This window comes from Canis lupus, chromosome 31 (genome assembly GCF_003254725.2).
Source record: "Canis lupus dingo isolate Sandy chromosome 31, ASM325472v2, whole genome shotgun sequence".
Taxonomy (NCBI): Eukaryota; Metazoa; Chordata; class Mammalia; order Carnivora; family Canidae; genus Canis; species Canis lupus.
Window position 1 is genome coordinate 30,332,888 of NC_064273.1, and position 144,179 is coordinate 30,477,066.

Consider the following 144,179-nt stretch of genomic DNA (forward strand, 5'->3'; position numbering starts at 1 on the left):
TTCTAATATTGCTTCTCTAACTTTATTTAACAAACTCCTAAACATGTAAAATAAAGTATGCAGGACCATTTTGCTATGGAAAAGTATATAGAAAGATCAAAGAATTTCCAAATGTATTACAGAGAATTATTTACGTCTTCTAAAAGATTATATCCCTGTGCAGTTTCATATGATAAGGACCTGGATTAACTTTGTTCTACAAAGAAAGAACGCCTAATGTATTATATGCTTTTCTATTGCCTCCTTAAGTGGAGTCAAAAGAACAAAGCATTTTCCAGAAGGAATGAAGTATCTGTCCTCAGTGCTGCCTTGAGATCAAAAGAATGTTTTAGCAGTTTTATTGGCAATCTTCTGAGGCCTTCAACTAATATTTTGTTTCATAAATGATGAGTGCTAGAGGCTGGAAAATCCTACTGTAAACAAGCGAGTGGTTGTCACTCATGATTTCTGAAAAATATTACTTGACGCAAATAATAAGAATATCTCTGGTGTTTCTAGTTTGTACACTTGTTTTCAGTTTGTTTAGAAGTCATCTCTCAAACCATTGCTTGCCCTACTTTAGCTAAAGGTCAAAAAAAAAAACCCCAATAATAAACTGACATTCTATTTTTTTTTAGGTGAGAAAATGTGCAAACAAAACTTCATCAGTGTGTTAAGTTTCCTGGGGCCACTGTAATTTAGTATCTTGGAGTTCTGGAAGCTGGAAGATACAAGACCAATATTTCAGCAATGGGTGGATCCTGCAGAGGGCCTGGAGGTTGAATCTGCTCCAGACTTCTCTCCTAGCTTCTGGAGCTTTGGGCAATCCTTGGCGTTCCTTGGCTTATACACACATCAACTTCGTACTCTTCAATGTCACATGGTGGCCTCCCTGTTTGCAGGTCTGTGGCCATATTTCCCTCTTTTGCATCGGGACACCAGTCATATGACATTAAGGGTCCACCTTAAGGACCTCATTAAGTACACCTGCAAGGGCCCCAGATAAGGTCACGTTCTGAGGCACCGGGGGTTAGGATAGCAACATACGAATTTCAGCAAAACACAATTCAACCATAACAATCAGAGAACATGGTTAAGGGCACGCCTAATTTAATAAAAAATAGAGAATAACCTTTCAGTTGTTGGCTGTCTTGTAACCCTCACCCTCCCTCAGATCTTGGAAGCCCATTTAGCTCTGGGTCATCCATGAAATCTCAGCGCCAGGCAAGGAAGTATGCAGTGGCAGAAGGTTGAAGCTCTCGGAGCTACTTCATCCAGACGGTCCAGGAAGCAACGATCACTGTATTTTTTGGACCTGTCGCTTCCTGGGGCTCTGTTCTCGCATGTGAGGCTGCCATCATGTCCGAGCCAATCTTGCTCCATGCCAGTGTCTACCTCTTTATTTCCAGGTCTCTGTTAAAAATGGGAAAATGTCTCTGTCTTGAACCAGGTGAATGTAAACTCACATTAAATGGACAGGGGAGGGCGCCTGGGTGGCTCAGTGGTTAAGCGTCTGCCTTTGGGCTCAGGGTGTGATCTTGGGGGCCTGGGATCTAGTCTCACATCAGGCTCCCCACATCCGGCTCCCCACTGCTTCTCCCTCTGCCTATGTCTCTGCCTCTCTCTGTGTGTCTCTCATGAATAAATAAATAAAAATCTTTAAAAAAATGCACAGAGGAAAATACTTCTTCAGAGTTACTCTACAGACCATTGAAATCCCTCTAGTACGCACGTGTCCTTATTTCTCAACATGAACGTGAATCATCTGCACATCCCTTCCCCAGGTATCCCCTTAATGTGATAGGATAAACCCTACTATGTTTGCAGTTTTGAGGATGCCACTTTTCCAGTCTTCCCTGGAGAGACTTTTCTGGCCTTCTCCTGAACACAGCAGGACCTTGTAGCTCTCCAGAGTTTTCTCTTTCTAAACAATATCTTCTAGCTGCACTTCCTACTCCAACATGAGGCCACCTCAGTCTCTTTTGGTAACCATTTGATGATCCAGGAGTCACCATCTTGCTCTTTCTGTCTCTTCTCAGGCTATTTAGGGACCACCTATCTCAACCTGGCCTGCCCAGGACTCTCCTAGTTTCAGCCCTAAAAGTCTCATGTCCTGGCTACCCCTTGGTCTGGTGCAAACCTGGGAAGGTCAGTCTCCTACTACTGATTTACTCTTCATATAATATATTTTCATCCATAAATAGCTTATCTATTCTAGTCTTGAGGCTTAAAGCAGAATTTAAATGGATAATGTCCCTAAAACAAACCAACAAATGACCTCCACGGCAAATTAACTAGGTATTCCTTTCTTAAAATTTTTTCTGGAATAACAGAGAACAAAAATAACGTTGTGGTTTCATCCTACCTGGACCTCACCAGAACTTCAGTCCCGATTCTGCACTTTCCTCTGTCTTCATTTACGTCTGCCTCAAGCATGTTCGAGTCCAGACTGCTATACCTCCCCAGTTCCCCTAGATCCCCTTTCGGTGGGTGCTCACTGGCCCTCCTACTGCTCTTATGGGGGGAAAAGCCAAGAGCCATTTTCGACAGTTTCCTTTCTTCTCTCATCAGTTGCCAGCTCCCACTGATTCTTCCTTTCACACCAACAATAACGAACACTGTGTACCGCCACCTGGATTACAAAGTGCTCTTGTCCATGTTCACTGTTAGAGAGCTTCGTAGCTACCCAGGCCAGTGGGGTGGTGAAGGAGTACTGGCTTTATTTTACAGATGCAAAAGCCAACTCAGTGATGTCAAGAGACTCGTCCAGGTCACATTATTAATAAGTGGCAAATTCTGGCACTTGAACTTGGGTTGTCTTCCCCAAACCAAACCACTGCTTCCTCTGAAAAGACTCTGATATGCATTCTGAGTGTGTGTGTGTGTATGTGTGTTCCTTCACTGCTGCCTTCCTAGACTAGCCTGTCCCACTTGGCACCCGGAGTATTTGACTCCTAGCTGGTTTCCTTGCCTCTAGGCTATATCCATTCAAGGGATCCTATACACTTGAACCTCAGATTTCTCTGATCTCAGCATTCCCCTCTGTTATAGACCTCTAGGCACTCCTCCCATACATCGAAGAAGTCCAAAATCTCCTTCTGGTATCCAAACTTTTTCAAAATCTTCCCCCATCTTCTCTCTGGCCTCACCCATCTGACTCTCCAACATGAACTCTCAATCCATGCCTGCCTCAGTGGTCTTTAGAGTGCCTCCTACAGGAAGTGTTACATCCATCCCCAATGTCAAGTCTTTGCTTTCCTTTTGTCTACCCATGTCCCTCCTCCGAACGGCCCAATCCTAGTTCATTCAACAAAAGGCCCACTTCCTCACCCAACAACTAAGTTCCATTTATTTCCGCCTTCAACCAAGTCCTGTAACATTTCTTTTTTTAAAGATTTATTTATTTATTTGAGAGAGAAAGAGAGTATGCACTCACAAGTGGGGCTAGGGGCAGAGGGAGAGGGAAAGGGAAAATCTCAAGCAGACTCCCTGCTGAGCATGGAACCAGGCATGGGGTTCCATCCCAGGATCCTGAGAGCGCAACCAGAGCCGAAATTAAAAGTTGGCCACTCAACCGACTGAGCTACTCTGGCACCCTCTCCCAAGTCCTGCAGATACAAATAGGCTCACTCCATACCCATTCCTTTCAGAGTACTTTTATCTGCAGAGCTAACAACCACATTCCCAACTTGCAAGCAGCTTGGGTTCTTTCTCGCAGTGAGCTATGTCTTGCCAAGCAGATGTGCTTAGGGGTGACATGTACACAAGCACTCAGGAGCATCCAAGGTGGGGACAGGAATCTTGGTGGTCAACTGTGGCAGAAGTGGTGGCGCTAATGAGATTTCTGTTAGAACCATCCCTGAGGGTGGATGGGTTTCTCCTGGCATGTGTAGAGACAGGGTTCTCTGAACTTCTTAAAATTTCCACAAACTACCAACTACCTTGTAGCTTATATTAGTAAAATTAGATGGACTGAATTCTGGTGTCCCTGAGAAATTTGGGGCATACACTATGATGCTGCCCTCCTAGTGCTGCCCCATCATACGTTACCTTACATCATGACTCTCTCACATAAGTCTTTCTTTTGGCCAAATTCCCCTCCAGTCCCCAGGGGATGGTTGTAGCTCCTTCTGCCTTCACAGCCACAAGAAGAAATGCTAGAATCATCCCATGCCAAGTATGGTATTGGATCACAGTGGTTGGGCAGAGATTTTAGAGATGGAAAGAAAGCATAAAGACCAGGGTACGAGCTTGGAGTACTCTCTCAGAAGTCCCCTTTTTACTTCCTCCTTTGGATTCCTTTCTAAATTGTCTCTCTTGCTGATCCCAGCTGGGGGATGAGAAGGACTTGGAAATGACTTCCATTTGGTAGGGGTTTCCAGAATAAGAAAGAGCCACACAGAATATGGGGCAGGCCCCCAGTGAGAGGCTGCCTGAGGAGATCATCTGACCTGCCTCTTTCAAGACAAGAGAAGATCTCCTGGGTCATCTTTAGCCTGGTTTAATTCATCATGGATAGAACCTCCTGGGAGAGGGGCACCTGGGTGGCTCTCTGGTTGAGCATCTGCTTTTGGCTCAGGTCATGATCCCTGGGTCCTGGAATTGAGACCTACATCAGACTCCCCACAGGGAGCCTGCTTCTCCCTCTACCTGTGTCTGTGCCTCTCTTTCTGTGTCTCATGAATAAATAAATAAAATATTAAAAAAAAGAACCTCCTGGTAGAAATTTGCCCCCAAACTCTGGACATAATATATCCCCAGAGATTTCCCCTGCTTCTCTGCTTAGTGCATCTCTCTCTCTGGGGACCTACAGAGTTGTAAGAAGCAGAGAAAAGAGTCAAGCATTTGAATGTTCTACTCCTGGTCACCCACCACCATAAGTAACATAACTGGCCCTTGCCTCTCTAACTAGAGTACAAACCACCAAAGGGCAGGAAATATGTCCAGGCTTCACTTATATCACCTTGTACTATCCACTAATTGTCTAAATACTTGTGAATAAAAGTATGAAAGATTTTATGTTTTGACAAATTTTCCTGGAGTCAGTTTTTATTTATCATCTGCCGAGAAGACCCCTCCCAGAGTTACACACTTCAGAAATCTAAAAATTCAATGTATTCCATCTTTGCAATGTTCCATGACCTGTAAGAACTATGTCACATGATCTATTACACACAAGGTTTTGTATGTAGTGTGTGGATACACCAAGATTCCAACATAAAAAGAAAAGCTAAAACTGAGATTTTTTCTTAGTTATAAAAGCAGCAATAAGAAATCCAAACCATATATAAATAATTGATGAGGAGACAAAACTTCTTTTGAATGAGTTCTATCAGAGCCAAAAATAAAATACTTGCATAAATTCTGTTATCTTACAATTTCTACTTAATTAGGATCATTTAATTACTATACATTTTATGAGTTACTATTAATTTGATTACTATACATGAAAATACTACTGCAACAAAAGCCGGTTTATCCTATTAAGCCATTAACTAATAGCTTCTGTTGAATGTTTAGGAATATACAGAACATCTTAAAAGAAAATATTAAGAACAAAGACTCCACGTTTCTGAATGTTGGATTCACTTGTAGCTCCATGTGCTGTGGCAAATCTGCTCCATGTCATAGAAAAACTACTTCTCTAAGCACTTGTGCTGCGCTAATTGATCTTTTAATTGGTTCAGTCAACACTCTAGTCTCTGCACACAACACACTCTAATTGCTACAAGCAGCTGTAGCACCGCTCAGATCGGAGAGAAGAGAGGAGCATCCAATCAAGGCTCCTTCCAAGAGTTGCTGGCAAGAAGTGGATTGGTCCACACCAGCATGCTGAAAAGCATGCATAAATGAAAACAATAGCTATCTTTTCCCATCATAGTATTTAAATAGAAGTGCATTATAATAATCATTTACCATGTATATGTACATCAAATCTTACGTGCACACTATGCCATTTTTATAAATAAATAAATAAGTACCTCAAAATGGGGCGGGGGGGGGGAGGGTGCAGTACAGCTGAGTAGGGTATCCAGACATAGGAAGTGTTAGAAATACTTTCTGTGATACAAAAAGTCTCACCCCAGTCCTGTCTTTATCCATCCTCTTTTCCCAAGTACCTTTTAGCATTTTATTATTTTTATTTTATATTATTTTATTTTATTTTACTTTTTGTTCTGAAGATCCATTTCTAAATCTATATGGATAAGAAGAAGGAAATTACATTTATTTCACAGCAAACTTTTTGAGAGATACAAGAAATATAGACTTTTAAAAAATGCTCACATTCAGTAGATTAAGAAATTGGGATTTGAGGAATGTAAATTCCTAAATAGAGATCCCATAGTTCATCTGGGAAGGAACAGAGGTTAAAATACAAGTCTCATGCATTCCCACCAATTGCAAAGGAGCACAAATAGTCTGCTACCTATGGTGTAGGAAAAAGGGAAAATAGGAAAACATATGGATATCAGCTTATTTTTACAAAAAAAAAATACACAGGAAGGAGAAAACAAGAAACCATAAAACTGGTTCCTTACAAGGCAAGGAAGGTGGGAGCAAGGAGGCACAGATGAGGCAGTGATCTGTTAGGAGTACATCTCCTGGTATGTTTTACTTTTGAAGCCCTTTTAATGGTTTGCATACTCAAAAAATAAAAAAAATAATCCCAATATGGAAGGAAACAAAAACTAAAATTGAAAGCAAACTGAAAAAGAAATGAAGATAATTTTAAATGGATATCACACCATGATGAAGAGGGAAATAGAAGAAAGTGAGAAATTGATAAGAAAATAAAGGAAGAGGAAATGAAGGGAAGGAGAGAGGGAGGAAGTACAAGTAACATGGAAGCACGGAATCTGATTATGGAGCCTCAGTTCTGACTAAGGTGGATGGCAGCAGAATCGCAAACAAATCCTGACCACTTTTTAGGTTAGTTGCTTGTGGTGTGATCCTGCAATTCTATGAGTATTTCAGATGAATTAAAGGATTGAGCAGATGTGTCCATGTGCAGAAATCGCTATCGATGGGAGCCAGGGTTCTCATGGTGGAAAAAGGAACATACAAATATGTAATGGGAGGAGGCAAGACAACTCTATGATGATAGATTAGAATCAGAGGTATTGGTATGAACTGATTATTTCTGAAATCTGTGTGACTTGTAGGTATATTTGCTTGTCTGTTTGCTTGGACATGCACATACAATGCATGTATTTCCTGTCTCGGCCCACTGGAAAGTCCAGAAACAGAAATCTCGGTAGCAACGAGCACATCCAGTACTCAGATCTTGACATCTAATACCATTCTCTGGATTCACCCCCTAAAAAGAACCAAGCATTTTCAGAGAAATGGCTAAATCCAGAGCTGGGCAAAAAAAGAGGGAAGATGACCTAGAAAATAAAGTGTCAAAACATAATGGTGACATGTTGCCAGGACTCAGGTACCTGAAGGGGTTCCCGCTGGCCAACTCTGGGACAATTTGAACACCAGTATAATGAGGTAGAGTCATGACCTACTGGTAAGTAAGAATTCATGATACATGTTGATAATAAATGGGTGAATAAGTGGGGGAGAGGAGAATGACTAGTAGATGAAGAGAGGATATCAGAGAGAAAACATTTTCAATCGTCATAGCAAAGACTCAATCAAGCAAAAATCATTGATGGATGCTAAATCTAGGGAAAACTTTTGCTGAAGAAGGAGATATTTGTATGGTCTTAAAATGTCATCTCACTGACTGTTAGTTGTGAGGGAGAAAAAAAAGAGTAATTAAATCGCAGAAATATCAAATAGACCTTTAACCAGATGACCCATATTAACATCACCAATGTAGCTCCATGGCCACTGAGGGTCCCCAGATATGGTACCCTGAGGAGGACACAACATCTCCTATGCAAAATTTCAGCACGGAATGTATGATCTGAACCTAATCACAAGGAAACCTCAGAGAAGCCCCAAAAGAGAATGTTCCAAGAATGGAAGTTTGTGGTGACCATTTTCTTCAAAATGTTCGTGTTCTAAAACACACCAAAAAAAGCCTGCAGAAATATTTCAGATTAAATAGGGAGACTAAAGGGAGGGATCTAAAGGACATTATTGGGCCAACTGACAAAACTGGAACACAGATAGTAGATTAGACAAAACACTTTATCATTGTTCAAACTACTGAAGTTGATAACTGAATGATGATTATGTAAGAGAATATCCCTGTTCTTAGGAAATAGCACTGGTGAAAAATTAAGAGGAAAAGGCCACAATGTACCTAACATATCCTCATATAGTTCAGGGGGAAAAAAGCGCGTGTATATATGCATGCAAGTGCACACATGTATGTGCCTGTGTCTGTGTGTGTGTGTGTGTGTGTGTAGGAGGAGGAGAGAGCACAAGTAATAAACCAAATGGGATAAAATGGTGTGTAGGAAAGGGTGTGTATGTGCCCTTTGTATTATTTTTATTTTCCCAACTTGTCTTCTAGTCTGAAATTATTGTCGAGTAGCTTGGAAATGATTCTTGTGCGAATTGAGCGTATCTATAAATGGTCACAATAAAATAGCACAGGAAGCGTCTCTGAGCACCCTGATGGACACATCTATGTATACCCACACATCATTTCTGATGTTTTAGGACACATTTCAGTACTCCACCAGAGCTTTGATTTTCAACCTTGCCTTCTAATGGGCTGTATCAGAATCCCCGGGATGCTTGTAAATAATGCAACTTCCAGGGACCCAGTCCCCAAAATCTGATACAGAGGGTCTGAGATGGGCCCTGGAAAGAGAAATATCTCTGCCTGCCTGTACTGTTGGGCAATCTTTTCTTTAAATTGTAACCTCTTCTTTGTGTCTGTGAAGTCGCATCTCAGTGGAGTCAACCTCTCACACGCTCCACGCTTGCTCTTTACCGAGAAGGTGCCCTCACCTGCAGCCCCAACCGGGCGTCCAGCACATCTTCCCGCCAGCATCTCCACCAGTCCCCCGCCCCAACTCTGACTGTCCTACCGATTGCCACATGGATCACTTCCATTCCACCTTGGCTCCTAATTACACCGGGATCCAACCTTGAGCTGTGTAATCACAGCCTCCGAGCTCCACCGAGTAAATAAACTAGCCTCACCGGGAGCTCCTGTCATCCTTCCAGGCAGGCGTCTCTGTGATTCTGAGGGTGTCAGGTCACCTTTCCTGTTTGTCCTTTCTTTTTTATCAAACCATCTTTATGTGTTGAGGAGCGATGCTACCTCGGTTTCATCTTGCCAACTTCTTCACCTCATCACATCTATCTGAAATATCTGTCAAGTGTGAGGTAAAGACAGTTTCGCAAAGGGGAGTGAATGCCACCTAACCTTGCAATCCTCCCTCTAACTGCCTCCTGGGCTTGCTTGATAAACCATACTGTTCTACAATGCAAAATAACGTGGACGTGTTTTCCCTCCCCACCAAATAGCTCTTAGCCATTCTCAAAAAAAAAAAAAAAAAGTTATTTCCATTATTTGAAGTTTTCATTCATTGGTTAAATCCTAGGCTTGTAAAAAAAAAAAAAATCCTAGGCTTGTGTGATTTCAGTTTCAATATCTTTACATTTAATTCTGAAAGGAACAAAAGAGCATCCGAGGAAAGCAGCCACTCAAATGGCATCACTGAGTCATACTGATACCTGGGAGCCTGTTCCTCGCAGATGTGTCCTGCTGTTCCACCTCCTGGTGACCACATTTTTGGTCTTGATAGTGAGCAAGTTTTTAGCTAACAATAATCAGTGAAAAGTCAACAGGCAGGTCTAGAAGAGAAGCAAAATGAAATTTCCTGATTCGTGCATACACTTGTTATCTAAATACTTGTTTAAAAAAAAAAAAAAGACTTCACTTCTTATCTGAGATCTCAGAGTCCCTCAGAATTGGTAAAAATTCGACATGCCCGTGTTTTGGCATGAACACCCAACCACTCTTCACCCAGGCTGGAACAAAAATTTATCTGGAAAGGGCAGCTCTGCAAATAGCCATGGTTCTCCAAGGAAGGCCCCTGAGCCAACAGCACCCAACAGCATCTTCATCTCCTGGAGCATATGAGAAGTGCAAGACCTCAGGCCCCACCCCAGACCTACTGACTCAGGAATCCTGGGCTCAGGGTCCACCCATCTGGGCTTTGACAACCCTCTAGAGAATTCTGCTGCCCCTAAAGTGTGAGAACCATGGGGTACCACATTCCACTGTCCACCTGCTGGAAATTGAACCATTGGTTATTTGCTTCAGCCCTCCTTTGATCGATATGAAATCCAATAGGAAAAGAGAGTTTGTATTAATTTTCTAAAGCTTCCTAAGTCAAAAAAATGCAACTGAAGTTGAGAATTCCATCATTGTTCCCCCTTTCAAAATAGATGATTATGGACAATATTTGCTACATTTTTTATTGGCTGGAAGCAGTTATAGAATTAGTCACTTCTGGGATCTCTGGGTGGCTCAGTGGTTGAGTGCCTGCCTTTGGGCCAGGGTGTGATCCTGGCGTCCCGGGATCAAGTCCCACATTGGGCTTCCTGCATGGAGCCTGTTTTTCCTTCTGTCTATGTCTCTCTCTTCCTCTCTCTCTGTATCTCTCATGAATAAATAAAAAAAAGAATTAGTCATTTCTTGTTAGCTTCCAAACCAGGCATTGGTGACAGTGTCCAAAGTATTACAGGCATTAACCCATTTGCTCTTAGAATAACACCTTTTTAAAAAGATTCTGTTTATTTATTAGACATAGAGAAAGAACACAAGCAGGTGGAGCAGCAGGCAGAGGGAGAGGGAGAAGCAGACTCCCTTCTGAGCAGGGAGCCTAACACAGGGCTCAATCCCAGGACACCAGGATCATGACCTGAGCCAAAGGCAGATTCTTAAACCACTAAGCCACTCTGGTGTCTCAGAATAACACCTTTAGTTTAGTACAGTGTTTTCCCCATTTTGAAGATAAGGGAATTGAGGTACAGGTAAACTGACCTTGTTCAAACAGCTGATAAATGGAGAATCCAGAATTGACAACTAGATACTTTGTGCCAGGGCTCCTGTTGGGCTGTCCATGCACATCTGAAGGAAGGGTTCGGTGGCTAAAAATATGTGAAAACAACTATGCTAAAAGGGGCCAGAGACTAGAAGCGCACTGTAAGGCTAGGAATTTGAGGAAAATCCCCAAGGCAAGATGCTGTGCACATGCCACACACACAGGTGCACACACATGCATACACTTGCCTACGGACACACGCACGTGTACATGAGCACACACACTCTCCCCACTGGGACGGCCAGGGCATCAAGAGCCCTCCATTAGAGATTCACATCCAGTCCTCACTGCCTTTCCTTCATCTAAAGTGCAGATACCCACCCTGCCCCCCTTGTAGGATTACAGCACTCATCAGCAAATTTGGTTCCTATGAAGAAGATGATCAGATCAACGTAATTGTCCATTCTGTCAAGAAGGAGGAGGATGAAGCTACAGAAAACACAGAATTACTTTGACACCATAAGACCCGGTGCTGCTGTAGAGACACCAGCATGCCACATGGTCCTGGACTGAGGGTCCCACAGTACAAGTACTGAAGTCCTGGTGCCTAAAGGACTTAGCTGTGCCCAGGGAAAGTGGTAGGCATGTTGTTGATAGCAGAGGGCAAGCAGCATGTGATGGGTATATCTAAGACCAGAGCTCACCTGGAAATACCTGGGGGTAGGATATTAGCAGGGAACTAAGGTCCAGAGCATGAGGAAATCTCACCCGTGGTAGGAGGCAGGGTGATGGCAAGATACAGATTTTTATTATTATCATGGGTTGACTCATGTTCCCCCCAAATCCATACGTTGAAGTCCTAACCCCTCAGGACCTCAGAAGGTGACCTTATTTGGAAATAGGGTCATTGCAGATGTAGCTAAGATGGGGTCATACTAGAATAGGGTGGACTCTAATCTAATGGAGCTGATGTCCTCATGAAATGGGAAAATCTGGACACAAACACAGATAAAGGGAGAAGAGGAGACACTGAAAGGACATGTCTACAAACCAAAGGAATGCCAAAGATTGCCAGTAAATCACCAGAATCTAGGGGAGAGGCCTGCAACAGACTCAGAAGGAATCAACCCCACCAACATCCTGATCTTGGATTTCCCTCCCACCTAGAACTGTGGGACAATAAATTGCAGCTACTCGAGCTGCCCAGTTTGTGGGACTGTGTTAACAGCAGTGCTAGGAACCCAGTCCAAGCAGAGTACAGCCTCCTGTGTGTCCCCAGGTGGATGTGACCTGGGTCAACTGGCATCTGCCATAAAAAGTCCTCTTTGAAAATCAAAGGTCCCTAAACTCTTCACCTGATCATGATACAGTTGAGGAGTCAACCAAGTAATTCCTGCCAGGAACAGGACAGAGCTTTTGGTTTTCACCAAAGCAAGAGAGCTCTGCTCTTCCTTTAGGAGAGGTGCTATAATCCAGTTTTGAAGAGGTGGGTTTTGTTTATGTTTTTGTTTTTGTTTTTGTTTCTGTTGAGTTGGGTCTTCCCTCCGGAGACATACACTTTATTCTTCACTTACTTGGGAAATAATCAGAGCTTCTTTGCTTGTCCTCTTCCTACTTAGATCATAAACTTCTTGGTCACAGCTTTATCCCGATTTATACACTCATTATATGGTAGACACCCAAAAACTGTACTGTACTGATGATGTTGATGAGTTGCTGCAAGTAGCCTTGTCTTAAGGCATTGACACGTTCCCGTAGGAGCTGGAATGGGTACTGACATCTTCCTTTGGAGGGTGCTCCTGTCTCCCCACCCAACTACTAAACTCATCTCTAAAATATATACTCAGAGCTCAGTACGATATTTGTTAAAACAAGACACTTAAAATACCTGGTATCAACTAACATTAGTAAAACCTTTCATTTAGTCACCAGAAGACTTGCTGGTCTTAGAATATCAGTATGAGCTACTTTGGGATGTGTGAGAAAATTGTACGATCCCATCTCTTACAATGTAACTTCCACTAGCATATTAGGGAATGTTTTTCCAATTTCCAAAAATTATGTAACCAAGAATTTATTTGGTGTCTTTTGCATGCCAAGCCATGTGTAATGGAGAATAAAGAAACTCAATACACGGTTTCCGCTCTAAAGGACCTTTTTTGGTAAGCAGGGCGAGATCTCAGACAAGAAGCAATAATGGCTGAATACGGTGAGGTGTGGAATGTTGTAAGACTCAGAACTCAAAGGAAGCATGTGATCCTTGGAGACAGAGAACCCAAAGTGACCTCACAAAAACCAGTCTTGTTTTGGCTGGAGATTCAGTTTGGCTCAAACCAGTCCTTTCGCCTTTGGGTTTCTAGTTCAGTAAAGGGAAAATGTCATCGATACTCCAAAGTGCACTCATGAGAAATGTACAAATATATCTTTAAAACATGTGCATTTATTTGGTGGTCAGTAAATGTTAGGTAAATGGTGACAAAATTTTTCCTGAGCAAGTGGACCTCTGTTGGCTTTGGTCCTCACCACCTGACTCCGTTTGCTCAGGCTGCCTTACAAGCACCAGGCTGGCAGGCTTAGGCAACATTTCTTTCTCACAGCTCTGAAGCCTGCAAAGTCCATCAAGGTGCTAGCGGATTCAGTGTCTGGTGGGGGCTCTCTTCTTCCTTTGCAGATGGCCACCTTTTTTCTTTGTCCTTGCATGGTGGGGAGAGAGATTATCTCCCTTGTGTCTCTTCTTATAGGGTTACAAGCCCCATTTATGAGGGCTCCATTCTCATGACCTAACCACCTACCAAAGGCTCCCACCTCCTAATGCCATCACACTGGAGATTAGGGCCTCAACACACAAATTGTAGAGGGAGACAAAGTTTCAATCCATAGCAGCACTCATTAACCTGTTGCTGTTACAATGCACCTGGTTTCCTTTGGAAACCACCTTTTGCCCACTCTCAGACCAAGCAGGTTGGCTGAGATTAACTCCACTCACCCTGGTTCTCGTGTGGGCCTTGACAGCAGCCTCACAGAGTATTCCATGCCTTAGTGATACCCATGGGGTTTAAGAACTAGCAGAGCTCTGTCTACATGCAGCCAAGACTTTTATGGGGGGAGATGCAATGCTGTATAGCAGGTATTCACGTGTCCTTTTTGTCCACCTGTCAATTTATAATAAAGTATCAACCAATGAAGTATAATAATATTTTAATATTATTTTATTTAATATTTATTTATTTAATAAAATATGTTTTATTTAATATTATTTTATTTATTTAATATTTTAATAAGATTAAAAATGAAATTAATATGGTAATATTAAAAAATATTACATTGACGACTTGGAAGAGTTTAATAAAGCACTTCAGAAATACTTTAGGAAACAAAACAAAAAAGCAAAGGAAAAAGAGAGAGAGAGAGAAAGCCAAGAAACAGACTTTTAACTGTAGAGAACAAACTGATGGTCACCAGAGGGGAGGAGGATGGAGGGAGGGAAAACAAGGGATAAGGATTAAGGAGTGCACCTGCGTGATGAGCACCAGGTGCTGTATGGAAGTGTTGAATCACTGTATTGTACACCTGAAACGAACATAACACTGTGTGTTAACTATCCTGGAATTAAAATAAAACTCTAATTAAAAAAAAATTATAGGGAGATTTGTAAAGATTTTAGCTCTAGTACATTCTCTGAAGCACCTTGTAAATCACGAGGCTCTTTCAGCTCTTTCAGAAGATGGCTGAAAAGTTTGAATAAATATAATGGTCAATAGTTGTGTGCATCTCCTACCTATTGAATGCACGGAAGCTCTTTCATTACCAACTGCCAAATCATTGAAATATTTTGAAAAATGTTCCAAGCTTCATTTTGTTTCATAAAATGCTATCTTTAAACGTAATAAAAATAAAAGGGCAAAACTACAATAAAGGCTACAAGTGTCCGTATGTCAGCAAAAAATGTTTTTTCTCAAAACCCAGGAATCCATCCATCTCAATTTCTTTTCCTTGGGCTAGAAGATCTGCTTCCTATGTGTAAAGGAGTGCACGTAACATTAACAATATTTCCATGATTGCTCCATCACTATGCAACTACAAAGTACCAGCCATCTTTCTACCCTCCTAGCCTCATTAAGATGAAATTTTAGAAGTTAAAGAAATCAGATGGAGAAAAAGAAAACTGCTCTTTTTGGATTATGTATTTTTAAATCAGGACTCAAATATTGCCTTATAAATATGAATAATTCTGCTATATTGAAAGCATTGCTATTTGCTGACAATGAAAGGCAAAGCTACTGTTATGTCCGGTTTAGGAAAAAAGAAAAAAAAAAAAGAAAAGAAAAGGAAAGAAAAGATTCTGATTCTGATGGCTGCCAACTGAAAATAAATAATCCCAAGTAGGCACACAATTGAGGCGTGTGCACTGCCAGACTTCCCCTCTACGAAGCCCTCGGGACTGGGACCATTTTTAAAGGCTCTGGAGTGACCAGAACATTAGCTAATTTCAGAGAGCACGAAAGGAAACACTATGAATTCCAATAAGTATTGTCTCAGAAGATGACTTCTCAGAACTACCGAAGTCTATATAGAGATTTTAGCTGGGATGATGGTGCTTGTAAGTAATCTGCCCCAAAGCAGTTCATTTTCAAGAATACACTTACATCACTAATTGTTCTCACTTAGAGAGCTATTGAGTGCTCCCTGGTCCCCCGGCCCCCCTCCCCGGCCCTCCCTCCCTGTGTCCATCCAGTCTTCTAATAGGGAGGCTCCATTCAGACAGGGAGCCGTAAAAGGCAGCCCTGCCCTCCCATCTCCTGAATGGGGATAGGGAGCTGCAGATGGTGCTTTGGGCTCTTTCTTAGTGAAAAATGAGACCAACTAAGACTTTGTGGTAAATCTCCAGGAGTGGAGTCAGAGCATCTTCCAAAATAACTTTATACAGACATGAATGGCAGCAAGTTACCTGGCTCTAAAGCAGAATCACGAACCACTATCTTTAAAAAAAAAAAAAAAAAAAAAGTTGTAAAAGGAAAAAGTGAATTCTCTGAACAGATTTTCTAGCAAAAAAAAAAAAAAAAATTCAAGTTTAAACCAAATGAAATTTTTCCTCCCCAAAGAAAGGACAGCCATCTATATTAGAGTTTTCATATTCAGTGTAAGATCTTAGAGATCTTGGAGGTTAAAAATTCCCAAAGAGGATTGATTTGGACCACCTCGGTTTGGGCGAGAAAGGAAGAACCCTTTCTTTACTGCTTGGGGCATCCGAGTGAATGCATGTGTGGGAAGTATTCCCTGGCAACAAGATCTCTTGAAAGACTGTCTTAGGTAATTAACAGACTTTAAAAACTTTAAGCTCCTTCTTAGCCTTTGAAAAAAATAAAAAATAAATTGTGTGTAGACTGAAAGCAAGGATTTTGGAGAAGGTTTCTTCCATTGTGAGAGTTATGTGATTCAAGGTGTCATGCTTAGGCATCATGAAAAGGCATCCAACTGGCAAAAATTGAGAGCTCGCTCCCTTCCTGACCCTTTATGCTGCATATCAAGGAGTCAATCACCCTCTCTGTGGTGCAGAACTGGGCTTTGTGCAAATTATTTTGAAAACACTGTATTCTGGATGCAGGATTGTGTAGGTTGTAGCAGTGAGCCTCCTCCACAAGGAGCCATGTGAATTAATGGTGCTCTGAAATGGACGGTGCTGACCTGCAGAGCACACACACACACACACACACACACACACGTGAACTAAGATAATTCTGTTGGCCGTATGTTGCCCAAAGATTTTCCCTTTCCATAAGCAAATCGCAACCAAAAGAAAGATTGGTTGAACATCACCAAAAAAAAAAAAAAAAAAAAGGGATTGATTGCTTTCTTTGTGCTCAGTCCTGTGCTTCTCAGGATTAGCCCCTATCCTGTGAGTCTTACCAATCAAGAGAAGAACAGTGACACAAAGCCTTAGGGATGTCCTCACTGGACAGCCAGACTTAGTGTTAACTGCGAAGACGGGAAGCATGCATGCCCTTGCCCTGGGATTCAAGGGAGGAGACAGTACCAGGGACTGGCCTGGGGAGCATTCACCATTCTCACGAGATCATTAAAATTTTTCATTTTTGAAATATTTTGAAACTTACATAAAAAATTACAAAACTCCTTTGTACCTTCACCAGATTTCCCAACCATCTAACATTTTATCATTTTTGCTTTGTCATTTTCTATCTTATGAATCATTTGGACTACACTGCGGACAAGATGGCTCTTTACTAAATACTTCAGTGTGTCTTTTCTAAGGAGAAGGATATTCTCTTACACAAGTTCTGTACAATAGGCAAAACCAGGAAATGAGCACTGATGTAATACTATTATCTAACTCTGGAGATGATTTTTTTTAACTGCCTCTTCTGCATATCTCACTTTCTTGTGTCCCAAAAGAACATAAGAGAAGACCCCCCTTTCTTAGCCAGGCCCTTGGAAGATTCCAAAAGGAGACCATGCAACCATCAAAATCTCCAGTCTAAATAAAGGGTCTCTAATGAGATGGCATTCGCCTCACTCAAAAGAAACTCATTTTCAACTCATCCTTTAGCTGACTCCATCTCTTCAAATTCCCTCTGACAGCAAAAGCTTAAACTTAACTGCTTCACCCAAAAAAATTATCTAGCGGGTTTTTCCCCACCCCTCTACCCCTCCCAGCCAGTTCCCCCCCCCACCCCCAGTCTGCCCCGTGTCTGACACAGAAGCCACATTAGACACACAGCCTGTCAACACATCTTTTGCCGCCTGACTCTCTGCATACTGGTTGTGGGGTCAGGAGCAGACACGAAGCTTCCAGCATGGAGATGATTTAATCCACCTTGCTTGCATCTAGTGAAGGCACAGAGCACGCTGCGTGTCGGGCACGGGATGGGAATGAGGTGTGAGCACTGGTGAGCATCATAAGCGCTCTCCTGATTGACAAGCACCGCCTCTCTTTAATTTGGGTTTTTGCCATCCTAAGGCTCAAAATACCCGGCAACCAAACTCTTCAGCTGTTAATCTGGGATTTTCATTTTAAAAGGACTTTTGAGCCTGTATATGCAGATGTTGAAATCATTTCAACATGCTCTTCCCTGACAGAGCTCAGTGTTATAAAAAACATCACTTCAAGGGGTGGAGTTGGGGGGGGTGTTTCATCCTTAGTAACCGACACATTTGGGGACTTGGCTCCCAGGATGACCTGTGAACCAAATGCAATCATGTGATTTTTCTAATGACATTTCTGGTTCTTCCAGAAATATGAACGGATGGACAATCCAATGACGAATTGCTGGAACATGTGCTTTTCCAGAACTTTCTCACAACCTAATAAATTTTTCTTTCATTAACAAAATGCATAACATTACCCATTTTCTGACTTAAAAAAATACAATAAAGAATCCATACACACACACACACACACACAAAATGGAAGATGTAGGTGTTTAAAAAAAAAAAAACTCACCTTAATGATAGTTTTACTTTTGTTTTGTTGAAATTGAGAACTCGGGTTTAGACGCTTTCCTCAAAGTGAGTCCTAAGATCAGCAACATTGGTGTCCCCTGGGAGTTGTTAAAATGCACAGTCTCGGGCCCCACCCCATTCTTGCTGAATCAGAATTTGGATTTTAACAAGACACCTGTGTGATTTGCAGCTATACCTACCACCATTTGAGAAGCAGCGTCATACACAGGTGTGCTGCCCAGACAAGAATGGTTAGCAGGCTAAAAGATGTTACTGCAGAGTGATCAAATCACGAAACCAGGGTTAATGGAAGAGGAGGGAACACAATAAATTAAAAGAGGCAGAGAAGAGAGAGGGGGGACGGGCAAAATGGGTTGGGAGGAACAGGCTTTCAGATAGAGTGAATAAGTTGTGGAAATAAGAGGCACAACATAAGGAATGACAGCCAGTGACATAGTAAGTGCTGTATGGTGACAGGTGTTGGTACCTACACTTGCCGTGAGCATAGCATAATGTAGAGAGTTGTCGAATCACTGTTACATGCCTGAAATTAATATGAATTTGTGTGTCAGCTATACCCAAGTAAAAAAAAAAATTCTAAAAACTGAGCAAGTGCTCCCAGAGGACTAAATAATTAAAATCCCACTTCACTTTTCCAGAATAAAGTTGCCACATTTAGCAACAGGGCACTCAGTTAAATTTAAATGGTAACCCAACAATGGGTAATCTCTTAGTACACCCCGTGCGACATTTAGACATACTTACACTAAAAAATTACTTGTTGTTTATCAGAATTCCAAATTTAACTGGGCATCCCATATTTTATCTGGTAACATTTTTGCAGAACCTCTAGATTTAAAAAAAAAAAAAATTTGCATAATGCCTCCATCAGGCTTATTTGTAGACTGAGCCAAAGATTAAGATGCACAAGATGATACTGTCAGTGTCTGCTGGCAGTTTCCAAAATCCTCAAGAGGATGTTTAGTTATATAAACACACTCAAAAATTTTTAAGTGACAACAGCCTTTAATTCTAATCACCGATTCTAATAGTGTTAATTATGAATTAATCATTGTCATCAGACCCAAAGATGATAATCTAATTCAACCTTTTTTTTCCCAATGTCTGACACTGTCAATTTCTCATTTTAGTTTCGGTGAGGGCCACCAGGTCTGCCCCAAGACTACCATCTTTTCCTTACCCAACATAGTTTATAGTTTGCTTGCTGGTTAGAGAGTGCAGGGTCCTGTCTCTGGGAAATATTACAGTTTATGGTTCTGTGGCCTCAAAATTGTGCAAGAGGATAAACCATCCCTTACACCTGTCTCATCTACTTCTCAAGTTCTGCTTATCAGAAACAAGGTCTACACTGAATTGTCTCCAGTTTCTCCTTCTGCCTCCTTATCAGAGCCAACTCTTTTACTTCAACCGAAAATAAAAAGAAGAAATATCTCAACCCCAAAAGCCACTTGAAGTCAGTAGTTGCTTCCGTTGTATCTATTTCCTGGAAAATAATTTTTAAAGACAAAAATGGCCCTTCTGAATGGCACTTTTCCTAATAGGCTCTGACGAATCTCACTAGTGAAACAATAACCTTTTCTTCCCCTAGTGATTTGCATTTAGGAGGGTTTTTTTTTTTTTTCTCATTTTCTTTCTTTTTCGTGTTTCTTTCCTTTCTCTTTTCCTTCCTTTCTGTCCATCTTTCTCTTTTTCTTTATTGTCTTTCCTTCCATTTGTTTTATTGTGCCTGAAACTCATCTTACTCTTCAGAGTGCCTGAGACCAGAACTGATCTGTTTTATCTTCTAAGATCCGAGGCAGTTCAGTGCTAAATCAGAACACTTCTATTTCTCGAGACATGGAGGCTTCACACAACTATATGAAAGGATTGTGATGTACCGTGAGAGCGTACTGTCTGACAAATTTGTAGCTCCACCCATCCCCAGTGAGTTAACTATTACCTCTTCCCTCTGTTGAAGACAAGGGCAGTGAATCAGGGATCTCTCAGGGAGTGCTCCCCATCCTCACCTTTGTCCTTACTCCAGGTTGCTCATTGACGAAGCCAAATGGCTTATAAAATATATGCAACCGAGGTCACATGGATGGCTTCATCAGTTAAGTGCCTGACTCCTGGTTTCAGCTCAGATCATGATCTCAGGTCATGAGATCAAGCCCCACGTGGGGCTCTGCACTCAGCAAGGAATCTGCTTGAAGATTCGCTCCCTCTATCCCTGCTCCTACTTGCTCATTCTCTCTCTCTTTCTCTCTCTCTCTCTCAAAATAAATAAACAAATGCTTTTTAAAATAATAATATAATTCATTCAACCTGGCATTCTAATAACCTGGCAGCTTTGATTATAATTTTTCCCAAGAAAGAAGACAACTCTTCTGTTTGTTTGCTTTATGTCTTAAATACAGAGCAATTAAGGTCTATGAATGATGAGGCATTCCATTTCTGAAATATAATATTTAATTTCAATTTGTGCAGCAAACACTCAGATAACACTCATCATGTTCCAGGCACAGGCAGAGGCTCAATTGTTGACTCATTTAATATCAGAATGACCCAGTCAGGTGAGTGTTATTGTCCCATTTGACTGATGAGGAAGCAGATGCAGAGAGGTGAAGCAGCTTGTCTGGGGTCAGGCACCTAACAAGCTGCAGAAGTGACATAAGGAACCCTGGTTCCATGATGCTCTGCTCTTTCTACCCAGATCTCAGTAGACCAAACATTTCACCCAGCCACTCAAGTAATTCCAGGATTCTCTCATTCCTAATCATTTTGAATTCTCTGAAATAAATCTCCACCCTGTAGTGTATGGTTGCAGCCAATGATGAGACTTTTTCAAACATCTTTCCACAGCACATACCATTGTGTGAGCACATCCGTAATAAGATAGACTCTCCCCATTACCTATCACTGCACGATCTAAGATGACAATACCCAAGTAGCTATCTTCCAGTATTCTAAAGAACTCAATTATTAATAATATTTTCAAGTAAGAAAGAAAATTAAGTGTAGACAGCCCTATGCAGTTCAAAAATGAACTTTTACCTGCTAAGAACGAAATGAAAACCATCAAAAACTGCAACACCCAGTGATTTCACTGAAATGGGAAAGACAGATGATACAGCTAAGGCCAATGACTGTAGTGCAAGGCACAGAACATTCGTAGAAAAGGAAAGAATTCAAGCATGTGCTCAGAGGGCAATAAAATAAAATTGAGAAAAAAAATGTAAACGAATATGAAGTCACAAAAATGTCTTTCTTCTGATGTTTATTTTTGTATTAAGTAGCACAATGATAATGCCATCAATTGACCGTGATCTTCAAAACAGAAGGATATTCTACTGTAAAAAAATAAAAATCTTGAAAGACCTAACCTCTTCCATGCAGACGGTTCCCATGAAACATTCTGAAATCATTGAAACAAGTGGACGGCTAATTTTCTTCTCTGTTACAACAACAGAAACAAAGTCTGGCAGAGAACAAAATGGTTACCATACCCACAACCAACATCTACTCATCTTTTTTTCCCAGCTGTGATTCAGATCAAGTTTAAGAAACCACCTTTTAAGTCTCCTAGAAGTCTCTGAAAAATAAAAATAGGCAGAAAAAGGATGATTATTGAGGACTGTGGGTGGGAAAACCATGTACCAAATTTGTTCCCAAAGCTTTGAGAGAAAGCAAGATGATTATACTAGCAGATTTGCACTGATTCATCTGAAAGGAGCATGCCTGGCTCCAAGCTTAGAGTAGCTGAGCTGGTGGTGATAGCTGGAGGTGCATTCTTGCAGCCAGATGTTCTGGGGCCAGTGTCAGCTCCCATCTTCCTGTTGGGATGATGGCTTAGATTTTTTTTTGCAAAGTGGCAGAGAAAGGGGAAAGGTGCATGGAGCAGCACTGAAAACTCAATGTTATTTTATTCTTTTAAGATTTTTTAAAATTTATTTATTCATGAGAGACACACACAGAGAGAAGCAGAGACACAGGCAGAGGGAGAAGCAGGCTCCATGCAGGGAGCCCAACGTGGGACTCGATCCCGATCCCGGGACTCCAGGATCACGCCCTGGGCCGAAGGCAGGTGCCAAACCGCTGAGCCACCCAGGGATCCCTCAGTGCTGTCTTAGTTTGGTCAATAGTGCCATCAAAGGAATTGAGTATTTCGGAAAAAAAGACAGAGTTTGTTCACAATACTAAGAAGACCCTGTCTATTTCTTGACACCAAGTGAGCAACACGAGGTCATAAAATATGGTCAGGTTTAATTTATTTTAAGATTCAATAAGAGTGGTCTTATGTAAACCACAGTAAGCCCTGGAATGCTTCCTTCTCCGTGGCCTAGATGCAGCTCTGAACCACCTGCAAAAGTGTCGGGGAATTAGCAACGTAGCAGAGGAAGCAAAGTCAGACAACCTCTGTGATTGCTGCATTCCCAGAAACCAGAGGCGCGTCTTAGGACGTCCGCACCTCTGACTTGGCTGACTTGTCAGAGTTGCAGGAGTTGATGCAATGGGTGAGCATTCCAGCCCCAAACCTACCGCCTCCTCTTGCTCCCTGTAATTTCCATAATAGAAGACAACAACGGTTCATTTCACAATCAGTGATAGCAATCACAAAACTAATATCCGTGAGAAAGGTTACACTACCATTAACACAATCCCACACGCAGGTGCATAGATCCATTATTTCATAGAGGGCAGCAAAGTGGTGATAGGCTAACTCCTAATTCTTTATTTATGAACTGGAATTCTACTAAGAAAGAAGAAATTTACTTCCTCAACTATCTAGTTATCCCAAGGTACAACTCTATCCAGAAGGGGAAGTTAAATGCTTGATTATATTCCCTTACGTGCTCATTTCCAGAATAAGGGGTTGGGTCCCTAGCATCTTACAAAGGGAGCACATCAACTTTGTAAATATTATTATGAATGCATGGATTTTTAGCAGATCCTATGTGTTTCAATACATTGCAGACATTATTCTTTTTCTCTCCATCCTTGGATATGGCTTTTCCATCTTTGGCTGGCAGGAACCTTTGCATTTTGGCTGCTGTGTTTTGCCACAGCCCAACGGCCTTCGGTAACTTCCTTGCTTCTAGTGTGACAATACATTAGAAACTCTTCTCGAACATTTCCTGCCCCAATCTGAAATCAAGCAACTTTTCTGAGGCCCCCTGGTTTCAGTGAGAAATGTAGTTGGAGACTGGGGTATGGGTGCTAAGGAACTCTTTGCTTCTGTAAGGGTTATTGGTTCTAAGCCTTCCCAGTGTAAAGTCAGAAAATATTTGCAAGAAAAATACATCAGGAGTTTGTACTAATGTCTCCAATTCAAGCTTAGGGTTACAGGTTTTTATTTAATTTCTTTTTTTTTTTTTTTTCTGTTTGATTCTCTTTTTTTCTCTGGTCAACTAATTTGGTTCTTAACGACATTAATATAATATTATGTGCTTTATCTTAATTTACAATAAACAGTTTCAGAATAACCCTAGCAACATATTATGAACAATATGATTACTCAAAGCAACTTAAGATTCCTTCACGGTTCTATTTGTCCTTAGGATATATCCCACTGCAGTTATACAGCCAGATAAACGAAGCCAAGTAAAGATCATTTGAAACAATTTCTTCTTGTGGCATTAATACTCAGGTTGATTTATTTAATTTGATTCTGTTTTTGAATGAAGGAATTGCTGTCTTTACCTGCTGTTTTATGATTTGGTAAAGAATTTTTGCGTGTGCTTCTATATGCATAAAACAAGTTGCATCTTTAATAATCTAGCTTCCAAACCTATTGCTTCCACTCTGTTTCCTACTTATTTTATAATTAACCATTTTTAGTAACTTTCATTTTTGTCCTATTTTTAATGTATTAAATATCAAATAAATACTCCCATTTCTTAGATAAAGGCTGTCATTCACACATTCTGATCTTCACCTCGCATTTTGCACTTAACAATATATCCCAGAGATTTCCCCATAACAGTATAAAAGTCTTTTATCTCTTTTAGCAGCTACGTAATAAATACTCCATTATGTGGATGTAGCATAGTTTATTCAACCCCTCGTGATGAACATTTGGGTTTTTGCCAGTCTTTTTCTACTGTAATTAATGCCACATGAATAGGCTGTTGTGTTCATATTTTGCTGGCTTCCCCTTATCCTAGAAGTGGAATCATTCAGCTACAAGGTATGGATACATAATATTACTGAATTCTCTCCATAGAGGCTGTGCCTTTATGCACTTCCACCAACAATCAGTAAGAAGGCCTATTTCCCCACACCTCTATAATAGCACACTTTCAAGCTTCCAAACCGATTAGGGTACCTGCTAAGAAAGGTCTTTATTAAGGAGCCAAAATTAAAGCCAGCAGTATTCAAGCCTCAACCAATATTGTTAAAGTCTCGGATAGAAACTTCTCAGGCTTATAGATCTGAGAATTGACTTGGAAATCATAGAGAAGTAGAAGAGCTGAAAAGACAGAAGTAGAAGAAGAGAGAGTCTGCTTAGCTTATTGAACACCAGAACCCACAATTACAATAGCTATGCCTGTTACTCATTTTGCTCTAACCTCAACAGTCTGTGGACGAGTATTGTCTCCACTGGATGTTAGGCCACAAACACCAGGATAAACAGTGGCTTGCTCCAGGCAGGGCCATCTAGCTCCTTGCACTCAGTAGAACGTCCTTTCTTTATACTTCCAGATGGCCAAATGGAAGAGTAGAGATAGGTAGAGAGCCATTGGCTTGAAGAGTTGAATAAATGGTCCTTATCTCAGTCCCACAGCTGAGCAGGTATGGAATCCACAGCGTGTCACTCGCCTTTCTGGGTATCAGTTCCCTGTGCTGCAAAATCAGGGGATTGAGAAAGAGATTTATCAGTTGCCTTCCAGGGCTCTGATCTACATTCATGAGACTAAAGAATTCTGCACTGGAGCTATGGCGCTAGGATCAGAAAGGCTGAGGGAAGCCCTGCTTCCACATTAGGCCAAACTCAAATCAGAAAAACCCAAGACACTCCCATGGTGGATATTATTTCCAAAGGCATCAAAACTCGGGGGACCTGGTACCCAGGTTAGTTAGAAGGGAGGAGTAGGCAAAGGGAGTATGTATTTAGTATTCAATATATTTAAAAAAACAATTAGCCAAGGTCCTATGTATGCTGGGCATTTAGTAGGGGATTTCCATTTATCACGGTGCCTTATCATCACTGCAAACCTGGTTTTCAAAGGAAGAAAAAGGGTCTCAGAGAGGTTAAGTGACTTGTCCCAGATCACACAGCCAGAGCAGGGCTGGGCTTATAGTCTAACTATTTATTCTGTGTGTCTATGGGTTCTATATAGCTGGAGAAAATAACGTGTCGTAGAAGACAGAGAACCTCTATGACATGGGTCAAACACTATTGAGCTAAATCTTGCACAAAGCAAGAATTATGCGCTTGCTAGAGAATTTCCAGTTTTCTTTGAATTATCTCCTAGGAAAGCTGTATCTGACAAGGAATTCAAAAGCCATAACAACAATCTCATCAATCTATTCCCTAAAGCTAGAAGACGTTCATTTATCAAGCTCCTGGTCAAGCAAAAGAGGTCCCGAAAAGAGAAATTGACACTGAACTGGCCAAGAATAGTGCTGTGAGCATGACACTAGGGGATTTACAGATACTACTTAATCTTCATAACAACCCTGTAAGATAAGATTAGTCTTCCCATTCTACAGGGAAAGCCCCTGAGACTCAGAGATACAGATCAATTTCCCAAGTTCCCACATTTAGTAGTGGTAGGACCACAATTTTACCAAGGTTCTCTTATTGCAATGCCCACTCTCAATTCCCGAAGTTGTAGTAAGCCAGGGCTCCAGGACCAAAGGAACCCTGAGTAGGCACAGATGTTCCATCTTAAAGAAAAGATGACACCATCAACCCTGCAACTAGCACAGAGCGGCCAATTTCCTGCCCCTGACTTCCAGTCTTCCTCTACGTTCAAGTTGGGAGTGACTGCCAAGATCTCAACACCAGGATAAAGAAGAGAAACACACCCAGCACGATAATAAAGCGAAAGCTCAAAGCAAATGGGGACATGGATATATGGCAGTGATGCTCACACTTGAGCTGCATCAGAATCCCCTAGAGGGCTTGTGATACCCCAGGTTGTTAGCCCACCCCCAGAACCTCTGATTTCGAGCAAGTTCTCTGGCTACGCTGATGCTGCAGGTGCAGGGACCACACTTGAGGACCAGTGGCCCGTGCCATCTGGCCCGAATGTTTCCAACCCCTGCCTGTGGTACATGGGACACATCTACACTCATCTGCACCTGGCACATATGTACCATACCTGCACACCATATACCTGCATCACGCACATGAACTTCACACAGGCACCACGTGTGCACGCACACTCACACACACCCCAGGAACATATGAAACACCTGCACTATTCATAAGTAATACACACTGGCATCAGGTATGCAAACATCACATGTCCACACCACACGCTCAGCACGCACACATCCTCATGCAAACACAAGCCGCACCACAACGTGCACCACACAGCCGCACCATGAATCTCTAACCCATGAAACCCTTATAACTAACCATATGCAGAAAGCCACTCACCTACACACCATGCACCTGCACTGTCCATCCGCAACACACACACTTTGCACCTCTGCTACACATACATCACAGCTGCACCGCACACATTCATGCATGCACACACACATCCCACGTGCATGAATGCACTGTCCATTTGTACCACACCCACCGTTTTGCAGATTCCAAACTGCCTGCAGCTACCACCTTGCTCTTGAGACACCTCTCCTACCTCCTCCTCTTTTCCCATGCCTTGTGTCCTCATCCCACTTTCCTTCACGGCTCATTCAAATCCCAATCCCAAAGCGTCCATCCAAAAGGTCCCCAATGTCATAGATATCTCTCGATTTTCTTCCCCATCTCCCATCTGACTTACCTACCCTTCATGAAACAAGTTTTTATGAATCCTACTTTGAATTCGGGTGCAAATATTTTCCACTCAACCTAAATAAATGAAGCAAGCAGTTCCAGATCACTTCCTATGCAAAGCATTGGGATGAGCATGTTGGGAGGAAAAGTGATGCTGAAGAGAACCTTGGCCTTCATTCATTCATTCATTTATTCAGTACATAATGCTGTGTGTTCGGCGGGAAACATGTGCAAGACAGACATGCCCCTGGAGTCTCACACTTTATAATCCAGTGATGTTGACCCTTCCTCAGGCCCCTGACAGGGAGTAAAGCAGGGCATCCTGTGCTAACCTAAAGGATGATGGAAAGGATTCTAGTGCCAGAAGCCAGTCTGGGCAGGACGTATTTAGAACTTCCTAACACGGGATCCCTGGGTGGTGCAGTGGTTTGGCGCCTGCCTTTGGCTCAGGGCGCGATCCTAGAGACCCGGGATCGAATCCCACGTCGGGCTCCCGGTGCATGGAGCCTGCTTCTCCCTCTGCCTGTGTCTCTGCCTCTCTCTCTCTCTCTCTCTCTCTCTCTGTGTGTGTGACTATCATAAATAAATAAAAAAGAAAAAAGAACTTCCTAACACTCTCCAAATGCCCCAAAGTGGGCAGCAGACTCCTCCTGCCTCCTCTAAGGTGAATTCTGGACCCCACTAAATCCAGATTGTTGTCCACAGATAGGGGAACCATCTAGACTAGCAGGTGAAAATTTAAATTATTGTGGTATTAGCAATAATAATAACAGAAAAAGTAAAAAAATAGTCCTCTTTTCATGAGGACCTATTAAATACTATACTTTTTTAATTTTTAAAATTTTTTTTAAATTTTTTTATTGGTGGCGGCGGTGGGGGGGCGGGGAGGTGACCGAGGCAGAAAGAGAGAGAGAATCCCAAGCAGGCTCCATGCCCAGGTGGCACAGTCTCGGGACCCTGATATCATGACCGGAGCTGAAACCAAGGGTCAGATGCTTAACCAACTGAGTCACCCAGGTGCCCCTCTATACAATACATCCTAACTGCTAATTCTTACCCCAGGCTTTATCACCCCAAAACATTAGCCTTGGGGTCTTGGAAATAAGAAGCAGAGTTTGCATCCTGGTGGCTGACTATAGCAGCTGCTTCTTTTGCACTCGCCCTGACGGTGGGATCTTTGGACAGCATTGATGCCAGTCTCGGAGATGGCAACCGTCGCTGTCCCCTCCCTGCTCTGGGTCCACCATCCGCACACCGCGAGCAGAATCATCCGGACAAAGGCCTTCAGGCAGACACATCTGAGAGGAGCAGATGAAATGACTGTTATTTTCTTTTTTTAATTTGAAACGAAACCATAACTTCGAGAAAACAAGTGTTGAAAAAGATGGACCTGATAAACCATGAATCACATGGTGATTTGTTTTGAACTTCCTGTTTTCACTGAGCCACACACATTGGTGAGGCTGGTTCTTCGGTGGGTAGCAAGGCTGTCAGGCCCGATTTAATGTCTCGGTGATGCACACTTGCCCGGACATGTGTCCTCGAGCTGAATTTGAGGGCAGGGAGGGCAAGTAGTCCCTGGGCCAGAAGCTGCTCCCAGGTCACCCCCCACTTGCCCCGTCTGCTGACCTCCGAGGAAATTCAGCCCCGCAGCCAGCATCTGCGGTCTCATCAGCCAGGCTGCAGTAAGAGGTACTTAACGCGCACAGCTCGGTTTGCAAGGTTAGAAGGAATCAATAGGAGATGTGTTTAATGCGGTATCACTATCAGTCTCATCGTACTTTTAAAACTGGCATATCCACAGTGGTATAGAATCGTCATCTGGGTGCAGAGAATGGGCTTGGCGTGGCCTCAGATAGATATCACGGCCCCCGACAGACACACAAAACCTGCCGAGTGGCCTCTGGAGGTCCGCTCCTGCTATCAGCGTGTTTTTCTCTTTCTCCTTTTCTCCCTTTCACTCTCTTCTATTCTTTCTCTTCCTCGCTCCCCCCTTCCTTCCCTCACTTCCCCTCCCCTTGTTCCTTCTTGCATCCTCAACTTTTAGTTTCGGGTGTTTGATTGGCAGGACTTCAGCAAACTACCAAAGAAAGCCCGGGAGATGTCCCCTGTGGTCCCCCAGCACATATATCGACTGTGAAATCCAGGCCTGGAAAATCTTTTGTGGGGGGGGCATTGCTGGTTGGAATCCACCCACTCACCACAAAGCAGGCTTTTCCATAAGATTCAGGGAAATTATTTTGAAAGAGAAACCTGTCTGGACAGAGCATAATTAAACACAGCACATTGTTCTTTTGTCAAGAAGACCACAAAGTAAAATTTTTGTCATACGTAATATATCATACTGTGGAAAAATTAGAGGTAGTAAAGTCAAAATGTGTGTCATGTGTTTATGGGGCCCTCGGGGCCCTGCTGGTTTCCATAATGAGGCATGTAGGGGGAAGTATAGTCTGTAAAGAACAAAGTGTCAGGAGAGAAGAAAGAAATCAGAACTCAGTTAACCGCGCTCTACGGTTGCCCGTAGCAGTTGCCCAAGCAACCTGAGGGAGAGTCACCTCTACAAGAACTTCCCAATAAAATTCTTCTTATTTTGGTTCACGAGTAACTCAGCTGTGCGATGTGGCCCTATCCCCCTGGTGCAGCCGGTGAGACAAGAGATCAGTGACTCCATTGGTTGGGGTGAAACTGGACTGAGAATTAACCATAGTTACAGTGTTCAAACCAAATGGATGAACTGGACAAGAAATGGCTGTATTAGTGCCTTGGAGATGCTGTAACAAGTACCCAAAACTAGAGAGCTTAACGGGCCGAAATGTACTGTCTCACAGCATTGGAGGCTGGAGGTCTAAGACCAGAGCGTCAACAGGGTTGGGTCCTTCTGAGCAATGCAGGGAAGAACCTGTTTCAGGCCCCTCTCCCAGCTTCCGGTAGTCTCCAATGTTTCTTGACTCATAGATGGTGTTCTCCCTGTGTTTTTACATCATCTTCCCTTCATGTTTTCTGTCTCTGTGTCCAAATATCCTCCTTTTTTTATTTTTCTTTATAAGGATAGTAATCACAGTGGATTAGACCCACCCTAATGACCTAACTGGATCATCTGCAAGGACTCCACTGCCAAGTAAGGCCACAGTCACAGACACTGAGGACTAGGGCTTCAACGTTGTGAGGACACAATTCAATCCAGGACAAGAGCCATTTGTCTTCATACCCACATGCTCACCACCTGTTAGCCCACACTGAGATGGAAACGCATACTATGTGTCCATTTAGACATTCAAACCAAATTCACACCATAATTCATTCAATTCTTTTTTTAAATAAAGATTTTATTTATTTATTAATTTGAAAGAGAGAGAGAGCACAAAGGCAGAAGCAGAGTGAGAAGCAGACTCCCTGCTGAGCAGGGAGCCTGATGTGGGGTTGGATCCCACGACCTTGAGATCATGACCTGAGCTGAAGACTGAGCCACCCACGCACTCCCATTCAATTCTCTTTAGTAGTGCCCTAATTACCTCTGAATTGAGAGACTTATGGGCCGAAATGGAAAACAAAATTTCCCATATTTGACCACCTCGAGAGTGAGCTTTTCCAAGGACACAGGACAAAAATGCGACCCAGGTCATTTGGAAAAGACTGAGGTCCTGACATGTTCAAAACAGCAGCATCATTTAACATTTTCTGGAGTCAACTGCTTTTCCAATGGTCATTATAAATCTGTAAAAAACATAAAACAGCATGATCTTTGTGTCTGGTGGAGCAGATGCTCTCACTATAATCGTGCACAGAATGAAAGAGTCCCGACTTCCTCTCCAGAAGCTCAATATACAGATATTGTTATGTCTGCTAGTTCTAAGTCACCAGGTGTTTCATATACAATGTTGAGGTCCTTTTGGAGAAAGCTCACATCCATGACCTGATGTCTCCAGGAATGAGTGCTCTCGTGTTCTTCAGGAAAGGTTTACTGTTTGCTCACCATGTTGGTGCCTCTCCTGGGAACTCAGTATTCCTCTTTCTCTCAGACCCAGTGGGCCCCCAGCCTTCTCAATCCCGGGAGCCAACAGTCCCATTGGTTCTGCCAAAGTGACTCCAAGTCTGAGGAGCAAAGGAGGACTGTGGGTGCCAGAACCAACATCAAGCACCTCCACACACAATGTCTAAACTGAAAACCAACCTCCTAAGTGGGGTGCTATCCCCATTCTCAAACAGGGTTGGTGAAGCTGAGCAACAGTGAGCAGCCACTGAGTCATCTGGCCTAGTGGATGCTCCGTGAATTCTGAAACCAACTTGCTCCATGTTGTAAGATTCCTCACTGTGCTTCTCTTTGATGTGGCTTGCACGAATGAAAGGGCCTCAGTGTTATCTCATTCTTGAGTACAATATTAGAGATAATCTTACCAATGTCATCTGACTTTCATGACAAAGTTCTAGGGCACTCTTCCTTTGATACACACACAAAATAATTGTTGCTGGGAATTGATGCATGATGGCAAAATGACATTAAACTTAATCAGAAATTGAGATACCAAGCATTTGACTTTATTTAAATAGGATTTGAAAGACCCTTCGAGTGAATGTCCCACTCATTAAGTGGGTCTTTAAAAAAAAATTATATATTCAATTCTTTTAGAGAGAAAGAAAACACGCAAGTAGCGGGAAGCACAGAGGGAGAAAACCTCCAGCAGACTCTGCCCTGAGCATGGAGCTCAACACAGGGCTCAATCCCATGCCCTATGAGATCATGACCTGAGCCAAAACCAAGAATTAGATGCTCAAATGACTCAGCCACCCAGGTGCCCCTCATTAAATGGATCTTTTACTGAGCAACTATTGCATGCCAAGAAAGATACTGAACTCCAGGAACCCACCAGCAACCTGAAAGACCTTCTAACCTAATGGAGGATGGAAAGAGGAAAATGAGATTCTTTATGCTGGGCAAGAAGGGCTATATTTGGAAGGCATGAGTGACACCAGGCAAGGAGAGTGCATGAGTGAGGAAGCAAGTTAAAGCGTGGATGGGGAACTAATTAGATCTGTATTCCTGAGAGATCACTCTGGCTGCCATGTCAAAGACCCATGTCAGAGGCCAGTAGGCAGTGGTCAAAGTTACTCTGGCCTGAGATGAGGGTGTCCTGAGCCTGAGAAGCAGAAGAGAGTGAAGACATCCCCAACTTAACTATTCCCTTCCAGTATCTGACACCAATGAATGGTCCTTATGTGAATGGCTAATAATGATGAGCTAATCTCATGCCTAAGGACCACCAGGGCATACACTCTGGATTAAGTATGCTGGAAAATAGAACTTTACAAGGAATCTATGAGGGCATGTTCTTACTAAATCCTTACCCCCAAAGAATTTCCTAGAAAATAATGTAGAAACACTGCAGTGGATTTTAAATTGGTTAATTCTGTGGTTAAATCCTGAGTAAATCCTGCTTTATTGGGAAATCTTTCAAAACTTTCCGATCCACCACTTTTACATCTGTAAAATGAGGCAACACCATCTACAGCAAAGGGTTGTGAGGATCACAGAAGTAATGCATGCATATTTGTTTCTGATGGCTGCTTACAAAATTTCCGTGCATTTAGTGGCTTAAAACAATGTAAATTTATTCTCTTATAATTCTGAAGGGTAGAAGTCTGTGGTGTCTTTAGGCCAAACCAGGGTTTGGCAGGGTGGTGTTCCTTTCTAAGAAGAGAATGTGTCCCCATGATTTTTCATCTTTCAGAAGCTTCCTTGGCTCATGGCCCCTTCCGCTGTCTTTAAAGCCAGTAATGGTAGGTCTAGTGCTTCTCCAGTGCATCGCTCTGGCCTCCTCTTCTGTCTCTTTCTCTCACTTTTAAGGAAACTTTTGATCACATTTTGACCCACAAGGGATAATCCAGAATAACCTCCCTGTCAAAGTCAGCTGATTAATTCCAACAGCAACCTTTATTCACCTTTGTCATGTAAGGTGATATATGCAACAGGTTCTGGTGATTAGGATGTGGGACATTTTGGGGAAGCCATAATTCCACCCACTACAATATATAAACACCTTCTTAGTTCTATCTAGTATTTTCCCACCATAAAGCTTTTTTTTTTTTCCCTTGGCTGAAAACATAAACAGGTTCATTTTTTAAAAAGTGATTCTAATGCTAATACAGCAAATGAATTTACCTCTTTATGTTGAATGTCTTCACTAATTCTGAGGATTGGAAGAGAAACTTCTCAAAAAAAAAAAAAAAAAAAAAGAAACTTCTCTGATACCCGTGTCACAGATGAGCACCTGGGACCTCACATGGCATTTACTGACAAACCCAAAATTGGAATGTGATATCTCACTCTCAGTGAAGTGGTCTCTCCATCACATTCTAGCTTCATGAAGGACCTTGTAATTATTGCTGCAAAAAGTGTTGACTCTCCCTCAGTTCTATGGATTAGACTGACCTGCTACATAACACAAGCTGGCTGAAAAAAAAAAAAAAATGTGGGTTCCAGGCAAAGTCCGTGGAAGAGAGAGACACTTTGCTGTTGTTGTTAATTTCAAAGATAGAAAAAAGAATTTGATCAGCATTCAGAATATTAAAAAAAATTCTGATGGGCGCTTGGGTAGCTCAGTGGGTTAAGTATCCAACTCTTGATTTTGTCTCAGAACATGATCTCAGGGTCATGAGATCCAGCCCCGAGAGTTAGGCTCTGGACTCTCTGTGGATTCTGCTTAAGGTTTCTCCCTCCTTCTCTGCCCTCCCCCCTGCTGTCTCTCTCAAATAAATAAATCTTTCTAAAAAATTCTGAAGCATATACAATAGTACTTCAAATTGTATCATCAAAGTTTTAAAACAATATCCATCAAGTTTTGAAGGGAAGAGATGTTAACCAAGAATCCAATGGCCCCAAAAGTTGTCATTGATTTATTTATTTATTAAATATTTTATATATTCATTCATGAGAAACAGAGAAAGAGAGGTAGAGACACAGGCAGAGGAAGAAGCAGGCTCCCTGCAGGGAGCCCGATGTAGGACTCCATCCCAGGACCCCGGGATCACAACCTGAGCCAAAGGCAGACGCTCAACCACTGAGCTACTCAGGTGCCCCAAAAGTTGTCATTTATATATGAGATAACTTAAATATGTTTCCAAAAAGCACACAACCATCTCTGAATATATTTGTTAAAGATGTACTTCAACTTACTGAGAGAGAAACACTGTAACACATTAATAAAATTCTTTAAAAATAACACCACTCTAAAGTTATAAATGAAACCAAGAGAAATTGGGAAGTGGCAATGAATATAACATGCAACAAAAGACTATTTATGTTCTCATTTTACATAGAAGCTCATAATAAACAGTACTTGATTTTTTATGTTGACAGTTTTCATAAATATTGATATGAGCATTTTAACAACTTAAGCATTTTAACAACTTAAATATTGATATGAGCATTTTAACAGCCTAAGGTAAATTATGAGTAGAATTTAAAACAAAATCACTAGAGACAAAAAGCAAAGAAAACATAATCTATTAAAAAAAAAAAAAAACTTGCTAGGGGAAAGAAAAGATTCTTTACATAAGAATGAAACAAGGCAAGGGAATAAGCACAATTACATCAGGAATAATATATCCTTCTCACCAAAACTACCACAGTGAGAGATACCTTCCCTTAGATAGTGAAATAATCAAATTATACCAAATATCATTGAAAATTGGGAATAGAAAAGAAACATGCACAGAGTCAGGCAATTAACAGACTGAGTCACCCAGGAGCCCCTAAATTTTCTGATTCTTAAAGAAAATATGAGATGTAGAAAAGTTGAATGAAGACACAAGTAGAAGAGAATTTTTTTAGCTTCTTTTTTCTTTTTTAATTTAAATTCAATTAGCTGAGGTGCCTGGGTGGCCCAATAGGTTAAGCATCTGACTTCAGCTCAGGTCATGATCTCAGGGTCTTGGGATCAAGTCCTGCATCAAGCTTCTTGTTCAGTGAGGAGTCTGCTTCTCCCTCTCCCTCTGCTGCTCCCCCTGCTCTCTCTCTCTCTCACTCTTTCTCTCTGAAATAAAAAAAATCTTTTAAAAAATAAACTCAATTAGCCAACATATAGTACATCATTCATCTCAGATTTAGTGTTCAACCATTTATCAGTTGCATATAGCACCCAGTGTTCATTACATCAGATGCCTTCCCTAATGCCCATCACCCAGTGACCCCATCCTCCACCTCTCACCCCTCCAGCAACCCTCAGTGTTTCCTAGAGCTGAGAGTCTCTCATGGCTTCTCTCCCTCTCTGATGACTTTCCATTCAGTTTTCCTTCCCTTCCCCTATGATCCTCTGCACTTTTATATTTCACATATGAGTGAAACCATGTGATAATTGTCTTTCTCTGATGGGCTTATTTCAGCATAATACCCTCCAGTTCCATCAACTTCAATGCAAATATAAGTATTCATCCTCTCTGATGGCTAAGTAGCATTCCATAGTATATATATACCACACCTTCTTTATCCATTTATCTGTCGATGGACATTTTGGTTCTTTCCAAGTTCTTTTTTAATTGAGGTATAATTAACATATAACACTATATTTGTTTCAGATGTACAACATAACGATTTAATATTTGTGTAGAAGATTTTGTAATTGTCTAACATTTCTTGCCAAGAAAGATGGAAGCCTTTTCATCTGTTTATGCCAGCCCTCACATAAAAATAAAAATACAGACCCATCTGCCTTATGATTCTAGACAAAAAGTTCTCAGTAAAATATTGGCAATGTCACTTGGAAATGTATTCCACAAACATTGCCCTGTAACCAGGAAGAATTTGTTGTAAGAATGGAATGATACGGTGCTACAGAATCCCAAACCACTTCACTGCATTGTTCAGAAGAAAAGGGTCACAGGGCTATGAGCACATTAGAGGACAAGATGTATTTGACAATTGTCAATATCTAATATTGACTTTTTCAGGGTCTTCCAATCAACTAGGAGTAGACATCAATATTCCTTAAGATGATGAAGACCATGATCACCCACTTTCAGCTGCCCAGCTTCAATGCTGAGACACTCGTGATATTCATATTGATGTCAAAAAAGACATGAGACCTCCTGTAGCCACTGTTTTCAAACACAGTTCTGAAAGTCCCAGCAATGCAAACATTTTTTACAAAGACAAATGACAATGTGTACGTATTGCAAAGAAAGAAACAAGTGATTGGAAATAGCAGAGATAAGAACAAAATTTAACCTGAGGATGGATAAGAAGACCTGAATCAAGTAAGAAAAAAATCATATTCTGGGATGAAAGTATAAAAAGGAAAATTCTCCCCCCAAATAATTAATAGGCATAATTAATATTTTTAATTCTAGTGAGATCTTTGAAAACATGGCAGTGAAAAGCCCAAGGACATATCAAAAAATTAAATACTAATTGACCATCTGTTTTAAAAACTAAGAGACATACATGTTGTTTTTAAAAAGTATATCTATTTCAGGGGCATCTGGATGGCTCTTGGTTTCAGATTAGGTCATGGTCTCAGCGTCCTGGGATGAGCCCCATGGCAGGCTCCACGCTCAGTGGGGAGTCTGAGGATTCTCTCGTTCTCCCTCTGCCCCTCCCTCGGCTTGCTCTGTCTCTCTAAATAAATAAATAAATCTTTAAATACAATTTCATGAATATATGCTATCTATAGTTATATGTAAAAGCATGTATATTATAATATGATAAAAGTGACAGAAATGCAAACCATCTGAAAGTACAAGAATATTAAGTACAGAAATTATGGGAAAGCACATAGAGATTTCAAGGCAGGCATCAAACATCATGTAGAAAAATATTATACCACTAGGTCGTGTTCAAATAGTTAGAATGATCCCAAACTTCAAATGTATATGCATATTTTATATATAAATATTTGTGCTGCCACAAAAACTTTTTTTTTTACTTTTCAATTTATTGGGAAAAAAAAAACCTGAAAGGTAATATCAGACAAAATTTTATTATGAATATAGATTTTTTTCTAAATAGTATGTTTTCAGATGACTATTACTTTCTATATTTCCCACATTTTTAAAAAGAATACACTATCAAAATAGATGTGTTTTCATAACAGTATTTTGCATGATGTTTTGTGGCAGTAATTCTCATTCTTTTTTAATCACAGAAATCTCTGAAAATCTTTTAAAACTTCAGAATTTTCCCTGAGAAAAGTGCATTATATGCAAAGAAGGACTGAATTTTGCATAAAGTTGAAGGTTTTGTAGACCCGTAGAGGTCCATTCAAGGACTCTAGGCAAAGAGCGAACTCTTCAAATCTCAAAGCGATTCCTCATGCATTATCTCAATAGATCCTTACCAGAGTTTTATAATAGAAGAGCTATTACTTTTGTCACTTTAAAGGTGACTACATTAAGTGTCTGGAGTTTAAGAACACATAACTAGCAGGGACAGAAGTGACCAGGCGAGTAGCCATGTCTTCTTGCCTTAGCACTGAGCATTTTGTTACAGCAAGCTTCACTTATTAAAATCTGCAGCAGGATGTCAAGTAAACAAACCAGAGCTTGAGTCTTAATTCACCCCTGAAAGTTTGGAAAACATCCTGACTTCACCATGTTCTGGTTTCTTCATCACTAAAGCAGAGATAACAATACTTCCTCAGCATATCCCCCAGAGTTGTTGGGGAGAAGAAATGTAGAGGAAAGCACTTGCAAACATAATTTATCTTTATTATTATTAATACATAAATGTTTCTATTACGAATCTATTAAAACTCACACCAGCACTGGGGTAAGTGCTGATGGGATCTAGGTGGGAGAGATAAAAAAGGCAAAGCATCTCACTAAAAGGCAATTAAAATGTGCCGTTCTTGTTCAAAAAGTATGTCTCCACGAGTAATTAGCAATCTATTGTGCATTGAGCAATGGTTTGCTGGCCAAGTTCTATTACGTCAGTTGTGTGCGGCTATCCTGTGGAGTGAAGCAACATAATCCAGAGCTCCTTGCTTTCAAAAAAGATGTTTGCTTCCCCAGGTATCTGTCAAAGCTATTGCAGTGACTTAATTTTAATAGTGAAAATTTCATATTAATTTCAAAGTCTTTCCAGTGCACCCATCCCAGACTTGCTGAAGACCAAAGAGCAATTGAGACACAGAAAGGGGTCGCGAAGCTGCCACGCGCCAGTTGACTGTTAAATGTCATTTGCTTGTCTTGACACCCTTGATACTGCACTTGCCATGGGGACAGTCCTCCATAAATGCGACTAGGTTGAAGTGTTGAATGAGAAGCTGTCTGAGAGGCTCTGATGGTAAACATCTGGGCATCCTTTCACCTCAACAAGACTCAGTTTCCTAATCTGGATGTCAGGAAGCGTGTTTTAACGTGGAAAATCCCTGAACACTACTAGGCTGGATGAACCAGGAAAACTCACAGAAACATTCTTTATTGAGTTTGAAACTTTCCTGAGCCTGTTCCTCGTGATATCTTTATCATGGATATTCTGTGACATCACCTAATGTACTAACAGTCTGTCCCTAAAACTGAACTCACACCCATTATCGACGCTCCTATTTGATTTTCACTGCTGATTCTTACCTATTTAGTTACCCCTTGTTCACTATTCACCAGGGGATGGGCCATATGGATTGATTATCTATTTTATTTCTTATGTACTCAACAGAAGTGTCATTAAAGCTCACAACTTTATGGGATGATTCTTCCATCCTTAGTCATAACCCTGCTACGACGGCTCCGGAGTGATGGTTATAGAGCCCCTAAGTGTGAGATCACTCCAAGCTGCTCTTCTAACCTCTAAGTGGAGTCAGTCCTCAGGGATGGATAGAATTTCACTGCATTTTCCCATTTCATTTGTATAATGAAATCATTGTTTGGCTTTCATTCTGTACTTTTGCCCTTTTTGGTGTTAAGGTAGACTGTTCAGTAGCCCCCTCCAATTTCTCTAGGAAAACTAAGAACTGTAAATGAACTCTCACCAAATCTCAAGAAATTGGTTTTTTTCCTAAAAAACAATATATCAAATAAATCCCCCCCACAGCATTATGCATGGTATTTGCCTGCATGTATTTATATACATAAAGCAGCAAACTGATGTACAAATCCATAATATGTGATCTTGACTAAATTTAAACAATCACCTGGAAAGGAATCAATTGTCATTATTATTTGGGCCATATTATCCTATTATAGGGTTGTGATCAGATTCAGTCCCAAAGAGTGGTGTGCAACAGAATATCAGTCTTCAAGGCAATCATCTTGGGTACTTGATAAAATAGAGATTACCAAAATGCGCCCTCACACTACCTACTCAGACCCTGAAGGTGAGGCTCAGAATTAAGCATTCTTAGAAAACTTTGAGAAAGCATTGCCATGGAGAATTAGTTTGGCCTCGCTTCTGAATTTCACCTGTATTTTCAACCTTTTAGGGAGAAGTTTATGTTGATTTCAGAGAGTACCTAAAGAGGATGCACTCTCACCTAGACCTCCCCAAGCTAGTTCTAGATGGCAGCTCTGGACCCAGCCTCAGAAATGGAATCTTAAAGGACCAGACCAATGGGAGTCTTCTCTGTGATGGGTCAAAATGGGGATTTTAAGGCAGCTCTATTTAAGATCTACTTTGTGTCCTCCTTTCCACCACCACCCCCAACCCCCCCACCCCCCACAACACACACAAAGGAATGTTTCCCTTATTCAAGCACTACTGTATTTTATTTCACTGGAAGGAGTTTGGCCAACATCATCTCCCATAAAATTTAAGGAGATTCTCCACTTTGAGTTATCGTTGACTATCATAGAAATTACGGTCTGGTATTATAAAAGTATTGGCTGTGGAGACCAGGAAGTTCCCACATAGAGTCTATGAGTATCTTCTGGATCCCCACATTCCATTGCTCCCCATCTAGCAACTCATTGGAAAGAGAATATAGCATACAAGGAAGGGGATGACTTTTTTTCTGAGTTTAGCAAGAATGTTGATGCTCACCTAAGGCAGAAACAAAGGGGGAGACCAGTCATTTTTTCAATCTATAACCAGTCACCTGACCAGTCATTCTTTATTCTTTATTCTTCTCTTTTTTTAAATTCTGTAACAAGAAATAATTTAAACAGCCATATGTGGTGGTGTTTGCTGGAGTCTACTGAGTCTATGCTGATTCATAATGATTATCTCATGCGCATAAGACTTGTTATTAGGATGGTGACATTTATCTTACCCATCTCTTCTTTTTTCACCAGTGACTTGTCATATGACCTTGGGTGAGTAATTTTGACTATCTGTGGTCAATAGCTCCAATTCATTCAGTATAAGAAGAATAATGAGTTATAGCCAGTGGAGACTTTGGCATCATAAGAGGAATTCTCTTTTTGTTTAAGTAACAGCCCCCTATAAAAGTGTTAACCAGTGTGTTTTAAAATAAATTTGAAAAACTACTTAATACCTAGAGAGGAATAGGCAGATGTGTCCATTCCTAAGCAGTGAAATAAACTGATGTCCAGAAAAAAGGAATTTGTTTCTGCTTTGGAACTTATTTCAGTGTCCATGGAAAGGAATAACTAGTAACACTCTTCTCTTTTTCAATATAAATCAATAGAATCTCTTGTATGACAAATAAAAGTTAGAACAGACCTAGGGAAGCATATAGATGTTAGTGTTTTTCTCTAGGGAATGTATACACACAAATTCTCTCTCTCTCTCTCTCTCTCCTACACACACCTACACATACTTAGAAGTTTGGCACTGTGATGGCTCAGGTTTTCTGACTCATTCACAAAAAAATATAACTGATTTTAGTGCAAGCACGTTCTTAAGAAAATGAAGTCATGTAGCCAGCTATTTTCAAGCAGCAATTGGAACTGAGTATAGTATTTCTCTTTAAGTTTTAGATGTCCTAGTTCAATGGTAAAATGTAAAGACTCAGCAGATTTTTCTTTCACATTTCATGACAGATACCTGGTCGTTGATGAATTTTGGTCAGCCTTTCCTTACCAGCTCACTCAAAGATCTAAATGTTGTTTGGGAACATGTTCATGGGAACAGGTTCTCTTGTGATGTAAAAGGTAGAATGCTGGGTGCTTGAAACATCCATTAGCAGATATAAAATGGTGACTGGGTAAGGGCAGGCTGAAAGAAGAGCGCTCACAAATGGTTGTTTATGGAATAAACAGATGTGAAGATTTGGTGATCAATCTGTTGATTTGTAACCGAAGTTCCTACAATGTTAAATGGAGGGCAATAAGAAGGAAGGTCATTGAGTAATTACAGAATGTTCATTTAATATAAATACTACCATGATAAGCAAGAAGTTGAATTAACAAACAGAAAAATGCAGAAATATCATATTAAGTAGAAACGTCAATATATAAATCAATGGATCAAAGGACAAAAGTCAGACATAAATCAACATATTTATGAAAACTTAGTTTTGGGCAAAGATGGTCATTCAAATTAATGGGGAAATACATATTATCCAATAAATAGTGTTAGGGCAGCTAAGTAGCTCCCTAAAAAAGTATATTCCTCTCCCATACTTACAACCAATATAAAGTCCAGAAGGATGAATGAAAATTAAATCATAAAAGCATTAGGAGAAAGCATAGAAAAATATTATAGTCTCAAAATGGAAAGTCTTTCTAACTAGGATATAAAACCTAAAAGACAATAAAATATTGGTCAATCCAGTGATGGAAAAGCATCTTTTTATATAGCATGTTTTTATATACCCTTCTCCCCCATTTGAACATCACAAACAAAATCAAAATACAAGGAACACACAGGGAAAATATTTACAAATCTTAATGTAAAGAACTAATTAATATGTGAAGAGTTTTTAAAATCAGTATTAAGAACTTCATTGAGAATTTGTAGATGCTGGTAGAAATTTATAGAAAATAAAACAGAATAACTTTTAATCATGTACAAAGTTTCTCTACTTCCCTCATACTAAGAGGCAAGTCAAGACTTCAAGAAAATATTGTATTTCACCCATCAGGTTAGCAAAGATCAAACCTTGATGACACACTGTGTTGTGGGAAAATGAACACTGCCACTCATTGCTGATTGGAGTGTAAATTGGTAAACCTCCATGAAAGTCAGCCAAAATGTAGGATGCACAGACTGTTTGACCCAGCAATTCCATTCCATGCATTTCTCACACACAGAGAATTTAAAGCTCCTGTACTCCAAAGTCAAGAAAGAAAAACAATGACTGTTCAGTGACCATAGCCCCAAGGCACAAACAAGTCGCCACTCCAACCTTTTTCAAAGCCATCGCAAGGGATCAGTGAAAATCAGATTTCATAACCCCACTTCTTAGAGCCATAGCAACAGGCTTACCCAACCTGCCAGCCTTCCACAGCTAGGGGTCATCTAATCCCTCAGCACTTCCACCTCAGCATCCACCAGTCCCTGGATTCGGTGCTTCCGCACTCTATATCAAATCAGCTGTGCTTTTTGTTTTGATAGAAGGTGCCCTCCATTTACTCTTCCCCCCTGTGTAATACGTGATCGAGTCAGGTTGTTTTACTTTAGATATTCAATAGTAGCCTTTTACTATCAATCCAAATACTCACCCAAATGAGAAACAACACATGCATAAGGAGACTCAACAAATCACTGCTTAATATAGAAACAGATCATAAACAATGCAAATAATTTAAAGGGTCTGGTAAATTAGAAAACCAGAAACACCAGATGTCTCCTTGGAAGGGAAATAGTTGTCATGGGCCAATGGACAGAGGAAGAGATACATACATTTCATTTAATCGCTTTGAGTGCTTTTTCAAGTTTGCATGTCTTACACTGTTACAGGATAAGTTATTTAAAGTCAGAATTTTAGATTGGATGTGTAATATGAAAAGAAAGTATATTAAATTGATAGCAAACCAATAACAACTGTTATTTGGAAATAATTGGAGGAAAGTTTTTTAAATGCCCTATTCTCTAAATATTCCATGATTTTGTGATATAATTTATAATTTTCAATCAAAACTATTTGTAAATGGTATGCTAGGGATCACACAAAAATACAACAAACACAATCATTGCATTGTCACTTGGCACAGAACAGAAAAAAATGGGGGTGACATAAATAGAACCACACTAATTAGGAGAAAACAGGAATTAGAGAAGTCTAAGTACACCACAGGAGCAAAACTGACAGAACAAAATCTTCCTGTGAGAGCAAGTCTTCAAGGAAAAGCCCAAAGACTTAGCACAGACTCCCAGCTCCAGATCCAATACTCCTTGATACATTATAGCTGAGAAGCACAACCCAAAACTTAAAGTTTTCAACCTACATGCATTAGTTGTCTATTTTTTTAAGTAAACTTAACAAAGAGAAGAGACGCATTTTGATTAATGTTAAAGGGTACTAGTCTCCCTTCTGCATACACTACAAATAATGAGAAGGATCCAGCAGCGTCCACCTAGGGAAGACGGTATCCACCTGCAGAACCACTACCCATCAGAAAGAACATCCTCCGACATCAGACTCAATGAGACCATCAAGTATTTTAAAAGAAACATCTGAATTTCCTTACCACTAGACAATGAGATCTCAGAATTCAGAAGCCACCTTTAGCTTTTTTTTCTTTCACCAGATAAGTCTGTAAAGGGGAGAAAAGTGAGACAAATGAAAAACCATGTTGCTTAAAGCCTTTCCTGACCTGTGGACTAGGGAATAAAGGAGCATATGAAAACATCCAAACTATCAGAGAACTATTTTCATCAATAATTGAATATTGATTAAATATTACATATTACTCAGACAGGGATGATTGATTAGTGAGGCTACTTGAGGAGTTTCAGGTAACCGTTAATGCTAAGGAAACTCATAGGTATGTTTTATTATTCTATTTCTTAAGACAATTTTTCCTAGTCTCCCTCTGCCGTTTTCATTTCTGGCCTTGAAATATTTAACTTGGGTTACATTGGTTGCAGAAAAAGTAACACTCCAGACCTATAAGCTTTCTTTCACGGTTATTTTAATTCATGTCTTCACTCAAAAATCTTGACAAGCAGGACATTTGAATGATCCAATAATTGAAGTGAAAAAAGAATTAAACTTCCTCCTGAAAAAAAATAGTTGTAACTTTTAACACAAGGAAGAGGTAGATTTTTCTAATTTGCTCATATTTCTTTTCATGCTATGAAAAAATCTCTTAAATAATTACTTTTATCTGGACTTGTTCATCGAGTTTTAGAATAATATCAGTCTCTTACCATTTATCGTTCTTAAAGTTTTCTTCAAGTGCCATCATCAGGCAATCTGGCAATATCTATTACAATTAAAAATGCATGTGCCACAATTCCATTTCTGGGAATTTGTAAAAGTGCAAAGGTGCTCATTGCGGTGCTGCTTTTAGGAACCAAGAACTGGGAAACACGTTCATATCCATGGATAAAAGAGTGGTGGAGTAGGGTTATGGGACAGTCTACCCCACAGAATGTTAAGCACTCCTTAGAAGTAATCCAAGAGCATTATACCAGATGATTTGAAAGAAATGTCTCAGTGACTTCTGATTAGGAACAGCAAGATGAAGAAAAGTGTGCAAAATGATTCCTTGTGTGGAAAAAAAAAAAGTTGGAAAACTAAGCCTTTGTATCAGTGGTTTCCAATCAGGACTGATTTCTGCAATGGGACATACGACAACGTCTGGAGAAACTTTTTGGTTGTCAACACTGAGGAAAGGATGCTGCTGGCATCTAGTGGGTGTAGGCCAGGGAGCTGCTCAATACCCTTCAGCGTATCAGACAGCTACACCGCAAAGGTGCACCCTCCTGTGTGTGCAGATTCTACCATTTCATATTTGCATTATTTAAGTATAGAAAACATAGGCAAACATACATACTACGTGGTCAGGGTAGCTCATTTCAGGAGAGCTGGGACCAGGGACCAGGGTGAGGTGCCAATGAGGGTGCAGGGGAACCACAAGTGTCCTTGATAAGACCTGGATCACAAGAGTGTCTCTTTTCTTATGCTTCTACCAAAAGAAGAGAAGGTGCCACCTCCAAGTCATCTCTGCCATGTTGATTACTGTTCCTTGATGCGACTGAATAAAGGTATCACTTCAAAACATCACTGAAACTACACTCTTCACAGATGAAAGAAAAATAAACCCAGCTGATTAGAAAATCCCAACTTAAAGGTCATTGAGACTGGGCAAATGATAAATTTGTCAGCAGGGCCTCTGACAAATCACTGTGCCATATCACTTGGATTTCCATGAATAATCTCGTCAGTCCCGATTAATTTGAATTAACCACATCCTCTTCATATCAATAGTTTGGTTTTTTTTTAATTACACTATGGGGAATTCATTTAAAATAGAGCAGGAACACCAAAGACAAGTGACAAGTGACTCATTCCCTTTGTATCGATGTGAGTTTGGTGGCGTTGGCTGTTCTTTCCCTGTGGTTAACATCTTAACTTCTATCCTGTTAGCAAATACACAGCAAACAAGGTATGCTGTACAATGCCACAGGTGAATCACACTGTGTCAATGCCTCTCTGAATTAAGAAGCAGTACTTCTTGTCATTTCTCCTAAACTCTTCAAGTATTTCAAAATTTGCAGATTTTTGCAAGTGCATAAAGCCGTGGTGCACTTTGGGTAAGCCTTTGTCTGATGAAAGCCCTTCTGCCGTCCATGTGGGGGCCGCTGTGTCACTATGTGTCATGAAAGGGCCCAGAGCACACCATGACGTCAAGGCTGCTGCAGCAGATAACAGCAAAGACCCGAGAAAAATACCCATTTCTGCCACATGTCACGTGCCAGGTCCCTGCACACGCAGAAAGCACCAGGGAGGTGAGTGGGCCATGTGAGGGGAGGCAAACTGGCCCTTGCTGCAAGAGTTCCCCTGATCTTCCAGGCATTTTTTAAAAGCATTTATGTATTTATTCATGAGAGAGAGAGAGGGAGAGAGAGAGAGAAAGGCAGAGACACAGGCAGAAGGAGAAGCCCGATGTGGGGCTCGATCTCAGAACCCTGGGATCATGACCAGAGCCAAAGGCAGATGCTCAACCCCTGAGGCACCCAGGCATCCCATCCTCCAGGCATTTCTTCCAAGACCCCCAGTGGGTGCCTGAAACTTCAGATAGTACCAAACCATAAGCATGTTATGATTTTTTTCCTATAGGTACCTGTGATAAAGTTTAATTTACAAATTAGGCACAGAAAAGATGAGCAACAATCAGTAATAATAAAATAGGACAATTACGACAATATCCTATGATAAAAGTTACGTGGGTATGGTCACTCTCCCAATATCTCACTGCACTGTCCTCACCCTGCCTGTGCTGATGATAAAGGACCTACGTGATGAGATGAAGGAGGTGGCTGAGGTAGGCTCTGTGACCCAGCTTAGGCTACCACTGACTTTCCAAGACATGTCCGAAGGAGGGTCATCTGCTTCCAGATGGGTTGACCTTGAGTAACCGAAACCAGGGAAAGCCAAGCCAGGAGAAGAGAGGGACTATTGTATTCATCTGAAAAAAAAAAAACATCTTTTTGCATTCCTGTTTCTAATTCTTCCCAGACTCTTGAGCCTTGATTCCATTTCATACTGCTCCTCCCTTGGCGTCTGTGCAGCCAGACCCCATCCCTCCTGCTCCTTCCTTGGTTGCGCGGTGCTGCTCCTTCTACCTTCTGCACCTGTCCTGCCTTCTCTCTCATATCCAGGCCCATTTCTGTGCACTATTTGTTCTCTAATGTCCCCTGAAAATGATCACTCCTCTGACTAGATTATTCAACTGTTGTCCCTGCCCTGCCTTACATCTACCCCACATGGCGTCTACCTTACATGGCCCTGCATGGTGTGCAGAGTGTCTGCCCTACATGGCCCTGCATGGCATGCAGAGTGCCTCCTGTCCCAAAGATCTGTGAATAGAACAAGCTGAGCCTCTTCTATAGATTTTTTGTTCCTGAGTTGTATTTTCCTGGGCCTCTCCTCTGTCTCCTCATGAGGCCACACCTCATCCAACATCCCATTAGAAAGTACCACACACACACACACACACACACACACACACTGCATCTCTGATACACATAAAATGTGGAGAAGTCCAAAGGTATTTGTGAGCTGAAGATAAGGACCTAATAGAGGCATCTTCTTGTGGCTTTCACATTTCCTAAGGAAATTCAAATTCCTCCCTGCCTCTACTTCCTTCCGTAGCATTCTGTTCAGATAACTCTCTAAGGGGTCACCTGTGACATGATTCTTGCTCACTCTTCTGAATGGTTCCTTCACTTTATGCAAATTGCCCCCTAAATGTCACCACCTCTGAGAAGCCTCCCATGATATGCCTGGCCCTGTTTCCTGGCTGTCCAGCTCCCATCATACTTTCTTCTAGTACACGACATTGTTTTCTTCATAGTACGTGGACCATCTGATAAACACTATTAATGTGTACTGGGTTATGTGATCCCTGTCTCCCTCCCCATCCTCCCATGGACAGGCGTGGGGCACAGGACAAGGCATAGGGAAATGCCAAGTATAGTTTATGGAATTCTTGAGTTAGTCCATTTTCTGTAAAGATGGGAAAGAAAGGCCCAGAGCGATGGGCATGGTCCACCCAAAGCTACTCAGAGAATTGTAATCATAGAACATTTTGTATGAGTCCAGAAATCCCTGCCTTTAAGTATGACTTCAGATTGTTTTGTTTTGTTTTTCAGAAAAAAAAAAATTAAAGTAAATGATGGAGACTGTCTTTCCCCAAGGGACGCCCAGAAAAGCAACTGTATATCCTACAAAGAACATAAATATTGCTTAGTTATGAACCAGAGTTTCAAGTAATTCTCAGGATTACTGAGCCTTGACCTTCGTCTTCCCATGGTGAATGAAGAGCCACAGGGGCTGTTGCCTACACCACTTCCACAAGGGCCCTGCGTGTTCCCCCTGAAAGCCACCAGTGCTTCTCCTGCTCTGCTTCATTGCCTGGGCTTCCGACAGAACTCATACATAAAAATTAGGCTCAGGTTTACCACCTCACCCCAGCTCCCTGGGACAATTAACCTCCACACCTTCTTCTATGTTTTTTTTTTTTCTTTTTCTATTCTTTCTTTGGTTCTTTCTTCCTCACCTCATCCCAACAAACTTAGGCAGTCAATGTTGGTTTCCCAATTTTAACGATTAGGAAAACTGAGTCTCAGGGAGATTTAGTAACTTGCCCACTGACAATACAGCTCACTGAGACAGCACAACCCCAAAGTCCAGTGCATCTCTTCATCTCATAGCAAATCCTTACGATCCTTTTTTGATTGACATGAGATACACAATGGGGAGGGGATGTAGGGAGAATAGAAGAGGGTAGGACAGCAGGGAAGAGGTAAGAGCATGGGCTTAGTAGGTGTTCTATGTGAATCAGTACAAACTTTGGGCATATTACTCATCCATACTAAGCTTTAATTTCTCATTCAAAAAATTGAGAGAAAATGATATTGTCCTCATAAGACTGATGTAGGATTAAATGAGACAATGTAGGAAAAGTGTATTAGCCATGCGTCTAATCAATAACGTGGTAAGTAAATACATTATCCAAGAAACTGCACAGAGAGATGTGAGTGTGTACACCTGCTGGTGTGTGTAAGGAAGGATACACAGGCCTGGGGCCCACCATGAGCCTCTGTGGGCAAAAGCTTTTATGGCGTAGAGAGGCAGGAACCCTGAGTTGACTTGACCCTAGAGAAACAGACTCACTAACCAGTGCTGTAATCCTGGGTTTTTTCCAAAGGGCCAATCCCCAACCACTGACAAGCTGGAAAACCTGAAAAAGCCATGCTCCCAAGAACAGCTGGGAAGGGGGATGGGCAGCAGCCTGTGATAGCAGGGGCTGGCAACCCAGAGCCCTTCTGTAAGCAGGAAGGTGATGTGGGTAATCACAGTGAGACATGAGCATCTTCTACTGCTTTTCTTAAAATGTTATTTCCTTTTTCCAGTGAGTAGAGTTGACCCATTTAGCAAATAAAAAAAAAAAGAATATGAAGTATGGCCAGTTAAAATTTAACTTTAGGTCAACAATGGGTATATTTGTACCGTAAGTACATCATATGACGCATTTGGTGATTCTTGCTTTGAGCAACGGTGGTTTCTACATACCCTTTCTCTAGTGTAACCATCACAGATGTGACTATGTTTGACACTCTTGGTGCCTATGTCAGGAGAATGACTGATCAGAGATTGCCCTTAAAACACTGAATCAGGGGCACCTGAGTGGCTCAGTCCCTTAAGCATCCGACTCTTGATTTTGGCTCAGGTCACGATCTCAGGGTCATGAGATTGAGTCTCTGCAGTGGGTGTGGAGCTTGTTTAAGATTCTCCCCTTCTCCCTCTGCTCTTCTCCCAGATTCTCTAAAAAAATTTAAAAAACAAAATAAAACAAAACAAAAAACATCAAATCAAAGAAAGGAAAAAAAAAAAAAGAAAAAAAGAAAGAAAGGTTCAGGATCCCTACTGGGAAACCAAAACTTTGCTACTACCATTCTCCAATTACCCTTCAGTGTCAATGAAAATCTCTCATTTTGTGACTATCTCCAAAAAAACATATTTTAAAATTTGTTTTGGGGTACCTGGGTGGCTCAGTGGTTGAGTGTCTGCCTTCCACTCAGGTCGTGATCTTGGGGTCCTGGGATTGAGTCCCATATCAGGCTCCCTTCTCCCTCTGCCTATATCTCTGCCTCTCTCTGTGTCTCTCATGAGTAAATAAATAAAATCTTTTAAAAATAAATAAATAAATAAATAAAATTTGTTTTAATTCTCAAAATACCTATTCCTTTCATTAAAATACCAGCCATTAGGAAGGCTATGTTTCTTTCTTCCAAATAAATAAAATAAACAACACTTCAATTTATGTTTTTAATCACTCCATCCCCAAATGAGATAACTACTATCAACCCTGGTGGAAATTTTCCACAAAGTCAGTGCTGCTTTAGTTCAAGCTATCAAAAGTTGCCATATTGTCTACAAGGAATTACAAATATTTAAGCTTTTATAAACACAACGATTTCTTTAAAAGTTTGGAAACCTCAGATTTTCATTAAAGACTATTTCAAAAGGTTTCACATAAGTGTTTATGAATCAGATTCTCTGTAAAAGAGCAAAAGGACAACTTAAACTTATCTGATGAGGGAAAAACTATTTCAAGACTCCAAGAATCTTGAGGTACAACAGGAGGACAATGAGAGACTCTGTCCTATTTTTGAGTCATGTCCATCTCTTTATTTTACACATGTATGAATTTCATATGATCGGCTTGCGCTCTACTCAGGGCAGGAGCAGATGGTTATCAATGCATATGACCCCGGTACTGACCCTGCCACAGACCTTTCCTTGAACAGAAACACATTTAATAATTGTTACTCAAGAAGTCTGTGCTTATGATCCAGCAAACTTGTAAAAAGATGGCTTACAAGGTGACTTGTGTAAAGAATCCTTTGAGGTGTTTTAGAATCAATGCTCCAAGAGCCTCTTCTGCTGTGCTGATTCCATGGGCAAGGAAAGGCCTGGGAGCCTGCATTGCAACTGTCTGACCCCATCTGACTTGAGTGCCTGGTGTTTCTCTGAACACACTTCACACATCCTGAAAACTGCATTGTAAGCTCTATAAAGCCCCAGATCTATAAAGATGCAAGCAAGGCTATAGGGATAGCATCAGGGATGGCCTACAGATTTCTGATGTCAACAGGACTCCCCTTCAGGGCACAGAGAAGAGGTAAAAAACAAAACAAAACAAAACAAAACAAAAAAAAAAACAAAAAACAAAAACAAAACAAAACAAAAAAAAACAAGCAAACAGACTTCAAGATGCCCAGGGTACACTGAGCTGCCAAGTTCTTTCTCATCCTTCCCTATTTCCTAGGTGTGGTAGTAAATTCAGAAAAACCAAGCTTGAGGGGTGTCTGCCTAGCACCTGTTGGTTAAGAGTCTAACTCTTGATTTCAGCTCAGGTCATGATCTCAGGGTCATTAGACTGATCTCCACATCAGGTTCGGTGCTGAGTGCGCAGAGTCTGCCTGAGATTCTCTCTCCCTCTCCCTCTGCTCCTCCCCTACTCACAGGGACACTCTCTAAATAAATAAATAAATAATCTTAAAAAACAAAGACAAAACAAAGCCAAGCCTGAGAAGCCAAGCTTCAAAAATACTGCCTCTGCCACAGGGCCCAGAGGAATGTGCACGGGAGAAAGACCTGCATGTGGCCTGGCCAGCTTCTGACCTGGCCCTTTGGCAGCCAGTGCTGGCACTACCCTTGGGGAGGAGAGACAGCGTTAATGTCGCAAAACCCCCCTTTGCTTTTGAACACCGTCTTTTTATCTCAAACACCTCCCACAATAGCAGTTTTTGTGCCACTCCTCTCTTGTAGCTTAGAGAAGTGACCTAAAATAGGAAATAAAATTTTCCATTCGTTACTTACTAAAGATGTGAGCTGCCTCTGTCTTTAAATGGCCACAACATCTTGACAGGGTTACCTGGAGTCCCCTCAGTACAACTTCCTCTAGGACACAAACCATGTTACAATGCAAATCATAAACGGTCACCAAGGACAATAAAAGTCCCCTCTTCCTACAATTAGCAAAATTGAGATAAGACATCAGAGCTCAGGACAGCATAGCTTTGTGACAGGAACTCAGCCTGGGAGGCTGAGGGCTTGAGTTTGAATCCTGGTTCAGCCCCTCCCACCCTGCCCCAAACTTGCCCCTCCACTCCCAGCTGACTATTGTCAGGCTTCTGTTTCTTTATCATTAAATCAAAGAAAATTCCACTACAGGAACTGGGGAGGGAGGACAGGGAAAGTGCTAGGGATGCTATGAGGTTTAAATGACTCAACTGATATCAAGTGCTTAGTAGTATCAGGTATGTAACAAATGCTCAACAAATATTAATCACCATCACCAGAAAAAGAGAATGTTCATAAAGTATCAATTCCACGGGCAATCATAATAGTCTTTTTGCACATCATTAAGTAAGAAACAGCTCTTGCCAACTATTACGGTCTTGTCCAATCACCAGAGTGCCGTCCATCTCCTGTCTTCCCTAGAGCGTGAGCACATATGCAGTGTCTGAACTGAGACTCTGTTCTCCCTGCACTTTTTATTTTTTTATTTTTTTTAAAGATTTTATTTATTTATGAGAGACATAGAGAGGCAGAGACACAGGCAGAGGGAGAAGCAGGCTCCATGCAGGGAGCCCGACGTGGGACTCGATCCTGGGTCTCCAGGATCACACCCTGGCCCGAAGGCAGGCTCTAAACCTCTGAGCCACCCAGGGATCCCCTCCCTACACTTTTTAAACTTGAGTCCATTGGGCCACCTGGGTGGCTCAGTCTGTGAAGTGCCTGCCTTCAGCTCAGGTTGTCATCCCAGGGTCCTGGGATCGAGTCCTGCATCAGGCTCCCTGCTCAGTGAGGAGTCTGTTTCTCCCTCTCCCTCTGCACCTCCCCCTGCTCTTGCACACGCTCTCTCTCTCTCTCTCTCTCCCTCTCAAATAAACAAAATAAAATCTTTAAAAAAATCACCTGAATCTGTTAATTAACCAGTCTTTGCTACAAATTTAAGAGCAATTTCTTCCCCTGCAATGAAACAAGGATTCATTCGTTTGTCCCTTTGCCTGTCTGTCTTCTTCTCTGCATCTCCTACCCTCTCTCCTCCATTCTTTGGCTCTCTCCATCTCTGTGTGTGTGTGTGTATGTGTGTGTGTGTGTGTGTGTGTTTGTGCATCTCTCTCACACACCCATATGCAGACACACATACACGCTCACACACCATCTTAAGACAGAAGTACAACATCATGGAAAAAAATACCCAACTGGCCAATTTTCTCATATAAACATTCTTGCCTTATTTCCTATGTGTCCTCCCCCCACCATGTGAACAGAATTGAGAAACTATACAACCCCTATCAAGTAAATGACTCAAAACATGCTAACCTCAGCCCATCCCTAAAATTCTCTCATTCCTTCCTTCTCCCATCTCCCCACTCAGCTATGTAGCAGACACACATAAGGCTGAATGTTCCAGAAAATAAACGAGCAAATAGATTTACCTAGAGAGGCAATGTTTTCCGAGCATCCCAACTGTTATTAAGTACTTCGGGGTCAACATTCAGTAAGACAATAATCACCACTTACATGGCTCTTTCAGTTCATTGCCCTCACGGACAAAGAAGGAAAGTCGGAAAGCCCCAAATCCTTTCAGTGGGGCCGTACTTGGAAGCTTTAAACCTCCAGATGGAACCTCAAAGGCCCATGTGATGGAATAAAGAGAAATACTGCAAGAGAAATCTTTTATATTTTTCCCACCTTTAGTGCAATGTTATTGGCATAGAGCACATGTGACAATGTGATGCATGTATATAACGTGAAACCAAAATAAGGCTGGTTAACACCTCCATCCCCTCACACGATTATCGGTTTTGCTGTGTGATGGCAACACATGAGCTCCACTCTCTGAACAGCTTTCAAGTATGTAAATCAGAGTCATTTAAAGATCCTAAGAGCAGAGAGGTTTAGCTTAGGCCCCGTGTGGAATTTTTTAGGGGGAGAAGGCAGCTGGGAAAGAGAAAGTAGAAGAGAGACTGAGATCATGCAGTCTTCTTCTGATGAGTCAAAAACATTTCCTAGAAACCAGGATGGGAAGTCAGTGTTCACAGGCTCTTGCATTTCACAACTTTTGAAGCTGTGCAGGTGGTTAAAACGGACTTTTTACTTCTTTTTTTTTTTTAAGATTTATTTACATATTTTAGAGAGAAAGAGTATGTGAGTAGGGGGAGGGGCAAAGAGAGAAGGGGAGAGAGAGAGGGAGAGAAAGAGAGAGATAGAATCTCAAGCAGACTCCCCGCTGAGGGTAGAGCCAGACTCAGGGCTCTATCTTATGACCCTGAGATCCTGATGTCAGTCGAAATCAAGAGCCAGATGCTTAGCTGACTGAGCCAACTGGTGCCCCCGGACTTTTTACTTTTTTTTTTTTTTAAGAGTTTATTTATTTATTCATGAGAGACACACAGGAGAGAGACAGAGAGAGAGGCAGAGACACAGGCAGAGGGAGAAGCAGGCTCCATGCAGGGAGCCCCATGCGGGACTCGATCCCTAGTCTCCAGGATCAGGCCCTGGTCTGAAGGTGGCGCTAAACCACTGAGCCACCCATTTTGCCCTAGACTTTTTACTTCTTAAACAAATCTAGCTGGCCTCTAGATTTGCAAGAGGACAGAGGCCTCTTCTCTGGGTCAGGGTAGCTGTCTCCCCAAAAGTTCATGGCTTTGTCTCCTATAAGAGCTGCAAGATGACCAGGCTCCTTGGGAATGTAAAGGATCTCAGAATGCAGGATAATCTCTGTTTAATCAAATTCTCCTTAAGCACTGCTGTTTTAGCATGGTAATTCCTAAAATTTCAGAGGAGGAAAAAAAAAACTGAAATTTTTAATTTCATGCAGAAGAAATTAACCACAGAAGTTTCTACTTTCCAATATTCTATTTCACTACTCTGATGCAAGAATTCCAGCGGACATCATTTTTTTTTTTTTTACTTTTCTACTTCGAAGCTTTCAAAAAGAAACAACCCGAATAAAACGGTTTGCCTAGTAAATCAGAGCCATATTCATATCTATAAATTCAAGCCTGCAATCCAGTGCAAATTAAGACTGTCCTGAAGTGTTTATTAAAAAGAATGGTGTGTGATGGAAGCTTCACACAATGTATTTATTCTAGCAAGAATCTGAATTAAAAATGAAGAACATGACTGAAAGGAATAAAATGCAACATAAGGAGAGATTTATTTCTACACTGCGTCCCGAAAGTGATTTCCTTTTGGAAACTTCCAGAAATGTAATAGCTTTATTAATGAATGGATTAACCTAATAGTTTATTAATCTCTATTGCAGGATTCACTGCACAGAAAATACTAAAGTGGAACCAGATCTCTGCTTCACTTAGTTGCCCTAACTGAATAGCTGGTGATCAAAAGCCTTCTTGTGTGTTCACAGCTCAGAAACCTTCCCTGCTTACTGCAAAGCCCTAAAACCAGCTACAGGTGCCAGTGGGTCAATAGGAATGCCAAGGATTAGCTTTTCCTATCCAGGCAGGGCTTGTCTTCAGTTGTTTTTATTTCTGAAATGAAGAGCATTTCCCAAGCTCTTTGAGGAAGCTGGGCCGCTCAGTGATTTAAGTGACATGTGACGAGTAGCTGTGTTCTCGATCTTAGTCACCATATTAGCATCGGGGATGTGACAATAGCTGTACTGTCCTAAATGCATACTTCCCAAAGCACTGGTCTTGTCTGCTGCTTTCTGAAGGGGAAGTGCCCCATGCAGATCTTTCTTGGTTAGGACGTGGGCAGGGGCGCCCCTCTTGTCCTGCTGTGTGTCATTACAGTAAACATCCCCCTTTGGCCTGATTTCTCCCTCTCCTTGTACGATTCCTCATGCTTTTCAGGCTCTTAAAAATAAAATCTCAATTCATTACTTTCTTGTTTTCTTCTATTTACTACTTTAAACAGGAAATCAATGTTACTTGAATAAGCAGAACTTTCGTATAAACAAAACTGGTAACCGTACCCCCCTCCAAAACAAAATTACAAAATTACCCAACCTAATTAGTCAAGAATGAAAGCCAAGATTGCCTTGTGATGTGTGGACGGTTTATCACCCCATAAAAACCAACAGGAATTGGTGCTCTGAAAAGAAGACTTTAGACAAATACATCAATTTTAAGAGTAAACGGATTGTTTTCCCCCCAACAAAATGAGAAAGGGTTGGTAAAACAGAGCAAGAAAATGTTGGACAGATAACAGATGGGGTGGGGTTATTCTGTTTCAGACTTTACCCAAGAGAAAGAGACGGGAGAGTTGCCTAATCCTGGTATCACATTTCCGGCTATGACAGGAAGAGATAGATCATAACAGATAAAAATGGAAAATGTTGTGAAAAAAAAAAATCAAATACTTCTAAGAAAGACACAGTGCAAGATCCAGCTGCGGTAAATTTTAAAGGAAACGAGCGTTGCAACCGGCTGAAGCTCAAGTTGCCTGGTTAAATACTTTTTGATGACAGAGCCATGGGGACACGCAGGAGTGGCCTCATGCCACCTGAGAACCCCAGAGCTCAGGACACCACTCCTCCACCTCACAACGCTCTCCCCACAATCCAGCACGCCTCTCTGCAGCGTGATACCCAACACCCCCTGGAGGAGGTCTAAAATTTTCAGTTTCTAGATACTCTTTCTGAAACAGAAATTCAGTTCTTTCTTACCTGACCCTGAGGAGAAAGGTGCAAGTTTCTGCCATGTTCATTTCTCTTCTCCAGACTTAAAAATAGCTGGGCTTACTTACTCTACTTCCCATGAAATAGCTACAGCCCTTTAGAACTCTACCCATACAATAACCTTCCAAACAGTACAGGATCCTCCCAGGAGATGATAAGGCCTCCAGCAAATATTTCCCAGTGTTCTCCATTTCTTCCCATGGAGTTGTGTCAACCAAAAGTGCAAGTGTCCCCTAGTAAAGGAATAAATGATAAAGTGATTATCTACCTCATGACCCCCTTTCCACTGGACTATTTGTGGAGAGCCCCTGCCTGTCTCGTTCACAGCTGACCTGTGGTTAAAAGTTGAATGTGCAAGGGCATCTGGGTGGCTTAGTGGTAGAGTGTCTGCCTTCAGCTCAGGTAGTGATCCCAGGGTCCTGGGATGGAGTCCAGCATCGGGGTCCCTGCATGGAGCCTGCTTCTCCCTCTGCCTGTGTCTCTGCCTTTCTCTGTGTGTCTCTCATGAATAAATAGATAAAATCTTAAAAAAAAAAAAAAAAAAGCTGAATGTGCATTCTTGGAAGACCAGATCACTGAGTGAATGAATGAACTGAATGAATGAATGAATGAATGGAAAAACACTACTCAAGGCAAGAATTCATCTTTCCTCACAACCCCAGACTTTCCCATCTATTTTTGTTAACATGGAACATAACACTTCCCAGCAAAGTAGACATTTGGTCCTGAGGACTGGGGGACCCTGGGGGAGGGAGTCTGGTGTTCTTGGAAAAACATGATAGTGGTAAGAGGAAAAGGAAGTGCATCTGCACCGAGGGAACTAAGCCTAAGTGAAACATGTCTGACTGCTCACATGGACTCCAAAAACAAATACAGAAATATTTATTGCCCAAGTTGTTCGGCAGATTTAGGACAAGCAGACTTGTTTGGGCCCCCTTTTATAAATAGAGTTAAGTACAATATGCTTCTTTAAAAATATTTTTTTAATCATAAAGAATCTTGAGATCGTCTGGCAGGGGAGAAGATAATAAAAATATGTGACATTCCCTGGAAGTTAGCCTTTCCATTGACAAAAGATTCGCATCAAAACATTCTGGAATAAAATATTAGTATTTACTTTAAAAGTATAAGCAGCAAGTCTAGACTAGAGCTGGATTTAAGCTGAAGGAAGCTCTCAGTTCTGGTCCTTGGACTGAGGCAAGGATGTTCTTTCTCTGTCACTGACACCCTGGACCACTCAGAGCACCTGAGAGTCAGCAGCCACTCCACACCTGTAATTCAGACACCAGGCCACGCTGTGCCCTGCCAGGATCATGGCCTCCCTCAGACTCACATCACAAGTGAAAAGAAAACAAAACCGTGTGCCATTGACAGTAATAGCGGCTTACATGTTGCAAAGCACTTTACAGTGTAAACAACCTTCCATATATATTATTTGACTTAGTAACGCTGAAAATCCTATGAGGTAGATGTGCCTAATATTAGTAACCCTTGTTTAAAAGATGAAGAAAATGAATCTAAGCTTCTGCCCAATGACATGTGGCAGCCAAAAGGCTAGAAGCTGGGACATTTGAACCTCAGAAGACTGAGTTTTAGATGATAGCTTCCGCCTTGCTCTTTACTCAAGAGAGATGCCAAAATGCCTTAGGTTCAAAGTCTGAAAGTCAGCATTTACCTTGTCCACAATTTATTTACATGGTGAAAAGCCAATTGAAACAAAGCAGTAGACAGGGAGGTGGTACTTGGTGTCTAGGCAACTCAGTCTTCTTACCCATAAAATGGGGCTAACTCTAGAACCCACGTGACCTGTGAGGTTTACACAGCTGTAGAGTGCTGGCTGCTGCACCCAGAAGGCAGTCAGCACTCAGTAGATGTTAGCTGTCGTTAAAAATGAGGTGACCCCCCCAAATTACAATAGGGAAACATTTATTTTGCTTCTCTTTCTACATAGGATAGCTGACCTGAGATAAATCCCAAATCAAAAAGATGAATTGGTTATGTCAAGAAGTCACCTTATTGATGTAGATCATGGGAGTGTTTCCCCTAAATTACAAAATAATTAAATTAAATTAAAATTAAAGAGATAGTCCCTGCTGAATGGAAAGTCACATGCTTGGAACAAAACCATAAAGGCTTCCCCCGACATCGTAATATCTGCTGCTTTCTGGGGTTGGATTCAGAGATACTCTGACCTGGTTTTCATCCCATGTCACCATCCACTGCTGATGTTCCTTTCTACTTCCTTTTATATTCAGGAGTGATATTAAAGGCAGCTGCTTCTTTCTTCTTTTCTGAGAAATACCGCAGTACAGAAACATGTTTAAATTGGTTTAACCCGTAATTTCCCAAACTCCTATAAACATAAACTTCTTTTCTGTGTGTATTAGTATCCTGCAAACACATTCCAGGAAATATTCTCCTAGAGCACAGGATGCAGTGGAAGTCAGGACTCTCTTGGACACCATACAAAGTTAACACCATTAGAGGAGGTTTTATCACCTGTGAGTTGAACCCAGAGAATAACCTTTTTGCAGGCTGAGTGAACCCTAAGACCGTGGGAAAGTTCTAATCCCAACCTTCAACCAGAATTTACTCAATACTTCTGGACATGGCTAGTTCTGGCAATGGAGCAGACAAAGCTATCATAGAAATCCTAACGCTATAAAGCAAAAACTCTGGATAAAATAATAATAAGTTAAATATAAAATGGAATATGCAAGAAAGAAAAAAAAAGTTTCCAGAAATGAAGAAGGAACTGAAAGCAGTGTCTGTAAGCACTGGAACTGAAACCATAACTGGCCTGGTGACAGAATGTGAGAAAAAGGTTTTGGAGGAGGGAGATTCTAATGACTTGGAAATTGCACCTACCAGGACTTAGAAACCAGATTTGTGGCCCACTCAAGGTGGGATGTTGACACTGAAATATTTGCATATGTCAGAATTTTCAAATAACCCTACCTGGTTAGTCTAGATTACAATGAAGATTTTTCTATAGTCAGAGATTTTCTGGGAGCTAGAGGGTGGGTACAGGGGGAGAGATCCCCATGTAAAACAAACTGTAATGCAGCATGATTGGGGCACCTGGGTGGCTCAGTGGTTGAGCATCTGCGTTTGGCTCAGGTGTGATCCCAAGGATCACGTCCCACATCAGGCTCCCTGTGAGAAGCCTGCTTCTCCCTCTGCCTATGTCTCTGCCTCTCTCTCTTTGTGTCTCATGAATAAATAAACAAAATCTTTAAAAAATAATAAAGCAACATGATTCAGAGAATTCATTGTTCTGCCTCTGTGATACACAGATCTTCAGAATGAGAATTACATAAAGTTTGCCTTAGCCTAGTGGATTGCTGGAATACCCAGCAGAAGCAAATGCAAAATTACTTCAGAGGGACCTTCCTTAACCCAGACCACAAGGGATATAAATCTCACTGAAAATCAGGGCACAGTAAAGAATTTTAAAATATACCAACAAGTGCTCCATTCTAAACAAAGCAGAAAACTCAAAAACAGGAATGTTGGATACCTAGAGACATCAGAAAAAAAATCTTAGAGGAAGGGTAAATATATGATATCAAAATAGATATGAAAGACAGAATAAAACTCAATGGTTAAAAACAAGATTCTATGCATCAAAGAAAAATATTAAATTTTCATAATAACCAAATAGGGGGCACCTGGGTGGCTCAGTTGGTTAACCATCTGACTCTTGATTTTGGCTCAGGTCATGATCTCACATAAGTGAGTTTGAGCCTCACATCAGGCTGTCTGCCTGCAAAGACCCTGCTTGAGATTTTCTCTCTCCCTCTCCCTCCACCCACCCCCACTTATGCTTTTTCTCACTCTAAAAATAAATAAATAAATAAATAAATAAATAAATAAATAAATAAATAAATAAAATAGAATAACCAAATAGAAGTTCTGGAAATAATACAATAAGACATAAATTAAAATCCAATAGATGGGTTAATCAATGAATTTGACAAAGCTGAATAAAGAATTAGTGAACTGAAAGTCAATGCTGAGGAGATTATATAACAAGAAACACAAATATATAAGGGATAGAGAAAAAGTAAGCTAGAGATATGGTAGGTATATTAAGAACAGTGAGAATCTAGTAGGAATTCCAGAAAGATCAAATAGAATAAGGTAGATGTCATATCTGAGGAGACAATGGTGAAGAATTTTTCAGAATTGATGAGAGATAGGTGTCCTTAGATTAAATAAACCCAGTCCAAATGAAAAGGTTATCCACATTTAGACTAATCAAAATGAAACTGGAAAACATCAAGAACAAAGAGAGTATATTTAAATAAACAGACAATACCTCTACAAACTAATAGCAGTTAGATTGTGAAGAACTTCTGATCAGCAACAATAAAGGCAAGAAGAGAATGGAATAATGTCTTTAAGTGGCTGAGAGATATTTTCAGACAAACAAAAAGAAACTTTGAGGGAATTTATACTTCTAAATCTTTACTCAAAGAACCATTAAAACATACCTCGTATAGAGAAGGAAATTGAGTTCAGAAGGATGGGAGAGTATAATAAAACAATAGTGAATGAAGACATTTGCAAACATACAGATATCTCTAATAAACAATGGCTATAAGTAAAATAGCAACACTGACTGGTTTTTATTTATTTAAAAGCAAGAAAAAGTAGAATATTGTACCACAACATCAGAGACTATTGGGGGTCATTGCAGTTAAAACCTTCTAAGGCCCCTATATTTGGGGAAAGAAGTGTAGAGATGCAAATAAATGTAGACTTCTTTATGTCAAGTTTAGTTGTTAAAAAATATGTGTGACTCCTAAAAATGGAAATAAAACACATGCTTTCCAAAGCAGGAAATGAAGTAATTGGAGGGAGGAGAAGAGGGGTGTCAGGAAATTTTTTTTAAAAAGTCAATCAGGAACGCCTGGGTGGCTGAGTGGTTTGACGCCTGCCTTCAGCCTGGTGCAGGATCCTTGAGACCCATGATCGAGTCCCACGTGGGGCTCCCTGCATGGAGCCTGCTTCTTTCTCTGCCTGTGTCTCTGCCTCTTTCTGCACCTTTCATGAATAAATAAATAAAATCTTTAAAAATAAAATTTTTTAAAAAGTTCGCTAGAAATAAAGCAAGCATAATTTTAAAAATAATGATAAGGAAAAGTATAATATATGCCACAAATTTCAACATTTGTCCATATGAAAAAAGAGTAAATTGGACCCCTACCTTATTCTATAGATAGAAATATGTCTTCTATAAATCAAAGTTTTAAATATAAGAAGAATATATATATAATGTCATATAGGGCACATGACTAACATTGTAGGATAGAATAACAATGTCTTAGAAAAGCAACAAGAGAACATAAACCAAAAGGGAAAAGATTGATAAAGTTGACTCTATCATAATTAAAACTACTATGTATCAAAAACACTATTAAAGATTGTAGACAACAGGCAAAGACTTGGGAGGGAGTATTACTGCTCTCTATGCCTGAAGGGCTTTTCCAAAGACAGCTGCCATGAAATATCCTATCCCAAATGCCCTATATACAATGATGTTGACTATTGTCCCAGAGTGGCAGAGTTTGCAACCCCTCCTCCTATTTTATTTAAAGATTTAATTTATTTATTCATGAGAGACACACAGAGAGAAGCAGAGACACAGGCAGAGGGAGAAGCAGGCTCCCTGCGGGGAGCCCAATGTGGAACTCGATCCTGGAACTTCAGGATCACGCCCTGAGTCAAAGGCATATGCTCAACCACTGAGTCATCAAGGTATCCCGCAACCCCTCACCTTAAACTTGGGTGAGACTTTGTGTCTGCCTTGACCAATAGAGTACACTGGAAATGAGGCTAAATCAACTCTGAGGCAAGGTCATTAAAAAAAAAAAAAATCAAGCACTTCCACTCTGAACTCCTCTGAAGCTTGCACTTGGAACCTCATTGCTGTGTGTCCAGGAAGCCCAGGCCACATGAGGAGGCTCTGGATAGATGTCCCCATGAACATTCCAGCTGAGATCCCAATGAACAACCAGCAGTATCCACTATATATGAGTGAATGACCTTTAGTTGACTCCAGCCCCAGCCACCATCTGAACTGCAACCACATGAAAGACACCAGGTGGACATCACCAGCCCAGTCAGTCTACAAAACCATGAGAGATAATAATAAAGTTCCTGATGGTGCTGTAAGTTACTAAGTTTCGGGCAATTTGTTATGTGGCAACACGTAACTGACACACTATCCAAAATCAAAAAGAAACAGACAACCAAAAAGGAAAATGGAAAAATATTATGAACAAGCAATGGATATAAGAGGAAACCTGGATAGACAGCAAACACACAAGAAAGATGCTCACTCATCATCATATATATACCAGAAATCAGGTGTATACAAATTAAAATAGTGTAAAAACATTTTATGCCCATCTTTTTGTCAAAGATGTAAAATTCTTTCAATACCAAATGTGGAGAGAAAAAACTCATAGGAATGCAGGCTCAGGGGGTAGACTGTTAAGTATCTGATTCTACACACATTGTATGGCCCTGGACAAATAATATAAAACTTATGTGCCTCATTCTTCTCATCTGCAAAATGGGTTTTTGCCTAGGATTTTTGTGAGAGTTGGATGAGTTGATACATGTAATTTGAAAAACAATGCCTCCTAGGGGAAGCAGTGAATCAATGTTTATGATGATGGCAATGAGAGGAAACCAGAAATCTTGGGTAGTTCTAGTTAAATCTGTAGTGCCATGATTTAGAGAGCCATTTGTTAATTCTCCTGTTAACTTGCAAATGGCAATACTATTCAACTGATGTATTCCGCTTGCAGGTACATGACATACAGAAGTGCCAGTGCATGTGCATTAGAAGACAAATGCACATATTTTTATTATGGCCTCATTTTCTAATTGCAAAAAGTGGACACCACCTGGGAGTGCGCAGAGTGATTCAGAAGAGTATAGTACTAGGAACCGGTCCAGCACCTAAGCCATGGAACTTCCAACTTTGAGGATAACACTCTATTTCCAGGACAGAAAATTCAGTCTGATCCATAAGAGGATGTGGGCTGAAACAGAATGAAACATGTATGATGCTCATTCTGCCAGAAATATCATCTATTGTCAGAAGGAAGAGTATGGGGTATGATGGCAGCAGAGCCCTCAAGACCAAGTATAGGAAACAGAGCTAACAGAAGAGGCTGACACAAGGTTGTTGGTGATAGGACAGTTGGCCCTATCCTACACTGCTTTTGCATCCACCCTGCCCTGGCCTTGGACACACATACATTTGTACAAATGTACAGTGTACATACATTTTTACAGAAAGACAGACAAACCATGCATATAAATCATCATGGAGTCGCACTTAGAAGCTCTAGCTTTATACATATCCTCTACTCCAGAGCACAAGGGGAAGGAGCCCTAGCCAGGGTGATGGGTCCAGAGTTAGTTCTGATTTCATCGGTAACTAGCAGTGCCATTCCTTAGTCTCTCTGAGTCTCAGTTTCCTTATTGTAAAAAAAAAAAAAAAAAAAGGAAAATAAAGGTGGAAAATTGAGCAAGATCTTAATGCATTGAGGGCATAGCAGCAAAAGAATTGGATGTGAAGTAAAAAGTCTGGAGTCAAAATCCAAGCCACACCACTTAAGTAGTTGAGCTTCCTTGGACAGAATTACAGGAAGCAGAATCTTATTGAACCAGCATCTATGTCTATAAATTGGGACTCATCATATCTCCTTTTAAGGCATGTCATGAAACTCAAATGACACAAGTACTGTTACCTTACAAACTCTAAGCTCAGAAGCAAAATTTACTATTCTACTTGTGAAAGAATCCTTGGATCTCCATGATCTAGTAATTCTGTATAGTATAGCCTGATATCAGAAAAATCAACAGATCTAGAGATGATTTAACACGACCCTAGATCTCCCATTACAAAATTTACATAGCCCATTTTTTGTTGTTTGCATAATAAATCCCGGTATTAGTCATTGGTCTTTGAAGACAAGCTATTAAAGCAATAGAATTCTTAATTAATTTAGTGCAGAGTTTATCAGTTCTGTGTACCCAGCTTACTCAGAGCCCACTACATCACTCGAGTGTGGGGTTGGATAAAGTCAGCTCCCATGGAATAAACCTTATCTCATGCTTTGCAGTTTCCAGAAGCAATTCCTCCTAAGTTGGAGATTTGTTATCTGCTGGCTCCTTCGTAATGCATTTCCTGGAATAGGTCATGAGTAGTTGAGTCAAAAGCTTCTACAGAATTAGCTCAGTTCTGATACAAAAGGGTCACTACGCTACCATGAGACTCACAAGTATCTTAGTACATATGTCAGTTAAATCTCAAATATCCAAAAAGAGCAAACATTATAATAAAAAGAACACTTTTAAAGCATTCTCTACGTTTAAAACAACTATAGAGCCAAAGGCATGATATATGGTTGGTAATATCGAAAAGAAAACTATTATTCCCATGCGATTGTTTTGCATTGTGCATGTTTCCTTCCAGTCTCCATCCATATGCAAATCTAGCCTTACATTGTAGATTTAGAATGTAAAATACCTAAGAGCTTTTGCAGATCCACACACTCCGTTTTACAAAGAAAAAATGATATCCCACCACTTTCTTATTACAAGGAATTTGAAGCGGGGGAAGACCCTCAATCCATTGTAAACACTTGCACAACCTCCCCATGTGTGAAAATGCCTGTGCCCCCATCTATTACTCTGTCCCCTTTCCTCCGTCTTCTTTGACGCTTCACAGCAGGAAAAGTCTGTAATGAAAAAGTTAACCTAGGATTCTTAGGGGAGAGTATTTCCCATTTCTAGTTTGGCCAGGAATCAATAAAAGGCAGAAAAAAAAAAGAAATTAAAAAAAATAATAAAAGGCAGAGTATGATATGTTCCTCACTGTGTCTGCCCAACATCACCCAGCCCAGGCCTTCCTCCACCCTCTCTCTGGCCTCCATGCTTCCCAGAGGAACATATCTCCCTCTCTCCCAAAACCCAGAGGGCATCAGGACAATTCCCTCATTTGCTTTTCCCTCCACCTCCACACTGCTCTTAATGACCTCTCCTCCTCCAGAACACATACCATGTTAGTAGATAACCTCCTCACCTGGGCCCTTTCTCTTACCTCTTTCATCTCCTTTGGGCCTTTCCCCAGAAGTTAGTCCCTCTTGCCTGTATCTCTACTCTCTGTCTGATGCTGCTACTGGCTCCTTATCTTCAGCTGATAAGCACAGTTGCTCTTCTTCACATTCTACATGTATTTTTACATGTATGACATATGCATGTGTATGTGTATGTGTATCTTCACCCCCTTGAGCTATCTTCTTTTCTTCTCCTTGCTTCCACATTTTTCAACAATAACCAGATCCCCTTCCCTCGTGTTTTACCGAGGTGACCCTCTAAGGGACCACCAATAACGTGACTCTAGCCAAATCTCAAGATCTATTTTCAGTCATCGTTTGCCTAAATTGCAAAACCATTGCTTCCTGCTCTTGCAAATCTCTTCTTCTTTGGTTTCTTAAACTCAAAACACTCTAACCCATCCTCTAACTGATCATCACTTTCTTTGGCTCATTTCTCTCCTCATTTCCATTTTTAAAGTTTTCAAGAGCCTTTCCTGGTCTCCTCTTTTCTCTATTCTTTTCCTTTGAAAGTACTATTCAAGTTCATGGCTTCTGCTATGGCTTTCCTACACATAATGCTTATATTTATTTCCAAAGTCTTGAACCCTCTCCCAAGGTCAAGGGCAGATATTCAACTGGTGTCTCCACTATTCACTAGCATTGCAGGTTTAACCAGTTCCAAACTTGATTCCTTTTCCCTAACCAACCCCTGCTTTTAATGCCCATCGTCCTTTCAGTAATAACATCTTGGCCTCCTGGTCACCCAGGGCTAAAACCTTAGAGAAATCTTGTATACTTTCCCTTTTGGCCGCTATACCCAAAAACAAATGTCAAATCTGGATTCTACCAAAAGATTATGCATTTTCTTCCTGACACTTAAGTAACTTGCCATTCCTAGTCTGTTCTGCTCTAATCACATTTCAAATGACTCTCAGACTAACATTGGGCACACAAATCATGTCTCTTTACTAAAAATGGTCAGTGACACTCCCAGCTATCTACAGGATCAAATCCAATCTCCTTAATTCAGCAAAGACTTCCATGACTTTCCTTTCAACTACATCGTCTCATCATATTTCCCATAACCCCCTTCATTACCATCAAGCTCTTCTTCCTTGTGGCCTTGGATGTTCCTCCATTACCATGATTCCAACAGAGTCCTTCTGCTGGAGAGGCGCATGCTCCATTTCCACATGTATAAATCCCTCATCTTTAAAGGTCAGCTCAAATAATTCCTGTCCCTTCAAAGTGTTTCCCAGTCCTCTGAGCTGGTTGTAACCCCCTTCCTTCCCATCCTACATCATTCTTCCACTGCCATTACTACATAACTTGACCCCACTGTATTTTATATTCATGAATGCATCTGTGTTTTCCCTGGGCAGAATTAAAGGTTCTATAAACAAAGATTACACTTGGTTTATGTATAGGGGCCCCTTGCAGTGCCCCAGCACTGTGCCTGGCACTTAGTAGGTGCTCTGTAATTGTGCACATATTTGTATCAGTCTATGCAGTGGTGGCTAAGAGTCAGGCTTCCAAGTCAAAACCAGAGTCATGGGATTCTGGTCAAATTCACTCATGCTCTATAAGCTTCATCCTATACATCTGTAAAATGCAAATAATAGCATTTTATCTATCTTGGGGCTGGTATGAGAATTAAATGGGGGAAAAATGCATATAAAAACCCTTAATTCCACACTTGGCACATGGTATATCATACTATTCATGTTTATCACAAAACTATGGAAATAGTCACTCCACTTATTTGAATATAAATTGGTATTGCCTTTTCTAGACAACTAAATTGCAGGTATTAACAGCTTCAAAGAATGTACATAACATGTGACCCTGCCATTGCATTTCTGGGAATTTATGTTAAAGAAATCATGAAGTTTAATGCAAAGATAATCATGAGATAGAAACGTGCATAATGCCTAAAACAGTTTAATTTCTAACAGGAGGACATTGGTAAAGCAAATTATGACCCATTCATAAGACAAGACACAAGAAAGCTGTTACATTTGCCTCAGGAGAAAATGTTCACAATATATTGCAAAAAGCAAAGCATGGGGCAAAGACATTTGTATTATAAAACCCTCTTCTTTGGTAAAAAAGAACACACGTAACTAGGATTTGTGTGAGTGTGCAAATATGTGTGGATATAGAAGAACACAAAAATTTCAAAAGAGAAACTGTCTCATGTCAAGTGATTTTTTTTTCCTATGTTTTATTTTTTCTTTTGTTTTTTTTGAAGATTTATTCATTTATTCATGAGAGACACACAGAGAGAAGCAGAGACAATTGGTAGAGGGAGAAGCAGGCTCTCTGGGGGAATCCCAATGTGTGACTCCATTATAGGACCCCACAATCATAGACTGAGCCAAAGGCAAATGCTCAACCACTGAGCTACCCAGATGCCCCCTTTTTCTCCTTTTCAAACTTTCTGTTTTATACTTTGAACATATATATTTTTGGCAGCCAGATACAAATTTTATTAACTACTCATATCCTCTTGCCCTTCAAGTCCTGCTTGGGAATTAATACTAAACATTCTTTTGAATGGCTCATCTCTCTGGGCCTTGCTTAATTTGGATTGAGGGCAAAACAAAATTTAGGATGATTAATCCAAACCAATGGGAACTAAGCAAACATCATGGGATGAAGCACTTGACAGCACTCTTTGAAGCTCAAATTTAGGAAGTTAGGACATTTTGTGTCCATGCCAGGATTCTAGAGTGTGTTGAAGGCAGGCATTTCCTCTTGGTTGTTCTATTGGATGCTGGTTGTCCTAGGTGGTTCCAAACAACAACAACAACAACAACAACAACACAGCAACACTTTTGATGCAAAGCACCCCAGGCATCTCAATGGAAAGAGATCTGGACTCCACCATACTGAGAACATTCCAAGTCATGTCCAAAAGTGGAGACTTCTTTGAACTTTCCACAATTTCAAGAGGTCAGCGTAAGAGGAGAATGGAGAGAGAGGACGGCAAGTTGACACTTTTATAAAACATGTATTACTATTGGTTATCAAATCAAATTGATTAGCAGGACTTCAATTAAAACATAAGAAGATCCTGAAACTAATTAGTTACTTGAATTACTTGTTATATATGTACAGGTCACACTACTTTTGAAATATGAAATATTTTAAAACCCTGAAATGAGAAGCAATGTGTATCTGGGCACACAATGTGTGTCAGTTATCATCTTTTTTTTTTAAGATTTATTTATTTATTCATGAGAGACACAGAGAGAGAGGCAGAGACATAGGCAGAGAGAGAAGCAAACTCCATGCAGGGAGCCTGATGTAAGACTTGATCCCCAGATCCTGGGATCAAGCCCTGAGCAGACACTCAACCGCTGAGCCACCCAGGTGTCCCGCAGTTATCATCTTGAATGTGAAAATAAGTTAGCCAACAAGTGGCCTGGAAGATGGTGACATTTCGTGCTCGCTCCCCACCACTATGCAACAGATAGAAATGTTCCGCCTCTTGCAGGATCTCTGCAGGAAGGAAAACTGAACCCAAAGCAACAAGTTGAATAAGCAGCTATGAAAACGCAAGCACAACTATTAGGCTAAATGCAATTCAGGGACCTGGACAGTAATGGATAATCACTGCATCCTGTATCCTGTCTCTAGCGATGGTTAATGCATGAGAAGTATGAGGGGAAAAACCCAAACCATACCACTTGCGATAATGTAATTCTGATGTGAGAACTGATATGCTTTCCTGACCTCAGTGATGAACGTATGTCATTTGTCAAGCATTAGATTTAATTCCTCTCATTTATTTACGGATCCAGGCTTCCTGGCTGAGATGGTCCCTTCTCAACACATAGCAAAAGCAAGCAGATGACCAGCTTTTAGAAAAAAGCAACTTCAAAACCCAGGTTGGAGATGTCTCCCATTTGGCACCATCACCAATGGCTGATGCCCTGATGTTGCCATAGTGACATGTGGCAGGGTAGCCTTGCTTTTAAAAAGCATCCCTCTGCTTGGCTTCCTCTGTGGAGGTCAGGGAAAAGGAAGTAGTTGGGACCACAGTGGACAGGTAGGCACCTGGGGTCTTATCAAAGACTTGAAGAACAGACACCTACTGCCTAAGATCCTCAAAGGCAAAGGGAAGCGAGGCCGCAAGCAGGGAGCACTGACATCATGTTCTGTGCATGCATTTCTTGTTCCTCTTGAGCATTGGAAAATGAGAAAGGGGCATGTGGATTGAACCCCTGAAAGATCGACTTTTAAGTGCTTTTTCCCCTGGAGGACATAAGATGGAGAGGAAGAGAGATGTGCTCTTGCGTTGGGGGCAGGGGCCGGGTAGTTAGCCTCGAGGAGGCATTTAAAAGATGATTACTCTGAGATCTGAGTGATGTTAGGAAAACAGGACGGCCCAAGGGCCAGGGGAACACAGGACCCCAAACCAGATCTACATGTGGGACCATCCCAGATGTCAGAGGAAGGTGTCAGGGACACTTAGTTAAAAAATCAAACCAGGATTCTCAAATTGTTTTTCCACTTAAACTTTATCCTCTGTTTCAACTGTAAAATGCATGCATTTTAATTACACTAAAACTAATAGGGAACGTTTCTACAGCTAAAAGCTTAAATTCTTTTGTCTTAGTTATTTTAGCTCCAGATACAACTAAAATAACTTCAGTTTTAAGTGACTTTGAAAAGATGTACTCATGATTGATCTTAAGGTTGGCCTTTTATTTGGGGAAACATCAATATCTCTATTTTGAATGAACTTTACAGCTGCCCCACACAATGTAACTAACATACAGTAGGCATTGGGTGCTTGTTTCTAGAAGGAATCAATGGATGATCATGAAAGACGATGGTTATCAAGGACAAAGTCTGTAAATTTGAGCTCTTCTGCAGACACAAAACAGACGACCTATATATGTAAGTCATTCCTCATGAACAATTTCCCAGGGAATGCTGTGTTTCTTTGACATAGTAAAATCAGCTGTCCTGGTACTTTAAATTCTTTCCATGGGAAAGGAGAAGAGGAAAAGAAGAAAACCAAAGAGCAGATATTACCAGGAAGTGAAACTGCATTGTCCATGAAGTTTAGCTGATTGGGGAAGGATGTCTTTAATCTCGTAATAAATTGTTATGTTGTACTGTTGATGAAGACATGGTATTTATGCCTTGCACCTGCTGAATTTTCGACATCATTGGTTTCCTAAGAGGACATCACATCCTGGGAAGGTAGAGGGGCTGATGAGAGCACACACCATTAGAGGCAGCACCCGGTAGCACTGGCCCTCCCAGCAGCTGGCGTCATTATGGGATGAAATGGCCCCTAATTGTGCTATTGATTTTTTCCCCTCTTTAATGGATTATTCTCCCAACACACTTCCAGTTGAGCCACTACCACATCCCACATACCACAGACATGTTGCCAGGGATGTGAGTCAAACAGTGCATTAGAAGCACATGGATGCTCTTCTCTGTGAGTTACTTAGCAGGTAGAGAAGCCCAGGAGAAGGGATCCCTGTGGCCTTGAAGTAAACATGCACACTCCAAATATGAGCACTGAGTTATAACCCAGCAGCCTAAGAGATGAAAGAGGTCAGCGTAGCCCCTCTGCTGCATGGCACTCTGATAGTGACTGTGGGTTTTATCACAGTGGACTGTAAATACCCCTGCCTCTCTCTGGACTGATTCCCATGGCCTCTGGCTGGGAGCAGGCTGCTTTCCCACCTGTGCATCCCAGTCAACCTGCCCTGGACCTCAGAGCAGAAGTCAATATCAGATTTCATGGGAGAACTCTCTGGCCATGGGGGTCAACTTTCTTCCTTTGTTCTTCTCATATTTGGAGTTAAATTTCCAACTGGAATGTGAACCTCCATGTACATGAGCCCATCTTTCTCTCCTGAACTCCCTCATGGTTCCTAAAGGAAGAATTAATTCCAGTCTTAGGTTCCTCAGAAATGGGAGTACTTAGTGAAGAATGTGGCTTCTGTGATGTGAATCAGACTGGACCATGTTCAGCTCCAGACCCCACCACTGGCAAACTATGACTCTAGTCTAGATGCTCAATCTCCCTTTACTTCAATCTCTTTATCTTAAAAAATGGAATTAATCATTATATCTATTTTTCAAGATTGATGTGAAGAATCAATGAACTGATTCACGTAAAGTCCTTAAAACCGTGCCTGTGAAATCACGGAGGCCCAATAGATAGAGCTATTGTCATTATTGTCTCATCTGGGACATGGGAGGAAAGGGGTATCAAATGGAGATGGAAGGATTCTTTGGAACTTGGGAAGCAATAGTTGAGTGATTTTGAAGGATAGTGTAACACAATAGTTGAGTGAGAAATAACTCAATCCTTTTGGAGACTATCTGAAGCACATTCCAGAATGTTCATGACTTGTCCTTCTGAAGGACAAGAGACTGGGGGCATTTATCATCTGATTCTCAATCCCTAGCTGTTGAAGTGAACCTAGAAGGTATATCTCTCCCACATTTCTAGGCAGTTCTGTGAGGCATAATGGCACTCCTGGCTTCAGAGAAAGCCCTGAAGGAGGAAAGCCCAGAGATATGAAAGGTTGCCCTTAAGGTGGAACCCTGTCAGTGTGCCCGGGAGCTGTCCATCCCAGCTGCAGCTGAAGTCAAATGGGGACCAATGATGCATGTCACAGGACACCAGAAGCACTTGTTACATCATCGGATCTGTTGATGAGCCACATTACCCCTGTCAGTGCAACAGTTTTCACTGTTACTGCCTCCCTCAAAACCCATCAGCTACTCTAATGTGTCCTGAGTAAAGCCCAAATTCCTCAGCCAGAATATCAAGGGCCTCAACATTCCAGAAGAATTCTTACCCTAACAGCCTTAGCTTTCTTATTCACACACATGAACTCTGCTCTAAACAGGACAATCTCACAGCTCTACAGACACTTTCTTCATATCTTGCTCCAACTCATCTCAACTGAAAAAACCTTTTACATCTTACCCAACCTTTCAGAACTGGCACCAAGCCTTCACCCAACATCATCTACCCAGATCTCTCTACTTCATGAGATCTTAACCATGCTTTCATGTGTATTTTTCCCAGTAATATTCATAGTCTTTCAAGAGATTGAATTTTGTCACTTATGACTTTTTTATTCCTTACAGTATCTGTGATTGTGCATTAAATATTGTTGAAATGAATATTTGAATAACCAGAAAGATGCATTTCCCAGTAGTTGTGTTTTTCTGGTTAACTTCTGGCTTAATTTTGGAGAGTGAGTGTGTCAGTTTCCCAAAGTGGGTTATTATAAAGATGGGAAAGTGATCTCACCCAGAGAGAGAAGCCAAAAATACAGCTGGTCCATGCAACTGGGAAACTCTCAGAAAGAGTCTCCAATTCTCAGCAGCCCCATGGTCTTCTTTCTCTACTTCTGTTTATCATTTTTTTCCCTCTCTGCCTGTGTTGTCTCTTCATTGAGCTCAATGTAGTCACCAGTTCTGAGTCTGTTAGTTGCAACAGCCATCACCAGTTGGAGAAATTCTCTATGTCTCTGTTGAAATTTTTGTGAGAGAAGCTGATTTCTCCAAAGCCTGCTGATGGACCGCAAGCTGATTGGTTGACATTGGGTCAGTGTTCAGTTCTGCTCCAATCATCTATGGCAAACATGGTGGTATAATAGAACCTAACATGGCCTCCTGCACCTACCCCTTTAGCAGGGTGATGGGAAGAAGTTCTTAGAAAATAGACCTGTGAGTAGAGAAGACAATGAAACATGTCTCCAGATATAAAGATGAATTTGTCAGCACATTGGATAAGGTATAAACAGAATAGAACTCACAAAATATATACAAGAGGCATAATTAGACAATATAGTTGCTTGGATTTGGAAAATACTGGTCCTGGAAGAGCAGAAGGTTTAGGAACATTTATAAACACACCATGCTCTACCATTCCTGTCCTTCTGTAACTGTGGGATGCCTTTCATATATCACCTGCCATCCTACTCAATTCTTTCATCAAAGACTAGAACCAACTGGAAACAGTGCTGATCCCCTAGGCAAAAATGGTGGATCCCACAGCAACATGCATTCATTTGTTCCTCATTCATTTACTCATTCACTTAATCCTTTCTGGAGTTCCTTGTTTGTGTCAAGCCTTGTTGTATGTGCTGAGGATCCAGCCATGAATAAAAGCAAAGCTTTTGTTCACATACAGTTTCCATTCCGTCTGGGGAAGACCATCAGGAAATGCTAATCACATAGATGTCTGGTCAACCAGGGAGTGCGTATTAAGACAAGTAAAACAGGATAAGAAAACAGAGACAAGAAGTGGCTATTTAGACAGAGTAGTCAGGAAAAATCTTTCTGAAGAAGTGATAGTTGAGCAGAGATTTATGGTGCAAAAATATAAGCCAGGTGATGATCCAGGAGAATGCGTGCCAGGCAGAGAAAACAGCAAGAATGAAAAGTTTAGGTTGCCATGCTTTATACCTAAAAAGTGTAGAAAGAAAGTCAGTTTATATAGGACCTCGTTTATATACACACTTCCCCAGTGCCATCTTCTATAGCAGTATCTGGCTCACATTATGATTAAGGCCAGCTTCATGGATTTACAACCTGTGCACAGGGCCCTGCATTCAGAATAGTGCCCCATTTGGATGAATGCTATATGGTCACCATTTTGAAACACTTAATTTCTGGCACCTGGGGTAGCTCAGTGGTGAAGCATCTGCCTTGATCTCAGGTCATGATCCCAGAGTTCTGGGATCAAGCCTCACATCAGGCTATCTACTCAGTGGGGAGCCTGCTTCTCCTTTTCCCTCTGCTTGACATTCTCCCTGCTTGTGCCTTTTGTCTGTCTCTATCTCTCTGTCAAATAAATAAATAAAATCTTTTTAAAAAGAAGGAAATACTTAATTTCTGAAAAAGGAGCCCCACATTTTCATTTTGTCCTGGGGCCTACAAATTGTGTAGCTCATTGCTATGATCTGAATGTTTGCATCCTCACAAATGTCATATGTTGAAATGCTAATGCCCAATGTGATGGTATTTGGAAGTGAGGCTTTGGGAGGTACTTAGCTCATGAGGATAGAGCCTTCATGAAAGACAAATGCTCTTATAAACGAGATCCCAGAGAGCTCCCTAGCTGCTTCCCCCATATGAGGATACATGAAGTCTTCTACACAACAGGTATCCTTTACCTGACCATGCTGACACCTCTTCTTGGGCTTCCAGCCCATAGAACTGTGAGAAATAAATTTCTGTTGTTTATAAACTACCTGGTCTATCATATTTTGCTATATCTACATACCAATTTTGATTATAATTATTTATAAAGATGTCAGGCTATTTTTTTTTCAGTTTAAGTTCCTGAAAACAGGGAATGTGTCTCATTTATATTTATAAATTTTCATTTGTAATTATTAATTTCAACTACTCAGAAAATCAAGTACAATTCATTGCCTAAAAGCAGTGAACTGAAGGGAACAAAACTTGTTCAAACATTTAGAACAAATAACTCTTTAAAGAGAAAAGTCACCTTATATTCCACATGAGTGCAATAGTGTTTGAAAGATGAACATGGAGCCTCCATTAATATTTTTTATAAAGCTAAGAAATTCAGAACAGAGGCCAACCTTTAGAATAATGAAGAATAAATAACAGGCCTAATCATGAATACAGATAGAACAAAAAGCGGAAGTGACTTTTTTAGTTCAAATATTTTTTTTAGTTCAAATATAATTTTTAGTCATTTTTTAAGTTCAAATGTACTCTTTCCTCAAAGTTCACCACCACTACTCCCTAATCCTATTGTGCCCACTGTAGAAAATGCTGAAAGTTCTCCTTTAGAATTAATTTCACAATAAATTCAAGTAAAGCTGATCTCCACAGGTCATTGAGCTGGACAATCAGGAGGAAAAAAAGAGGGAAGAATCATTTACACTTGTGTTTTTGAGTCAGACCATTCTCTGGATTTGTCCCCCTCACATTTTGACCCTCAGGCTTCCAATGTTTCTAGAAATCGTCCCTACACTATTCCACAGCTACCCCCAAAACACATGGAATCCATCAGTCTCAAATGTTGATCAGTACAAATGAGTTTTTCTCCATTGAAACTTCCTATTTTAAAAAATGTATAAAGGAAAACTCTCTGTCTCTGTCTCTCTCTTTCTCTGTCTCTCTATCACTCTCTCTCTCTTTTTGCCTCTCTCTCTGTCATGGTCTTTCTCTCTCTCTCTCTCTCGCTCTCTCACTTTCTCTCATGTACACTATTTGACTTGCTCCCATTGAGCTAAACAGGAAACTAAGTCTCACCAGGATTATTAATTCTCCTTAACATCAAATGAAAGGGACACCTGAGTGGCTCAGTGCTTGAGCATCTGCCTTCGTCTCGGGGCATGATCCTGAGGTGTTGGGATTGAGTCCTGCATGGGGCCCCCAATAGGGAACCTGCTTCTCCCTCTGCTAATGTCTCTGTGTCTCTCGTAAATAAATAAATAAAATATTTTTAAAAAAATTAAATGAAAGCAGTAGTGAGTAAATTCAGGATGGAACTAGACCCTCCATTTTTAGTGACTGCAGTGATTCTTTCATTTTTAAAAAAAGATTTTATTTACTTATTCATAAAAGACACAGAGACAGAGGCAGAGACATTGGTAGAGGAAGAATCAGGCTCCCTGCAGTGATCCTGATGCCAGACTCAATCCCAGGATCTGGGGATCATGCCATGAACCAAAGGCAGACACTCAACCACTAAGGCACCCAAGTGCCCCTACAGTGATTCTTAAGGAAATATTTCAACAGTCTTATTAAGCTGCTGAGATTTTCATGGTTTATAGCTTTCTGACTCCAACTTCTCCTATGAGTTTGGATCTTCTAGCTTTGGTTCAGGTAACATGATGTGCTTAACTTCTACCACTTTCCCTTCACTTCTCCCTTCAAAATGAAAACCGAGAAATAGTAAACCAATAACAAGATATAATGTTCCTTTCTCTCACAACAAACTATCTTACAATCACTGCTTCCTGCTTAAGTTTTATATCCACATGCCCAATTTTTGTTGAATCTGTCTTTGTAGAATAACTTATGGCACCTGAGAAGAACTACATGCATGCACTCACCCTACTCTCCAGGCACATTCTCTAAACACATGCCCACTCTCTACCTCTGTCTCTGTCTTTGAAACCTGGCCGAGAATTTCCTAGCAAGGTGCCACACAACTCATGGGCTGCCCATGAGTTCCCAGCTTCTTCTCCTATAACCTACATGAGATTTAAATTTCCCAAATGGTGCTGTTATTGCAATGAATCCTAGACCTTCCAGCTCTTTCCTGTCTCTGAAGAGATTTTGAATGACAGTAGTGTAAGCCTCTGAATTACTACTATTTGAAGACAGGATCTAAAGCATGGAATAGCAGACTCCTTGAGCATTCACATTTCTCGGAGCATGGATTGGCTCAGGCCAGGTCTTCTTCTTTTTTTTTTTTTTTAAGATTTATTTATTTATTCATGAGAGACACAGAGAGAGAGAGACAGAGACAGAGACAGAGACACAGTCAGAGGGCAAAGCAGGCTCCATGCAGGGAGCCCAACGTGGGACTTGATCCCAGGTCTCCAGGATCATGCCCCGGGCTGAAAGCAACCCTAAACTGCTGAGCCACCTAGGCTGCTGCCCTGGCCAGGTCTTCTGTGTGATAATGGGCTTCTACTGCACTGACTTCCTTAGGCTATGCTTGTCCCTCATGAGGTAATAGGCATGTGACAGGCCTTGTTTCATGTGGTTTACCCTGTCTTTATGAAGTGAGAACAGGCATGTGTGAGCAGGGGGCCCATGCCCCAGGAAGAAAACCAAGACTTACAAATGAGAGCTGGGGTCACAAGGAGTCTGTGTCGGCACAGTGCAAGCAAGGTGATGACTGACCTGAGTGATCAACACAGACATGGTCTCCAGGGGAGGTAGAGTGGTTGCCCCAGACTGAGGCTTATTACTTGGCCAATATAATAGCTCAATCTCCCTGTGGACAAGCATGTGCAAGTCCTCATCCTATTCAGTAAATAACTGGAGTCATATGTGAAAAAGGCATCAAGAGAGAGAGAGAGAGAGAGAGAGAGAGGCATTCAAATTTCTAAGCCCACCCACCATTAGGCCCTAGTGGGCAAGATGCATTTGTACTAGGTGCCAACAGGAAACTAGATTGTTGAACTCTGGTTGAAAAGCGAATTTTTGGGGGCAGCCCTTCCCTTTCTCGTAACTCCTACCACAGTGTCATCCAGTAGAAACAGGATGCAAGCTGTGAATGCAAGCCATATTTGCAATTTTAAAACTTTTAGTAGACATGTGTTATGGGATGAATTATATCTTCTCAAAATTTATAAGCCCTAAGCTCCCTACTTCAGGATATGTCTATATTTGGAGATAGAGCCTTTTAAGAGGTAATTATGTAAAAATGAGGCTGTTAGCTGCCTGGTGTTCTTATAAAAAGGGAGAATCTGAGCATGCTAAGAGACACTAGGGATGCTCAAGCACCAAGAAAAGACCATATGAGAACACAAGGAGAAGGTGACTATCTGCAAGCTAATGAAGGAGGCCTCAGGAGAAACCAGACACACTGGCATCTTCATCTTGTGAGAAAATAAATTTCTGTTGCTTAAGCCACCCAGTCTGTGGCATTTTGTTACAGTGGCCCCTGGTATGCTAATATAGATTTTGGTAGCAGGAAGTAGGGTGTTTCTGTGACAAACACATGAACAGGAGGAAGTGGCTTTGGACCTGGCTAATGGGTCGAGGCTGCAAGAGTTTTGAAATATAGGTTGCCTTGAAGAAACTGTTGGTGGAAATATGGATCTTAAAGATACTTCTGGTGAGACTCAGATGTAAATGTGAAACCCGTTCTTGGGTGCTGGAGGAAAGATCATCCTTGTTATAAAGTGGCAAAGAACGTGGCTGGACTGTGTTCCAGTGTTTTGTGGAAGGTGGAATTTGCAAATGATGAACTTGGATATTTAGTTGAGATTCCTAAGTAAAGTGTTGAAGGTGTGTCCTGGATTCTTCTCACTACTTATGATAAAGTACAAAATAAAGAGGGATATATTGAAGAGAGAATTATTAAGAAAAACCAGGACTAGGAGGATTAGAAAATTCTCAGCTTATCCATATCACAAAAAAATGAGTTTGTGTGTTCTGGAGAATGCTGAGGATGTGGCTGGGCAAGCATTTGATAAAGAGATTATAGCTATGACTCAGGCACGCAATCAGCCATCTCAGCAGGAGAGGGATCAGAGATGGGATTATACCAGAAGAAACATTACCCACTTGGCCAAAAGGGGATAGAGATGGGACAAAATGAAGGAAGGTGGGAGGACTTCTGTGATTCTAGGGACAGAACAATAGAGCTATCTAGCTATGAACATGTGTTATCATTTAAGAAAAGGCAGGAATGACCCTGAAGATGATCCAGAAAGAGATTGGCAGGTTGTTCCTATCACTGTGGACCTCAACATTACAGGACCCCAGGGGTGAGGCTATGTCCTCAGTTTCAGAGAGCCATATGCCCCCCTGCCACCAGGCCTCATGGGTGAGTCTGCCCACCCCTTAATCCCAGGCTTCTAGCCTCCAGAACTGTAAGAAAATAAATTTATGTTGTTGGCATTTTGTTTGTTTGTGGCGTTTTGTTAGGTCAGCCTTAGCAAATGAATATATCACAGTAAAAAAGGGAAAAAAGAAATAGTTGAAATTAATTTTAACAATACATCCTTGACCCCCTATACCCAGACTTATTATCATTTTAACATTGTCATCAATATGAAAATTATCAATCAGATATTTTCCATTCTTTTTTTTTTCCTTTGGTACAAAGTCTTTGAAATCCTTAACAACATACCTCAGTTTGAACTTGTCCCATTTCAAGAGTCCAGTAGTTGCTGTGGCCACACAACTAGCACAGCCAGAGGCCTCAAAATGATCCATCACTAATTGTCCCATTTGCACTTATTTTTGGCAATAAATTTTATAAATGATTGATGAGTATAAGTAGACACCAGGGTTTCTTTCTAGATTTCTGCCTCACCTGTGGACAGCAAGAACAGTTACTGTAAAGAACTTCTATCCAAATATGGAAATTGGAAGGAAGTCAGGAAAGCTGGTAAAACTGATGATCCAGCCAAATTCTGCATCTTAAAGAATGTGTTCGACTTGTGTGCAAGACCAACAGAAGCAGTTCAGTCAAAATTGCCCTTCATGGGTACCTCAAGAATCCATACTGCTTCATGCCCATTTCTGCTGTTTCCCCCCAAACTGGAATAATGTTTTCTTCTGTTTACTGTCAAATCTATCCACTCCCAGCTCAGATCCAGTGTCCCCTGTCCTTCATCACCCTCACCACTCCCCGACCTGCTCCTCTCAGCACATAGTCTGGGTGTGCCACTGCCCTGCTTTTGACTCTCAGGATAAAACTGAAAATTCTCCTATGCCCTCCAGGCTCTTACCTGTTGCTCATAGAGTTGAGAGTCTTTCAGTCTCAAAAGAAAAAAAGAAAAAATCTTTCATTCTCATGACATCCTGCATCTTTCTTACCCAACCCACCTGCCCAGAACTGCAAGTCTCAGCTAAAATGGTGCTTCCTTCAAGAAGCCTTCTTGGTCACCTCCACACTGGACTAATTTCTCCCACTAGGCAATCCCCACATCTGCTTCTTCTCCCACTTTGAGCCTCTCAGCCCACTTCTTGTGTCAACAGAACCAAACTGGACTTTCTTTTCCCTTTCCATAGCCTGCCCAGGATGGGGTTACATCTAGAAAAGAAAATAAACCTATTGCCCAAATAGGCTTGAAAACAGAAGTTGCAGTAAGTGGTACAATTCAAGATTTCTTTTCTCTGCTTTTTATTCCCAGCCCTTCCTCCTATAGCTGGGGCACAAAAGTACAAGAGCCTCCATTGCTAGGGGTCCCAAATACACCAGGTTCAGCCACTCATTGCTGACAAAATCCTAAAAGCAAAGAGAGAAGTAGTGGTGAAACAAGGAAGGAATTTATTTTGAGACCAACATTAGGAAGACAGCTTAAAGGTTTAAAGGTGATCTCCAAAGTGCTGAAAATACTTCCAGGTTTATATAAGGAAAATGTGGGACAAGGGTTAGTGGGTGTGTGCATGTGGGCCGTGAAGGTCAAGTTGATCATTGTCATGATCACTGTCATAGGTCGAGTCTTGCTGGCTCAAGGCAATCGTTATTGCCTGGGGTGAAGGGATGGTTCTGGTTCCCTTCAGGAAATGCTTTACCTACAGGGTCTTTTGCCTGAGTTAAAAGAAAAGCTGGAAAGAAGAATTTAACCAATTAGAACATTTGGGATCCAAATGGAGGTCATGGAAGTCCTCTTTCACTTCCAGCTTGGAAAAAAGATTCATCACCCTCTGCCAGAATTCTCTAAAGAACTCTGCTGCTAACTCGAGTCCTGTTGGTCTTTGGAAAGTTCTCCATTCCTTTCCCATCGCTGCCCTTCCCTTCCAGAGACATTCAGCCTGGCCTCTCTGTTTCTTCCAGTTCTGTTTTGTCCCAGGCAGGCCCATAAAAGTATAAGCTGGGAGTGGAGTGGAGACAGGGATCAACTACTTGTGTGTCATTACCTGTAATGTAATGGCTATCTTTTTTTTTTTTTTTTTTTAATGGCTATCTTTTTAGAAAGTATAAGCTCTGCAAGGCCAAGGACCAAGTGTGATGATTTTACCAAAGGAGGCACTGATACATATTTCTTGATGTAAAATCTACTGTCTTAGAAAACTAAAGTATACACTATAGTTTTATTAACTAGTCACCATGTGGTACACTAAATCACCAGAATTTATTCATCTTACAGCTAAAAGTCTATACCCTTTCACCAACATCTCCCCATTTCCTCCACTCACCAGCACCTGATAACTACTCTTCTACTCTCTATTTCTATAAGTTCAACTTTTTTAGATTCCACATAGAGGTGAGATTATGCAGTATTTGCCTTTCTGTGTCTGGCTTATTTTACTCCGCATAATATTCTCCAGGTTCATCCACATTGTTGCAAATGGCAGGGCTTCCTTCTTTTATAAGACTGAATGAAGACTGTGTATATACCCTATTCCACATTTCCTTTGTCCAGTGATTTATCTACAGACACTTAGGTTGTTTCCCTGCCTTGGCTATTGTGAGTAATGCTGCAATGAACATGGGAGTGCAGATATCTCCTTGAGATAGCGATTTTATTTCCGTTGGATATATACCCAGAAATGGGATCGCTGATCGTATGGTAGTTCTCTTCATGTGTTAGTTTCTCATCTCTCCATTAGAGTTTAAAAATCCAGGAGTAAGAATCTCAGGTTAAACTTCTCTGTCTCTCTCCCAGCACCTAAAATAATTCAATACTTTAGATGCTGAAAAGTATCAGAATATGCCACCCCAAAATATGCCACTTTGGCATAAGAATTATTTTGAGCTGAAGGCAATTAAGAAGCAGATAGAAGAAAAGTTCTCTGCCTTTCCCCTGGCTGCTTAAAAGCAAATAGGCAAATTTAAATTTATAAAGATGTCTCTACCCACCCACCAGGAAAAATAGAAATTAATTGATCACTGGAGACAACTCTGGACCCATATCAGCCCAGAGATGTCAGGAGTAGAGTCTACACAGCAAATCTTATAAAAACTAACCCTCACCTGCCATTTCCCCAAATATTTACCTCCTCACAATTTGCCAGCCCTAAATACTCAGAATCCTTTTCCTTTGTCCTGTCACTTGTCTGAAGGTTGAATGGTCTTTTGGTTAAGATGCTTTATAAGCCCGAATTTTAACCACCCCTTTGAGTTACTCCTCACTGGGTACTCCTGTGTGTGTGCACTGCACGTGCTAATAAACTTCTGTTTCTTTTTCTTCTAGTCATCTGTCTTTTGTTAGTCTAATATACAGGGCTCTGGCCAATGAGCCTAAGATAGGTAGAGAAAAAAGACTTTCTTCCTCTCCCACATACTCAATAGACTATAAATAAGCAAAATTATAAAGATATTGATCATGATGATTTTTCTATTTTCTCATTCATTATATATATATATATATATATATATATATATATATATATATATGCAGAGAGACAAAGGGGAGGCAGAGGAAGAGGGCAAGGGAGAATCTTGAGGGGGCTCTACACCCAGCATGGAGCCCAATGCAGGGCTTGGTGCCATGACCTCAAGATCATGACCTGAGCTGGAATCAAGAGTTGGATGCTTCCCCAACTGAGCCACCCAGTTCCTCCTCTCATCTTGATTCCACAACAAGATATAAGCAAAAAAGAAGGGAAAGGAAAGAACTAGGGCTCACAAATGAAATGGTGGCTACTTGATTTGAATTTCTTCAATACATTAAAGTGACACTTTAACCAAAATCAAAGCATATCAAAGGTGACTGCAGAGAAATCCAGATTATGTGAGGTTTGTGCAATGCCTACTACTCACAACCTAAAGCCCCAGAACACTGCCCCCAGCATATCCATCAAAAGACCAATGTACTGGCCATCTCCCACCTACCATTTTTTTTAAACTAGTAGACTTTATTTTCTAAAGCAATATTAGGTTTATGGAAAAATTGAACATAAAATATAAACAATTCCCACGGAATCACTCCCACACTTCAAATTTCCCCTGTGGCATCTTGGATTCAGAGTTACATTTGTTATGATTAAACAATATTGATACACTTTTACTAACTAATATAAATTATGAAGTTTATAATTTATATTAGGGCTGACTCCTCATGTTGTACATTCTATGGGTTTTGACAAATGCATGAAATCATTTGTGTCACCATGACAGTATCCAATCACTCCTTTCCCCAACCACCAATCCCTCTCAATAACTGCTCTCTTTGCTATCCCCATAGTTTTGCCTCTTCTAGGATGTCATAGAGTTGGAATCACACAGTACTTTTAGCCTTTTGAGACTGGCTTCCATATTTCCTTGGCAATATGCATTCAACGTCTCCCCTCCTGTCTTTTTCTAGCTTGATAATTCATTTCTTTGTGTTGTTGAATACTATTCTGTTATATGGATATAATGGAATTTGTTTATCCATTCACCTATTGAAAGACAAGTTTCCTAGTTTTGGTAACTATGCATAAAGCTTCCATAAATATTTGTGTGCAGGTTTTTATGCAGACGTAGGTTCCCAGCTCATTTGGATAAATACCACGGAGCACCAACAGCAGAATCACCTGGTAAAACTGTATTTAGCTTCATATGAAATGCCAAATGGCAACAAAACATTTTTCTGATTGCCATGATCACTTTACATCCTCTTTTTGGAGCAATGATGTTTGAGAGTTAATCTGCCCCACATCAGTCTTGGTATAGCCACAAAAACAAAGGGTAAGGGGAAAAGGAGGAGCACCTGAACAAGAAAGAAGTGCATATAAAAGTGTGAGTTTCTTGCTTAGCCAGCTTAGAGGGAGAGCTTCCTGTTTTCTCCCCTGTTACAGACCACACATTGCTGCTCTCATGCCACAGATAAATGGCAGCAGCTGCCAGCGGTGCTGGGCAGTCCTAAGCGTGGCCTGGGGCTTCTGAGTTAGTGACACGTTAGGTAAAATCGACTGCTCCAGGGCCAGCCAGAGGGGTACAGGTACTGCGCAGCCCTCTGGTCACAACATGAGCAAAGCAAGAAGAATCCTTCCTCTTCGTCTTAGTTGACATACATGTAACAGGCGAGTCTGAGCACATGTCTATAAATCACCACAGCACAGGGAGCCAGGTGTCATGGTCAATGCCAAAACCCTGAAATCTCACCAAAGCAGCAGATTCTGAAAGCTCCTTCCCTACAGGGTCTCCAGCCCACCCCACGCAGAGCATGTGTCTTTCCTGAGCGAGGAGGACTGAGCTGCACCTGGATTTGGGGCCACTTGCCACGTAATCTTAGAAACTTTGCTGGCTTCTCTGTCTCCCCTTGCCTCCCACCTCCACCATCTGCAGCCAACCTTAAACGGGAATAACATCGAAAACCATGTGAGCCACTCAGACAAAACACAATTTATAATCTCTTAATCACTACCGGGCTAGACAAGCTTCTTCCAACACAAAGTTCCCACACATCCTCCATTCCTTTTATTTAACTCCCACGAAGCCACAAAGTCCCTCCATGGAGACATTGCAAAACCTCTGTAGCAAGGGGATGGAGCTTCCAGCCATTTGCATGTCTTCATGGGAGTTTTGGTACAAAAATACAGTTTAAAATTGTTGGGAAGGCTCCTTCCAAAAGGACTGGGTGACACTGCCCATGTAAGGTCTCAGTCCAAGACCAGTTTGCAGGTGGCACCTCTGCACAGGGTATGTTCATTCTAGAAACCTGGGAACCTGGACCAAGGACCTGCAGCTGGCTCCAGCTACAGCAAAATGCATGTCAATTCAGAGACAAAATGCAAGAACTGTGCATTCCAGTTTTCTTTTCTCTTGCAAAGGAATTGCCCTAGGGTTCCCCTTAAGCTTATGATAAACTAAAAAGTTAGTTTTGTATTTTAAGTCCAAAGAAGCCTATCCTTTATATCGGTTAGAATTAAAATACACTCCTCCTCCCTTTTTTCACCTGGAAGAGTTCCCCTGAATTTAAAAACAGGACTTCACTTTTTTAGAAGTCACAACAGGGCTTTTTGATGGCAAGCCACTGTCTCCTGCTCTCAGATAGAATCTTTGCAACAAGTCTGGCAGGCACGCACATCCACACCAACTGCCCCGCAGTTTTTTTTTTTTTTCTTTTTCTTTCTTTCTTTCTTTTTTTTTTTTCATTTTTTATTTTATTTTATTTTATTTTTGCCTAGAGCAAGTATTGAAGTATAGAGCCTTCAGATGTACTCTGGATTCCATTACAAAGAAAATCATGAATAATGCATCAGCGCCTCCAGCTTTTATTTAATCTCAATTGGTGGGAGAAAGAAGTGCAGTTACTGTGTCCAGCTGTCCTCCCCGCCCTGGAGACTGGGAACCCGGGACTGAGGGACCCATGAGACCCACAGGCACAGTGTGCCTGACTGAACCTTTCAGTGCAGCAGCCCCGTGCAATGCTCTGGACCCTGGATCCAACTCCCCGTGGACTCCCCTCCACTTAGGGAGGCTGCAAAACCCAATTGGGAGCTGGCACAGCACATGTGCCCAAGAGTTGTAACCTCCTTCCTCTGTTTTTATAAAACCATGCCTATTCTAATAAAATGAACAACCTATCCCACAAAATAAAAGAAAATTATAATAAAAGTCCACCTAGTCTGTTAAAATGAATGGATTCTGTGTCTCATAGGCAAAGTAATTTTGTACTTATGCACACTAAGCATGACATATAGGCAAATTGTCATCACCGTCCACCAAGGGTAAATCGTAATGATGGATAGCTTTTAAATATAAGACACTGCAATGCTTTTTCATTTCTGGCAGCCTAGCTGGTACATTTATGCTATGAATGTTATGTTAAATAACATGTATATGTTGGTACACGAGAGTAAAATTGCCATATAAAGAAGTTTTCATGCATGAATACACCCATACAACTTCACAGTTTAATGTAAGTACAAAGTGTAGAGAGTCTACATACGCTTAGTAAATAAATATGGAATCAGAAGTAAATATGGAACCAGAAGCTTTAGGTAAGAAAAGATTTTGCAAATAATCAGGAATGTAAATTTAGCTGCACTTCGGGGGCACATTGCTTCTTTTCCATGGTGCCGATTTTTCATGTTCCGTGGCACGAAATGCTGGATGCACATGCACACACACGCCTGCAATTATTTTCAACCCTATTAGAGTCTGGTTCTTTGTATTTTGATCACTAACTGAAGCACTTGAGTTTCTTTGCGGACCAAAACAAAGGCTTAGCACTTTGAGAGTTGTTTTATTTTTACAACCTTGGCAAAGCAAGTGTCATTGATTAAATGTCTGAATTCCAGGAGAGATAAACTTGGCAGATTCTGGCTTCCCGAGGATGCTGGACTGGCCCCAGCTAAAGTAGAGATTCCAAGGGATGCTTTTTATTTTAATGCATGCTAATAGATGTCCTGTGGCTTGTCACTGGGTCTGGGGGTGGCAGGGGGGGCACGCGTACATATGCGGATGTGGCAAAGCAGCAGGGACAGGGCCTCTTGAAGGCAGGAATCTGAGCGCTGTCCCATTCATTATCATCTCTCGTGGCAAGCCACATTTGCCCACATCAGGACTTAATAACTGTTGTCCTAGCCTGTCCCAAAGTTACGATTCACTTCCTTCGTTAGCTTTGTTTAAAAATAATGGACCCGATTTCCATTTCAGCCCAAGATCACTTTGGGATGCTTTTACTGTTTTGACATCGGTATGAACAGCTGGATCCAAGGAGATACAGGCCCTCTATGGTTTCAACTGCAGTCCGCACTTGGTTCTGATTAATTTATTAACCCACAAAATCCCTTGGGAAGAGGGGCTAGCGTGGGGAAACACCTGAATTCTTTTGTTTTAACATTTCAGCATTGCTCTTCATAAAAACTGCTGAGCCTTCAATCTCCCTATCTCCCTTGCCAGCAAAGGAAAGTATGTTTTTAAGTGTTTGGAAATAAGGGAGAGTAAATGTGTTTTAAATGTATTTCAGGCAAACACACACGCACATGTGCACACACACTTGCCCGTTATTGTTCTCTGCTTGTGTCCAGAGGCTAGACATTCAGCTTGCTCTCTGAGGGAGTAACTCATCGCCAGTGGAACCCCCCCTTTGAGGCAAGATACCTATAGCTGGGGGAAGGGGGTCTCCTCTTGCTCTTTGAGAACCCCCACACCCCTGCCCCTGCATCTCTGGGGAGAAAGTGTTCGTGTCAGTTTTATGAGATGTTGAAACCTTCCCAGTACAAATTCTGCCCGCATTTTTTTTTGTTTATTGGGGTTTTTTTCGGGAAGGCTTTTGTAATCGTTTAATAATAAAAGTGAAGTGGGTGCAACCCTTAGTTAATAAAGACCGTGTCTTGTGGCAAAAGTGAAGCCTTGAGCTTCAACCAGAGCTCTCTATTCACCCGAGGCCTCTCCACCCAACATCAAAGTGCCCGAGTGCTTGGTTTAATCTCCCATTCCACTAAAAAACTCAAGCGGGCAGAGAGAGCCCCGTTCGCCCCAGCCACCGAAGGACCAAATTACTATATTTCTAGCAACAACCACCTTCCTTGGGAATCCATAATTTTCAGCTTATGGTAAATCTTCAATAATTTAGATTTCCCGGGGGCAAGTCAATATGAAATTAGAAGGTAATTATATAGCGTTTCACATAAAGGCCACATTATTATTGTTACAGAAGTGCATTTTTTTTTTTTGGAGAAATGTTAACCATATGTGTCCCAACTCAGTTCCCAACAAAGGTCCTTCCGCAAAAAAGATGAGGTACTCTTACGGCAGCCATATGATATAAATAGATTCTTTTAAGAGGTGGAGAAACTAAGGAAGCTGACCATTTCCTGGAAGTGTGCTTGATTTTGTTTTCCTAGCTTTCATCTTTGCTCAGGTGACACAAACTATGCATTAGTCACTTTCGGAAAGAACAGTATTTTTATTGTAAAGTGGAAAATGGGACAGAAAGCAGCATTTCCCATTTGGTTCTTTTTCTCTTTTTTCAGTATCCCCCCTAATTCTTAAAAATAAATAAAATGATGTTTTTATGACTAGTAGCCCCCCATATCTTAAAAATAAATAAAATGATGTTTTTATGACTAGTAGCCCCCCTATATCTTAAAAATAAATAAAATGATGTTTTTATGACTAGTAGCCCCCTTATATCTTAAAAATAAATAAAATCATGTTTTATGACTAATGATTGTACAAAACTGATACATAAAGATGTTTAAAAAAAACACAGTTATATTTTCAGCCAGAATGGATTCTTCAAGAAAAAATTCAAATAGAAAACCACACTCCCATCTCCTTTCCGTTCAACAATATTTGGTCTAACAACGGATGATGGGTTGCCTTCAGGGTAAAAACCTAACCTGCATGTTTGAGCTTGAAGGACATTAAGTTTCACAGTGTGTAAATAATAAGGGGTGTCTGGGTCTCGTGACACAGGCAGTCTGGCTCAGGAAGGGACTTTGAAAGCTGCTTGATGCCAACGGAACTCCTCTGCGGAGTAGATCTCCATATGAAGGTGGACGCTGAAGTCAAGAGTCGGAATGAAACACAAAAGTCGGGATGCCTATGTGGCTCAGTGGTTGAGTATCTGCTTTCAGCTCAGGTCATGATCCTGGGGTCCTGGGATCGAGTCCCACATCGGACTCCCTTCGGGGAGCCTGCTTCTCCCTCTGCCTGTCTCTGCCTCTCTCTGTGTGTCTCTCATGAATAGATAAAATAAATCTTAAATAAAATAAAAAAAGAAAAAAAAAGAAACACGAAGGTCATGATGGAGAACCAGGGCCATGGCATGGCATGCCAACCACCTGCCAGTCTCTGCCATCAGAGTCCAGATGAATGGTGCCCTCCAGAGCTGTGTGGTGTGTAGTCTGTGCAGCTGGGAAGGTCAGTCCTGAGGCCAGCTGACTCATTTTACAAGTTAAGCATGAGACAGATTTCAACTCAATATAAGGAAAATGTTTTGGAAAGAGTCACCTGTCAAAGGTGAAACTGGTGCTCAGGAGGGAGTGGGAGTTTATTTAAAAGGATGTTCAAGCAGAGCCTCCTCTAGCACCTGGCATGGACTTTCAGAAGTTTAAAACTGGCTTCCTCCATGGTATATGCCTTTATGGCTCTTAAAGTTTTTCCCAGCCTGAGAGTCAGGAACCCATCATTCAAACAAAAATCTTGAGGCTTCTGAACTTGGAATCAAAGCATGGGGACCTTGTACAGTAATGGAAATCCACATAGATATTATAAGAGACCTCTTACTTAAATACAGGGGGGAAAAAGTTGGTGACTCCTCTCTCAACTGCAACAAAAAATAAATAATTGTCACACATGCAATTTTCTCCCTTTTCCCTCTGTGCTTGCGTCATACCCAACTTCCTGTTCACGCCAGTATTTCAGAAATCATTAGTGACTAAGTCACATCCTCCCTTCTAAGAGCAGTTCAAGAGGTCTCAACCAAGACCTAACAGGAGGCAGGAATGGTCTGTGATGTGTGTGTGTGTGTGTGTGTGTGTGTGTGTGTATAGATGTGCCAAAATGCATGTGTTTTCTCAAACCTGCTTGGCAAAATCAGAAAGAACTCCTAATATCCAGGCATATTAATCTAGTCCCTCATGGGGGGAGCTGCTGCACACCTCCCAAAGTAGCCGTGCAGGGGTGGATCTGCAATAGCTGGCCACATGATGGTCCCCATCTACATTTTCACCAGAGGTCAAGAACTAGAAAAATTTGAGATCCCAAAGAAGTATTTCACAAGATAGAGAACCCAAAGATGCTTTTATCTCAGCTATGGAACTCAAAAGGCAGTGGGTAGCAACTTTGAAAGACCATGGTTTTTGGACTTCGTCCTTCTTAAGTTCAAAGCCAGGTCTGCCACCCTGCAGCTGTGGAACTTTGGCCAAGTCCAGTCAGCGTGAATGAACACCGGCTTCCTCAGCTGCAGACCAAAGACAGCAGCTCCCACGCATGGTGTCGATGTGAGAATGAACAAATTAACCCATAAGAAAGTTCAGCATCTGGCCCCTAGAGGCACATTGATTCAGGTGGTTCTATTTCAAAACAGAAATAGATGTTTTTTCCAAACCCTCCCTCTGGATGTCAGAGCAAACATGGACAAAGGGGCATGTACTTGAGGAGAGAGTATACACTTCCTTGACAAGCCCAGCTGCCTACCAGTGGCTGCTAGCAGACTTCCAGAAACCTGCTAACATTCACAGAATTTGTCCTTGAACCAGCCTCTTGAATTAGGGCTTTTTCCATGTTTTGGACAAAGCAGTCAACTTAGCTCTAATGATAATTACGATGTCTGTACTTTCTTGCCAACATCAAGCTGTGGGGTTCATCTGAGACACTCTCTATATGCAAACTTAGGAAATAAACCATTTCTTAGGTAATTCAAGCACAAACTGAATGGAAACCTCGAAGTACCTCTCTTCTCAGTTATCTGATAATTTCAGGCAAAGGGTACACTTCAGCATTAATCACATCAAATATAACTCTTGCTTCACCTTGCATGTGTACAGGGGTTCATGGCACCCTATGCTATCTAAGGAAAGTCAGAAATGCAAGAGGAAGAAAAGCATAACCCCAAAGAAGCATTTCCTTGTTAACACAACACTGAACTCAAAAGTCAAATGGAGCAGCATTCCTAAGCTCTCCAGGACACAAGATTTCTATAATGTTCTTTCAAGTACCAAATGAGCTCCATTCTCCAGAAGAACAAAGGATGCCAGTAGGGTCTGCAGAATGTGGTGGCCAGCAGTCCTGCCCAAGGGGCACTGGGAGGCTGCCCACAATGGGGCTGACAGACGAAGTCTGCATCCTTCCAGGAAACAGGGCTTTAGGGAATGATGTCCTAATGTTCTAAATATCAACCGGGCCACGTGACCTCTTCCCTCCCAAACCATTCTGTCCTTCTCTCTGCATCCCAGCATGTGGAGAGCAGAAGAGCCAGTTGGGGGAGAAGCAAGGATGTTTGAAGGCAAGGAGGAGAAAACCCACACCCCAATTGATTTTATGAGGCCACGTGGCAAAAATAAAATCGAACCCCTTGAGAATGTTTGAATATGCATGGTAGGCTCCATTCATTCTCCAGGGTAGGAAAAATGCTGGTCCCTAGGGTGCGCAGAAGTGCTGGTTCTGAACTGAACTATGGGGAAACTTCCTGCAAGTGCCCAGCAAGCACTATTTCTCCCTGGACTCCGTATGCCCAACGGTGGTCTCTTCGCCTCCCCCAGGAGGCCAGGAGGTGAACGAAGAGCAATGTCTCTGCTCTGCTGTGTACCAGGTGTGTGGCCGCAGGAACCTTGTAGCATCTACCTAAGTCTTGCTTTTCACATGTGCAAAGTGGGACAATAAAACCCACTTCAGGGGCGCTGCTACCTGCTAATGTGGGTGGGCTTGGCCTCCAAAAGATGTTATGTAGAAGCCAATTTTCATTTAGAGGAGGGTTTTTTTTTTTTTCCAAGATCAACTTTATAATTCTCTTTGCTGTTGTTACCCCGACCACCCCATTCTTCAAATAATAGGCTTCCTTGTTCTGCCTCATGATAGAAACTTGAGCATACAGGAAATGTATGAAGAAGAAAACAAAAATCTGTCCTCCTGTAATCCACAAGGAAACATGGGTACAGTTTTCTTCCAGGCCTTTTTCTTAACCATTTTTAACATTTAGGATCACATCATTTATGGAATGTTTATGTTAACTTCTTTGCATGTTATTAAGACAATTTTTCTTGTCACTAATTTTTTATTCTTAATATTTGTGCATTTTGCGTATGTGTGATTATAAAAATAATACACGTAGCCTAGAATCTAGCCAATAACCTCCTTTTTGTTTTATGAGAAAGAAAAGGAATACTTACAATACCCAAACCAACCCATGACTGAGAGGAAGGGCCACTCCCCGGGGGGGAACAATTATCATACTAGAATGGTGGGGAACTTTCTTGATGAAGCCGTATGGCAGGTGTATTAAGGGTTACATAAACGGCTACTAGAGGAGGTCCAGGGTCTGAAAGTCTTTCTTGCCTGTGCTCTGGATGGTGTGTAAATCTGGACTCAGGAGTCACCGAGCCACACCTGCAAAATGAAGGGGAATTTTTGAAGAGCCATGCAGCCTGCCAGGAAGTTGGACTGCTTGGATGAAGCTCACGTGAAGTGCTCCTACCATATCCACTATAGATTCACTTCTGTTACCCATTTATTGAAAGGTATACTTGTGTTTAAGAAAAAAAAGAAAAAAAGAAGGAAAGGAAAGAATATGATTTGACTGGGATTAGATACCTCAAATAGAGACTTTATAAACAGCCCATGGGAGAAAAATGCTCAGAATTTAAAAAATAATCAAATTATTGATTATAATCAAATTATTGTTAAATGGCTACTGGGGAAAAATGGATGGACTTTTCATTGTATTGTTCTATACACATTTTAATAAGATTTGAATCATACATGTACATTTTAGTAAAATTTGAATCACAAAACTTATACAAATCTAGCTTCTGCTTTCTATTTCACTGTATAACAAGCATTTTGTTGTATGATTAAAAATTTCTTGCAAACCCCACTACAATGACAGCAAAATATTCCATCATAGATTTGTACCAGAATTTACGTCATTGTGTTCATGGTTGTTGGATGGCTTGCCAAATATTGCACAATTATAAATATCTCAGTTATGAATAAGTGCCAAAAACTTGCTTCAAGCTTCTTGCTACTTCCAAAGAAGAGACACCTCGTGGGGAATTCTGAGGAAAGGGTGTGAGTTTTGTTTTAAGACTCTTGTTACGAACACAGTAGAAGTTTCAGAAAGATCCTTCCACTTATAATACTTGTACAATGGCTGAATGTGTCCACATCCTCACACCCCTGGCTAAAATGGCTTAACCATAATGGGTCTTTGCTAATTTGATATGTGAAATGTCATTATGATTTCCATTTGCATTTCTTTGATTTTATTTCCTTGATTTTGATTTACAAGTACTTGGGAAACACTGTTTTCACTTCTTTATTTGTATTTCTTCTGTGAATTGTCTTCATACCTTTTGCCTATCTGGCCATGGGGGCTTTCATATCTTTCTTATTGAGTGGTGTGAGTTTCTTAAATAGGATGATTGTTAACCAAGAGTTGACTTGTCTACTATATTTGATGCAAATATTGTTTCTAGGTTGTCTGCCTAACAATGTTGTTTATGGTATTTGTTACGCTCAAATATCTTTGATTTTCTAATTGTTGTCTATTTTTTTATGCTTAGAAAAGTCTTTTCTAATCTGTCAGATATTCGAGTCTGTTTTCTTATACCATTCTTGAAAAGTTTTTTTAAGATTTTATTTATTGACTCATGAGAGACACACAGAGAGAGAGAGGCAGAGACATAGGCAGAGGAAGAAACAGCCTCCCCATGGGGAGCCTGATGCAGGACTTGATCCCAGGACCCCAAGACCATGACCTGGGCTAAAGGCAGATGCTCAATCACTGAGCCACCCAGGTGCCCCTGAAATGGTTTTATAGAGCATTTAGAGAAATACAAGAGTTCAGGAATTGTCAGAAGTTCAGAAACTAGAATTTGGGCAATCAGTTGTCCATTAGCTATGGAAGCAGTGTTGGTAAACTGTGGCTGTTGCTAATTGAATTTTGTTGCTAATTGAATCACTACCTTCAGAAGGCGAACTCATACAATACATTAGTGACTTAAAACCAGTTCTGCTGATTACACCATCTTGCAAACAAAGAATTGCCAGTCCTTTCCTCTTTGGAATTTGGATTATAGAAAATTTTTGTTCTCGATATCTATCCATCTCCTTCTCTTCCACATTTGTTTCTCTCTCTTTTCTCTTACTTATATCACTATTCATCCCTCTTTTGTGTTCACGTATATATTTCTGTCTTCCATACCCACGCATCTATCCAACTTTCTTGTCAGTCTTCTATTAATGGATCTTTCTCCGTCTTCCATTGATATCTGTCTCTTCGATATCTACCTGTCTTCTATATCTATCTATCCATTCATCTACATCTATTCATTATTTTATCTCCTTACATTTCCCTAATAATCTATAAAAGGTGTCTGGAATTTTGTATCATCAATTCAGTTTTGTACAGTTGATTCCATTTCTTACTATTTCTAGCATGGGTTTTAATTGACCTTTGCCGTATTCAGCATTCTTGCAAATCTAACTTATGTTCTCCTTTCAGGTCTGCATCTCAACCTTGAATCCTGTCCCTGTTCTCAGAACTAAACACAAAGCCTAAATTGATGTCCTTGTCCCTACCCCACAGACTTGAGTCCAGGGGTCCCTTTGTCTCTTCTGGCTATCCTTCATTGAGAGCTTTCTTTGCCTACTCAAGGATCTGATCATCTGAAAATGCTGATGTTCCTGAATATTTTGGATCAATTTGTTGTCATTCCCTTTCTGACATCATACATGAGAATCCCAACTTCTGAATAGGCAGTTTCCAAGATGTTTTCTGTTCCAGGCCCTTTCTATTGCTAGTCACACATCAGGTGCTACACACACCACCTTCCAGATCCACTCCAAGCCTGATTACATTACCAGCAACTGCAGTCTCAGAACACTTAAAATTTAGAGACGATGAGAAGAGCGCATTTCTAAAAGGGATATGCCTGTCCAGGACATCTCAAAAATCAGTTCTTAATTAGAACAAGCTGGCTTAAAAAAAAAAAAAAAAAAAAAAAAAAAGAACAAGCTGGCTTTTCCATTTCTGTCTTGTAAAGGTCCTGTAGGGGCTGTTGGCCATGACCATGGGAGGGGCTCTGACCTTCATGATGTGATAATATTCCATACAGACTTATTAGATCTGGCAGTCACACACAGTCCTGGTTCCAGACCTTGTCGAAATCTTTTTTTGCATGTCTTTTCATGTGTTAATAAATATTTGAATATGCCCTGAGAAAGATGTTTTGGGCACTGCTTTCAATCCCCAAAGGAAAATGTGAAAGCTAGATATTCCATCATATAGATGTACCCTGTGATTTTTAATCCATTTCCTTATTGCTAGACTCTTGGTTTCTTTGTGTATTTTCTCTACAAAGGACATCCTTATGGATAAATCCTTGCTTAAAATGTCCATTATGTCCTAAGAACAGAGTTCTAAAGTTCTTTTTTCAAATTTCTAATTTTCTAATCAGTGAGACAAAGAAATGGACATTTTAAGATTCTTAAAATATATTGGCAAGCCACTTTTGAGAAGTTCTTTGCAATTAAAGGTCTTACCAAGAGTTTTTCAGAGTACCTATTACACTTAATTTCTGATAATATTGTTGTTTTCTGATAATATAGAGCTGAAAAACAAGAGGTAACCAACACATTTCAAGAGACAAGGGGAGCCTGGGTAGCTCAGTCATTTGACCACCTTACTCTTGATTTCAGCCCAGGTCATGATCTCAGGGTCATGGGATTGAGCCCTGTACTCTGTGCTCAGCATGGAGTTTTCTTGTCCCACTGCTTCTCTCCCTGGCATATGTCTCACTGTCTCTCAGAAATAAATACAATCTCTTTAAAAATTAAAAAATAGATGAAATTATGGGATGGGCAGAAGAGTAAACTGTGCAAGCTGGGTGTTTTCAAGAAACTTAGGGGATTAGGGTGAGGGGATGAGGTAGCAGGTTGATGGGCATTAAGGAGGGCACATGATGAAATGAGCACTGGGTGTTATATGAGACTGATGAATCACTGATCTCTACCTCTGAAAACAATAATACATTATATTTCAATGAATGGAATTTAAATAAAATTTTAAAAATAAAATAAAATATATTTTCAATGAAAAAAAAAAAAAAAAGCTTACAGTCCAGTGGAACGCCTTGGTGCTTTGGTGCCTTGTAGAAGATGAAGTTAAAGGCAGAAGTCCTGAGGTGGCTGGGGAGGTCCTCGCTGGGACGGTGGCATCTGAGCTAAGGCTGGCAGGGGGAGCAGTCTTATCTAAAGGCAAAGCTTCTTAGGCAGAAGAAAGAAGGCCACACTCCCATGCACAAATTGCAAACTTGAGAAACAGAGAGCTTGAGATGAAGAGTACCCATGAGACCAAGGGCAGGGGCAGAGTCACATAGAGACTTGTAGAGAATTTAGATTTTGATAATGGTTAGCTACTTCTAGAGAATTCTGTGAAGCAGAGTAAGCACAGTCTAGTGGATTTTCATATATTTTCCTCTGGCACCTGGTCTAGATTAAGGGAGATTACATTTACAAAAATGACTCTACTTGCTAAGGAGAAAACAGACCATGAGGGGCATAAATGAGGGCAGGGGAGATCCATTGGGGGTTATCACAGGGCTCAGGAAAGTAAATGGTGAGAAAATCCACCATATTTGATATACAAATCAACAATGAATGATTTCTTAGCGTAAGTATTTCCCGTGCAATATTTGGGACATACTTATGCTTAACATTTTTGTTGTTTATCTGAAATCAAAAGTTAACTGGGTGTCCTGTACTTTTACTTGCAGTATCTGAGACCCTGACATGAGACATTTTAATAATTTTGGTGGAAAGGATTCTTTTAAGAAGACGGAGACAGAGCATTTGGTGTGATAGGAAGAAAAGCAGGTGTGATGCTTAATTTTGTATCAGTTGGCTGCACTATGGTACCCAGATATTGATCAAACATTATTCTAGATGTTTCTATGAGGGTTGTTTTGGATGAGATTAACATTGACATTGATGGACTCTGAATAAAGCAAATTGTTCTCCATAATGTGGGTGGGCCTCATTAGTAGAATAAAGACTGACTTCCTCCCAGCAAGAAAGAATTCTGCAGCAGAGGATCTTTGGATGCTTCTCTAGACTTCTAGCCTGCTAGACTCTAGACCTGCAGATTCTAGACTTGCCCTTTCCATAATCACATGAACCAATTCCTTAAAGTAACCATTCACATTCCTCTCTCTCCTCCCTCTCTCTCCCTTTCTCCCTTTTTCTCTTTCTGTCTATCTATCTATCATCTATCTATCTATCTATCTATCTATCTATCTATCTATCCATCTATCTATCCTTCTAGATATTTTATTGGTTTTTCTCTGATATACCAGTGATATATGGTGGCCCAGGAACACAGAGGAGAAAGGTTGGAAGCAACAAAAATGGACTTGGCAAATGTAGCTTATTGGTAACTTTGGCTTAAGTCATGATATAAGAGAACACGGTATATTAATCAGTTTATTCATGTTTATCTGATCACGTGAGATTCCCATTTTTTCATAATTATAAGCCATTTCTAAGTTCTTTAGAACTGCAACTTTGCAGGTATGTGGCAGGGCCTTTCTTTTCTGTCCCAAATATCTGTGATCCAATTTTGGGAGAGGCTTTTGGTGCCCCATTTGGCAAATACACATAATGCCAGGTAGCAGTCAATGCTATGATGAAAAGCAAGATTAGAAAAAGAAAGGGGACAGGCAGGGGCTGCTATTGTAGAAACGGTGGCCTCTGGGGAGACAACATCTGAGCAGAGATCTAAATAAAGTGGATGAAAGAGAGAAGGACAATATCTGTGGGAAGCTCACTGAAGTCAGAGAGCAGCCGTGCAAGGGCCCTGAGGCAGGAGCGTGCAGTCTTCTTGCCGGAGACAGGTAGTGAATTGCAATGAAAAGAGCTTAGGAGTCAGCATCGTGGTGAGTTCTTGTCCCAACCCTGCCATTAACCAGCTGCTTCAAGTGGAACAGTTCCCTTCTCATCTTTCAGTATCAGTTTCTTAATCTGAAGAACAATGGAGGTGGATAAGTGATTCTTTCAGGTCCTGGCCAGCTCTTACACCTTATAATTCTAAAGGTGGAGGAATGCTGTCATTGTCATTTTTCCCTCAGCAAGGTTTTATTTTTCATGATTGCAGCTTTCCTCATCAGCCTCTACATGCCAACTACACTTTTACCTTCAAACAGGTATAGAAATATTTTTTTCTAGAGGTCGAACATTGGAAAACAACATTGTGTGATGTAAGACACTTGGTCTGGGGTAAGTGGAAAAGCCTGCTGTCCTCCCAACATGCTGGAGTCTGGCACAAGTTTGTACACATTCTGTGAAGGGCAAGACCCAGCAGGACACTGTTTTTCCCAGAGAAATGATTAGACTACAAGAAAAAACTGGAGCCACATAATTTATGGCTCTGTGTTAACAGTGAACGGAGTCAACACGCAAAGCCATCTCTGCCCGATAAGAAGTTGCTTTGGAGACGGACCTTGCAGGAGGCATAGACATAACAGCACAGAGATGGAGACCACATTCCCCGTTGTCATTAGACAATTAAGAGCTCCTGGAGGAAAAACAAATGTCTGAGTCCTTTTTAATGACTGCTATGCAAAAATAAAAAAGCACTTTTGCTTTATTCTGTCGGAGAATTTGCCAAAATACTGAGCTTTTTCATTTCGCCCTGCCTGCAAAATAAAGAAAATTGGCATCAAATGAAGTCTTCCCACAAACTTTTTTTTTTATTTTCAGGACAAAGAAGAAATCTGAGCTCGAAGAACAATTTGCAAATAGTTAATGAGTGAAAAAGATCCTTCTGCATTATGGCCTCGGGCAGGGTGGACCAAAGCCTTTATGGGAGCATTCCCCTACTTCCTCTGAGCTAAAAGACTGGGGAAACCCTGAAATTATCTTGCACGAAAACCTGGATATTCTGGCCAGGGGGAAGGAAATGACCTTTCCAGGCTTCCTCCAGTCTGTTTACGGTCCTAAGGTCAAGACTGGAAGGACTGATGGATTCTCAGCATCTCCCCCAAAGCTGTGGGAAGGTGATCAAAGGATTGAAATTTGCATGCAAAGCAATAGATATTCAAACCCACGCCACCCCCCTCCATGTAACAGAGAAGATAAAAGCTGTTTCCTTTCAAAGCTTCAGGTTAAAGATGGAAGAATCAGCCAACATGTAATCGTATAGCGGGGCACTCAGAAAGGCCAGAGAGGAGAGAAGTCAATGATATCCAAATATCAATCTGCACTTAGAAAAAAAAAAAATTAACCCCTAAATAAACGACATTGAAAAACCCAGGGAATGTCTCTGTCTAAGGTTCTCAAAGGAGGGGGTGGTTTTGACTCCATCCCAGGGAACATTTGACAATGGAGATATTTTGGGTTGTCACAGCTGGGCCCAGGAGGGGTGCTGCTGGTCTCAGCAGGTAGAGGGTACCAGAGATGCTGCTGAACATCCCACAGTGTCCCCCAAAACAAGGAAGATCCAGCTCCAACGGTCAAGAGCGCCAGGTTGAGAATTCCCAGTCTAAGGATTTCACGCTGGTACTTTTACAGGTTATCCAGGCAGGATGCTTCAGGAACATTCCCAGGGAACTCCTACCCCCAACCTCAAAGTAAAGCCCCAGGGCTTTTCATGGTTCAGTCTAGTGCTGGTAACTGCTTGGCCCAGTCTGTTAATTACGAAAGCCTTCACCAAAGAAGGCCCATCCAAGAGAATAATCCCCGTCCAGGGCTAATTGATTCCCCCAAGAAGCTCGTCTCTCCTGTCTTTGCGGTCAAGGAGAGCCGATTTATGAGGTAGTTAAAACCTATCTGTGTGCTTCTTTGTAAATAAATTGTTTAGAGTTCTCAGATTTCTATCTAAATAGTTACAAACTTTATCAGGCCCTGCTGTAGTGTTGTTCAAAATAGGATCCTGCAATTATCACTCAATTGCCGCCTTGGAAATGAGACAGTCAGGCGCCACTGGCATGGCCCCAGGACAGCATTCTGCTCAGAGATACCTATCAGGGAGAGTCTTCAACTTGATGCTTCCAACAGGGCACAGGACATTCTTTTTAATACACTTCTGTGTGTCCTGGAAGGGTTGACGAGATGAACTGACTGCTTTCTGCTTGCAACAGCCTCCAGAAAAGGATGGAGTTAGAGGCTTGCAGGCTTGGTCTGTGAGCTGCAGACCCCAGAGGGCACCTGCCTTGCTGTCCCCAGTCCTTTGAGACCATGCAGGGCACCAGAGATCGACACGCTACCGTTTGCTCAGCCTGGGACACCTGGCCCAAGGGAGTCTTTTATAAAAATTATTTACTTGGTCTTCCAACTACTTGGGTCTGTTTAAGAGGGGGTGCCGGTGGAAACATAGCTATACTTTAATTTACCAACAATATTCCTAAAAGTGTTAGGCTATGCAGGGCCAGTGTTTCTCTTTCTTTTTTTCCCCATTATCATTATCCACCCTATTGAGAATGCGTGGACTACACTAAATCTCCATATCTGATTTATTTGTCATTAACAGTAGCCACTATTTAAAAAAAAATTAAACAGCTTGAAAATGTGGCTTCGGTTATTATGTTTTTTAAGTTTTATGGTTCTTTGTAGGATTAGGAAGAAAATTAAAATGATCTGCTGAGGGACGCCTGGGTGGCTCAGCGGTTGAGCATCTGCCTTTGGCTCAGGGCATGATCCCACGGTCCTGGGATCGAGTCCCACATCAGGATCCCTGGATGGAGCCTGCTTCTCCCTTGCCTGTGTCTCTGCCTGCCTCTCTCTCTGTGTCTCTCATGAATAAATAAATAAATTCTTAAAAAAAAATGATCTGCTGAGAGAGATGAATCACTTAATATTTCCATATACCTTTCCAGCCTTTTCTATGAATGTATTTATTTATAAATTTGATTTATACAACATATATTTTTATTGCTATTTTTAATTATACTAAAAAAAATTTTCATATGACTTCATAACTTTTTATGACATCCTTTTCTGAATGCATAACATTCCATTGTAAGTATGTAGGTCATCAAATTTATTGGAACTGTTTTGTTCACTGTATAGGCTACTTTTAGGGTATCTCTGTTGGAAAATGCTACAGGGCTCAAAATGAATTAAAGATCTAAACGTGAGACCTGAAACCATAAAAATCCTCAAAGAGAGCACAGGCCATAATATCCTGACATCAGCCATGGCAACATTTTCCTACATATGTCTCCTGAGGCAAGAGAAACAAAAGCGAAAAGAAACTATTGGGACTATATCAAAATAAAAAGCTTCTGCAAAATGAAAAAAAAATAAACAAAACAATCCACAAAACTAAAAGACAACTTACTGAGTGGGAAAAGATATTTGCAGATGACATATCTGAGAAAGGGTTAGTATCCCAAATATATAAAGAACTTATACAACTCAACACCAAAAAACAAGCCAATTAAAAATGGGCAGAAAACATGAACAGACATTTCTCCAAAGAAGATGTACAGATGGCCAACAGACACATGAAAAGATGCTCAGCATCACTCATCATCAGGAACCACCAATCAAAACCACCACAATGTGGTATCAACTCTCACCTGTCAGAATGGTTAAAATAATAATAATAATAATAATAATAATAATAATAATAAACAACACACACAAGAAAAGAAAATGCTGCAGATTACATATGCAGCTAATGTTCCAATTTTTGGGATGCATTCATACTGTGAAACTTTAGGACTTTTGCCTTTTTTGTCAAAACACACCAGCACACTGATAAACAATCATTTATCAAGTGAAAAATTACTCTGTAGATTAAATAAAGCAAATAACAGATTCTTTTTTTTTTTTTTTACAATGTAGATTTTATTACTTAACTCAAAACAATGTGTTCCTAAATGCTACTCTGAGAACTTGAGATAATAACCTTCCCTCCCACCAAACAGAAGAACTTCCCAAAGGGAGGGTCCTTCTATAGGATCTCTATGTCTTGTTTAGCTGCAACTCCCTGAGTGTACCAGAATTGCCACAGGGTGTGCCCATCCTAGTCACTAGAGGGACCACATAAAGTACTGTTGCTGGTGTGTTCGAATTGGTTCAGTGAATTTATTCCTCTTGGAGTCTTTGTTCCCTGAGATGCCCTGGGTTTTATGTTGTTTGCACATATCCACATTCAATGCTTCCCCCAAACCTATAAGCTGATGCTGGCTTTCCAAATGGGAATCTCTCCAGGAAGCCACCGTTCCTTCCTGAGCTCTCTTTCCTCAGCTGTCCTGCCACCTTGTTCAGGCAAACAACTCTTAAAGGTTTGCCCTAAGAGGAACCAAGTCAAAAACTCCCAGGACACCAAACCCCAGACTGTTTTGAAAATTACTTGGAAAAGTACAACTGCCCTTGTACATGTGCTTTATTATTGCTGAGGATTCCTTTTAATTTCTAGATATTCATGAAATTCCATTCAAACATGACTTTTAGTAACATTACAACTAGATGGCTACAATTTTCCAACTGATCACAAAGCCCATCTGGATGATGGTCATACATGCTATGATTAAGTTGTTTTGCTATCATTGTGTTAATTGTGTGCCACAGTGAAATATACTTAGCTGTCTATTAAATACGCCTAGATATTACCAGTGATCCTGGCAGCACAAGTCAAAAATAATTTTGGATTTTAATCCCATTGGGTGTAATTGTTAATATGATAGTCTATCTTGGCATTCTCAGTCCTATCCTCTGAAAACCTGTGATTTGTCAGTAGAAACATTTGTTTTCCTGGTGTATCAGTTACATAGAAGAGGAAATACTGCATTGAGCTTATTCACTGAGTTTAGAAGTGGCACAGAACATTTAAAGGTGGCCAAACACCTTCACAAGTGTTTGTATCCAGGTCTCTGTACTCCATATTGGGTACTCACAGAGTACCTTGCCTCTCACCCCAAGAAACCAGAAGCACCACATAGGTAGGGAAGCAGCTAGTGCTTAGATAGGATTGTTGGCAGGGATATGATTGTTATTGATCATTGTATATTGATTATGTTATCCTTTATGCCATCTTCCCTGGAGGGGAGAGGGGTCAACAGATAAGAAGAGCCCATTACAGTAGTCAATTTTGATCTCTGTGTTCATTCTGTGAGTTTGGGTTTTTTGTTTTTTTTTTTTTTAACCTATAAAAAGCATATCAGTGAGAGAAGGGAACCAAAGTGATGGGGATCCTGGTTCAGCAATGACACCTTAATTATCCATCACCAGCAGACTGACTGACCATCCTGCTAACACTTTTTAAGTGCTGGGGGTTTGAGGATCAAAGATCTGTAAGCACAAATCTTACCTTTGAGTTAAGAGGTTGAGCCCACTGCATAAATAATCAATAATCAATGTGTAGCTGATCATTATGGAATAGAAAGAAAGGATGCCCTACACAGAAATGTGTACATATTAGGGGTGCGGGGTGGGGGGAGGGCTTCAGAACAGATGCTGGGATCCCTGGGTGGCACAGCGGTTTGGCACCTGCCTTTGGCCCAGGGCACGATCCTGGAGACCCGGGATCGAATCCCACGTCGGGCTCCCGGTGCATGGAGCCTGCTTCTCCCTCTGCCTATGTCTCTGCCTCTCTCTCTCTCTCTCTCTCTCTCTCTCTCTCTCTGTGACTATCATAAATAAATTAAAAAAAAAAAAAAGAACAGATGCTGAAGTGAGGATGAGCCAGCCATGAATCTAAATGCAAAAGGAATAAAACCACAGAACCACCCCCAAATGATTTCATCTCCTTCTTTTGTACAGTTACATCTGTCTCACTCTGCAGAGTACAGAGCAAGTAGAACCTTACTATAGGTGATAGCAATTTTAACAGATTTAAAATTTAACATATTTCATTCAGACAGTATTATTTTAAGTATATAAAGTTAAGGGTTGCAAAAGAATTGTGCAAGTGGCCTGGGAATTGCAAGGAACCAGGTCCTGATATTAATATAATTGTGTCCTCAATACATAAATACCTTTTAGAGAAAGAATATCCAAGAAAAAGAGCTTCCAAAATATTTTCCCAATCCTGTTCCTATTTTAAGGAAAATCTAAATTGGGGGCCAATTCTTAGAAGATAAGCTTGTTTCTACAAAAATATAAATATTTGATCTTAGGTGGTTCTACATGCTGAATTGTGTCCCTTGGCATCCATATGTTGGAGTCCAACCCCCCAATAACTCAGAATGTCACTGTATTTGGAGATGAGGCTTTTCTTTTCTTTTTTCTTTTTATTTATTTATTTTTTTGAGATGGGGATTTTAAGGAGGGATTAAGTTAAAATGAGGTCATAGGGTGGGCTCTAATTCAACATGACTGATGTCCAAAGAAGAATTAGGACACAGGCAAATGCAAAGGGATGACCCCAGGAAGACATAGCCAGAGGGCGACCATCTACATGCCATGGAGAGAAGCCTCAGAAGGAATCAGCCCTGATGATACCTTGATCTTGGATGTCTAGCCTCCAAGACTGTGAGACCAGTAATCTCTGTTGTTTGAGGCTCCCCAGTCTGTGATCCTTTGTTAGGGCAAGGAACAAATACAAAGAGTTTTTCAGGAAGAGATAAGGGGACATGTCCAGCACAAAGACTTTCAATCTAGAGAGAAAAAAAAATTCACAAACCCTGAAGTTTGGATCCAAAAAGGGGTGTCTGTACTATTGGTGTAGGGAGGGGACACAACCATCCTTTCTGGGCAATTGCATTGATGCTTATATTAAAGAGAGTGGTCCTGTGTTCTAAAAGCTGAAGACAGACAAGGGCAAGGTTAACAAGAAGGTGGTAAAGAACAAAGTGTCGAGGTCTGAGGGTACAATATACTCAATGCATTGCATCCCAGACTTAGAGTCCCAAAACACGGATTCTGAATCCTAAAACTGACACTCACAGTGTATGAGATATGAGAGCAAAAATGGGGATCTTTGAGAGCAGCACGTAGGGACATCTGCTGGGTTGCTGAGCCAGGAGGCTGAAGGATAGCAGATTTGTCCAGGTGTCACTGAGCATCAAACAAAGGGCCTTTCCACCCCACAAACCAAAAGGGCCAAATAATGATCAGGCCTGGAAACAAAAGAGAAGGGGCTGTCTGTGGGAAACTGAGAGGTACAATGAACTTTTAAGTGCTTTGAATTGGAGTTGAGACAAGATTCTCCATGACCCCCTTGGTGGGGTCTATGTTATTCATCTTAGACCTGTTGACCAACAGAAACAACTGTGTGTATATTCCAAAAGATATATTTTTTAGAAGTTTCTTTTAAAATGGTGTTGCTAACCATATTGTTAACCATAAGAGACTCCTAATACTAGGAAAAAGCTGAAGGTTGCAGAAAGGGAAAGGGTGGGGGTGGGGTAACTGGGTGATGGGTATGAAGGAGGGCATGTGATGTAATGAGCACTGGGTGTTATATGTAACTGAGGAATCACTAAATTCTAACCCAGAAACTAATAATACACCATATGCTAATTAAGTGAATAAAAAAATAAAACTAAAAAAAATGATAAAATGACATTGCTGGCACTGAAAAAATAAGAAAGTGGAGGGTGGGGGTCCTGGTCTTCAGAGACATCTTCTTTCTTGTCCTTGGACAGAGGTGTCAGAGAACTAAACAGGTCTTCCAGCAGCATTGGCATGGTGACATCATAAGCCAGGCCACTATAGCACTCTGGGGATGCATGGAAACATGAGGGAACAAAAAACCTCCAAGAGCAGGCATCTAGTGAGTGTTACATGCACTAGAGGAGGAGAAGGCCTCGTGTTTCTATAGAACCTTCCTCGAGTCCCTAACTCTCCCACCTAGTATCCAATAGCAGAATCCAGCATAACACGACAGATCTTCAGAGCAGCATTTGGTCAGCAAGGAAAATGTCACACTACTACTGTGATGTTGGGAAAGACAGTGGGCTTTGGGTCAAGGACAGGGGAGAGCTCACAGGAAGCAGTCTCTGGGGACATCATATTCTTCCCTAATATCAAAATATCCTACCTTTGTTTTTTGAAGGATAATAAAAATGCAGCCAAGGGCTCAAGGAAAACATGCCTCTCTTACTCTTAAAATCCAAGAAATGCTCATTTCTGAGGGTTGGGGAGACACAGTCCTATCACCCTCTCCACATTTCCTTTGATAACAGATTTGATGTGATGAAAGAAAAGCTCAATATTCTCTCTTTTGAGTCACAGACCTAGACATAGGCATGGCAGGCCAGAGCACAGGAGTCTGTGTCCCAGTTTGCTCAAAGCACCAAACCTTTTTTTATGCTAATTCTGGACCCAAAGCATGAGCTTTCCCATTTACTCCAGAATGTTCATTCCTTATAGCTTTACAACTTCCCTCTCTGTGAATGCTGATGTCCAAAATGCCACTACCTTCTTAAGTGCTTCTTTTTTTTTTTTAAGATTTTATTTATTTATTCATGAGAGACCCAGAGACAGAGAGAGAGAGAGGTAGAGACACAGGCAGAGGGAGAAACAGGCCCCATGCAGGGAGCCCAACGTGGGACTCGATCCCGATCCCAGGACTCCAGGATCAGCCCTGGGCCAAAGGCAGGTGCTAAACCACTGAGCCACCCAGGGATCCCCTTCTTAAGTGCTTCTGCACAGAGGAGCAGTTAGAAAGATAAGATACTAACCAGATGAAGACAGGAAAAAGAAATATTTGTATATATAGAGAGAGAAACAGAATGAAATGAGAGACAAAGAGAGAGATGGGAAAGAGAGAAAGGGAGGGAGGGAGGGAGAGAATCAGAGAGAGGTCTGGAGCCAATGCTCAAGCACTAATTTGAGGCAGGGGCAGCGATGGCGCCTGCCGCTCTGGTTCTCTGGTTCTCTGGTTCGGGTTGAGCGCCTCCTGTCAGGATGTGAAGGCTGCTCTCCCCCTTGAGGGCAGCGAGCTCTGCTCAGGACTCAGTAGTCATCTCATCCTCCCACTTGGGCTCATTTACCGAGAGCATCTCGAAAAATCAGTCATGGGGAAAGGGGAAATGCAGAATGACAACCCCAACACACAGAAAGTTCTCGGCTGCCTCCAGCTTGTCAACTTCACAAACAAAGATTTAAAAAAAAAAAAAAAAAGGACACTTTTTCCTACAGTTATAATAAGTGTCAGTGGGCCAGGAGGTGGGCTGCAGGCTTGTACTGCCAAGCAGGGCTGTCCTGTAGGTGAGGGGGGTGGTGGGTGGAGGGTGGAGGTCAGGTGGGTCTCTAGCGATCGCATACTCCCAACAAAGGCCAGACCACAATAATCAGCGGGTAGTTATTTACCATAACCATATACAAAACCACAAGCATCAGGGTTCCCTCAAATACATCCAAGACCCTGTATATCTCTTTATTAAAGCCCGTCAGGGTGTGTACTGCACAGCTGCCCTTGAATCCCAGCTAAGCCAGGCTGCTTGAGTGAAGAACCCAACTGGCCTCGCTCGCAGAACACCCAGAAACCAAACCCAGAGCCAGGAGACAGCATTTTCCCCTCCTGGCCACCTCTCCTTTCCCTCTTACTGAAAATTGATTTTTTAACTACACTTGAGTATTCGAGCGTAAAGTGATAGATGGCTGCAAAATATTTTAATCATTCATAAATGGAGGATTCGTGGTGTGTGACTTATCCAGTCTCCTTCACGTTAATGAACACAGCACCCATCGTGGTGATCCATCACTATTAATCACAGCAATGGAGGAACTTAAGAGATTCATGTCATCCTTTCTAGGCCTTTGGACTAAGACCATGATCCATGGCTGTTCTTATGGGTTTACTTATTTTTATTTTGCCTCGTTCGCCAACGTTCTGTGTTTTCAAAGCGATTATATAATTTATCACACGGTTGTCATTTCAAGGTCTAAAGCCCATTGGCCCAGAAAACAACTCAATATGTGGGATTTTAAGCTTGTGAACAGATATTTGCTACAAGTCAGATAAATAATTTAGCAGTGACCAAGGTGGTGGTGATGGGTACGATCACCCGTAGGAAGGGGTCTTGCTTCCTATTCTAAATAATTGTCCAACTTGAGATTTGATTATAAGCCAACCACCTTTTCCAGGTTTGTACAGGATTTTCATGGTTTTAGTACTGACAGTCTCATTTACCAGAACACCCTCAGTCTTGGGTAAGCCAGCAAGGCTGCTCACCCTACTCTGCCAGATTCAGTCTTTGGCTTAATTACATGCTTTTAAGGTACCAAGAGTAAGACATATGAAGACAACCAACCATGAACTGTGGGATGAATTAGATAGAGTGGCTCCCCACTGACGGAAGACCAGAGAGCCTGTGCCAAGGGCAAACTATACTGACTGGACATCTCCTATGTGTCACCCTACATCTGAGTCTGGAGTAGCTGGAAGCCAGCTCTGCAGCTGCTACTAAAGCTATAGGAATCTGTTCATCATGGCCACCATCGTCAGGGCTTTACCTCCCCAGGAGTGCTCACAGGCTGGCCCAAGAACAGGACCCTACTTCTAAAAAAACTGGCAAGATAAAAGCAGCCAAGCTACACTAGACAAAGGTGCACAAGACTCTCTGGAGAAGCAGATAGACTCTTTTCTGTTGCCACCTGCCCTGCTGGGCCCCTGAGCTCCCCCTCTGAGGATCAGGACGGGGGGCGAGGGGGTGTCCTCTGTAAAACCTAGATTATACAGCTCATGCACACAGCCTCCCAGACAGCACAACCTCTGATGCTCTTTGGCCAGTGCCACCACCACTAGGATCATGATTCTTTTGTCCTGTGTGTCAGGAAAGCACAATGCATATGCTACAAACACTTTTCCATTCACTTCTTTAACATCTTTCAGAAAAAAGTAAAAAAAAAAAAAAAACTAAAGATATGAGACAAGAGAAGGCCTATCTACATATTAAAAAAAAAAAAAAAAGACTTGTTTTGAGATCTCTGTGGTAGGGAAATCTTTTGCCCCGATTTCTAATTGTATCTAAAAATACAATTTATGAATTATGCCTGCTTGCTGAATTGCTCAACTAGGTCACGGACAAGGAACCCCTGAGATGTAGGCTCCATGCACCTGGCATCTTTATGTGCACACCTTGACCTTTGTCAAGAAGTGAATTTCATTTTTTCTCCCTTAGTACACCCCAAGTCAGGTTAGAGTAAGGAGCAGTCAGGCAGTTAAGGAGGTGTTTATAAATATTTAACAACCAATTCTCAGGTGGCAGAGCTGGCTTGTAGGGTTTGTGGAATCCCACAGTGTTACGTTCCTACCATGGCCAATCTGGCTACCAAAACAATGTCACTGAACCAAGTTGTGAAGAAATGTGCCATAATGTTCTCCGGTTGAGGTGGGAGTTCCCCCTGAATGAGAGAATGCGCTCAGCACAGCGGGAAGCAGGGGGAAGACTGGCTAGAGTCATGGTTCCAAGTCCTGGCTGTATATGAGCATCACCTGGGAGCTTTTAAAAATCCTGATGCCCGGGCTGTACTCCAAACCAATGAGGTCAGCCTCCCTGGGGGTGGGAGCTCCCAATATTGGTGAGAAGTCCTGAAGTGATTCCAAATGCAGCCATTGTTGAGAATCACTGGGCTGCCCAGGACCTGCACAGGGCTCTGTCTTGAGGAGTTTCCCCAAATACTTTTTTTTTTCTTTTTTAAGATTTTATTTATTTATTTGAGAGAGAGAGAGAGAGAAAGAGCAGGAGAGAGCACAAGCAGTGGGGGTGGGAGAAGCAGGTTCCCAACTGAGTGGGGAGCCTGACATGGGGCTTGATCCCAGAACCCTGGTAGACGCTTCATCAACTGAGCCACCCAGGCACCCCCAGCCTCCCGTCCCAAATACTTTCAAAGGACACTATATGTCTCTTTATTAAAGCCTGTTGGGGCTTGCAGTTTAGAAACTACAAAACTGGGATCCCTGGGTGGCTCAGCAGTTAAGCGCCTGCCTTCAGCCCAGGACGTGATCCTGGAGACCCAGGATCAAATCCCATGTCAGGCTCCCTGCATGGAGCCTGCTTCTCCCTCTGCCTGTGTCTCTGCCTCTCTCTCTCTCTCTCTTTCATAAATAAATAAAATATTAAAAAAAACAAGAAACTACGAAACCATGAGTATGGTGGTCACAACTCTTGAATGTCCAATTTGGGCAGTTTTGCTTGCCATGTTTGCACGACCATAGGAAAAGAAACAAGAACCTCCAGGAAACAGAATGATAACCCCAGCACAGAGAAAGTTCTCTGCAGCCTTGCCGGAAAGAGATGAAACATAACCAGGCTGAGAAGGTGGGCCTCAGGCTTTGACTGCGATGGGAGGCTCTTTGTAGGTACAGGTGATTTAGGTAAATGGGCCTCTAACTCTGTATCTTGACAGTCCGCCCCACTGATTAAAGGCACCACTGTCACTCTCATCATGTCGGTCTCCTCTGTATTGATACTCTGAATATATTTTGTATTTTTCCCTTTTCAAGAGGTGATGTTGGGACACTTGGGTGGCTCAGCAGCTCCCTGCAGGGAGCCTGCTTCTCCCTCTGCTTGTGTCTCTGCCTCTCTCTGTGTCTCTCATGAATAAATAAATAAAACCTTTAAAAAAAGAAAAAGGGTGATGCTGGTATGAAAGTACATATTTAATTGACGTGAGTAAAGACATTCCTTATATATGACGGATTAGAAAAGCTGACAAATACTGGAAGTGGCACAGACTGCAACGCAATAGGATGATAATTTTATTAATAGAAATGCTCACCACACCTCTACAGTGCACTTTTAACCGTACGCTGCATTGCCAAGCATATTCTTGATTGAGAAAACTCCCATTTTTACCAGGCATTGAGAAGAACTGACTCCTCCAAGTCCAAAATTTTAAGAAAATGTTTTATTGAAGTAAATGCACACAGTAGTGCAAAAATCATGAGCTTATAGCTCAGTGAATTTTCTCAAAGTGATCATACTCACATAATTCCCACCTGGATCGGGAGAAGGTATATGCCCAGTACCCCAAGAGTGAGCCCCTCCCTGGACTACTGCTCTCCCCTGGATGTAATCATATCCTGATCCGTCACCACTGCTGAGCAACCCCTGTCTCTCAACTTCATACAAATGACCTCATCCAGAATGCACCCTTCTGTGTGGGCTTCCCTTGCTCAACATTATTTGTGACTTTTATCAACTTTACTCTTGTGGCAACGGTTCATCTGTTTTAATTTTTGTTTAGTATCCTCTTGTTTTTATTTATACATTCCACTACTACCTACTTTTTTGACATTTATGAATAGTGCCCCTAGGAACTTCTTGTATATATGTTTTGGTGCATATAAATAAACAAAGTGTATTTATTTTAAATTTCTGTCAAACAAAACTCTGTCCTGTGTCTAGTGAGGCTGAAATTCATATGGCACTTAGGGTATGACCCAAATTGCCACTCATGCCCTGTTTTCAATATTCCTATAGGCAAAGTTGTTACTTTTTAAAAACTTAAGGATTAGAAGTTGAAAAACTTTCCAATCCTGAGCCCTGACATGGGATAAAGAATGTTTGAAAGAAATCAGAAAGCCTGAATAATATAAGAAGGTGCAAAAAGAAACCGCATAACCCATCTGAGGGCCTTATGTACTTTTGAAAGGGACCTGGGAGATGGACCTTACTGGGGAAGGAGTAAGTAAGAGGAGACTCCTCTTTCTGGGTACAAACACTGAGGCCCAGAGAGAGGAAGAGGACTTACCCAGGGTCACACAGGTAAAAACCAGCCCAACCAGCCCAACAACCTTGGTTACTCATTGCACTGCCAACATACTTAGACCTTAAGGAGTTCCCCCTACAACATTGCACTGCCTACATATTTAGACCTTAAATTATAAATTCTAAAATGTGTCGTAAGTCAAAATGTGAAAGAAGAGAACCCACTTTTAATAACTTCCCTGAATTCTATTACAGTAAAGAATTCATAAACACCTCTCACGTTGGTCAGCTTTCCTCGGCAACCCAAGCTGCTGCCATCTCTCAGCCAACTGCTCGCCAAGATTCCTGGTACCACCCAACATCCACTGCAGCTTCCTTCCAATGAACTCTCCCAGTAGGCAACATGATCTTTGTTTATGCAACTCTGATCTCTTCCCAATGACCCTTCTTAAAACTCTAGTTTCTTGGGGATCCCTGGGTGGCGCAGCGGTTTGGTGCCTGCCTTTGGCCCAGGGCGTGATCCTGGAGACCCGGGATCGAATCCCACGTCGGGCTCCCGGTGCATGGAGTCTGCTTCTCCCTCTGTCTGTGTCTCTGCCTCATTCTCTCTCTCTCTCTCTGTGACTATCACAAATAAAAAAACAAAAAAAAAACAAAAAAAAAACTCTAGTTTCTCGGTGTCCTCAGGATAAAGACCCAAGTCTGAAGACCTAAAAGGGGTGGAAAGCCTGGCTCCACCTCACCTCTCCACCCTCCTCTTCTTCCCTGCTAACAGGCCTTCAACTATGGCCCCAACAACCTCCCAACCCCCACCTTATGAATCCTTCACTTCCCTAAGAATTGGTTTAATGATCACATCCTGGGAGAGTCCTCCCTGACCCCTGGGCCTCCTGACCCAGTCCATGCCTCCTGCCATGCCAGGCCCACATGTTGGTAGCACCCACTTCTAATTCTACATTACTCATGTGGTCTATCTTTTGAGTCACATTTGTCTCCCTTGTTACATTCCATGAAGACAGAGTCACATCTGTGTTTACTCACAGTAACTGATAAATATGGAGTCCTCAATAAATATCTGTTTGGTGTACAAAAGTATGAATGATGGCTTTCCAGTAAGTTCTGTTTCAGTATTTGTATTTTGTAATCTATCAGGGACAAGTCTTTCGCATTGATCAGAATTTTATAAATATGTTTATTTATAAATGTGTATTTATAGGCAGATATTTATAGTCCATATTTATTTAAATATTGACTATTAACTGAGATGAAAATACGTAGACAATGCTATGACATTTTCAGATGAAAAAAAGAAAAAGTTGGGAGGGATAAGTGCATAGAAGAATCAAGTCTGTAGAAGTTCAGAGGAGGCTGGAATGACAGAATGACAGTAAGGTCTTCTACTGGATTTCAAGCTGTCACTTCCACAGCATGCGCTGGACCCAGTAGCTTGTCCAGTTCTGAAGTCCCAAGGGTGAGCCAACAGGGTCTGTGAATTAAGTGACCTCACAGCTGGAAGTATCAAATGTGGGCATGACCTCATCCTAGACTCTGCATTCGCATCCAGTGTAAAGCTACAAGGTCTCTATCAGGATAAAGACCATATATATGCATTCAAAGCATCTAAAAAAAAAAACCCTTGTGAGCACACTTTTCCCCACAACTACCTCTAAACTCTCCAGTTACCTACCCTAACTGGAGCCTGGCTAGCCCTCCCACTGGACAGTCACCAGCATGTCATCCAATCACTTCCTGGTAGACTTCTCCAAAATTGATGCCAACTACACATTTAGACACATCGCAGTCCATATCACTCTCGGCCACCGAACATTGTAACCAGTTGTCATCTCAATTGATAAAAATACAAAATAAAAAAAAAAGACAAACTTTAAAACAAACTAGGGACCCTTAATATCTAATATAAGCAGTAATATGACGCCTACCTAAAATTTCACTTTTGTTTAATTTTATTAATACAGTCTCTACTTGACTAGAGTGGACAGGAGGAGTTTCCAAAGCTGTGCTCTGAATGATGTCATGAAAGTCATTATAGCTTAAATTTGGGCTCCCAATCCCCACCCCCATGAAGTCCATTTGTAAGGGGTGCTGCATATTTAATCCCGATCAGGTTCCAAGGTGAAAGAATTTTGTTCATGTCGTCCTTTCCCTGTTATAGATATTTCTCATTGGCTTGGAGATGGTTAATTTTCTTTCCTCTTTATTCCACAATTTGGGTAGAATAGGTAAATCCAACTTTGAAAAAAATCAATACTAGAAATAGAATCAGAATAGGAAATTCTGTGATCAACTTATTGAAAGCGTTACAGGGTGAATGGGTGACAGGCACTGAGGGGGACACTTGACGGGATGAGCACTGGGTCTTATTCTGTTATGTTGGCAAATTGAACACCAATAAAAAATAAATTTATTATTTAAAAAAAATGAAAGCATTACAGATTACGTTCCAATGTTCAAGACGTGGTCTCCCCAGGGGATTCTATCTGGTGCCATTTGATTAGCAAAAGGGAAATTAGGCTTGGCAAATGTTTTAGGAGCAGAAGATAGCATCTTAAAACCCTCTGAAAATGCTAGAAAGTATAAGGAAAACCAAACCAAAACCTGTCACGGAACTATCTTGGGAGTCCTTATCGCTTAGAAAAGATAGATACGGTGCCTTCGTTATTCAGAACTACATCTCTTCTATCCAATGCCATCCAATTAGATTTCCCTCCTGACAGGAGTTGGTTCCATGTAATAAATTTGTTCAATTCTGTCAACACTCACAAGACAAGACTTGCAAAATCTCGCTGAGTACTCCCATTACACCTCGTCCGTTCTCAAGCAGAAAAGAGAAATGAGAAGACAAAAATCCTCCCTAAGAAAAAGAAGTAGGTATTTGAAGAGTCAGAAAGATTAATATTTCCTCCTCTTTTGTGGATCAGCTCACACCCTTGGGGCCTCATTTTCAAACTGGCTAAAAAGAGAAGGATGAAAGAGCTCACAAATGTGCGGCATAATTAGTCTGGATATACTGCAGCGAGACATTAAAGGTCAATAATTATTGTCGGTGGAGGGTCCCTTGTTAGATATCAAAGCTCGGAGGCTACATGCATGGCCCGGGGAACCATCAGAACATCCCCAGGCTCAGGGTGCAGGGGAGAGGGTGCATCAGCACCTCGGCTGCTTGTTGCCTGCCAGGACCCTTTAACGCTTCATTGCAAATGAACTTGCTGTCGTTTTTCGCGAAGGGATTGCTTCTGGCCCCAGATGTGTATCCAAACCACTGATACTTCTCAGTGAATTCTAGGTTTGAATTTTGAACTGAACTTTGAACTGATTGCTGAAACTTTGAGCTTGACCCAGTAAGTTTGCTCCTTTCCCTTCTCCGGTGATCTCTTGTGGCCACTCCTCCCTCCCTAGCATGTTCACAGCTATGCATCCCCTTACCTCTGTCAGGTGTGCCCGCATCTCAAGTCGCCACGTAGACTCAGCTTTCTAGACTCTCGGGGGGGTTGTGGGGTTCCTTGGTAGGGAGGAGCAAGAACATGTTTTTCTTTTTATGGCTAAAGCACAGGTATGCATACAGTACTATGTAAACCCATATGCAATATATCTGTGGAATCAATATTTCATGGAGACATGCTATAGGGCTCCTCAAAATTGGCTATGTTGAAATCCTAACCCACAAAGGTGATAGAATTAGGAGGCAGGACCTTTGGGTGGTGATTAGGTCGTCAGGGTGGAGCCCCCATGAATGGGATTAGTGCCTTATTAAGCAGACCCCAGAGAGCTCCCTGCCCACCCCACTTCCCTGCACCATGTGAGAACAGAATCAGAAGACAGCCATCTATGAACGGGAATAGGTCCCTCATCGACCATGCTGGCACTCTGATCTTTGACTTCCGGCCTCCAGAACTATAAGTAATAAATGTCTACAGTCTATAAACCACCCAGTCTGTGGTATTCTGTTACAGCAGCCAGAAAAGACCAGGGACAAGATTAGCTTAACAAAAAATGTATAAAAAGGCTCCTCAGAGGTACAATAAAACAAAAAATCGTGAAACCTAGGCCTCGACTGAAACCTCATGGTGAAAGGGAAACTTGTCTCTTCATTCATACTTAAGAAAAATGAGGTCATTTCATGAAATAGGATTTTGAAAAGGGAGGAAAGAGGGCACACGTTCAACATAACCACTCTAGAATTGCTTCCCACCCTGAGGAATCTGTGCACGTTTGACACAGTTATGAGCACCAAACACCACGCAGTCCACGTGCATTTTTACTTTTGGATGGGCTTGTTTATCTTTACCTTCTCTCAGCATTTTCATGTTATAATACACCCTCCAGAATTCCTGTAGAAGAAAGCTCCTTCCAGCCACAGAGTGATTGTTTTCTCTCCTGAAGCTCCCTGAGGTCAAGCAAATTTCGAGCACAACATAGGGGCCTCTGAAGAAAGCATGATTCTCAAACACATGTTTGTGGATCCTTTACGAGTTTAAACACAGTCAATGCAAAGATTTGAGCCCCTCATGGACAGTCTTTGGCTCTTGACCATCACCAGATTCCCAAGGAGGGCACTGAAGAGCAGGGCTAGGTCTCCACTGGGACTCTAGGGTGGGAAGAGCAGTCCAAGGAGAGTCTTCCCACGTGGCCTGGCAAGAGACCTTCCTGCTTATAGTTTCTGATGCCAAACATGAGGGACCAGCTCTCAGGATCAGATTGGACAGTTTATAAACCCTCTGACCCTTTGCTTTTTATATATATATTTTTTGTTTAATTTATTTTTGCCCAACAAACCCTCCTGACCTCCTACAGAGTTGCTCCACATGATCTTCAATCCTGTTGTACTAAACATGTTACACTTGGTTATAGTTATATGATAATTGCTCCATGTTTGAGATAAGATTGCTCAGAACTTTTAATAACACATAGTCTTACAAACAGCGGACACCCATTTAGGACATAGTACAAGCCATGAGGGGAGTACCTACTAAACCCATCCATTCCCATTTCAAGGAGCTTGACTGGGAATCATTTCACTGTCCCCATGTTCTTATCATTTAATACTTTCATCTTGTCCAATTTTATGTTAATTATTAGCGGCATTGCAATAGAAACAGGTGGACATGTAGAATTTTGCTATTTCCCTTGACCAAGTCCCTTGACCAAGTCCCTTGACCAAGTGTTCTAGAACTTGAGGTAACCATTTATGTGGCTAATTGTACTCATTTCTGAATTGCTGGGTTATATATTTATCTTTATGTCTTTCAAAGTACCTGGTATATCTCTTGGCTGTGTGGTCAGTGACAAAAACATAGTTTTCAAAGGGCAGGAGTATTTGTGGAAATGCTGAAGAGACGCTTCCTATTCTGATGTCATCATCATTTCTATGTTCGTGTTGTCTAAGGTTAATATTATAATACATAGTCCTTATGGGAAATAGGGAGTGTCGTCTAAAGGGTGTTCTTGCCTTTGTTCACTGCCTAGGATACACAAGGCGATGTTGGTTTCTGTGTGAGGCAGTAACAGGAGTTCTGAGAGTTGCTTCTGGTTTGAACGACCTTCCAGAGACCCAAACCACTCTAGGTTTAGCCTAGAAAGTTTAGATCCTTTCAGATCGCTCTAATGTGGGTTGACAGGCTCAAGGTTGGCCTGGGAACCTCTGGAGTCCCCCAACATCAGTTCCAATTTCCAGCCAACTCATGAATGAGCACCCACACTGGGGGGCTTTCCAAGAGAAACCCGTCCAGAATCCACCACCAAGCCACCATCCTAGAGCTTCCTGGAAGCCGAGACCAGAAGCATTGATGTCCCAGGGCTCGAGATTCTCTGGTGATATACAGAATGACTACATGTGAAATCTGCCCAGCAAATTGTTGCACTTACAGAAGACTATCAACTACCTTCCTCTAAAGCGAATTAATTGAGTATAGTGCTAAAAGAGGTTTAAAAATAGCCTCACTTTTATCCTTTATTAAAAATATGATATAGATCCCAAATTATATCCTCTTTGCTGCATACAATCATGCATCTGTTTGCTGTTTATAAGAGCCACGGCTTTTGCTCTCCTGGACATTCGTGACCAGCAGGGACTGCATGGCCCTCCACTGTGCTGCAAGCCACCACCGCATTTCCACCCAGGCATTAATTGCTACAGAATTGCCTCAGTTTTCCATGCTCCATGCTTAACTAATTGCATGTATGGCTCTCTTAAATGCACTGCTTTCCCATCTGGACACCAGAGATGCAAGAGCTCAAATCCCACCCTATAGTCAAAGACCATGGAATAAAATAATTTAAGGCATCCGTGGTGGTGCCAGCTTACAGCAACCCCATTGGAGACCTCAGTAAAGAGCAGTGTTGATGGAGAGCACTGAACTGTGCCCCCTGGATGTCCGTGGGAAGAAGGTACCATTTTCCTTTCAGTGTCATTTAATATTATGTTTTAAAAATACTTATAATCTTGGGCACCTGAGTGGTTCAGACAGTTAAGTGTCTGCTTTCAGCTCATGTCATGAAGCCGGGATCCTGGGGTAAAGCCCCAGAGTGGGCTCCCTGCTCAGCAAGGAGTCTGTTTCTCCCTCTCCTGCTGCCCCTCCTCCACCCCAATATCATACTCTCTCATGCTCTTTCTCTCTCCCAAATAAATAAATAACATCTTTTTAAAAAAATGCTTATAATCTAATGTATCAAGTGTTAAAACTTGAAATGTTAGACACTGAAAACTCTACAAAGATTTTATCATGACATTGGATTTATTTCTATTCTCATGAGGTCAATAGGATTTAGAGGGAAATGACAAAATGTAGGTGACAGAAAAAGCATAAAAATAATCAAATTTTAAAGGATGAATAGAAAGTGATAACAGGGACGCCTGGGTGGCTCATTGGTTGAGCATCTGCCTTTGGCTCTAGTCATGATCCCGGGGTCCTGGGATCAAATCCCACATCATGCTCCCTGTGGGGAGCCCACTTCTCCCTCTGCCTATGTCTCTGTGTTTCTCTCTGAGTTTCTCACGAATAAATAAATTTAAAAGGAAAAAAGAGAAAGAAAGCAAGCAATAACAGAACGTATCTGTGTACACTGGCTCCACCCCCACCTGGACAGGTGAGAGCACCAGAGGAGAGATGGCCTGGGAGGTCCCACCCTGGTCCAGGTGCATCTCAGAACTGTTCCCCAGGTTCCAGAACTTCAAAGGCAGGAGGTCTTATCGCAGGACTCCCTTGGGGGAGGCATTTTCACACACTCTTCACTCACTTTGGATAGAATCATGGCTTTCCTGGCCATTTCTTTCCATCCATGCCTGTACTTTGTTTTGCCCAGCTGTGCCTTCCTCCATCCCACTTCCTCCTTCTCCAGATGTGTTCCCACGTGGTCCCTGGCCCCTTACTCTACAGAGCTCATTCCTGCTAACTAATGTCTCCAGTCTTCCATCTTCCCTCTAGGGGGGTGTTTTCTCTAATTCTCTTCTTGATACATGTCATCTCAGTAAAGGTCACCTTTCCCATGTTGACTCTACTGTCTTTTCACTCTTCCTCCTAGTTCCTTTCTCTCAAATACTTTTCATTTTCACATTGGAAAGTCAGGGTAGTTAAGTGGTTATAGATCCTACCATTTAATAACAGTATAACCTTGAATCAATCACCATGCCTCAGTTTCTTCATCTGTAACGTGAGATGAACATCAGTTTTCATCTCATTAGGCTGCTGTGAGGAGTAAGTGTCAGAATCCACATAAATGCTCAGTGCAGCTTCTGGGGAGCAGAAATCACTGGGGTGGTGTTAGTTATCATCCACAGATAAATCCTGCATCCCAACTTTTTCCCCCTCTTTCTCCTGTTTCCAGGCTCCAGAACATTCTCATGCACGCTATTTATTTATACTGACCTTGACTCAAAAATCTTTTTCCAGAAACTTGTCTTACCATTAGAACATGCCTAATCCATTCTTGGGGAACCTATAGTATAGTTAGCTTGTTGATAGGAAGAGAACATTGTGACCTAAAGTGCCATCAGATATCAGATTAAGTTAATGGTAGCATCTCTACTGTAGAGACAGCTGAGCCATTCAGACCCCACAGTGAAGGGGGTGAAAGACAGCCCAGGTACTCTGGAGCACTTCACAAGTCATGCCTCTTTGCCAGTAAAAACCCTCCACCTTGAGTCCCTGGTGTCTCTGAGTATCTGTATGGATGACATTGGTGCGTGCACCTTGTCTTTCTGAAATGATCTTAACTTTAAGGGCAGATAGACTGGTTAAACCCTGTGTTGTCACTCCCACGCAGATGATACAATAGGTCACCACTGCCACCATCATCAACATCATCATCCTCACCTCAATGTTTTGGTCTGTCTGGGCTGCTTTCACAAAAAAAATATGATAGGCATGGTGACTTAAACAGCATTTGTTTCTCGCAGTTCTAGGGCTAGGGATTTCAAGATCAGGTTGCTGGCAGATTCAATATCTGAATATTAAAGTTGAGGTCCACATGCTGGGAAAGGTGAGGGCTCCCTGGAGTCTCCTTTGTAAGGGCACTAATCCCATTCATGAGGGGTCCTCCCCAAGACCTCATCACTCCCCAAGTCTCCATGTCCAAATGCCATCATGTCAAGAATTAGGTTTCCGTGTATGAATTTTGGGGGACAAACATTCTGTCAATGGCACTCAGTGACCAGGTGCCCACATTTATCAAAACTAGACGAATTGGAACACAGTGTGTTTTCTGTGTGGAACACAAGAAAATGTACTATGGCCTCCACTATGCCCCAGAAAAGCCTCGATTGCCAAGTCAGTCTTACCCATCTCTGGTGTTATGATGCCATGAAGTAAGAAACTCCAAAACCACACGATGACAAGTAGCAATTCTCTGCGTTATTTGCAGTGACATTAGCATCATTCAGTGTCCCATCCAGGTCTTTAACCAATGAAAGGACATGAACACCAGCCAGTTGCCACGCGGCCCTCTGTACAGTAGCTTTAGAGGCCCAGCCGTGGCTGTTTCATCAATGTAAAATGTCGAGCCAATGACAGACATGATTACCGAGCTTACTTGACTCAGAGGGTCAATCACTCTGGTGAATTCTGAAATGACAATTTGGCTGCATTTAAGCCCACAGAAGGAGCTCTGATTCGTCCCATCGTGTTGTGATTGTTTACATATTTACAAAGCAGCACTGTGGACCAACAGCATTCCAATCTAGCGATGACAGCCCCAATTAAAATCGATTCATTTTACGTGGCAGGGTCTATGCCAGACTTGTCCATTTAAAAACTTACTCGCATAACCCGGTTTATGGTTTTAAAAAGAGAAAGAAAACTTTAGACTAAAATTTACCCTAAGGCTCAATCAGAGTGGCATCTCCCCTAGGAAACAGCATCTGTCCTGGGCCACTCTTAGAAAAAGGTCTGCCAGGCGATGCAGACCACAGAGCAGCTATGACTCCCCGGCTCTCCAGGATCTCTCATCCTCATCAGAGCTGCAGGAGGGGAAGTGTAGACAGGAAGCACGTGTCTGACTCCGACACCGCCCCAAATGCGGTGCCACTCAAGAGCATTAACTCACCTGAAGGCCCCCCAATTACATGAAATTATCACCTCCATTAAATTCCAGCCACTGCCATTAAATATCATTAGGGCTAAGTCGGTTCTCTGATCACATCCTGAAGGTTTCCCGAATAAGCACCTCCCAGTTCAGAGAGGACTCCTACATCCTAAAGCCTACGTGAGACTCTCTCAGTAGTAACTTCATTCCCATAGTTGCAAAGTTTCCACCGGCTTGAGCACAAATTGTTTGCAAAGCAATAATATGGCTAATAAACTCTTCAACAGACAACCTGAGCTCTGCAGGGTCGTCCCCACTGTTCTAAGTCCTTTTTGCAGCAGATAACTTAGTCCTGAGGCATCCCTCATGTGGCACTTTCTGATTCTGCGCAAAGTATGAACTCTGCTCCTGGACTGCTCATCGGTCTCGAGGCTTGACACACATCCTAAGTGGCTCTCTTCAAGCAGGATGCTCCTTGGGTGGCTCTGGCTAATTTTGACACGCAGACAGACTTCTTATGCTTCTCTGTATTTACAGCACTTAGCACAATGTCTTGCTTATGGCAAGCACTCAATCCTTTTTTAGGAGTGATTAAACAATGAGGCTGAATTTGAGACCTTAAACCTGCAGATTTAAGAAATGTAAAAGCTAAGTCCATCTCTGGAGCGGCGTTACCCCAAGATGATCCTTGAAATGCCAAAAAGTAAAATTAACTTTTTTGGCAAACATGCAGAAGTCTTGTTATGAAATAGCTTATGATCGTGCAGACTTAGACTTACATGAGTCTAATAATATCTCCCTAAACAGAATTACTAGTAAAAGCCTAATATACTATAACTGGGTTATAACTCCTGGATATCCCATGGGCAAATCGAACTCCAGTTTCTACACCAGCTCCCGTTATTTTCCTTTCAAACCCGTGTCTCCTCTGTATTCTGGTCTCTCTTGATCGAGTCATCGCTTACACAGAGTCCCAATGCCAGAAACCTTCATTCTGATAATTTCTTCACCTGTTGCCTTCCTCATTCCTTCTACCTCCTCTCTTCTTCCACTTCATCTGGCCTCACACATGGCCTCACACGTGAGCATTTTGGCCAGTAGTTGCTTCCACTGTCATGTCAAGAACTCCCTTTCAAGTCCATCTGGTATTTATTGATTTATTTATTTGAGATAGACAGAGCTGGAGGGAGAAGGGGAGGGAGAAAGAATTTGAAGCACTCTGCGCTGAGCAGAGAGTTCAACTTGGGGCTCAATCTCATGACCCTGAGATGATGACCTGAGCTGAAACTAAGAGTTGGGGGCTTAACTGACTGAGTCACAGAGGTGCCCCTCCACCTGGTCTTTTCTATCCCCATCACCACCACTGTCTCGGTTTGGAACAGGATCATCTTTCACCCAGACGATTCCCAACAACCCTGCTTGCCTCTATCTTTCCTGTAACCAAGCCATCCTTCCTTCTACCATCCCTCTAAGGCGCGATAATCTGCCTCAATTAAAACAAACAAAGCTAAAACAGCCTGATCGCATTACTCTTCTGAGCTTAGAGAGAAGAAAAAAAAAAAGAAAGAAAGGATCCAAAGCCTCCAAAATAAAAATGCACACTTCTTAATGTGTCATCAAACTCTTTACAAACCTACCCAGACAAGCTCTGAGGTGTGTCTCTTCCTGCCAAATGGCATGGCAGGACATTCTTTCCACAAGGCACCCCGATTCCTGTTTCAAGAGGCCTTGTCTCCCCATCACCTGTACAGTGAGCAGATGCCTTTCTCATGTCTTCTTTTCATTCCATCAGGAAACCTTCTGCAGAGATGTGTTATAACATGATGTGCCATTTCTTTTATTTATGCGTATTTTTAATGGGACTTTTGTTGCTTTGTGTGGCTTTTTTCCTGATTGCTCATTCTTAAGCAATTGGAGAACTCTCCAGACCTGACCTTTGATGGCAGACAGGGTGTGCGTGTTACTCTTGGCCCTATTTTCTGCTTACTTGCCTACTGTGTACTGGGCAAGTTCCCTTCTTGGATGTGTAGCAAGAGCTCAGGATTGGTGCGTATATAGCTCCTAGCCCAATCACCCACCCTTCAGGTTTTCTTGTCTTCTTTTTGTTTAAATCAGATGGATTGACGTATAATGTATATCCATTATACACATTTTAAATATAAAGTTTGATGTATACCCTCATGAAACCCACACCCTTACTAGAATATACAACATTTCCATAGTCCTAGAAACTTCCCTTCTGCCTCTTTGCATTCAATCCTTCCACCCTGCAAGCCAGGCACCCACTGATCCACTTTGCATCAGAGTTTTGCTTTTTCTAGAACACTCTATGAGTGAAGTTATACAGCGTGTAGCCTTTTGTACCTGACTCTCTTCACTCAATCTGTTTTTTGAAATGCATGTGCACCATTGTGTAGACTGGCAGTTCATTCCTTTCATTACAGAGTAGTATTTCAATGTATGGAAATACCACATTGTTTATCTATTCAGCTGTGGGTAGATATTGGGATGATTCCAGTTTGAAGGGTCTAGAAAATATGTATTTTCTAAAAAGAGAAAAAAAAACAGACAATGGGTTCATACCATATTTTTAATTCAAATGAAAAAGAACAGAATTTTTACTTGATTTATTGCTTTTATTTTGTATATTCTGAAAATCTGATCTCCTAATGTTGTTACCAACATTATTTCTTTACCTTAAAATATATCTATATAGCTATATAATTTAATTAACAACACCAATATTATTACTAAAAAAATCCTGTAAAATGAAGTTAAAGATTGTTTTAACACTCACTACTCAGGGTATATCCCCCATGGAAAGTGTTTACAGTCAAATTTCTATGCTGTCATATGAAACCATTTTTTCCTATGTGATTTTTTTTTTATCCACTTGACATAGAGTTAGGATCTTTTTTTTCACTGCCTCAATTTTTAAAATTCTGTTTTATTTGTGCTGTGCAAGATATACTTACCTAAAACGCTCACTTGGCTCAGATCTATATAACAAAGTCAGATCTATATAACAAAGCCTATTCAGAAAGATCTAGCATCCATCCTCGTCCCTACTTTTTTTCCATCTTGTTCTATTGGTTCTTTTAAAAAATATAAGTGAACCTCTTTTGGTGTTTCTCCTCATTTCTTACACAAAATACTAACTGTGCTCTTCCTCATCCTAATGCTATATTCTGAAGTGGTCTATCTTCCTTGTTTCATTTCATAGCTGCTTCATTGTGTAGATGTACTATTGTGTATTCATCCAGCCAACCCACTGGCGGGCACCTGGGTTGTTTCTTTTGCTCTCACAAACCATGCTTCAGTGAAGAGTCTAGTGCAAACAGCCCTTCATATCTTGCCAGTATGTTCGCAATTGCCTTCCTGAAGGGGTATTGGCACCACAAGGGGCACATCCACAAGTCCTCTTTCTAGATATTGTCAAATGTTCCTCTGTGAGTGTTGTGTTGTTGTGTTACATTACCTCTAGATGTGTACAAAGGGGTGCTTGCCCTCACTGCCTCCCCAGCAGGAGTCTGTAGTCAAACTTTTTGATGTTGACCCATCCCACGGTTGGGAAATGATATCTTGGTGTACTTTGAATTTGCATTTTATCCAGTTGTCCTTCTGATTTGGAACCAAATCATTTCTTCCCTTGACATGTCCACCCACATCTACAGATATTTTTCTCATTATCTAGAAGCCCCGACCTCCCTTTGATGGTGGTAGTTTCCATCACCTTCCAGAATTCTTCACTCCCCCACCAGTGCCACACCCTGGGTGAAATGTCACCATGCAACGCAAGCTCTTTCTCACTTCCACAGCAACTAAGCTTGCTCAACACCAGTTATCCTGGAAGGACAACACCCTGGGAGGGAAGCAGAGACCCTGTAAAGGGCCATAGAGGCAGCTCTTGGCAACTATTCCCAGGAACGTGTTTTTCAATAATTATGGATGTCATGACTTTCACACTGCATCTTTGATTTACCCTTCCTCATTCAGAATATGCCACTAGAATGGACTCAACTGTTATAGAAACTAGTCTTTAGAGCATATTATCATATTCAACAATCTAACACTTCAGCCTCTGCTCTACGTTGGTACTCCCTGAAGAATGTGAGCAGAGGCTCATCATCTCTGTTGGCTATGTTCACAAGAACATCTCATAATTACATTCTGCTTTCAGCTATAGACTCAGATTTGGATGGGATATATATATAAAATATAATATAATATAATATATAAATAATATAATAATATAAATATAAATAAAATAAAATATAAAAATAAAATAAATAAAAATAAAATAAATTAAAAAATAATATAATATTTTATATTTTATATTAAAAACGAGCCACTGCAAAATGCAGCCACAACTTAATATCATGGTGGCATAATAAGAAAAAGTCATCGTAGATGAGAATTTTGCCAAAACATTGCAGTGAAATAAAAGTCAACTTCTCCAGCCATCTCTTTCTGGGAAGCTCTGTCCACATGGCATGGATCGCCTCTGGAGGAGGACCGAGTCCTGGAAACTCAGGGAGCTCTCCAGGCACTGACAGGAATTGATCACGCTGATGAGACCTCTAAGGACCTACCCACAATCCCTCCTATAGGCCGGCACCTTTGTTCATGCTGTGTCTCACATTGTCCTCTGGAGAGGTTTGGTCTCTGGGGCCAAAGCCCTCACCCTTTCCACAAACAGGCTTTGTAATATTTTAGTGTAATTGCGCCGAGTATGTTGGGAAATAGAATAGCAGCCCACACCCAGTGGTCTACTTAAAATGTCAGCAAGAAAGGCAAAATTCACTCCCAGGGTGGCAAAGAGCCATTCCAATGCTCAGAGACCGGGCTCAGACATCTAAGAACCAAACAGAAACATCCACAGAGCACAACGGGGACAATGCAGACTGTTAGGTCAAAACGGACACACCAGTTTCAAGAGCTTGAGGGTCTAACCTCATGGGTGTTTTGGCTGGGAAGAGTAAAAAAGCAGAGGAGGGAACAAGGTCCACATTTAGACCCAGATTACCATGCAAAGAAATGCAGTCATAAAAACTCAGAATCAGACAGCGGGTTGGCAGCAAATGACTTTTTTCCCATTAAGTAGTTTGTGGGTGGAGGCAGATCTCCAAATATTCTGTGGCAGTGCCACTGAGCAAAGAATGGTTTGTACCTCGATTAGTTAATACCAACAATGACACATTCTCCACCCTCCTTCCATGGAGAAATACTTGCACCGAAATGAGTTTTGGGTGGATGAGCTGAGGCCTTTTCTTGGTAGAATTGCTTTGTATGATGAGCTAAACTCAAAAATACCCACAGACATGGCCATACTGAGCAGCAACGTTCTCAAACGTTCTCATTTAGTTGAGGTTTGGCACAAGCCAGCAGGACATTATGACCCCGGCGGCCATCACCAAACCCCAGAGGCTGTTATCAATACCAACAATTTGCCTTAACTAGGACATTCCGATAGTGGCTTTTCATAGTGGTGAAGTGGTAACCCCTGTGGTCAGCTCTATTTGGTGTTACAAGTTATACAAGATAAACACCAGAGGAGCCAGTTAAAATTCCAGCTCCGTGGGCCAATGATACATGTGCCAAAGTATCCCACTGTCGTCAGCGTGGGCAGTTAAGAATTACATCACCTTGCAACGAGTGTAGTGACCTCAAACCTTTACAGGTAAGGATTGTGATGTGACACTAATGTAGACAGACTATAAAACAGAACCTTTCAAATCTTAATATGCATGCAAATTTCCTGGGGATTTTATTAAAATGCAAATTCTGATGCAGCAGGTCTAGAGTGGGACCTGAGAGTCTTTTAATTCTAGAACGCTGCTGGGGGACGCCAATCTGTCAGGATATCACTGGTCCATTGGGACACTGTATGAGTAGCAAGACTAAAAAAAGAAAACCAACGTAGAGTTCAAGGATATTAATAATTGTTCTCCATTCAAAGTGGTCAGAGGAACTTGTATTCCAAAATTATAACAATTGCTCAAGGAAAATTGTCTTTAACGTTGCTTTTTAGAGTTGCTTTAGAGACAATTTTGTAATTCTAAAATCAGTTCTAGTGTTTTGAAGTTCATCCTTGCTTTTGACTCAGGGTAATAATGCCCCACCGGCTCATTTGATTCATCCATCAGTCTTGGCACCACAAGATCCATGAATTTACCAGATAAGCCCTTGAATCCACAAGCAAGTAAATAGATTCCAAAGCTGTGTGAGGCAGTGAGAGCTCTTCTGAAGGGTCCTACAATTATTTGAAAACTAAGATCGAATTTGTTGATTAAAAATTAGCCTGCATCATTTGCTCCTTTATGTAAATAACAACTATAATAATAAAGTTAGTGCTTAGATGTGTTAAATTTCACTTAGCCATGGGCAGTCAGCATGTACCAGTGTGTACTCACAGGGCAAGAGTCCCCTCATGTCTGGGCAGCATCTGGGAACTTTGGGGTGCAAGGTCAATGTAACACCAGCAAAATAATAATAGTGATCCTAGTTTAGGTTGAGTGCTCATCTGTTTATATGTTATATGTGGGATTTACTATGTATCTGGCATAATCATAAGAGCCATTTTACATATATGAACTCCTGTGACCTTCACAAAAACTCTGTAAGAAACTTACCCCATGTTGCAGTTGAGGGAATTGAAGTATGGAGAGATGGAGAATAGGATGATTCCATCCAGCTAGGGAGAAGTCAGAGCCCATGCTCTCTTTCAATCCCTTTAGTCTCCTGCGCTTTGATTCTGTTGTCACGATGATTTGGTGTGCTTGATGCAGAAGGGAGGAAGCCAACACCCACCATGACTTCCATAAAACTTGGTGTCTCCCACACATCCATGTCCTCCCTCCCCAGTGGTCTGAGCATGGTGGTCACACCACTGCAGTGAATGGACCCGGACATGGCCACCATGAGTCCAAAAGAGAGCACTGAGTTACGTTAAAAAAAAAAGATTCTGGCACATTTAGGTTGACACTATTGGAAAAGCCCTTACTATAAATGCCATGTCTTGTAACATTTTTATTTGTATATCATCAAAGAGTTGCTTTTATAGTAGTTAAAAAAAATTACGAAACCTCTGTATTGTACATGGCTTCAGAATATTAGGACCAATTGCAGAGACAGAAGTTTTAGCGGGTTCCCTTGTTAAGTGACATGATCCATCCCAGAACTGCTAAGAGAAGCCAGGAGCTCTGGCAGGAATGAAGAAAGATTTCAGATAGTCCTCTTAAAATATATGCTCAGTGCGGTACCCTGGATCTGGCTGCCAGTGAGTTATCTACACATTTCGTTTTACGAAAGGAACGATGGGTTTAATACTGTCAGAGATTTATTTTGGAAGCAAAGACTGTGTTTCATGAGTATGGGTCAATTTATACTGAATATACCCCTGATGTACAAAGGGAACATTTCATCGTGAGTAGTCTGTGTCAGTCAAAAAAATTATAATAATAGTAAATGCTTAGATAGTAACATTATGTGTATGTGTATTAACTATGTTAATATTCCTACAGACTCTATGATACAGGTACTATGCTTTTTTTTAAAGATATATTTATTTATATTAGGGAGAGAGAAAGCCTGCAAACTGGAGGAAGGGCAAAGGGGAAGGGAGAGAGAATCTCCAGCAGATTCTCTGCAGAGCATGGAGCAAGACATGAGGCTTGATCCCAAGACTCTGAGATCATGACCAGAGCTGAAACCAAGACTCAGACACTCAACCCACTGAGCCACCCAGGGGCCCCTACAGTTACTATTATTATTCCTATTTTTCAAATGGATAAACTGGGGGAAAGAGGTTTTGTGATTTGACCCAGGGGTGACGTTGCAAGGAAGCAATGGAGGCAGAATTTAGGTCTAAGCAATCTGTCTGCAGTGCCCCCAGTTCCTGACCACCAGCCACACTGCCTCCCCACAAAAAAAGTTCCCATCCTCATCTTGCCCCAAGGGGCCTTTGCACAGCTTCCCCCCTCTTTCTGCAGCATAAATGTTCTTTCTCTTTGCCTTTAAAGAGTGTTTCCTATGGGTTCCTTCAGGATTAGGGTTGGTGGATAAAATATGGGATAAAATAGCTCATGGGATGTACTTTTATATTATTTGTTGTTTATCTGAAATTCAAAATTTTTTTAAAGGATTTTTTATTTATTTATTCCTGAAAGACACACAGAGAGAGGCAGAGACATAAGCAGAGGGAGAGGCAGGCTCCCTCTGGGGAGCCTGATGCAGGACTCGATCCCAGGACCCCAGGATCACGATCTGAGTTGAAGGCAGACACTCAATCACTAGGCCACCCAGGTGTCCCTGAAATTCAAATTTAACTATGAGTTGTTTGCAAAAATGTCACCCAAAGAGGCAGGGGTATCATCCATCAGGTTTACCACTCTATCCACAAAGCCTAGAACAGTGCCTGACAAGGCATGTGATAGGCATGTGATAACAATGTGTGGGAAGAATAAATGCACGTGTGTCGCCTGCTGTAAGGACCTCCATCTCCAAATGTGAGGGATCCTTTATTTCCTCCAGCAAACACATAAGAGTTGATTAAAAGATGTGCCCCAAGTCATTGCCTTTCCATGCTTTGTGTGAATAACTATGGAACCAAAAATGCTCCCTGAATTTTCTAATTCAAGGTAATGACTTTCCTATTGCTTCATGATTATTCATATTTTAAAACTTTTTAAGGAAATAAGTCAGTTTCCTTGCAGCCAAATGGTGCCCATCTTTTAGTGCATGTCTCTGAAAATAGAGAACATCATTTATCTGGTGTACAAGACAGATGCCCTCAAACACCCACACTAGTCATCCCAGCTCTGAAAAGCACCACAAGAAGCTCAGTGACATCCAGGGAGAAACTGCTCATCTTTATAGAGGGGCCCTCAGTTTGGGTGAAGCAAATAATAAACATCTATTTCACGAACTCCTTTTTTTTAGAGCAGTTTTAGGTTTACAACAAAATTGAGAAGAAGGGATAGCGATTTCCCATCTATATCTGCCCTCACACATGCAGAGCCTTCCTCAAGATCAACATTACTCACTAAAATGTACATTTTTTGGGATCCCTGGGTGGCTCAGCGGTTTGGAGCCTGCCTTTGGCCTAGGGCGTGATCCTGGAGTCCCAGGATCGAGTCCCACGTCGGGCTCCCGGCATGGAGCCTGCTTCTCCCTCCTCCTGTGTCCCTGCCTCTCTCTTTCTCTCTGTGTCTATCATAAATAATAATAATAATAAATAAATCTTAAAAAAAATAAAATAAAATGTACATTTTTTACAAAAGATGAATCTACATTGATGCTCATAAAGCTACATTGTGTCTACAAACTCCACACATTCCCCATCAGAGCTCTTGTGTCCTAACCTCCTTTCTTATAACCCAAATTTAAAGTCTTTAAAAAAAAAAAAAAAAAGCAGTTATCAACCGGGGCTTTATTTTTTCCCCCAAGAATTTTCTCACAGTGAAAAAAATCAATAATATATACCCACTTTATTTTGCCACAAATCCCTCTTCTCCCCCGAAATCTTATCATCCACTTTCTACAACTTGATCCATTAAAAACTTTTAAAGTGAGAAAACTTGCTGATGACTACTATAAAGGAGAGTCCTACTATGAAAACCACTGACTCTTTATCAGAAAACCCTAAAATGTAAGCCAATGCAAAATGAACTGACTTTAATATTTTATACTAAAAACAGTGCCTTTTCTCATAAGACGCTATTTTTAAAGACAGGCACGAGTGAATAGCAATTTACTCTGAGGCACAATAAATCACTTCTTATTTTGTGTTGGGGAGAATTTGTGGAACCATCCAGGGGTACAGAAGCCCTGTCTGAAGAATAATTTGAACTGATGTCCACAGAAATCACTGCTGTACATGTGGCCATTTTGTGTTAAGATGCGATCGTATCTAAATCTATGTGCAAACTTCTACCTTTCCCTGAATTAATGTTTTCCTGAAACCATTGATAAAGGGTGAGCTCCTGTTAGGAAAAGCCACCTCCCTCTCAGAGACAGACAGCATATAAATCCACTGGGGGAAATGCAACAAGCAGTAGCTACGATGCATTGGCTTTCACTTAAGTCAGCTTACGGTAAAATAGCTTTGCCATGTAGTTGCTTCGCCGTGTATTGGTTTTGCCATGCAACAGCTGAGTAGCCACTGGCACTCTCCTTAACCTCTCTGTACGGTTTCCTCATCTGTGAAATGTCTATAAAAATAGCGATCTCACTGAGTGATCATGAGGATTAAATGAGATAATGTATGTAAAGTGCCTGTTATGTAGTAGATGCTCAATAAACTTTAGCTTCACCCCTGCCCTTCAGCTCCTATATTAGTGTGTAGTGTAATTAGCAAAATATGTGATGTCAGATGTGTAAACAGAGCTGGGTTGTCCAGTTCTTATGCACAGATCTCATTTCGCATCTGATAATTAACCCTAATACACACAAAGGCGCCGAGGGTAATATAACTGAGGCACGCAGCCAGATGTCTTGCATGTTAATCCTTTAAATGCTTTACATTTTCACCCCCAACTTTCCTCTGGCTGGTGCAAGCTAAAACGTCATCCCTAATGCCACCACACGGTGTAAGGAGGTGGTTTTACAGGTCAGAGTGCTGAGGCCCATGTAAAGGCCACATGAAGCAAAATGTCCTTGAGCTTTTCCAGTCTCTCCAAATGCTGTCTCTACAGAGTCAATCTCTTTCTACTCCTGGGCACCATTTGGGGGTCTCGCCACACCTTTCTCTCCATGATCCCCTCTAGTTGTCTCCATGGGCTACTTGGACTATGGCTGGAGAAGTCCTAGGGAATTTCATTCTATCTGAGCATCCCAGCAAACACATCACTAGAGGGCTCTTGGCACATGTATAAGCAGCCAAACATCTGTTGATAACCATCATCCATTCTCAATCTGACATGGAGGATGCAGCCCGCATACATCTCATTACATCAAGATTATAACATAATGTGTTGTAGGTAAAGAACATACTCATCAGTTGGTTATTGCACCACATTTATTATTCAGATTCTCTAAGCTCTGAAAGATAGCAAATGTCTGGGATTCCCCAATGAGACATGATGAGAGATAAACCATATGGCAGACATGGAAATCACTTCTTTTGACATCCCGTGATGCTTGCAGCAGCTTAGTACAAAAAAACACCAGATCTGGAGTCTATAGGCCTAGTCGTGGGTTTTAGCTCCAATACTGATATGTTCTGGAACCTCAGACCTGTCACCTGTAAGACTAGACCGTAAAGACTCTCTCCTAGTGATATTGTTCAAGAATCAAATAGGGCAAACAGGCTGTTGACTCTCTAAAGCGCTACACATTTCAGTTACTGAGGTTGTCTTTGTTAGCTTGTAAGAGGTGGACTTAAATCATATCCAGAGATTCTCAATTTCTGCACCTCCAATGCCGTGACTACTCCTGACTTTTACCGGAAACTTTCCTCTGGTGGGTGTAAACTAAAACATCATCCCCAATACTGCCACATTGTTTAAGGGGGTGATTTTTCAGAGCAGAGCACTGAGGCCCATGTAAATGCCACCTGAATCCAAGTCATGGGTGTTGCTTCATAGACTCTTATTCTATCATTTTAAATGTTGCACTAATAAAATTCAGGTAAGAATTTTGCTATTCTATACTATCCATATTTTCTATAGGGAATATGCTGTTGTTCAATAAATAGTGTTCTTGGTTTGGGCTCTATAAAGAGACTTTGTGACTGAAAAAAATTGTCATAATAGTAAACTAAAAGCTTGACTGTCAAATCCTCCGTGTTCTTCACCTTTATAATAAAATAGAAACAATATTCAAGCCAATTTAGCGGCATCTTTAGCTGATATATTAAAGTACCATTTGCAGTTTGAAAGGTCAAAGTGTCTAGGTGGTGCTAAGGCATGAGGTACAGAACATACTTGAAATTCAAGTGACTTGTGTCATTGCCTGCCTGAAATCTCTGCATGTATACATGGCACCTTAGGCCCTGGGGGAATATTTTCAAAAAATGGAAGACTGTAAAGATGGCATTGGAACATGGAACAGAACAAATGATCATTAGAAGGATTACTGCTTTTATTAATTAGATTTTCTCAACTTCAGAAATTGTCTTAAAAAAAAAAAGAAATTGTCTTAAAAATGGATGCCATTCTCATGAAAAATAAAATATGACACCCAAGCCAGTCCCTCCCAACACTTGGAGATGTCCAAATTACTTGAAATTCCATAAAATATACATATATGTGCACACACAGAAAGAATAATTATATGAGTATATATTGACTTGCTCACAAATCAAATATTAGTATATTTGTACATGATATATATCTACATATAGATATATATAAATATTTCATGTACAATCAAGGAAAATATTTTTTAAAAGATTTTTATTTATTTGAGAGAGTGAGTGCGCAGAGGGAGAGGGAGAAGCTAACTCTCCACCGAGCAGAGAGCCCAACACAAGGTTCAATCCCAGGACCCTGAGATCATGACCTGAACCAAAGGCAGACTCTCAACTGACTGAACCATGCAGGTGCTCCAAGGTAAATATTTTAAAAAATTAACTCCAGACCAAGTTAATAGTAAAAAAGAACAAAATATAGCCAACCTTCCAAAACTCACATTAAAAAAGACAGATATGGATTCTTTAAAAAAAAAAAAATTTTCAGATATTGCTTTGAAATGCAAAATGTGATGATTTTACAATATATTTACTTGTGCCAAAACTTTTCACGCAGGGCAGATGGAGAAGTAGCTAACTCAAGAGCTATAAGAAGTAGACTGAGGGTGAGTCAAACTGGAAAATTTATCAGTTGCATAGAATTTTAAGAGCTTGAAAATCATATCCCTATTTTCCAGATGAGAATACTGAGCCTCAGCGTACAGTAGCCAAAGCCAGAACCTCAGTCTGACTACATGTTTCTTTTGTTTATTTTTATCTAACAAACACTTGAATTAGTGTTCCTGTGCACCTGGCATGATTGTGCATGGCTTTATACATATTAACTCACTGCATTAAATCTTTCTAAAAGCCCATGAGGTAGGTACTATTATCAGCCTTGTACTGTGGAGGCAACTTAGGCCTGACAGCCTAAAAACTTGTCCAAGGCTGCATAGTTGGTAGATGGTGCAAGAGGGTGAGGGTGAACCCCAGCTTTGCAGGGGGAGGGGGGGCGGGCTGAAGCTTATACAATTTAATTTTTAGAAAAATTATACAGAATTATAAATACAAAATTGGGTATGAATGGGAAAAAAAGTCATAACAAAATATTAGAGATTGGAGATTCAGGGCCTTTCTGATGAAATGTCAAAGTCAATATCTACAGAAAAGTTTCCTATCTCAGCCTTGTTTCCCACCACACCTAGAACATTCCGGAACCCCCGCTCCCCACACTCTGGCAGTCTCAGCGGCCCGTGGGAGGGAGAAGCTCGAACACTGAGCTTCATCTTCCCATGGAGTCCATATTTTGCTAACAGTCCAATTCCCAGCTGGGAAGACATCTGTCAGCTGCTCTGGGTGTTGCTCTCCAAGGGGTTCATTAAACTCAGCCACTGTGCCCATCTTGTTCTTGGACTTCACCTGGCATCGTCTCACGCTTCAAAGTCCCTGAATATGACTCATGACCAGGTCCTTTGTCGTCCATCCTTGAGGTCCACTGAGGCCAGGGTCCCTCTCCTCTCTGGTCTCCCAGATCAGTGTTTTGTGACTGTAGGGCTGTGATTTGTCATCAAAACCTGACAGAATTTGAGGATGAGAGAGATTCACAGTCCTAGGTGAAGAGTTAATATCCCTCTCTCAGTAAATGTTAGAATTAGGCCAAAAAAAAAAAAAAAGAGTACAAATCAGTATTGGGAAGTTTCGAATGACATCATCACACATTTCGACTTATCTGACCACAGTAATAATGACGAAACTTCAGAATAGACATTCTTTCATGTACGCGTGAAACGGTCACCCAGAGAGATCAATAGACTTCTGAGAATCTATTTTCCTGCTGATGACAGGATGAAGTTAGAAAGCAATCACATCAAGACATCTAGAAAACTTCCAAACATTTGGAAATTTAGCGCACTGCCAAAGAACTTACGGATCAAAAAGGAAGTCAAAGATCGGAAAATATTTGAAGGACCTGTTGCCCTTTCTTACCACAAAATAAATGTACTTCCCATCATACGTGTAGATGTGGAGAGAAAATATAGGCTTTTAAGCTTTTTTTTTTTTTTTCAGTTTACATCATATCCTGTGAGCAATTAACCCTTTAGACACTGAATTAGTAACTTCCAGCTAATGCATATCTCTTGGGATTTTAAGAGACTTAGCGGAAAGCATAAAATCTTATATTTAAAAGAGACAAAGAACCTGCAAAAGATAAAAATAGTGAGAGGGAAGCAAGGCTGATTTCACATAGTGACTTCTGTATTGGCTTCTCTTATCACCTCGATTTCTTACTATAGGATGTAAGTAACCCCCATGAACCTAGCTGCATTCAAAGCTGAAAATTTAACATCTGCAAATGCAATTTGCCACTGTTCCACTCTCTTCTACAGAAGCCAGGACCTCACTCGCATAACTGTCACGTAGTCCCACAGTTGGGTACCAAGGAGAGATTGGCGGGAGAGTCTAATGGATGGTGGTGGTGTCTCTCTCTGGGTTACCTGGCAATGCTGGCTGCAATATGGCTCCTCCTGCCAGGTAGGAAGGGCTAAGCCTATTCTCCACCTCACAGGAAACTCCAGGTGTGATTAGCACTGGAAGAAGAAAGAAGGAAGGAAGGAAGGAAGGAAGGAAGGAAGGAAGGAAGGAAGGAAGGAAGGAAGGAAGAAGGAAGGAAGAAAGGAAGATTAAGGGAGGAATTATGTGTTTATATAATTGGGTCTAAAGTCCCTATACAGGGAATATGTTTAGTGTTCATTGCTAGGCTTCCACAAGCACCATATGCAGCTAGATTTATTTTCCTAGTCAGTAAGTCTAACATGGTGCTTTGGTGGTTTTCTTTGTCCCTTGTGTTGAATAACAGTAATTTTGATGTGCATGCTGTGCTCACCATAGGATCCTTGAATATATTTGACTTTTGTTGGGTTTTATTTTTTATTTTATTTTTTGTTTTTTTGGAGAGGGAGAGAGAAGAAAGCATGGGGTGTGGGGCAGAGGGAGAGAGGATCCTAAGCAGACTCCACATCCGGAGTGGAGCCCCACACAAGGTTCAATCTCACGACCCTGAGATCATGACCTGAGCTGAAATCAAGAGTGGGACGCTTAACCAGTTGGGCTACCCAGGGGCCCCGGGTGCATTTGTGAGACACATACAGTTTGTTGGTTTCCATGGTGCGACCTAAGATCTAATTTTCCCTTTGTGGCTAATTCCAATGTTTTAGACACATGTCATAAACAAATCCTAAATCCAGAGCAGATAGGTTTTGTGGAAAGATTTGGGTTTGGGAATAAATCAGCACTCCAGCATCCTGGTTCCTTTGCTCATGTCTGAGCCAGAATTTATGTGGTGTGAGTGAATCCAGATAGCTTAAAAAAAAATGTGGTCCCAGACCAATGAGTCATATTATCTATGTTTATTTATAATTTTACTTTTTTGATGATTGTCACTATTTCCTGCATTATTCCCATGCATCAGGTGGCTTTCAGTCTCATACTACTTATGTTTACAATGGTCCTGCAAGGTCAGTAAGTGAGGCAGAGAGAGTCAAGGAGGACGCTTATCTAAGAAGCTAAGGTAGTTCCAAATCCTCCAGATTCCAAGGAAGTTCCAGACCCAATATGTTGATATCTCTCTTACATGCTGGCTTTTATAGGACTGAGAAGTCCTCCTCCTATCTTAGGTGCTTCCATTACTCTCTAAACATGGTACAATCCCATTCTCAATACCCCAATGCTGAGTCGCATGGAGCAATGTTAGCTACAAAGCATGGACATTATTAATGGACAAACAGGAAGAATAATCTGAGATTTTTGAACATTTTCTCAAAAAATACTAAAGACTTGAGTGCATTCCTTTTTTTAAGATTTTACTTATTTATTCTATTATATATAGAGAGAACATGCACAAACAGAGGGAGAGGTAGAGAAAGAGGGAGAAGGATCTGAAGCAGACTCCCCACTGAGTTCTGAGCCCTATGCAGGGCTCCATCCCATGACCCCAACATCATGACCTGAGCTGAAACCAAGAGTCAGACTCTCAACCCATTGAGCCAACCCATTGAGCCACCCCTAAAGACTTGAGTGCATTTTGAACCACACAGTATGTGGTTAAGGTGAACATAGTAGTATTATATTATATCATATCATACTAATATTCGTTCTGCCAAACAAATTGTTCTGTATTTTTTCTCATCAGGTGCTAGGACAGCTATCTCTACCTTTGAGATAGAAATAGAGGTGCTAGGGCAGCCCCGGTGGCCTAGTGGTTTAGCGTTACCTTTGGCCCCGTGTGTGATCCTGGAGATGTGGGATTGAGTACCATGTCAGGCTCCCTGCAGGGACCCTGCTTCTCCCTCTGCCTGTGTCTCTGCCTCTCTCTCTCTCTCTCTCTCTCTCTGTCTCTGTGCCTGTCATGAATAAATAAATAAATAATCTTTAAAAAAAAAAAAAAAAAGGAAAGAAATAGAGTTGCTAACAACATAACCCAGAAAAGATCTTGGTCATTTATGCCAAAGCCAAATATTCAGGACACTTGGTCTTAACACGTTTTCATTAAGAGGTTTTATTAGGAGCACAGCCAAGACTGTACACATCTATCTTCTAGACCTCTTCATTGTAGTTATGTAATTCTGAGGAAATTAGCAATCTGTATCATATCCGCCCAAGTCAGGGAGAGATCGCCCTGCGGTGATGAAGCAAGAGGACAAAGTAGCAATTAGGCAGAGTCTGATTATATCAAAAGCAAAAAATAAAATTCTTAAGCAATGATTTTGATGTTTTTTGAAAGCCAGTGGTGGACTCTCTTTAAGATTTTGAAAAATCAAAATAGTCTGTAATGTTTCCTTGACAATGCCTCATATCACAAACATCCTAAGCATCTTCCATATGTCTAACCCCATTAGCCTGACCCTCACTGGAGTGCAAATCACACAAGAGCAAGAACCTGTCTCCTGTGTCCACCACCACCAGACCCTCCGTGCCTGGATGAGCGTGTAGCACAATAATGACTACTCTAGAAGCCTCTGCTGATTACGTGTCCACTGCTGTAGTGGGCTAGAGGTCATCCAAGCAAACCCATTTCCTGATCTGTCCTCATAAAAGGAGAATGAGTAAGGGAGAGGTTGATAGGGAGAAGAAGAAAAGAGGAGGGGAGGAGGGGGAAGAGGAAGGGCAAGAAGGGAGCAGGGGAAGGACAAGAAGAAGAGGGGAGGAGAAAGAAGGGAGGAGGGGTCGATTGACATCAAGGTGAGCACTGGACCATGCCCTATGCTCCATTACTCCAAAACATTTGAATCAAGAGTTCAAAAATATTGTATAGGATGATAAACTAAACTTACATATTTTCTACCCAATATTTTAAGACCACATAGCTAACACCTTAGGAAAGCTGCAAGTTTTAACCAGACATCTCCTGCTTACAACGCTTCCAATGTTTTATTCCAGATGCACAGAAGTGCCAGCATGGAAGAGCAGAACCCAGCTCTTCCCTACTCTGTTAACTACAGACCTCAGGCCAATGAAAGCAAAGTCGAGCCTCATCTGGTCATGTCTGCCTCCTGCCAACCTTGCCACCTTGTCCATGTGAATCACTATATAAAGTGATGCTCCCATGGAATGCCACACCCAACACCATCACTGCCATAGAAGCAGCCAGCCCCCTCAAACCATAGTGCCTAGCTAATGGCCTTGGCCATGCTATGAGGAGCGGATTCACAGGAATTCCAAAGGAGGTCCTCACTAAGGCCACCATCTTAGCTTAGGGTCTTGGTCTCTGAAGCTAGATTCCCCTCAGATAGGATAGATTCACCAGACTTTCCTTCCTCCATGCAAATCTCATAGGTTCCCACATCTCCAAGGACCATGTGCAGAAAGCACTAAATACAAGGAGCCCTGACCCTGGCCTCCCATGGGAGAGACATCAAGAGTTAGTTATCCTAAGGATAAAGGCCCATCCATTTAAAGCCAAAACACACACACACACACAAATAAAAAAAATAAAATAAAATAAAATAAAAAAAATAAAAATAAAGCCAAAACACAGTCCAGAGAGTAAAGTGTGAGAGGAATAACTGACCCAAAGATGAACACAGCAGCACTTTCACTGCCAACAACAATTGGTCGCACCTAAAAATAGTTCTATTTTAAAGAGAAATATTTCAAATGACTCTTAGGAGAAGAAGAAGAAAAAAACCACATTACCAAACTTTATAAACACCTATTTCCTCGGAAGAGATTTCCAGACTTAAAAAATAAATAAATACAAGGTTCTGACCCTTCAGTTCATGCCCAGGACACATTTCTTGACAACACACATTTGTAAATTCACTGAGAACTTTGCAGCTGTGGTTAGTGTCCGTGTCCCTTAGGTAAGGAGCTGTGGTTTTGTTCTGGTCCTTTAGAAACAATACGTTTTCAGCATATCTTACATTTTTAAAATATATTTTCTCATTCTCACCATTCAAATCATTTAAAATGCTTCCCTCAAGATCTACGTCAATAGTGTTGAAAAAAAAAAAAATGAGTGATTGGGAACAGGAATGAAGCTTTAATGGAATACAGTTCCGGCTCTAAAGATTCTATGAACCCTTGCTTCATTTTTAAAATTTAACCCCTCCTCTTCTGGACCTGCCACTGGTGATCCGTTAGGTGCCAAACAACCCCGGATCTCGAAGGTTCTATTAGAATTCAGATCATCAAAAAAAAAAAAAAAAGAATTCAGATCATCGGTCCCCTTCTTGTCCTCCAGTCCGCAAGTGTCACCCTCGAAGATGCATGACACTTCGACTTTCTTTTGTAGGGATCACCTTTTTCCATAGCAGAGAGACCCGAAATAAACAAAAAATAAAGCAGACAGACCCTCAAATAAACTATTTTTTGCCCTGTATGGTCCCTGTAAAGAAATTCTCCGTTGGTTTATATTCTGATCTTCAGAACTTTGCTTTTGTAAATAAGGGCATTTGTTGTCTTCAGGATAGTATAAATATTTTGCCTGAAAAAAACAAAACAAAAAAAAACCTCAGCCTAAACTTTGATCTCTCCTCTCGGGGTCCCCTCGATTCATTTCTCTGGCTCTACGGATGAAGTGATGGGGGGTTAAACAAACTGAACGTTTCATTACCATTTGGGTGCCGGATCTCACCTCCCAAGCATCTGTAAAACTGTGCGCAAATAACAGATTAGCGGCCGCAAAAGACTTTGCAGCAGCATCAATAAACCCCCGGCAGCAGGCACAGGGAGCCGATGGTCAGAGGGTCCCAGGAGATCTCCCACACAGGATGCGCATCGTGTTACAGAATTCCTCAATGCCTTTTTGCAGGCTCCCTAATGACCAGTTAAATGGGCTCCCTTGAGGATGCTTGAGTCAGCGCCAGCTTGAAAACTGCTGAAGAAACATCCTCTTTTACTGGAAATGATTTCCATCAAACTGCCTTGTGCCATATTTAGACTCACAGCTGAGTAACACCCAAGAGAAGGGGCTACGTTTGCAGGGCAGGAGGCCCCGCACTGTGAGAAAAGAGCTTGCTTTTGTCTGGCCCCAGTGACCGCAGGCCAATGAGCTGGTGGGTGTGCTGCAAGCAGAGGGACGGAATCGCTTCATTCTGTCTGGAGACACCGCCTCCCGGGTGCTGGTGTCACACATGAGACACGTGCACGGGGAGGATGGTCCAAGTTCACCCACGTCTACCCCACGTAGGACAGCAAAACCCAGCGATCTGCTCGCCTGAGCTCCGCAGGCAGAAGGCAAGCAAAAGCCCCTTTACCCCCAACTAAATTTTTTAAAAGATTTTATTTATTTATTTATTCATGAGAGAGAAAGAGAGAGAGGCAGAGACACAGGCAGAGGGAGAAGCAGGCTCCACGCAGGGAGCCTGACGTGGGACTCCAGGTCCCAGGACTCCAGGATCACAGCCAGGGGGCCGAAGGCAGGCGCTAAACCGCTGAGCCACCCAGGGATCTCCCCATTTAAATTTAAATCACGGATTTAGGTCATAGAAAAATGATATCCAAACAGAGTTCTGCTGAAAAGCTGCATCACAAAATTATAGAACCATAAAAACTGTACTTATACATATGCACACACATAAATCATTTAATATAAACATTGAAGTGCAAATATGTAGACATGAGGTTTTAAGTGCAATCGTCTCCCCTGTTTTTCCTTTGGCTTTCCTCTGTCTCCTCTTCTAGCTCCTCGCCTCAGCCCGCCTGGCCATATTAACTCATATTCATAACCTAGCTTGTGTCCTTCTATGCTCTTCTTTATGCTCATATAATTGTGTACAGACACACAGACATATATGCGTGTAGACACGTCATTTCTGTCTCTGAGTTCTGCAAATGAGATCCTATTACAAAGATTCCCTGCATTTTGCTCTTCTCTCTCAAAAGAATTTAGGCAAATTCCTCCAGGCAGCCCCTAAGGCTCTGACTTGGTCTCTGACAGCAAGGAGCGTTCCAGAACTAGGAAGCCTCCACCTTCTTCCAGCCACTCCCCTTTGGATGGGAGAAACTTCTTGAAACACTGTCCTGCTCTTTTTCCCTAACTTTCTACTAGAAATCAGAACAAAGACTACTTACTCGAGTCATAAATGTATCTTCTTTAGCAAAGAACAAGAGAGCTTCTGCCTTGAGCACTAACTTGAGCTCTATTCAACGCAGAAGGCAGTGCTGTTTCAAAGCCTTGGTTTTGTTATGACTCAGGTGCCAAGAGGGGGGAGATGAGACCACCATCATCGGAGAGATAGTTTGTTATTCAGGGTTCCCAGGAGGAGAGGGTAGGCTACCCACCCCCGCCCCCCAGGGCCACACGGGAAAGCACTGTGATTGCTCAGGATTGAGAATGTGAGAGAGGAACATGGGCAAAAGTGTTTATTGTGGTTTTCATGGGAAAGAACCAGCAAGGCAGGGTAAGCAAGGTAAGCCAGTTTAAGATGGGCTATTACAAATAAATTCAGTGGTCTCTGGATTATAGGGGTGTCCAAAGTTGTCTGGTATCTGATCCTGGAGGAATTAGGGAAGAGTAATATTGGCCCCAGTGTAGGAGCTCTGGAAAGACCAGAAACAGAGGCAGCCTGGGGGCATGGGTTTTGAATCAGTTGGTTTGCATATGAAAGGTGCCCTCCTGGGCCACCTGGGTGGCTCAGTCCAATAATCATCCTCCAAAAAAAAAAAAAAAAATCCTCCATCTCCTGGTTTCAGTTTAGATCAAGATCTTGGGATCCTGGGATCCAGCTCAGCACTCAGCAGGGAGGTATCTGCTTCTCCCTCGGTCCTTCTGCCCCTCCTCCTGCTCCTGCTCTCTCCCCTTCTAAAATAAATAAATCTTTAAAAACAAAATAAATAAATAAATAAATAAATAAATAAATAAATAAATAAATAAAGTGCCCTCCCAGGGAAGTTGATTGTCATCTATAGGAATTAGCTAGCCCTGGGAAGGGCAGTGTCTCAGCAGCCACGGAGGCCTCACATGCCAAAGCATCAAGAATACAGACAATTTAAAACAAAACAAAACCAAAAAGCAGAAGAATGCAGAAAGTAAGAAAACATGGTAAATGCAAATGCCTAGCACATTCAAGCAATATTTGGTACATGACAGCCACATTATCAAGGAAGTGCAGCCCATTCTGCCCCTTGCCCCAGAGCACGGCTCCACAGACTCAGCCAAGCTGTTGCACAGGGCCTTGGGTTCTGAGGAGTGCACAGGAGTTCATCTGAGACGTGAAGTGGAGATGGGCACTTCTAGGGCTGAGGGGCCAGTAGCTAAAACAACAGCATCAAAGCCATGCAGAGCTGGAACTGGAGCAAGGAGGGTGGCCACAGCCACTCTTTGGTCTACACAGCCTGAGGTCTTATCTAGAGACATCCAGCTGGCCTCAACACCCTTGCTGCTTTGCGCAGTTTCAGAAGATTCCAGAGTTGCAGAAATTCCCTTCTCCAAAATTAAGGGGTCTTCCTCCAGGCAGCTCTTTGACCAACTATCCTCCTGCACTGAGGAGTCTCTCATGTTCCACCTCCATCCTCCCCACTTCTGCTCCTGGAACAGTGGAATCCTCCCTGCCGAGCACAGAATAGCATCTCCTCAGACCTTTACTGAGCCCTTCCTGCTAGGGGTGCCCTATTTTCCCCTCAAATGGACCATGATTACTCTGTGTCACATATACTGACTACTGGCCATTTTTCCATGTATTTCTGAAGAGGACATTGATTAGGGATTTTTTTTGTTTTCATGAAAAGAAATGGTTATAGAGGGGTATGTATATATAACATGGCAAGAGAATTACGGTGTTGGGGCTTCTGCCTTTCTTCCCGTCAGCCTACTTCCTACCGCCTCCCTTTCTACCAGTTGACCCTCAGATGTCGCTGAATTTGAGTTAATTGAGGAAGCAAAAAACAGCTGAACACTAGCCCGGGCAGTTGAGTCCAGTTAAATCAGGAATAGGCCATGAGTCTATTCTACACTGGGACTGGAGCCATTGATTCTGTCTTCCAGAAGCTTGCCATACAGCAAGGAAGACAAAACAAAACAAATGTGGCTGTATATTGAGCATCATCAAGAACAACGAAGGGGCTGAGATTTGGTCTTCCTTGCAAGAGCTAACAAAGGAGCCTGCTGTAGTTTCAGGGATGCTGACAGAAGACACTAGACTCCCTGGGTCAGAGACAAAAGACTTAAAGCCCCACAGCACAGCAAGAAATAAGTACTACTTATTTCCAGGGGGAAATAAGGGGTCAAGCCAGCATTTACCAGATGCCAAGGGGGATGGAGGACTATTGCTGGCCCCTCCATGCAAGTGAGTCCCCTCAAATTTGTGGCCGAGGCCAAGACTAGAGAGTTCCCTTGCCTGTGTATAAATATCTACATGTTATAAATTAAATTAACAGACTTACAAATATATGTT

General features: G+C 41.4%; 1 long non-coding RNA gene across 1 annotated transcript; it reads right to left on the reverse strand.

Moving 5' to 3' along the window:
- Positions 1 to 22,417: 22,417 nt before the first annotated feature.
- On the reverse strand, positions 22,418 to 56,743 carry LOC118353051 (uncharacterized). The gene is made up of 3 exons (XR_004811207.2): positions 56,569 to 56,743; positions 43,876 to 43,941; positions 22,418 to 25,244 (listed from the first exon to the last, which is right to left on the reverse strand). It is a non-coding gene; the product is annotated as an uncharacterized LOC118353051 (long non-coding RNA).
- Positions 56,744 to 144,179: the final 87,436 nt, after the last annotated feature.